Source organism: Mobula hypostoma, chromosome 4 (genome assembly GCF_963921235.1).
Source record: "Mobula hypostoma chromosome 4, sMobHyp1.1, whole genome shotgun sequence".
NCBI classification, from domain to species: Eukaryota; Metazoa; Chordata; class Chondrichthyes; order Myliobatiformes; family Myliobatidae; genus Mobula; species Mobula hypostoma.
The window spans coordinates 36,370,957-36,501,551 of NC_086100.1; the positions used below are offsets into that span (position 1 = coordinate 36,370,957).

At 41.8% G+C, this 130,595-nt stretch overlaps 2 protein-coding genes across 15 annotated transcripts; both read left to right on the forward strand.

The window, feature by feature from the left end:
- The first annotated feature begins 1,029 nt into the window (after positions 1-1,029).
- LOC134345242 (mucin-2-like) lies at positions 1,030-79,082 on the forward strand. Of its 7 annotated transcripts, none has more exons than XM_063045589.1 (19): positions 1,030-1,203; positions 32,591-32,794; positions 37,095-37,148; positions 37,396-37,542; positions 39,393-39,446; positions 39,689-39,835; positions 41,315-41,368; positions 41,611-41,757; positions 43,879-44,025; positions 47,449-47,502; positions 47,745-47,891; positions 49,999-50,145; positions 52,960-53,013; positions 53,256-53,402; positions 57,210-57,335; positions 61,692-61,808; positions 63,367-63,492; positions 70,748-70,877; positions 77,151-79,080. In XM_063045589.1, exons 1-19 carry the CDS (start codon positions 1,131-1,133, stop codon positions 77,185-77,187), a joined length of 2,112 nt encoding a protein of 703 aa, XP_062901659.1. In that variant the 5' UTR covers positions 1,030-1,130; the 3' UTR covers positions 77,188-79,080. The 7 variants fall into 7 exon arrangements, with proteins under 7 accessions (XP_062901659.1, XP_062901664.1, XP_062901663.1 ...); XM_063045594.1 differs by having other exon boundaries at positions 32,744-32,794; XM_063045593.1 differs by lacking the exon at positions 39,393-39,446 and having other exon boundaries at positions 77,151-79,082.
- Positions 79,083-97,049: 17,967 nt separating this feature from the next.
- cpdp (CPD photolyase) lies at positions 97,050-119,179 on the forward strand. 8 transcript variants are annotated; one of them, XM_063045601.1, is made up of 13 exons: positions 98,079-98,256; positions 98,380-98,471; positions 99,039-99,367; positions 102,994-103,169; positions 106,463-107,028; positions 107,777-107,922; positions 109,834-110,016; positions 112,215-112,373; positions 113,039-113,237; positions 113,959-114,111; positions 114,608-114,729; positions 115,000-115,159; positions 117,840-119,179. In XM_063045601.1, the coding sequence occupies exons 5-13, from the start codon at positions 106,569-106,571 to the stop codon at positions 117,998-118,000; spliced, it is 1,743 nt and encodes a 580-aa protein (XP_062901671.1). In that variant the 5' UTR covers positions 98,079-98,256; positions 98,380-98,471; positions 99,039-99,367; positions 102,994-103,169; positions 106,463-106,568; the 3' UTR covers positions 118,001-119,179. The 8 variants fall into 8 exon arrangements, with proteins under 8 accessions (XP_062901672.1, XP_062901669.1, XP_062901674.1 ...); XM_063045602.1 differs by lacking the exons at positions 98,079-98,256; positions 99,039-99,367 and adding an exon at positions 97,050-97,127; XM_063045598.1 differs by lacking the exon at positions 99,039-99,367.
- Positions 119,180-130,595: the final 11,416 nt, after the last annotated feature.

Below are 130,595 nucleotides of genomic sequence, written 5' to 3' on the forward strand. Positions count from 1 at the left end.
CAACAAGTTCCCTCCCCCATCCTTCTAAACTCCAGTGAGTACAGACCCAGAGCTATCAAACTTTCCTCGTAAGATAACCCTTTCATTCCCAGAATCATCCCTGTGAACCTCCTCTGAACTTGCTCCAAAGCCAGCACATCTTTTCTCAGATGAGCAGCACAAAACTGTTCATAATACTCAAGGTGAGGCCTGGCCAGTGCCTTAAAAAGCCTCAGCATCACATTCCTGCACTTGTATTCTGGACCTCTTGAAACAAATACAAACATTGCATTTGCCTTCCTCACCACTGACTCTACCTGCAAGATAAACTTTAGGGTGTTAGAACATAGAACATAGAACATAGAAATTCACAGCACATTACAGGCCCTTTGGCCCACAATGTCGTGCCAACCATGTAACCTACTCTAGAGACTGTCTAGGATTTCTCTAGCACATAGCCCTCCATTTTTCTAAGTTCCATGTACCTATCTAAGAGGCTCTTAAAAGACCCTATAGTATCTGCTTCCACCACTGCCACCTGCAGTGCATTCCACGCATCCACCACTCTCTGTGTGAAAAACTTACCCCTGACATCCCTTCGGTACCTATTTCCAAGCACCTTAAAACTATGCCCCCTCGTGTTAGCCATTTCAGCCCTGGAAAATAGCCTCTGTCTATCCACACGATCAATGCCCCAGTGTTCTGCACAAGGACTCCCAAGTTCCTCTGCATTCTCAGATCTTTAGATTTTCTCCCCGTTTAGAAAATTATCTGCACATTTCTTTCTACTACCAAGGTGCATGACCCATGTAGTTGTGCACATTGTATTTATATCACTATATTTGTCAGCTACCAGTGTCGGAGTTACTTTGCTTCGAGATTTGTTGGTTTTCTAAGCAGACAGAAGTTAGGCCAAATTGATATCTTCAATGTCTGGAAGATTACACCTCTTGTAATATTACACCATAGATTAACAGACCACAGAAATGCAAGATTAATTAACCCGGAAAGTAGCACAGAAAAATTCCAAAGGTGGGTGGAACACTAAAAGGCAATCTGGGCTGAAAGCGGTTAAAAATTAAGTCTTTTAAGACAGCCTCCTCAGACTGTAAGCTTGTTTTGTATGAAGGAACAACGAAGAATATAATAACATGGCAGCTGCAGCATTATGGATTTACACTTTTGTGCTTTTAAGTGACTTAATCGATGGACAGATGACAACAGGTAAGTAACTTTGCTACCATTATTAGTATAATCATCAGGGTGATAAAATGCAAGAAACTGGATTACTCATAAAGCAATAATATCCAGCAAACAGTTTTCCTGGGCGTTAAATGTAGATAAATCAGAAGTGCATTCTATATTATTTCTGGTAAACTATGTGACTGCATGTAATCCTCTCACCATAGGCTTGCAATCAGTTAGCTATTACTGTGAATACAAGCTAACCACAACATAACTCGACAATACATGGTGAAAAGGCCAGTTCCAATTCATAAACACATCTAGTGAGAAAATGATTCCGGTAAACACAAACATAAAAGTTTGAATGTCCCTTTAAGATAAAGTAGGACTGTTACTTGTATGAACACTGACACACTCATGCAAATTTTCCGTTCGCCAGGAAGCAATAATTTACTTCACACCTGTGTAAACTTAGATAGAAATTGTATTGACAAAATATTTTAAATGATAACAAACACAATAATACTATATATGCAACCGGGTGACCATCGGATCTTATTCAGTTTTGTTTAAAGTGTACTTAGGCATCCATCTGGGTAATGCTGGAATAGTTGTCTGTGCCTTTAAGGGGAGACTGTGATGTCATTACGCATGTGCGGGATAGTGGGGAGACCACTTTGCTTTCTGCTGAAGACGTGGTAGGGCGTTGGAATCGGATTCTTCCCAGAGTGTGCTGGGCATGGTGAGGAAAGATTTCCACAAGTGAAGAAATCACCGCTGGGTAGTGTGGCTTATACAAAGTTCCTCACCATCCAAGTAGGATTGCCATTACTGTATTAGTACCATATTGGTTCTGGTATTTTTTATACTGCATACGCAATTCTGTCCATACACAAGGGTGTGAATCAAAAGTTAAACTGAGATTGTAACAGCAAGAACTGGTTGTAAATTCATTCGTTTTGTTTCGCGACCCTCTTCTGGCATTTAATCATCTAAAACAAATAAAGGAATTAAAACCCGATAGAGTCTTTGTTGTCCTGAGCGTGTACTTTCTCCCCAGGCTACATATAATACAAAATAAAAAGGGTCTATAGTATGTATAAAAATATCGGTCTATAATGTACATGTAATTATTGGAGCTCATTGTTGTGGAATCAACTCAGTTTGCTTCATTTTGTTTACTCACGGTACTGAAATGATTTTGTGCTGAAGAACCAGTCACAGAAAAAAAATATTGATGCAACATCCAACGATAAGGTGTTGAATTTTTTCCAAAGAAGCTATTACTTAAAAGTTATCTGTACATTCTCCTTGAGACCATTGCCTGCATGAGGATTTTCCAACAGCAGTACCTGTCCTAATAAATGGGTTCCGTGAGCATTTCACCATGTTCTTCTGCTGTCCTTTCATTGTCTGTTTCCATTTTCCTTCTTTTTACTTCTTCAATCCTGCGCTATTTCCAGAGAATGGCTTCCCGTTCTTTTTCCATGCCCTCTCTAGAATGTCCTCAAGGCAAATCCTCGTGACTAATTAAACAAGCATAACTTTCAGTCAAGTGAATTATTATTTTAAACAGCAAAAATGAAATAATCCATGTATCATGTAAGAAAAGGAACACTTAGTCATAGAATCATAGAGTCATAGAGAAATACGGCACAGAAACATGTCCTTTGGCACATCTAGTCCATTTAAACTGCCTGCTCCCATCGACCTACACCAGAACCATAGCCCTCCATACCCCTACCATCCATGTACTGATCCAAACTTCTTTTAAGCGTTGAAATCGGGCTTGTATGCACCACTCGTGCAGGCAGCTCATTCCACACTCACAGGACCCTCTGAGTGAAGAAGTTTCCCTTCATGTTCCACTTAAACTCTTCATCTTTCACCCTGAACCAATGAACTCTGGTTGTAGTCACACCCAACCTCAGTGGAAAAAGCCTGCTGGCATTTATCCCTCATAATTTTGTATACCTCTATAAAATTTCCTCTCAGTCTTCTACATTCTAACCTATTCAATATTTCCTTATAACTCAGGTTCTCCAGAATGGTCAACACTCTTGTAAATTTTCTCTGTACTCTTTCAACCTTATTTACATCTTTCCTCTAAGTGGGTGACCAAAACTGCAATATCTCAACAACATCTTATATGTCTTCAACATATCATCCCATCTCCTACACTTGCTAAACTCTCGACAAGTCTCTGCTTCTTTATATTGTCTGAGCACTACGATTCATTGAGTAAATAAGATGTCTGCTCAGCACCAGCCTCTTACTTTTTCTCTCCATTTGATGGGGCTTCACTCCAGAGAACCAAGTAATGATAGGAATCTAGAAGATTATAAAACGAGCAGGAAGGAGTTTAAGAATGAAATTAGGAGAGCCAGAAGGAGCCATGAGAAGGCATTGGCGGACAGGATTAAGGAAAACCCCAAGGCATTCTACAAGTATGTGAAGAGCAAGAGGATAAGATGTGAGAGAATAGGATCAATCAAGTGTGACAGTGGAAAAGTGTGTATGGAACCTTTAGTCCTTGCCTATGACCATTTGCATTTGTACTTATCCCATTCTATTCTTCCAACATTCCCATCAATTCCATTCAGATCTACCAATGACCTAGGAGCAACTTACAATGGTGAACCAACCAACTTGTGTGTCTTTGAGATGTGGGAGGAAACTAGAGCACTCTGGGAAAACTCATACAATCATAAGGAGAGCATGCAAACTCCGTACAGCTGGCATCAGGGTTTAGCATTGAACCGGGGTCATTGAAGATGAGAGGCAACAACTCTATTAGCAGTGCCATTGTCTTGCCTCACTCTACCACACTGCACGTTTAATCCCTTCACAAAAAAAATCCATTATTTCTAAACAATACACCATTTTACAGTGAAAACAAAATACATATTCAATTTGTTTTCTTTTTAAAACTGTCTCTCGTTCTTTTCTCCTGAGTATTAAAGAAAGAATTTTAATCTGAAGTAGTAAGTCTATGGGGTGGGTTTGGCGATGATGGCAAAAGAGCCTTAGGACTCACTCCACCAGGTTCAGGGACAGTTATTACCCCTCAATCATCAGACTCTTAAATCAGTGGGGCTATCTTCATTCAACTTGACTTACCCCATCATTGAAACGGTCCCGCAACCTATGGACTTACTTTCAAGAGCTCCTCATCTTCTGATTTCAATATTTATTGTTTATTTATTTTTATTATTATTATTTCTTTTTTTCTTTTATTTTTGCACTTCGTTGTCTTTTGTATCTTGGTTGTACGCAGCCCTGTTGGGTGCAGTCATCCATTGATTCTATAATGGTTCTTGGAGTTATTGAGTATGCCCACAAGAAAATGAATCTCGGGGTTGTATATGGTGACATAAATGTACTTTGATAATAATTTTACTTTGAAATTTTAACTTGAACCTTTTATTTTGCCGATCCCTTGGTATCCTGGTATCCCATTTCATTCCTGTAGTTTCTCAGGTGGCTGATGAAGCTAATGTGGGAACTGTAAACTGTCTAGATAGTGTGGGATTTCTTCAGCGAGGGTGGGAAAATCAGGACGTATATTCTCCTCTGCTGCCTCTGCTAGCTTCTGTGGCTGTTCTTGACAAACACGGGCTCTTAATCCCAGCCCAAACTCTTCTCCATTCTGAGTGTTCACAGGTCAAGGATTCTTACAAGACTGTGTAGATGTCACACAATTTAAAGAAGGCTTCGGAGACACTTTTGCATCTCTCCTTCTGATAACCTCCTGCCAGGACAGAGCTCACTGTAGAATGCCTGTATTGGGAGTGTGGTTCCATGCATATGAATGTTGTGATCCAGCAGAACTGAGAAGAGTGCAAGGAGAATCTCAGTGCAACAGTTAATGGGCAGCACTGGGAGTATCATTGTTGAGTTTTGTGCAGGGCTTGAGATCCAGATCTTTAACCATTCTTTTCCTTAGTTGAGCAAAGGTTGTGCTTGCATACTGAAGGTTATAATGCGTTTCATCTTTGTTGCCTGCTGTTACTTACAGGTGGCTCCCAAAATATATGCCATAAACACCAAGAATTGCTTTAGGGATGTGAAGGTGGCAGTAAAATGGTGAGGGCAGCAGACTGTTGAGGGTAGTAGAAGTGAGTGCAGAAACAGAGTGGACACATGGAAGGTTCCAGTCACATTACAGAGGCTGAATTTCCTTCACCTATGTTTGAGGAGGATCTACACAGTAACAGACATCTGTAGTCTGTTAGAATATCAATTACTTGCTGGAAATGTGTTGATACGTTTGTAATTTCTGGTAAAGTCACTCACTGTGTCTTACATTGTTGGAAAATCCAGAGTTGGGATTTTGCAGCTGATGGATCAAAAATACAAATGGCAATTGACCAATACACTGTTTACCAAAGCTGTCCTTCTGTCTTATAGAAACATAGAAACATAGAAAATAGGTGCAGGAGTAGGCCATTCAGCCCTTCGAGCCTGCACCGCCATTTATTATGATCATGGCTGATCATCCAACTCAGAACCCCGCCCCAGCCTTCCCTCCATACCCCCTGACCCCCGTAGCCACAAGGGCCATATCTAACTCCCTCTTAAATATAGCCAATGAACTGGCCTCAACAGTTTCCTGTGGCAGAGAATTCCACAGATTCACCACTCTCTGTGTGAAGAAGTTTTTCCTAATCTCGGTCCTAAAAGGCTTCCCCTCTATCCTCAAACTGTGACCCCTCGTTCTGGACTTCCCCAACATCAGGAACAATCTTCCTGCATCTAGCCTGTCCAATCCCTTTAGGATCTTATACGTTTCAATCAGATCCCCCCTCAATCTTCTAAATTCCAACGAGTACAAGCCCAGTTCATCCAGTCTTTCTTCATATGAAAGTCCTGCCATCCCAGGAATCAATCTGGGTGTGCTCAAGTGTGCATAGTGTTTTCTAAAATTTCTCATTTCAGTTCTTATATTCCTTTGTAAATTTTCCAGATCAGTTTCAGACCAAGATATTATGCAAAAAAAAACACAATGCATTAATATGGGTATAGCAAAAGTGTTTGTTATTATTTTTACAATTGACCTCTGTTTGGCAGATTTTCTTAAATCTTCAATTAAATTCTGTCAAAAGTTTTCCCTTTATTTCACTGTGATCTATTTTCTTTGCTTGTTGATATCCCAGATACTGATGTTTTGTGTTCATCCAGTGATTGTACTGTATCCTGCTGCTCTGATTTATATTCTACGAGCTCTAGTGCACTGTTCCTTATGTTTAATGGTCTGCATTAGTCCAAAACTCATCTTTATATCTTTAGAAAATAGTTCTACTACTTGAATTAATTGCTTTAGACTTACTAATGAAGTAGCATATAATTTCAAATCATCCATGTATGAAAGGTGTATCAAGATAAATTCATTTGGTTGTCTCTGATTTGATACCCTATTTTTATCTAATTCAGTGAAGTAGAGAGTGGGTTTAAAGCTAGACAAATCCATAGTGGGCTTAGAGAGTTGCCCTGGAAAATGCTTTCATTTATTTTGATAACAGTGATTGTTCATTTTTTTAATTGTTAATAGATAGTGTGATTCAAGTACAACAATACATCATCAGAATTTCTATTATCCATGAATGTGGGACAAAGTCTAATGCTTTTTGGTTGTCAATATAACAACATGAAAGATTTCTGCTTTTCTGCTGGGTCTGACTCAGAATTACAGAACCTATTATCAGTTGTTCTTTAGATCATTTTATACTCTTATGGCATCCTTTCTGCTTTTCTGTAAGTATACCTAAGTAAGTGATGGTTCGTTGCGAGATACATGATGTTACAAGTTGATATATTATTTGTAAACAAGTAGTAGGGCAATATTTTGATGGGTCATTTGTGATTTCTCTATTAGGTAGGAGATATGCTTTTATTATTTTTTTTTGTTTTTTGGGTTTGTAGAGTTTGTCTTTTGCATACTGGTTGCTTTTCAGTCTTTGGGTGTAGTTTTTCATTGTTTCTATTGTATTTCTTTGTTCTATTATGAGTGCCTGCAAGAATATGAATCTCGGGGTAGTATGTGGTTACATTTACATAGTTTGATTAAAAAAAACTTTGAACTTGGAAGTTTGAAAACTCCCAAGTATGTTTAGATAGGCTAGGAAAAATAAGGGGGGTATCCATTTCCGACTTGGCTGATAACACCCACTGAAAATCAATCAACAATGCTACAATACGTATGATGAGATCATTAGCTTCTTGAAAAGGTGTTTCATGTTTCTGGACACATGTGGAGCTGCCTTCCAGTATGCACCAGGAAGCAACTCCAGAACATGTTTGGTTTACTGTGATATGCAGTGCAAAATACAGCAATATTGAGAAAGATATAGAAAAGTGATGGGCAAAGATGTAGACTTGCTTGATACTTGTCTTCACCGTGGTTGCTTGTTACTGAAGAAAGTATGAAGGTCACATCAGAGAGGCATCAATGTTGGAATTTATTGCAATGAACATAATCATATTTCTTCAAAGTGCAAAGATAATAGCAGATGCTGGAACAGCAAACACTAGAAGAGCCCAAAACAACATACACAAAATGCAGGTCAAGCAGTATCTATGGAAAAAAGTAAACAGTTGACATTTTGGGCCAAGACCCTTCATCAGGTGTCCATAGGTACTGCCTGAACTGTTGAGTCCATATATATAACCATATAACAACCATATAACAATTACAGCACGGAAACAGGCCATCTCGACCCTTCTAGTCCATGCCGAGCTCTTACTCTCACCTAGTCCCACCGACCTGCACTCAGCCCATTACCCTCCATTCCTTTCCTGTCCATATAGCTATCCAATTTAACTTTAAATGACAAGATCGAACCTGCCTCAACCACTTCTGGTGGAAGCTCGTTCCACACAGCTACCACTCTCTGAGTAAAGAAGTTCCCCCTCATGTTACCCCTAAACTTTTGCCCTTTAACTCTCAATTCATGTCCTCTTGTTTGAATCTCCCCTACTCTCAATGGAAAAAGCCTATCCACGTCAACTCTATCTATTCCCCTCATAATTTTAAATACCTCTATCAAGTCCCCCCTCAACCTTCTACGCTCCAAAGAATAAAGACCTAACTTGTTCAACCTTTCTCTGTAACCTAGGAGATGAAACCCAGGCAACATTGTAGTATATCTCCTCTGTACTCTCTCAATTTTATTGACATCTTTCCTATAATTCGGTGACCAGAACTGTACACAATACTCCAAATTTGGCCTCACCAATGCCTTGTACAATTTCAACATTACATCCCAACTCCTGTACTCAATGCTCTGATTTATAAAGGCCAGCATACCAAAAGCTTTCTTCACCACCCTATCCACATGAGATTCCACCTTCAGGGAACTATGCACCATTATTCCTAGGTCCCTCTGTTCTATTGCATTCTTCAATGTCCTACCATTTACTATGTATATCCTATTTTGATTAGTCCTACCAAAATTTAGCACCTCACATTCATCAGCATTAAACTCCATCTGCCATCTTTTAGCCCACTCTTCTAAGTGGTCTAAATCTCTCTGTAAGCTTTGAAAACCTACTTCATTATCCACAACTCCACCTATCTTATTATCATCTGCATACTTACTCATCCAATTTACCACCCCATCATCCAGATCATTAATATATATGACAAACAACATTGGACCCAGTACAGATCCCTGAGGCACACCACTAGACACCGTCCTCCAATCTGACACACTGTTATCCACCACTACTCTCTGGCATCTCCCATCCAGCCACTGCTGAATCTATTTTTCTACTTCGATATTAATGCCTAATAATTGAACCTTCCTAACTAACTTTCCATGTGGAACCTTGTCAAAAGCCTTACTGAAGTCCATATAGACAACATCCACTGCTTTACCCTTGTCAACTTTCCTAGTAACCTCATCAAAAAATTCAATAAGATTTGTCAAACATGACCTTCCACGCACAAATCCATGTTGACTGTTCCTAATCAGACCTTGTCTATCCAGATAATTATATATACCATCCCTAAGCATACTTTCCATCAATTTACCCACCACTGACATCAAACTCACAGGCCGATAATTACTAGGTTTACTCTTAGAACCCTTTTTAAACAATGGAACAATGGAACAACATGAGCAATACGTCAATACTCCGGCACCATCCCCGTTTCTAATGACGTTTGAAATATTTCTGTCAGAGCCCCTGCTATATCCACACTAACTTCCCTCAAGGTCCTAGGGAATATCCTGTCCAGACCCAGAGACTTGTCCGCTTTTATATTCCTTAAAAGCGCCAGTACTTCCTCTTCTTTAATTATTATACTTTCCATAACTATCCTTCTTGTTTCCTTTACCTTACACAATTCAATATCCTTCTTCTTAGTGAATACCAAAGAAAAGAAATTGTTCAAAATCTCCCCCATTTCTTTTGGCTCCGCACATAGCCATCCACTCTGATTCTCTAAGGGACCAATTTTATCCCTCACTATCCGTTTGCTATTAATATAACTGTAGAAACCCTCTGGATTTATTTTCACCTTACTTGCCAAAGCAGCCTCATATCTTCTTTTAGCTCTTCTAATTTCTTTCTTAAGATTCTTTTTACATTCTTTATATTCCTCGAGCACCTCATTTACTCGAAGCTGCCTATATTTATTGTATATCCCTCTCTTTTTTCAAACCACGTTTCCAATATCCAACTTCCAATAAGAGTCCCTTTAGTATTTAGCAAGTCTAAATGATCAAGGCTCAGATCTCCAGTAATCTATTATTTGTCAGTGAAGTTATCTATTGAGAATTTCTTCTGATCCCCTTCTTCTCCTTCCTGTTTTGTTCAGCCTTCCACAAAACAATAGACCAGCATTGATCATAATGGTATGTGGTTATCAGTTGAAAAGATTGTACCAGTTGATTAACAGGAATTAAACCATGAGAAAATGGGGAGTGGCTGCACCCATGTGTGCAAGGAAGAACAGGTGAAAAAAATGATGGAAGCATACTTAGATTACATGGGTTGCAGGCGAAGTGCAATGGGGTAGTTTTTTTTTATAAAGAGAAGCGGATTTTGTTAACAGAAAAAAAGCCTGAATTCTTTAAAGTAACGTTATTGTCAGAGATCATTAAACTCACACCAGGAAATTACCTAAGACCCATCTGCAAACTTCAGCTGGATTTATACGAAAAGTAATGCAATCACAGGTTAACAACACGTTGAAACTGATACTCCAGATCTGCTTCTTTGTTATAATGGAACATATTAAGTCACGGAGTCGTAGAGTCCTAGAGTGCAGAAACAGCCCCTTTGGCCCAACTCGTCCGTGCTGACAGTGTTGCTCAGTGAGCTGGTGCCTTCTACTTGCATTTGGCCCTCTCCTATCCACGTGGAATCAGAGTTGGCTTGCCTGCAGAAGGCAGAGGGTCATGGTGGAAGGAGTACATTCAGATTGGAGGGTTGTGAGTAGTGGTGTCCCACAAGGATCGGTTCTGGGACCTCTACTTTTCGTGATTTTTATTAAAGACCTGGATGTGGGGGTAGAAAGGTGGGTTGGCAAGTTTGCAGACACAAAGGTTAGTGGTGTTGTAGATAGTGTAGAGGATTGTCGAAGATTGCAGAGAGACATTGATAGGTTGCAGAAGTGGGCTGAGAAGTGGCAGATGGAGTTCAACCCAGAGAAGTGTGAGGTGGTACACTTTGGAAGGACAAACTCCAAGGCAGAGTACAAAGTAAATGGCAGGATACTCGGTAATGTGGAGGAGCAGAGGGATCTGGGGGTACACAGATCCCTTAAAGTTGCCTCACAGGTAGACAGGGTAGTTAAGAAAGCTTATGGGGTGTTAGCTTTCATAAGTCGAGGGATAGAGTTTAAGAGTCGCGATGTAATGATGCAGCTCTATAAAACTCTGGTGAGGCCACACTTGGAGTACTGTGTCCAGTTCTGGTCACCTCACTATAGGAAGGATGTGGAAGCATTGGAAAGGGTACAGAGGAGATTTACCAGGATGCTGTCTGGTTTAGAGAGCATGGATTATGATCAGAGATTAAGGGAGCTAGGGCTTTACTCTTTGTAGAGAAGGAGGATGACAGAGGTATACAAGATATTAAGAGGAATAGATAGAGTGGATAGCCAGCACTTGAATGCTTGCAAGGATAAGTGCCAGGAGAGAGATCAGTGGGGAGGGACGAATGGACGAATGGACAAGGGAGTACAACACCTTATATTCTGTTTGGGTAGCCTGCAACGTGATGGCATGAACATTTGACTTCTCTAACTTCCGCTAATGCCCCACCTCCCCCTCGTACCCCATCCGTTACTTATTTATTTATATACACACATTCTTTTTCTCTCTCTCTCCTTTTTCTCCCTCTGCCCCCCTCACTATACCCCCTGCCCGTCCTCTGGTTCCCCCCTCCCCTTTTTCTTTCTCCCTAGGCCTCCTGTCCCATGATCCTCTCATATCCCTTTTGCCAATCAACTGTCCAGCTCTTGGCTCCATCCCTCCCCCTCCTGTCTTCTCCTGTCATTTCAGATCTCCCCTTCCCCCTCCTACTTTCAAATCTCTTACTAGCTCTTCTTTCAGTTAGTCCTGATGAAGGGTCTCGGCCCGAAACATTGACTGTACCTCTTCCTATAGATGCTGCCTGGCCTGCTGCGTTCACCAGAACTTTTATGTGCGTTGTTGAAATTCCAGCATCTGCAGCTTTCCTCGTGTTTGTTTTCTCATCTGCAGGAAGCAGAGGTGTCTCTAGCAGTCTCACTTCAAAGGTCTAGCTTGAGTAAAATTATCTCAGGCTATCCTTGTCTTACTGCAACTGTCACACTCCCTCCTCTTTGTCCTGTAGAGAACAGTATACTGTAAATCTTACTGAATTTCAGTAACGCAGAGTCTCTGAAACTCCATGACAGTTTCATCAGGGACAGTTGGCTGTGGATATCAGGGACTTACATGCAACATTCCTGACTAATAATGATCCCCAACCCAAGGAATAAATATGCACTCATAATAAAAATTATCAACAGTTACGGCATCATTTCATTGAGTTGGATAAGCTTTTACCCATGGAGTTAACAAACAAAATAAGTGTAGAATTGCAACCCATACATTTGGGTAACTGCATAAAGTCCATTTGGAGATGTAAAATGAATTCCGGAAGAGGGCCCAACAGCGGCAGGTACTGCCAGTGTCAGGATTATGTCTCTGGCAAATCATACAGTTGCTGCTACTTTTCCTATAGTCGAGAATCTCTCATTTTCAATTATAACCACCATCCTTTAAAGTCTTGCACATAACGTGCTTTAGTTCACAAAGTCTGTTCAGTCTCTAATGCATCATGGTGTAATTGTACCAGTCCCATCAAAAGAATTGTCAGCCTGATCACAGTGGGGTATGACATGGCCTTAAAGATCTGCTGCTCCTGCCTTAGCGAAGGAGTCAGCTTGTTGGTTCCCTCTAGTTATTTCACCATTCCTGTCAGTATGAGCCGCATGGTTTATTACAATTGTAGTAAGTAATTGAAAAGCAGGAAAAAGGTTCATAAATAGTTCACCCTGTTTTATTGGTGTTCAAAAGAGGTGAGAAACCCACATAATTTCCTTAATTGTCCTTTGCTTTCTGCTTCTCCTAAAGCATGAGATTCATTGTAATTATTTAGAAGGCTTTTTTTAAGGTGAGAGGGTTCAGCAGCTTGAACAGACCAGGAGGGAAGGTAGCTTTGTCACCTCCACTGCTATATGATGTGCACACATGCATATCCACTAAAATACTCCACTAATATTTTTCAGTATCAAATCTAGAGGGAAAAAGTCAAAGAAAAATTACACGTAGACTTATGTACATTAGGTGGCATTTTACAATGGGGAGAATTAAATTGTACGGGTTCTTAAGTACAGTTTGGGAAGTATGTACGCTATTGTGCTGATGATAGAGGTGGAGGCAGAAACTGTTATCAAAGTTGCCTTGGCTTGAGGGCATTTTCGATCCTATTTGCCAGGCTGTCCACAAACAAAAATATACCCCCCGCGTACATCCCCACGTTTTACCCCTACCATGTCCACCACCCCATTTCCATGTTTGTTAGATCAAAGAACTGTTAAACCCATAGATTTGGAACAATTACACTGATCAAAATGAAAATTACTAGCCTCAAGTGGGCCACGTGAGCCATATGTGTATAAAGCAGACAATGTTAAAACCCGAGATAGACAGTGAAATTTAAAGCAGGCGTTAGTCTGGTGAGGATTAGCTAAAATTTGGTCACTGTCAGTTTGATTATATATAAAACAAAGTTGCAAGTTAAAATAATACTCATAAAATAATTATTTGGGACAGCTATCACAATACCTTTAAGGCAGTGTATCAGGCAAGAATTCTCCTTTAAAAACCCATGCTGACTTTGGCCTATTTTATCGTGTGCCTCCAAGAATCCTGAAACCTCATCCTTAATAATAGACTTAAACATCCTTACAACCACTGAAATCAGGCTAACCAGCCTAAAATTTCCATTCTTCTGCCTCCCTCCCTTCTTAGAATGGAGTGACAATTTTCTAGTCTCCTCCGGAACCATTCCAGAATCTAGTGATTCTTGAAAGATCATTTACTAATGCCATAACAATCTCTTCAGCTACCTCTTTCAGAACCCTGGGGTGAAGACCATCTGGTCCAGGTGAGTTACCTACCTTCAGACTTTTCAATTTCTCAAGCACCTTCTGCCTGGCAATGGCAACTTCTCTCACTTCTGCCCCCTGACAGTCTCGAACTTCTGGAATACTACTTGTGTTTTCCACAGTGAAGACTGATACAAAACACTTACTTACTTAGTTCCTCTGCCATTTCATTGCCCCTCCCCCAGCAAAGAAGGATCAAAATCGCAGTAGTGCCTTTGATCTATGGGAGTCCACCCTCTCTGATCACTTCACTTCTCAGAGAAATCTTACTTATTACTTGTCTGGAACAAATGATTGACATGTTCCTATTTCCCAAACCATTCCTTTCTTCCAATGGCCCCAGTGCTTCAAGTCAATATGCACAGGTACAAGAAAACTGTCTATGATGGATGCTTATGGACGCCAAACCCCTGAAGAGAACGAGGGGTCACAGTTTGTGGATAGAGGGGAAGCCTTTTAGGATCGAGATTAGGAAAAATTTCTTCACACAGAGAGTGGTGAATCTGTGGAATTCTCTGCCACAGGAAACTGTTGAGGCCAGTTCATTGGCTATGTTTAAGAGGGAGTTAGATATGGCCCTTGTGGCTACAGGGGTCAGGGGGTATGGAGGGAAGGCTGGGGCGGGGTTCTGAGTTGGATGATCAGCCATGATCATAATAAATGGCGGTGCAGGCTCGAAGGGCCGAATGGCCTACTCTTGCACCTATTTTCTATGTTTCTATGTTTCTATATCACCTCAGAGCATTCCAGTAATCAGAGCAAGAAAAGCTTCAGTTGTTGCAAGTAAGAGTTTTTTAAAAAAGAGTGAAAAACTTGTATATGCTCTAAAACACAAAAATGGTTGCTTTAGAAAGTCCATTTCTGTTAACCTTCATTTCATATTTACTATTTGCATCTGGCATAGAAGGAGGCCATTCAGCCCATTGACTCCACACCATCTCTCAGAACAATCCCATCATTCCCTCACCTAGTTTCTTGTAACCTATTTTCTCAAATATACCCATAAAACTCCCAAATTGTACATCTAATTATATGCACCCATACGCCAGAACTATATACAAAAATTAGGTTCACTTGAAAATTACTTCCTGGACTGCATACTTTTAGCTAGTGATTTCCAAGTAAGGGTTATAGAATGTAAGTTAAAGCCTATCATCAGACAGGTTTGTCCTGAGACAAATCAGGTTTGACACCTAAATGTCCAGTGGTGATAGTCAAGGCCCTGGTGAACCTCACAATTGAGAGATTTCAGAACCACTCAGACAACTACTGTATGTTTGCTGCTGCATTAATATCAATATTGACATTAACTTCTTCATTCCTCACAATTCATAAAACAATTCTATGTATTTTGTCTTGTAGCTCATTGTATATTATCACACACTATGAGATAATGGGAAATCTGTTCTGCAGGGTATATCAGATTTCTTAAAGACACATTATGTTCTGCTTGACTTTAATTCTCCTTTGGTTTTGATGTTCCTTATCGACATTCTTTTCAGGCATTTGGGATACAAATAGTCCCACACATCCTATGATGCTTGTGGTCAGTAAGTTTCTTTAAGGGAATTTCAGTGCAGATCCCAAATTTGTGAATGGATGGAGAAGTTATTTAAATAATTTCATCAACAACCACTTTCTGTAGTACATATTTAGCAAAGCATTTAACCAGGAGTCTAGCCATTCTTGCAATGAAAAGTATCAGTCTCCTGATCCTTGTTCAACCCAAGAGTTTTAATCTTAGGAACCATTAGGATGTTGAACTTCTGAAATCCATTCAGCTCTTATTCTTTGTCAGAAAACTGACTCCTTCATATAAAACATGAAAATGCTGAAAATATTTACCCTTCTTCTCTTTCTACCTACCTGTAGAGTATTTCCAGATTTTTTTGTTTTTCTTTCAGAATTAGATGTCTAAAAGATCAGATGTGGTTTTCTTATTGAAGTACTAACCACATACTACATTCTTAAAACCAGTTCCAGTCATAGTGTTTATTAGTTTTTCCTCAAGTTTCTTTCCTCATTCTTTTCATTGTTGACAATACCACAGGACCTGATACTTATCAATCCTGATACAGGCACTCCTTGCACTACCAAACTGATGACACTGAATGAAGTGAGACTGGAATCCCCTACATTGTAATTTAAGACCATAAGACCATAAGACATAGGAGCAGAATTAGGCCATTTGGCACATCGAGTCTGTGCCGCCATTCAAACATGGCTGACCCTTTTTCCTTCACCTCCTCAACCCCAGTTCCTGGCCTTCTCCCCTAAACCTTTGATGCCATGTTCAGTCAAGAACCTATCAATCTCTGCCTTATATACACCAAACGACCAGGCCTCCACAGCTGCCTGTGGTAAGAAATTCAACAATCCCTCTGGCTAAAGAAATTTCTACACATCTGTTTTAAATGGATGCCCTTCTATCCTGAGGTGGTGCCCTCTTGTCCTAGACTCTCCCACCATGGGAAACGTCTTTTCCACATCTACTGTGTCTAGGCCTTTCAACATTCAAAAGGCTTCAATGAGATCCCCCCTCATCCTGCTAAATTCTAGCGAGCAGATTCAGAGCCATCAAATGTTCCTCATACAATAACCCTTTCATTCCTGGAATCATCCTTGTGAACCTCCTCTGAACTCTCTCCAATGCCAGCACATAGATGAGAAGCCCAAAACATTCACAATACTCAAGGTGAGGCCTCACCAGTACCTTATAAAGCCTCAGCAACACATCCTTGCTCTTGTATTCTAGATCTCTTAAAATGAATGCTAACGTTGCATTTGCCTTCCTCACTATCGACTCAACCTGCAAGTTAACCTTCAGGGCGTTCTACACAAGGACTCCCAAGTCCCTTTGCATTTCAGATTTTTGGAGTTTCTCCCCATTTAGAAAATAATCTGCATATTTATTTCTACTACCAAAGTGCATGACCATGCATTTTCCAATATTATATTTCATTTACCATTCTCTTGCCCATTCTCCTAATCTGTATGTTCTGCTGCAGCCTACCTTTTTCCTCAACACTACTTGCCCCTCTACCAATCTTCATATCACCTGCAAACTTGGCAAAAAAAAGGCATCCATTCCATCATCTAAGTCATTATATATACAACATAAAAGGAAACATTCCCAACACCAACCCTGCAGAACACCACTAGTCACTGGCAACTAACCAGAAAGGATCCTTTTATTCCCACTCACTGCCTCCTACCAAACAGCTAATGCTCTAACCATTCCAGCAATTTTCCTGTGATACCATGGGTTCTTAACTTGGTAAGCAGCCTCATGTGTGACACTTTGTCAAAGGCTTTCTGAAAATCTAAATATACAACATCCACTACATCCCCTTTATCCATCCTACTTGTAATCTCCTCAAAGAACTCTAACAGGTTCCTTGGGGAAGATTTTCCATTAAGAAAACCAAGCTGGCTTTGTCTGATCTTGTCCTGTGTCACTAAGTACTCCATAACCTCATCCTTAACAATTGACTCGAACATCTTCCCAACCACTGTGCTCAAGCTAACTGCTCTATAATTTCCTTTCTGCTGCCTTCTTCCTTTCTTAAAGAGTGGAGTGACATTCGCAATTTTATAGTCCTCTAGCACCATACCAGAATCCAATAATTTTTGAAGGATCATTACTAATGCCCCCACAATCTCTACCACTACCTCTTTCAGAACCCTAGAGTGCAGTTCATCTGGGCCAAGTGACTTGTGTACCATTAGGTCTTTCAGTTTTTTGAGCATCTCCCTTGTAATAGTAACTGCACTCAATTCTCTTCCCTCACACCCATCAACATCTGACACACTGCTAGTGTCTTCCACAGTGAAAACTGATGCAAAATACTCATTTAATTCATCTGCTATCTCCTTATCCCCTGTTATTATTTCTGCGGCCTCATTTTCTAGTGGTCCTATATCCACTCTCATCTCTTTTATTCATTAAAAACTTGGAAAAACTTTTACTATATATTTTGATATTGTTTGCTAGTTTGCTTTCATATTTCATCTTTTCTTTCCTAATGATTCTTTTAGTTGCTCTCTGTAGGTTTTTAAAATCTTCCCAATCCCCTACCTTCCCGCTAATTTTTGCTTTGTTGTATGCCCTCACCTTTGTTTTTACATTAGCTTTGACTTCCCTTGTCAGCCCTGGTTGTACTATTTTGCCATTTGAGTATTTCTTCATTTTTGGAATACATCTATTCTGCGCCTTCCTCAGTTTTCCCAGAAATTGTCACCTCTGCCAGCAGTTCCTTCCAATTTACTTTGACTAACTTCTCTCTGATACCACTGTAATTTCCTTTATTTCACAGAAATATTGCTACGTCAGACATTATTTTTTCCCTATCAAGTTTCAAGTTGAACTCAATCATATTATGATCACTGCCTCCTAAGGGTTCTTTTACCTTAAGCTCCCTAATTGCCTCTGGTTCATTACATAATACCCAATCCAGTATAGCTGATCCCTAGTAGGCTCATCAACAAACTGCCCTAAAAAGCCATCCTGTAGACATTCAACAAACTCACTCTCTTGAGATCCATTACCAATCTGATTTTCCCAATCAACCTGCATGTTGAAATCTCCCATGACTATCATAACATTGCCCCTTTGATACGCCTTTTCTATTTTCCATTGTAATCTGTGGTTCACATCCCAGCTACTGTTGTAAGGCCTGTATATAACTGCCATCAGGGTCATTTTACCCTTGAAGTTTCTTAACTCAACCCACAAGGATTCAATCTTCCAATCCCATGTCACATTTCTACTGATTTGATGCCATTCTTTACCAGCAGTACCACGTCACCTCCTCTGCCTACCTTCCTATCCCTCTAATACAACACGTGACCTTGGACAATCAGCCATGATTCAGTGATGGCCACAACGTCATACCTGACAATCTGTAATAGTATCCACCTTGTATCTTATACTCAGTGCATAGAGATATAACACTTTGAGTACTGTATTTGCTACCCTTTTTGACTCAGCATCCCTAAGACACTGATACTCACCCTGCTGGCTGCAAATCTCCCTGTCCTTCCTGACGGTCTGACTGCCCCACTATCTTTGCGTTTTTACCATCCGTCCTATCCTGAGTGCCTTCACTCCAGTTCCCACCCCCCTGCCAAGTTTGTTTAACCCTTCCTAACAGCTCTAACAAACCTGCCCGTGAGAATATTGGTCCCAATCGGGTTCAGGAGCAACTTATCCCTTTTGTACAGGTCATACCTCCCCCAGATAAGATCCCAATGATTCAAGAACCTGAAGCCCTGCTCTCTGCACCAGCTTCTCAGCCATGCTTTTATCTGCCAAATCATCCTGTTTCTACCCTCACTGGTGCGTGGCACAGGTCTCTTCAGGAGCTCATTGCCTTTCCTTCCTATGTCATTGGTACCAATATGTACCAAGACATCTGGCTGCTCTCCCCGACCCCCGAAATGCTGTGGACATGATCCAAGACGTCCCTTGCCCTGACACCTGGGAGGTAACATACCAGCTGGGTGTCCTGTTCACATCCACAGAATCTCTTTTCTGTTCCTCTGACTATTGTGTCCCCTATCACTATCATTCCTCTCTTCTCCCTCTTTCCCTTCTGCACCATGCACCTATGCTCAGTGCCAGTAACGTGGTCTCCTTGACACTACCCTGGGAGGTCATCCCCCACAACAGTATCCAAAGCAGTATACTAATTATTGTGGGGAATGGCCACAGGGGTAATTATCTATTTCCATTTCCATTTCTCCTGACAGTTACCCAGCTACTCGCCTCCTGCAACTTAGGGGTGACTACTTCAAAGGTTCAAAGGTCGAATTTTACGTCAGAGAAATGTATACAATATACATCCCGAAATGTTTTTTCTTCGCAAACATCCACGAAAACAGAGAAATGTCCCAAAGAGTGAACCAACAGTTAAATGTGAGAACCCCAAAGTCCCCCTCCCAGTTCATTAATCATTACTGAAAGCATGCAAATGCAGAAAGTCAACTATATGGAAAATTATTTTCAACAAAATGCAATTGAAATCTAACATTAGCCAAAGTAAATGTAATAATGGCCATTGCTGGGTTGTGTTGTGTCGGATTGGCATTGCAAATGCAACTTCTATGCCAATTTCATACATCGTGCTATTCCATTCAACAGGTTTGGAACATTACAGAAAAGTATGGACTACTTTGTCCCAAGAGTACTCAGTATTAAACACTTTTGTCAGATACGTTTTATTAAAGTAGCACTGGATTGGGACACCTGCAAGCAAATCCTTCACCAACACCAAATCTATCATTCATCATGTCTGACGAATCTCATAGAATTTTTTGAGGATGTAACTAGTAGAGTGGATAGGGGAGAACCAGTGGATGTGGTATATTTGGATTTTCAAAAGGCTTTTGACAAGGTCCCACACAGGAGATTAGTGTGCAAACTTAAAGCACACGGTATTGGGGGTAAGGTATTGGTGTGGGTGGAGAATTGGTTAGCAGACAGGAAGCAAAGAGTGGGAATAAACGGGACCTTTTCAGAATGGCAGGCGGTGACTGGTGGGGCACTAGCAAGGCTCAGTGCTGGGACCCCAGTTGTTTACAATATATATTAATGACTTGGATGAGGGAATTAAATGCAGCATCTCCAAGTTTGCGGATGACACCAAGCTGGGTGGCAGTGTTAGCAGTGAGGAGGATGCTAAGAGGATGCAGAGTGACTTGGATAGGTTGGGTGAGTGGGCAAACTCATGGCAATTGCAATTTAATGTGGATAAATGTGAAGTTATCCACTTTGGTGGCAAAAATAGGAAAACAGATTATTATCTGAATGGTGGCCGATTAGGAAAAGGGGAGGTGCAACGAGACCTGGGTGTCATTATACACCAGTCATTGAAAGTGGGCATGCAGGTACAGCAGGCGGTGAAAAAGGCGAATGGTATGCTGGCATTTATAGCGAGAGGATTCGAGTACAGGAGCAGGGAGGTACTACTGCAGTTGTACAAGGCCTTGGTGAGACCACACCTGGAGTATTGTGTGCAGTTTTGGTCCCCTAATCTGAGGAAAGACATCTTTGCCATAGAGGGAGTACAAAGAAGGTTCACCAGATTGATTCCTGGGATGGCAGGTCTTTCATATGAAGAAAGACTGGATGAACTGGGCTTGTACTCGTTGGAATTTAGAAGATTGAGGGGAGATCTGATTGAAACGTATAAGATCCTAAAGGGATTGGACAGGCTAGATGCGGGAAGATTGTTCCCGATGTTGGGGAGGTCCAGAACGAGGGGTCACAGTTTGAGGATAGAGGGGAAGCCTTTTAGGACCGAGATTAGGAAAAACTTCTTCACACAGAGAGTCGTGAATCTGTGGAATTCTCTGCCACAGCAAACTGTTGAGGCCAGTTCATTGGCTATGTTTAAGAGAGAGTTAGATATGGCCCTTGTGGCTACAGGGGTCAGGGGGTATGGAGGGAAGGCTGGGTTCTGAGTTGGATGATCAGCCATGATCATAATAAATGGCGGTGCAGGCTCGAAGGGCCGAATGGCCTACTCCTGCACCTATTTTCTATGTTTCTATGTTTCTATATGTCACTGACCTCTCCTCACCCCAAAACTTCACAATCCTTGACATCTACAGTCATTCAAGGCTCTTCCTCTCTAAGAATCTAAATTTTTAGGCTGCAATAATGCCATGACTTTTGATTTCCTGTAGCCTTAATCCTGTACACTATCTAAATCCCTGATTAGCTCATGTCTCTCAACCAGTAATCCCGACGCCCTCATGGAGACCTCTATTCCTCGAGCTAGCCTCAGTGTCTACCTCAGTGAACCATTCCTTATCCTCTTACCTCTGGCTGGCCTTCCCTCCCTCCCAACTCCAGATTTGGCCTAGCTACTGGATGGTACATTTTACATTATAAAAATGTACATCTGAGATTTTCAGCAGGTGTTCTACTGCAATGACCAGTCTCAAGTCATTGGCGTTTCTCTCCCGTAGTCTGTGCATGGTTGTAAATTCATAAATTTATAAACTTTGTCATTGCTCCAAACACTTTTACCAATAAGCTGAAAAATGTGCAGCTATGGAATTCTGGGTACATGGATCTTGAATGAGGAGCAGAGCAGTACACCAGAGTGGGTGATTTTATTCTTCTGAAGGTGCTGTCTTTACTTGTTTATCACTGATGGCAGACAAACGAGACATTGGATTAGCACAAAATAAGCCAACTTCAGACCCGTGGTTTACCTGAATGAGATCAGCCCTCATCATTTTTCATGAATCCTTTGCTACTCTTATGAAAATGAAGGACTCAATACCCCTTTTCTAACCAAGACCTTTACTGACTAGTAATGTTAAGTTAGAACTGACAGGGAGAGGTGACGCCATCCTCCTGCCAGGACCAATCTCAATGTCAGTGATGAGGCAAACAGGAGTGAAATAGGTCAGCTTGTCGAAAAATGTTCCAACAACAACCTTGCATTCAACATCTGCAAGAACTTCAGTAAGGGGAAGTCAGGAGAACACGCAGCAATCCTCTTTGAAGGGCCAGCGGTGGAAAGGGAGAGCAGTTTCAAGATCCTAGGCATCAACGTATAAGAGGATCTATCCTGGGCCACCATAATATTGTAGACGATCGTTAGGAGGTTGAGGAGATTTGATATGTCACTAAAGACTCCAACAAATTTCTACAGATATACTATGGAGAGCATTCTGACCAGTGGCATCACCATCTGGTAAGGAGGTGCCAATGCACTGACTCATAAGAGGCTTCAGATGGTTGAGAACTCAGCCAGGCCTATCACAGGCACAAGCCTCCACTCCAACTAGGACATCTTCCAAAGGCGGTGACTCAAGAAGGTGGCATCCATCATGAAGGAACCTCACCTTCTGGGACATACTCACTCCTCATTACTACCATCAGGGAGGAGGTAGAGGAGCCTGAAGTCCCAGACTCATTGTTTTAGGAATGGCTTTGTCCCCTCTGCCTTCAGATTTCTGAATGGTTCATGAACCCATCAACACCACCTCACTATTGCTCGTCTGCAATGTTCATTTTCATTTTTGTATCTTACGGTAATTTGGTATACTTGCACTGCACTGCTACCACAAAAGAACAAATGTCACCACTTGTGTGAGTGATAATAAATCACATTCTGATATGAAGCCACTCGGCACCACAGTATTCCTACAGACCACCCTCATTGTATTGGTATTTAATCTCTCTTTTTTACTGGGATTGTACTTCAGACCATCATTTACAAGACAAATGACTCAAAACTTGGTGAAATAGCCAGTCCCTCTGTCGAAGGCTGATGGATATTGACAGCACTATAGTTACCTTACTAGATTTCTATTGCGGAGGCCTGTTTTAATAGTCTGGAGATGAGCATTCAAATACTACAATGGCAGATATCAGTTTTAACTTCGGTTAACTCGATAAACTTGGAAAAAAGGCTATCATAAGCAGACTAACGCTATAAAAATGTAACATCAGCAGAAGATTTGTATTCTACCACATGTTGCAATCTGAAAATATACATATCGCTGAATCAGAATCATTACTACCTCTGTCGTCACTGACATACTCATTTACAAGACAAATGACTCAAAACTTGGTGAAATAGCCAGTTTCCCTGTGGAAGGCTGATGGATGTTGAGGAGAAGAAGATGGCGGTGCAACACAGCGCGCGCGGCCTCTCCAGTGAAATGATATCGTATTTGTTAAATAGGGTCCGTGCACAATCCTGATTTGATGGAGACGGATGTGAGAAGCACGGAGGAACATCTAGAGAAACTTCTGAAATGCCCAGTTCGCTGCCGCTGCTACTGTGCGATTGAGAATCTCCGGAGGGAAGGCCCCAAATCCTTGGCTTTGCCTGTTGCTGGTGGCTGGGGATGGGGTCGAAGCGCTCAGCAGAGATGGTGCTCAGTGCTCGGTGTCGGAGGGCTGGTCGGAGGCTCGAAGTTTTCGGACTGACTGAGAGTCGGACTGTGGTCAGATGCTTCCAGGATGCTGCATCAACAAGTTTGCGGTGCTGGAAGCTCATGGCAGGGTGAGTTTTCTTCCTTCTACCATCTGCGTGAGATGTTGGGACTTTCGAGAGACTTTAAGACTTTTTTTTACCGTGCCCATGGTCTGTTCTTTATCAAATTATGGTATTGCTTGCACTGTTCTAACTATATGTTATAATTATGTGGTTTTTGTCAGTTTTTCAGTCTTGGTCTGTCTTGTGTTTCTGTGATATCACACTGGAGGAACATTGTATCATTTCTTAATACATGCATTACTAAATGACAATAAAAGAGGACTGCGTGTCCTCATAATCTAATCTACTTTCTTAGAAGTTTTCAAAGATTCAGCATGTCATCTAAAGCTTCGACAAAACTTCTACAGATATGTGCTGGAGAGTATATTGACTGGTTACATCATGGCCTGCAATGGAATTACCAGTGCCCTTGAGCAGAAAAGCCTACTAAAAGTAGTGAATATCACTCAGCCAGTCATGAGTAAAGCCCTCCCCACCATTAAACATTTCTACTCAGAGCACTGTTGCAGGAAAGCAGCATCCATCGTCAAGGACCCCCACCTTCTAGGGCCATGCTTTCCTCTCATTGCAGCCATCAAGAAGGTGGTACAGGAGTCTCAGGACCCATACCACCAGGTTCAGGAACAGTTATTACCCCTGAATCATCAATCTCCTGAACCAGATGGGATAACTTCACTTGCCCCATCACTGAACTGTTCCCACAACCTATGAACTCACTTTCAAGTACTTTTCATCTCATATTCTCAATAGCTATTGCTTATTTTTTTTTCTTTCTGTATTTGCATGGCTTGTTGTCTTTTGCACATTGGTTGTTTGTCTATCCCCTTGAATGCAGTCTTTCATTAATTCTGTTGTATTTACTAGGAATTCCTGCAAGTAAATGAATCTCTGGGTTGTATATGGTGAATTATATGTATTTTGATAATAAATTTACTCTGACGTTTGAACTTTGATCATCCGTGGATATCAGGCTGTCCCAGATGAGTGGGTCTCAGGATCAGATACCTGTGTGAGCTGGAGCTGGAGACTGGAAGCATGGAGGCCTGTTCTGGAGCTGGAGAACTGTTCGTGTCTGTGGGTGGGTGAGAGGAAGGATAGGGGCTTGTCTTGTTTTTGCTGTTTTGTAGCTTGTTGTGTTCTGTATTGTTCTGCTGAGCGTTGTGGGCATGCTATCGTGGCGCTAGAATGTGTGGCGACACTTGCGGGCTAACTATTATAAGTATTTATTTTAGTCTTTTGCAAGCCACCATCATGTTCATGCAAACAGCAACCTACATCCCCATGGAATGCGGATGCCTGAGAGTGCACTGTAATTAAAGGCACAGAGAGAGAGACTGAACCATGTGTATTATTCGCGGATGCACCAGTCTTTACTGCTTCCTAACTCCCCCTGCTGGAAATTGCAGGTAAAACAGCTCTGTGGCAACCCAGAGCAGAGCAACACGACAAAATGTTCAGTTCAATACACCACACTACCCCCGAGATTAGAGTTTAGGGTTCCACTTGACAAGTGTTTACAGCTTATAACCATGCTTCAACACACAAAGGATGGGTTGAGTAGATTCCAGATCAAATTGAAGGAATTGTTCAAAAACAAATTAATTGCCAATCAACAAAAAACAGTAGAAAAGACAAAAGAGATTGCAGATGCTGAAATCGGGAGCAAAAAAAAATCAAAACACCAGAAGAACTCAGAGTTCAGCAGCATCTGTGGAGGCAAAAGGTGTATGTTGACATTTTGGGTCTGGACCCTGCGTCGGAATTAAGAGGGAGAGGAAAGACTGTGAGGGAGGGATATGATGAGGGCTGACTGGGGGGGGTCATTGAGGGAGATATTGGGAATGATGTGAATGAGGGAAAAGAGCACCGTACCCACTCTTCGTGTGACTCCCAGGTCTGCTCATCCCTTCCCACCAACCCCTCTCAACTCAGTGTTACTTTCCTTGGCAACAGAAGGAGATGCCACACCTGTCTCTTTAACCCCTCCCTTGCCACTATCCGGTCCAAAGCAGACCTACCAAGTGAAGTAGAGATGCAGCTGTGCCTCTTCCAACCTGGGTGACTGTCATAGAAACAAAGAAAACCTACAGCACAATACAGGCCCTTTGGCCCACAAAGTTGTGCCGAACATGTCCCTACCTTAGAAATTACTTGGCTTACACATAGCCCTCTACTTTTCTAAGCTCCATGTACATATCTGTCTCCACCACCATTGCCGGCAGCCCATTCCACACACTCACTACTCCCTGCATAAAAAAATTACCCCTGACATCTCCTCTGTACCTACTCCCCAGCACCCTAAACCTGAGTCCTCTTGTGGCAACCTTTTCAGCCCTGGGAAAAAAGCCTCTGACTATCCACACGATTGTTATCTCAAGTTTCCAGTTGCACCTCATTTTAACTCTCCTTTCACAGCCACACACACCACTGCTACAGAGAGGATGGGCCCAAACTAGAAAACAGCATCTCACATTCTGCTTGATTAACTTGTAGCTCATGAAGGTATGAACATAGAATTTTCCAGTTTCAGGTAACCCACATCCCAGTATTCTTCTCCCACACACACTCAGACATCTACCTAGATTTCTTCTCCCATAATACTCATCCACTCCACCATCCCTGCTCCTCCATATGGTTTCATCTCCCCATCTTCCAGCACCCCAGATCTGATTTCCCCAACCAGACTCTATCTTGCCCCTTCCTCCCTTTGCTATATACTGGCAATCATTCCTCTTCCGTCCCAGTCGTAATGCAGAGCTCTCAACATAAAATAACATACTGTGTTGCTCGGACCACTGAGTTCTTCCAGAGCTGTGTGTGTGTTTTTTTTAAAATGCAATCAGATACGTTCAGTTTGGCACCTTCTATTGCTGCCTAGTGTATCTTTACTTGGGAATAACAGAATCCAGTGAAGCTACAATGTCATTAGCATGTGGACTAGGTTCTGCTACAGTCCCATAAGTGGACCAAAAGCTTCTAGATTGCTGTCTTCTTCTTCTTCTGAGCCCTCAAGTTGTGATCAGCCCAGTTGTTGTCATTTTATGACCATGGAGTTCTGTTTCAATTTTGGGGCTTTAATGGCAATATGAAGTGTTGTTGCTGACTCATGAATTTCAAAATAATGTACAGTAGATTTGCATTACTCAGTCCATTATCCCCTCTGTGATAACCTGTGTTCTAACAATGTCGAGAAATCAGAGCCATGGGCTGTCCATTGCTTTGATACTCCAGAGGCTGCTTATTCTCACTGGAGGGGACAGTGCACAATCCGACAACAGAATGAATTGACTGCACATAAATAATCTTGATCAGTGTCTCACCACATGATGATCATGAAGCCAAGTTCTAAATTGTGTACAGGTCACCTGGGCTCTCGTGCTCTTGCAAGGTTTCATAGATGGATGCGCAGTAAGTATGCCTGCCTGGGGAAAGGAGTCTAGAACCAGGGGTCAGAGTCATTTAATAAATAAATAAAGAAAGAAACAAACAAATAAATAAATTGGCAAGGCTATTTAGAACTGAGATGTGGAAAAATATCTTAAGTTGGAGGTTGATGAACCTTTAGAATTCTTTATCTGAGAGCGCCATGGAAGCCAATTCATTGAATTCATTCAATCGGATTGCCAAATTTCTAGATTTTAAGTGTGTCAAGAGATAAAGTGATTGTGCTGGAGGATGGTCTGAGGTTAAAACAATCAGGCAAGACTGATGAACGGGGGAACAGCTTCAGTGGGCACGTAGCTTGCTTCTATTTCATATATTATGTTCTGGTGTCCTTATATGAACCGTAAAGCACTCGATCCTTTTTTAATATCAACCCTGTTTGACAATTTACAGTTCTTGGCTATTTGTATAAGAACACAAGGGTAAGTTTGTACAGGACAGAAACAGGTCCTTCAGCCACCCTGCCCTTGATGGCCACAGTATTTATCCCCACTGACCCTATTTACCCTCATTTGGTTCATAGCCACCCTTGCCTTAGCAATTTGTATTTGTCTAGATGCTTCGTACATAATATGAGAAAACCTGCCTCCACCACCACCCTCGCAGTCAGTGTGTTCCCGATTCCAGCCATTTTCTGTGTAAGACTAAAATCCCTCTCAGATCCCCTCTGAACCCCCAACATCAACTTTATTACTATTGCCACTTGCTTTAGACTCTCCTCACAAGGTTAAAAAGATTCTCAAGGACAGGGAAAATGAGAGGTGTCTTCTTTTACATATGTAGCAGAAAATATTGTGAGATGAGAGAGAAGCAGAATGTGAGAAGTAAGGACGGGCATGACAAACACACCAAATGCTGGAGAAACTCAGCAGGCCAGGCAGCAGAGATCCTCCAGCATTTTGTGTGTGTTGCTCGGATTTCCAGCATCTGCAGATTTTCTCTTGGTGAGGATAGGCATGAGGATGCTCTCACCTTCAAATGGCGTCAACTCTTTTGTGAGTTGTTATCTCAGTAATGCTGTCACCTTGCCTGTCCCCTGCTGGTTAGTTTTTTGCCCTGAAATTGTACATCACATCCTTCTGCAAAAAATAAGCACAAACAACCTAAGGAATGTTGGAGTATTCGAGGTTACCGAACTTCAACAGATGGCAGTACACACATACTGTGAGATGTGGCTGAGGCTTGCAACTGTCTTTCAGATTTGGGATTTGGGAGACGTTGAATCCTGATGTTTTTGTGATCTGTGGGTTCTTCGAAAGTCAAGAATGAGGCATAAAACTTGTTGCTTATGGGCGTTTTATTAAGTGTTACAAGAGCAGAAAACAAACGAGAGAGATGAGAGAACAAAGAAAAGACAAAGGAAAAAGCAGTGTGGTCGTCTCATACTCAGAGAGCAATAACTTAAGTTCCAGTGATAACAGTGAGCCTATAAAATAACCAGATACAATTAGCATGACACCTGCTACTGAAAATAGAAAAATACAGAAGCTGCCATACCATAATTACTGAAAATTCAACTGTTTATAGGTGATTATATACAAATACAAGCAAACATAGGAAACTACAATAAAAATAACAGTTCTATATCCTAATCCAACACATGGATGACCTCACCTGGTCCCTTAATATAGGGTCCCTGAATAAGAAGGCACAGCAGCATCTCCACTTTCTAAGAAGATTTCCAACGCTCCCACCCCACTATCTTAACTGCATTTTACAGGAGAACCATTGAGAACGTCCTGACAAGCTGCATCTCTATCTGATATGGGAGCAGTCGTGCATCGGACCGGAAGTCCCTACATAGGACTGTGAGGACAACTGAGAGGATCATAGGGGCCTCCCTACCATCCATCAGGGAAATTTATCAGGAGTGCTGCATACACAGGGCCCTTAGTATTGTTAAGGATCTCACTCATCCATCCAGCATTCTCTTTGACTTTCTACCATCAGGCAGGAGACTTCGATGCACAAAAACAAGATCGGTAAGGATGGGAAACAGTTTCTTTCACCAGGCCATTAGGCTTCTGAACTCCCAGCCACGTCATATTTGAAATGTTACTGGTTAATTTGTTCCGTACCTTATGATATTTAATATTAATGCACCTTAGTTTGTTATTTATGTGTGATTCATCTGTAGTTTTAATCCTTACCTTCATAAGATATTATGTATTATGTGTGTTGTGTGTACTACTATGCTTTACACCCTGGTTTGGAGAAACATGTCTCATTTCTATATACATTATATGGATAAATACATTATATACATGACAATACGTTAAATTACAATAAACTTCACTTGACTTGACTCACTTGAATAGCTGTGATACATCCAGATAGAACGTCTTCGAAAGAGCATGTGTAAGTATTGGAGAGTCAGCAGGGACAGGCTGAGCTTCCTTAACATTGTGAGGAAGTAGAGGTGCTGCTATGCTTTTAAGCAACTGCTCATGCGTCAGGACAAATTAGCAACAAAGAAAACCTACAGCACAATACAGGTCCTTTGGCCCACAAAACTGTGCCAGACATGCCCTTACCTTAGAACTACCTATGGTTACCCATAACCCTCTATTTTTCTAAGCTCCATATAACTATCCAGTCGTCTCTAAAAAGACCCTATCGTATCCGCCTCCACCACCGCCGCCGGCAGCCCATTCCACACACTCACCACTCTCTGCGTAAAAAACTTATCCCTAACATCTTCTCTGTACCTACTACCAAGCACCTTAAAACTGTGCCCTCTCGTGCTAGCCATTTCAGCCCTGGGTTGGTGATAGTTACGCTGAAGATCTTGATGTTCTCAGCTAACTCTAACTCAACAGCACTGGTGTAGATGGGGAATACACTGCACCCTACAGCCTCTTGAAGCACTTGATAATGGTGGGTGTTAGAGCCACCGAGTGATAACACTGAGGCACGTTACCTTATTTATCTCTGGCAGCAGAATGATAGTCATCTTCTCACAGCAGGCAGGAACCTCATATTGGAGTAAGGGGAGGTTAAATGTGCCTGCAAGTACTCCCACCAGCTGATCCACACGGGTTCTGAGGACATAGCTGAGGACTCCATCCGGTAGTCGTATTCTGCAGATTCACTCCCGGGAATGTTAATCTAACATCTGCAGTGGTGACCTCTGGTATAGGCGCATCAGAGACCATTGGGGTGGATGTTGTTTCATCTATCTCCTATTCGAAATATGCCATGAGCTCATCGGGGTGGGATGTGTTGTTGCCTGCAATGCTGCCTGACATCATTCGGTAACCCCTTATAGCATGCAAGCCTTGTCACAACTGACAGCCGTACAGAGACTTTGGCTTGGTCTGATATTGTCTCTTGGTATCCCTGGTGGCGTTACGATTTCTTGTGTAGGCCAGGGTCAGCCGATTTGAATGCCCCGGATGCAAACTTCAGTAAAGAGTGGATCTCTCGGTTCATCCATGTATTCTATTTGTGCAATGATTTGATGCCTGAGGCCAATGCACCAAAAGCAGGCAGATGGGACGAGCTCATTGGGCTACACAATTGGCAGGGACAAGTTGGGCCAAAGGGCTGTGTGTCTCTATGACTTCATTGGGACACTGTCCTCTGTACATTTGCTGATGAAGTCTGTGATGGCAGTGGCATACACATGCTGTGCCTGGACGCACACCTCTCACATTCTGTTTGTGAGGAGGGTCTGAAGGTGCCCGACACCCTGGTGAGACAGGAGAAATACTGACAGTATTCTGGTCACACGATCAAGAAGATGGCCCAGTTGACATCCCCAGCTGCATGTATCCGCACGCCGGCATCACAGTAACGTTAGCGCAACACAATTACAGCTCGTTCGATTCTGACAGTCCCAATAAGAGGGTTTGTATGATCTTCCAGTGTATGTGTGGGTTTCTTCCAGATGCTTTCGGTTCCTCCGACAGTTCAAAGATGTACTGGTTAGAAGGTGAATTCGTCATGGTAAATTGTCCTAATGATTAGCCCAGTGAAACAGGCCTTTGACAATAGACAATAGGTGCAGGAGTAGGCCATTCGGCCCTTCAAGCCAGCACTGCCATTCACTGTGATCATCCACAATCAGTACCCCAGTACTTTGGAATGGAGACCATGCTGTATCTCTAAATTAATTATCTATACTTCATATTTTCTAAAAGATCTCACCTCATTCTCTTCCAGTCCAGAGAATAAAGTTCTAACCTAGTCAACTTTTTCTTAGAACTCATGTTCTCAAGTCATGGCAATGTCCTTCTAAATTTTCTCTGACTCTTTCTAGCTTATTGCTATTTTTCCTGTGGATATATGACAGCAACTGCAATAATACTCCATATTCGGCCTCACCAATGTCTTATACAACTTCAACATAACGTCCCAACTCCTGTACTCAATGCCCTAGTACTCAATCCCTATAAACAATTCTTTTTTTTTGCTTAGTTTCTAATGACATTGGAGAATGTCGCAGTCATTAATGCAAAAATCATAATATCACTCCTTTATATTTCTATTTTTATCAAATATCCTGTGATATGGCAGACATCCTCTTGCTCTACCGGCAACTGGAAAGGATTGAACTGGATGCTTAGCATTATCTGTGCCTTATAATCACATCTGACCCCACACTGGATCTGTTGGTATAGAAAGACATGTTGGTTCGAAATCTGTGCTTTACTTCTCACTGCAACACTCTGAGTAAGTAGATTATTTCCCACATTACATTCTAAGACTGAATATCCTTTTTGTTTCTTTCACTTTACACCTCATATCTAGGATCTCTAGCTTTTGTCTCACCTAGCCTGAGGGGAGAAAGCCTGCATGCATTCACCCATAAATACCACAGTAGCACAGCAGATAGCTTGACGTTATTACAACCCAGGGCATCAAAATTCAGAGTTCATTTCTGGTCTCTTCTGTAAGAAGTATTGTACAGTCATCCCATGTGTACGTGAGGTGCTCCTGTTTCCTCCCACAGTCCAAAGACGTACCGGTTAAATTGTCCTCATGATTAGGCTAGCATTAAATATGTGGGTCCCATGCAACAACTGGCCTGTTCAACGCTGTATCCCAAAACAAAAATCATTAAATAAATGTTTAAAATTGTGTAACTGTCTATAAGGGGTTTCTACAGTCTGTCCAAGACGAGGAAGTTTTCTCCATGTGCTTCGGTTTCCTCCCACATTCTGAAGACGTAGGGCTTACTAGGCTATTGATCACATGTGTATATCTGGGCAGCACGGGCTCTTTAACAGAGACTGTGATCGTGCTGTATCTTTAAGCACATGATTTCCCCACTGCATTCCAAAATTGAAATTCCCTTTCATGTCTGCAGAAGTGACAACAGCTGCTGGAAAATATCCAGAAAATGAGACATCTACGACACCTCTAAAATCAATAACTATATCACCAATCATCACAGCTACTTCAGAAATAACAAACACCGTGACACAAACAGCTACTGACACATCCACTCAAACTTTAACAGGTAAATCCACAACATCAACAACGGCTGTCAATTCCACAACAACAGAAACCGGTGAGTATCAAATAATGATTTCAACAGTTATTTTGCACTGGTTACACTATTTTCTTAGTGATGCCAGAATGTAGGATACACTAAAGCAGCTCATCCTGTGTGGTCATGATAAACTCTGTCACAGAGACAATATGACTGAGCATTAGTACTCACAAATATTATACTAAGTAGCAATTAGAACCTCAGCAATTCCTTCTCATCTTCTTCTGATGTCACATTGTCTATGCCTGTATAATTAGTGTCTACCGCCCCTGTCTTTACAACAATGTTAGGAACAAGCAGTACAGCAGAGTCAACGTCTAACATAAGCACCGATCCAACATCAACAAATGAACCTACAGGTTCAGGCAGAACATCAGCAATCACCTCGATATCATCAGCAATCACCTCGATATCATCAGCAGTCACCTCGATATCATCAGCAATCACCTCGATACCATCTGCAAGCAGTAAGCAGTCATCTGCTGACATCCCATAGGAAAACATCACCTGTGGGTGATCAGCAATATCGCTTATGCTGAACTTACTAATGGAATAAGACAGAATCAAGGAGCACGATATCACAGAAACAGGTCCTTTGGTCAAGCTCTTACATACCAACCTGGTTTTCTGCCTAGTCTTATCTACCTCTACAGAAACTACAGAACATTGTACCTTCGCATCCAGATACCCATCCAAACTTCTCTTCAATGGTATAATTGGAGCCGCATCGAACAATTATATGGCCACCTCATTCCACTCTCACACCACCCTCTAATTGAAGTAGTTCCCATCAATTCCCTTAAACATTTCACCTTTCACTTTGTACCTGTGATCTCTAGTTCTCGTCTCCCCAACCTGAGGGGAAAATGCCTGCACTCATTCACCCATAGGTGATACGCTGGCAGACAGTTAGTGTAACATTACTGCACCTCAACGCATCAGAGGTCAGAGTTCATTTCTGCTGTGCTCTGCGAGAAGATTTGTACAATCTTCCCGTGTGCACATGAGTTTCTTCCAGCTGCTCCTGTTTCCTCCCACAGTCTCAAGACGTACTGGTTCAATTGTCCTGATGATTAGGCCAGTGTTAAATATGTGTGTGCAGATCAACACGGCACATTGGCCAGATGGATCTATTCCATGCTGTACCCCTAAATAGAGGAGGAAATGAAGTTTAACAATTGTGACACTTTCTGTCAGCAGTTTGTGCAATTGGCTCATGATCGTGGAGTTTCCTCCGGATGTTCCGGTTTCATCGTCCCTCATTCTAAAGACGCATGGTTTGCAAGGTTATTGACCACATGTATTTGGGCAGCACGGGCACTTTGGGACAAAAGAACCTTGTTACTGTGCTAAATCCCTAAATCAAATTCTAAATTAAATCAGTATACCCCATAATTTTGTATTCATCTGTAAGATCTCACCTCATTCTCTTCTGCCCCAGGGAATAAAGTTCTAACTTGGGCAATTTTTCCTTAGAACTCAGGTTTTCAAGTCATGGCAACATTTGTCTAAATTTTCTCTGCACTCTTTCTACCTTATTCATATCTATCTTGTAGATAGGGGACAACAACTGCAATAATTCTCCATATTCTGCCTCACCAATATATCTTATACAACTTCAACATAAAATATGATCTCCTGTACTAATTTCCCTTGTACCAAACCCCGGTGAACAATTCCATTTTAATTGCTCAGTTTCCAATGTCATTGTCAATAATGATAAAAATTATGATATCGCTCCATGTTTCCTCAGTATTGGTGTTTATTTCTCATTGTCACACACTGAACAACTAGATTATTTCCAAGGTTATATTCCAAGATCGAATATGCCTGTTGTTTATACAGCTGAAACAACAGCTCCTGGAATAAGTTCTAACAATGAGACATCTACATCTCCTCTACAATCAACAACTACATCACCAATCATCACAGCTATTTTGCGAGTAACAAACACAGTGATTCCAACATCTAGTGGCACGTCCACTCCAGCTTTAAAAGCTGAATCCACAGCATCTACAACAGCTGTCAGTTCCACCAAAACAGAACCTGTTGAGTATCAGACAAGGGCTTCAAAGGCCATTTTACACTGGTTACGCTGTTATGTTAGTGATGCCAGAGTTTAGGATACATTAAAGCTGCTCATCCTGTATGGTCACGATAAACTCTATCAAAGAGACAATACGAATGAGCATTAGTGATCATAAATGTTATATTAGGTAGCCATAGCAACCTCAACAGTTCCGTCTACATATTCTACAGACACCACATTGTCTATGCCTGTAGAATTAGTGTCTACAGCCCCTGTCATTACATCAACATCTGGAACAATCAGTACAGCAGAGGCAATGTCTACAGGAAGCACCGATAAGACATCAACAACTCAATCTACAACTACAGCCGAAACACCAACAATTACCTCAACGTCATCGCCAAACAGTAAGTAAATATTCTTCAGAGATCATCTGCTGACTGTTCCTGGGAGAAACATTGACTAGATGATAGACAGCAGCAGCCTGAAATAAATACTTATTGCTTCTTGGTCATTATGTTGTGTGCAATGTCAGCAATATTGCTTTCTAACAATATCTGTGTTGACTTCTCCTGTGGAATTCTTCCCATTGCTATGCTTCCTCTGACAGGGCATGTTGTCATTAATTCATAAATTATAATATCACTGCATTAATTTGCTAATTTGATCAAGTAGCTGCATAAACACAGATTCAGCAACAGAGCAAACATGAGGAAATCTGCAGATGCTGGAAATTCAAGCAACACACATAAAAAATGCTGGTGAAAGCAGCAGGCCAGGCAGCAGCTATAAGAAGAGGTACAGTTAATGTTTCGGGCCAAAACCCTTCGTCGTGAAAAAAGAGATAGTAAGATATTTGAAAGTGGGAGTGGCAGGGGGAGATCCGAAATGATAGGAGAAGAGAGGAGGGGGAGTGATGGAGCTAAGAGCTGGAAAGCTGTTTGGCAAAAGGGATACAAGGCTGGAGAAGGGAGAGGATCATGGGATGGAAGGCCTAGGGAGAAAGAAAGGGGGAGGGGAGCCCAGAGGATGGGCAAGGAGTTATAGTCAGAGGGACATAAGGAGTAAAAAGAGAGAGAGAATAAATAAATAAATAAATAAATAAATAAATGAATGGATGGATAAATAAATAGGTAGATAGATAGTTACATAGAAAGATAGATAAGGGATAGGGTATGAAGGGGAGGTGGGGCATTAACAGAGGTTAGAGAATTCAGTCTTCATGCCATCAGGTTTGAGTCTACCCAGACGGAATATAAGGTGTTGTTCCTCCAACCTGGGTGTGGCTTCATCTTGACAGTAGAGGAGGCTGTGTATAGACATATCAGAATGGGAATGGGACGTGGAATTAAAATGTGTGACCACTGGGAGATCCTGCTTTCTCTGGCGGACAGAGCGTAGGTGTTCAGCGAAACGATCTCCCAGTCTGCGTCGGGTCATGCCAATATATAGAAGGCCGCATCAGGAGCACTGGACGTAGTATATCTTCCCAGCCGACTCACAGGTGAAGTGTTGCCTCACCTGGAAGGACTGCCTTCAAACTGCCGAAGAAAAAAAATCACTCCAATAATTTTCTATTTTGATCAAGTAGCTGTATAAAGACAGATTCAACAACAGAGACGCTCTCTTGCTCCACCAATGACTTGAATGGATTGAACTGGATGCTTAGCTTCTGAGATAAGGCAATATATTAGCTCTGCCTTATAATCAGAACTGACCCACACTGGAACTGCTGGTATCGAATGACATGTTCTTGAGAAATTTGCATTTCTTTTCTTGCTATTATACAGCATTTGACAAACTGTATAAGTAGATTATTTCACGAGTTAGAACCTAAGACTCAATATACTTCTCATTTTTGCAGTTCCGTCAATTGCTTATGGAAAAATTCACAATACTGGGACATCTACAACACCTTCACAATCGTCTGCCACCACACCAGTCTTCACAACAAGCACAGTAAACACAGCAGTTATGGACATCTCCATTCAGTCTTTGTTACAGAAAATCTTTCCTACCAAATACAATAAGCAAATGCAACAGTTCATCTCTAGGCGACAGAAAACACATATCATATCACTGTAGACTCTGTTCTAATAATTCATACATTATTATTGCACATTGGTACTTTATTATTGTGTATATTATTATTCTGAACTTTATTATTATTTAATATTTTGGTAAATTTATTATTATTTATTGTTATTGCTACACGTGTTTTAAAAGTTGCGCTGTAACTAAATAATTTCCACTCAGGATCGATAAAGCACTTACTATTATTATTAACAGATGATCCAACAACATCTACAACTCCAGCTGTCAGTTCCACAACAATACCACTTTGTGAGTATCAGATCATATCTTCAATAACTATTTTGAAATGGTTACACTGCAACGTTCATGTCAGTGATGAGGAACTTAAAACATACCCATGAACTTCATTATGTACGAACAGAATAAACTCTACTGAAGTGGCAACATGAACTAACAATAGTACTCACAGATGTTATATAACATTAGGTAGTCGCAGCAGACTCAGAGTTGCTACTACACCTTTACTGATATCATGTTGTCCTTGCCTGTAAATTAGTGCCTACAGCGCCTGCCTTGAAATCAACGACAGGAACAATCAGTACAGCAGAGGCAACGTCTACAGGAAGCACCGATAAGACATCAACAACTCAATCTACAACTACAGCCGAAACACCAACAATTACCTCAACGTCATCGGTAATCAGTAAGTAAATTTTCTTCAGGGATTATCTGCAAACTGTTCCTGGGAAAAACATTGAATAGGTGATAGACAGCAGCAGCCTGAAATAAATACTTATTGCTTCTTGGTCATTATGTTGTGTGCAATGTCAGCAATATTGCTTTCTAACAATATCTGTGTTGACTTCTCCTGTGGAAGTTCTTCGCATTGCTATGCTTCCTCTGACAGGGCAAGTTGTCATTAATTCATAAATTATAATATCACTGCAATAATTTGCTAATTTGATCAAGTAGCTGTATAAACACAGATTCAGCAACAGAGCAAACATGAGGAAATATGCAGGTGCTGGAAATTCAAACAACACACATAAAAAATGCTGGTGAAAGCAGCAGGCCAGGCAGCAGCTATAAGAAGAGGTACAGTCAACGTTTCAGGCCGAGACCCTTCGTCAGGACTAACTGAAAGAAGAGATAGTAAGAGGTTTGAAAGTGGGAGGGGGAGGGGGAGATCCGAAATGATAGGGGAAGACAGGAGCGGGAGGGATGGAGCCAAGAGCTGGACAGGTGATTGGCAAAAGGGATACAAGGCTGGAGAAAGGAGAGGATCAGGGGACGGGAGGCCTAGGAAGAAAGAAAGGAAGAGGGGAGCCCAGAGGTTGGGCAAGGAGTTATAGTCAGAGGGACATAGGGAGAAAAAAAGAGAGAAAAAATAAATAAATAAAGATAGATAGATAGATAGATAGATAAGGGATGGGGTACGAAGAGGAGGTGGGGCATTAACAGAAGTTAGAGAAGTCAATGTTCATGCCAGCAGGTTGGAGGCTACCCAGACAGAATATAAGGTGTTGTTCCTCCAACCTGAGTGTGGCTTCATCTGGACAGTAGAGGAGGCCGTGTATAGACATATCAGAATGGGACTGGGATGTGGAATTAAAATGTGTGGCCACTGGGAGATCCTGCTTTCTCTGGTGGACAGAGCATAGGTGTTCAGCGAAACTGTCTCTCAGCCTGTGTCGGGTCACGCCAATATATAGAAGGCCCCATCAGGAGCACTGGACACAGTATATCTCCCCAGCCAACTCACAGGTGAAGTGTTGCCTCACTTGGAAGGACTGTCTTCAAACTGCTGAAGAAAAAAAATCACTCCAATAATTTTCTGTTTTGATGAAGTAGCTGTATAAACACAGATTTGGCAACAGAGACGCTCTATGCTCCACCAATGACTTGAATGGATTGAACTGGATGCTTAGCTTCTGAGAGAAGGCAATATATTAGCTCTGCCTTATAATCAGAACTGACCCACACTGGAACTGCTGGTATCGAATGACATGTTCTTGAGAAATTTGCATTTCTTTTCTTGCTATTATACAGCATTTGACAAACTGTATAAGTAGATTATTTCACCAGTTAGAACCTAAAACTAAATATACTTCTCATTTTTGCAGTTCCGTCAATTGCTTATTGAAAAAATCACAATACTGGGACATCTACATCACCTTCACAATCGTCTGCTACCACACCAGTCTTCACAATAAGCACAGCAAACACAGCAGTTACTGACATCTCCATTCAACCTTTGTTACAGAAGATCTTTCCTACCAAATGCAATAAGCAAATACAACAGTTCATCTCTATGCAACAAGAAAACACATATCATATTACTGTAGACTCTGTTTTAATATTTCAAACATTATTATTCCACATTGGTACTTTATTATTGTGTATATTATTATTCTGTACTTTATTATTATTAGTTAATATTTTGGTATATTTATTATTATTTATTGTTATTGCTACATGTGTTTTAAATGTTGCTGTTGTAACTAAATAATTTCCACTCAGGATCAATAAAGCACTTACTATTATTATTCATAGGTGTTCCAACAACATCTACAACTCCAGCTGTCAATTCCACAACAATACCACTTTGTAAGTATCAGATCATGTCTTCAATAGCTATTTTGCAATGGTTACACTGCAACGTTCATGTCAGTGATGAGGAACTTAAAACATACTCATGAAGCTCATTATGTATGAACAGAATAAACTCTGCTGAAGTGGCAACATGAACTAACAATAGTACTCACAGATGTTATATTAGGTAGTCGCAGCAGACTCAGAGTTGCTACTACACCTTTACTGATATCATGTTGTCCTTGCCTGTAAATTAGTGCCTACAGCACCTGCCTTGAAATCAACGACAGGAACAATCAGTACAGCAGAGGCAACGTCTACAGGAATCACCGATAAGACATCAACAACTGAATCTACAACTACAGCCGAAACATCAACAATTCCCTCAACGTCATCGGTAAACAGTAAGTAAATTTTCTTCAGGGATCATCTGCTGACTGTTCCTGGGAAAAACATTGACTAGGTGATAGACAGCAGCATCCTGAAATAAATACTTATTGCTTCTTGGTCATTATGTTGTGTGCAATGTCAGCAATATTGCTTTCTAACAATATCTGTGTTGACTTCTCCTGTGGAAGTTCTTTCCATTGCTATTGCTTCCTCTGAAAGTGCATGTTGTCATTAATTCATAAATTATAATATCACTGCAATAATTTTCTATTTTGATCAAGTAGCTGTATAAACACAGATTCAGCAACAGAGACGCTCTCTTGCTCCACCAATGACTTGAATGGATTGAACTGGATGCTTAGCTTCTGAGATAAGGCAATATATTAGCTCTGCTTTATAATCAGAACTGACCCACACTGGAACTGCTGGGATCGAATGACATGTTCTTGAGAAATTTGTATTTCTTTTCTTGCTATTATACAGCATTTGACAAACTGTATAAGTAGATTATTTTACCAGTTAGGACCTAAGACTAAATATACTTCTCATTTTTGCAGTTCCATCAATTGCTTATGGAAAAAATCACAATACTGGGACATCTACAACACCTTCACAATCGTCTGCTACCACACCAGTCTTCACAATAAGCACAGCAAACTCCGCAGTTACTGACATCTCCATTCAACCTTTGTTACAGAAGATCTTTCCTATAAAATGCAATAAGCAAATGCAACAGTTCATCTCGATGCAACAGGAAAACACATATCATAGTACAATAGTCTCTGTTTTATTATTTCATATATTACTATTACACATTGGTACTTTATTATTGTGTATATTATTATTCTGTAGAAATATAGAAACACAGAAAATAGGTGCAGGAGTAGGCCATTCGGCCCTTCGAGCCTGCACCGCCATTCAGTATGATCATGGCTGATCATCCAACTCAGAACCCTGTACCAGCCTTCCCTCCATACCCCCTAATCCCTTTAGCCACAAGGGCCATATCTAATTCCTTCTCAAATATAGCCAATGAACTGGCCTCAACTGTTTCCTGTGGCAGAGAATTCCACAGATTCACAACTGTCTGTGTGAAGAAGTTTTTCCTCATCTCGGTCCTAAAAGGCTTCCCCTTTATCCTTAGACTCTGACCCCTCATTCTGGACTTCCCCAACATCGGGAACTATCTTCCTACATCTAGTCTGTCCAATCCCTTTCCAATTTGATAGGTTTCAATAAGATCCCCATAAATCTTCTAAAATCCGGAGAGTATAAGCCTAGTCGATCCAGTCTTTCATCATATGAAAGTCCTGCCATCCCAGGAATCAATCTGGTTAACCTTCTTTGTACTCCCTCTGTACTTTATTATTAGTTAATATTGTGGTATATTTATTATTATTTATTGTTATTGCTACATGTGTTTTAAATGTTGCTGCTGTAACTAAATAATTTCCACTGGGGAACAATAAAGCACTTACTATTATTATTAACAGTTGATCCACCAACATCTACAACTCCAGCTGTCAGTTCCACAACAATACCACTTTGTGAGTATCAGATCATATCTTCAATAGCTATTTTGCAATGGTTACACTGCAACGTTCATGTCAGTGATGAGGAACTTAAAACATACACATGAAGCTCATTATGTATGAACAGAATAAACTCTACTGAAGTGGCAACATGAACTAACAATAGTACTCACAGATGTTATATTAGGTAGTCGCAGCAGACTCAGAGTTGCTACTACACCTTTACTGATATCATGTTGTCCTTGCCTGTAAATTAGTGCCTACAGCGCCTGCCTTGAAATCAACGACAGGAACAATCAGTACAGCAGAGGCAACGTCTACAGGAATCACCGATAAGACATCAACAACTGAATCTACAACTACAGCCGAAACATCAACAATTACCTCAACGTCATCGGTAATCAGTAAGTAAATTTTCTTCAGGGATCATCTGCTGACTGTTCCTGGGAAAAACAGTGACTAGGTGATAGACAGCAGCAGCCTGAAATAAATACTTATTGCTTCTTGGTCATTATGTTGTGTGCAATATCAGCAATATTGCTTTCTAACAATATCTGTGTTGACTTCTCCTGTGGAAGTTCTTCGCATTGCTATGCTTCCTCTGACGGGGCAAGTTGTCATTAATTCATAAATTATAATATCACTGCAATATTTTTCTAATTTGATCAAGTAGCTGCATAAACACAGATTCAACACAGAGCAAACACGAAGAAATCTGCAGATGCTGGAAATTCAAGCAGCACACATAAAAAATGCTGGTGAAGGCAGCAGGCCAGGCAGCATCTATAGGAAGAGGTACAGTCAACGTTTCAGGCCGAGACCCTTCGTCAGGACTAACTGAAAGAAGAGATAGTAAGAGGTTTGAAAGTGGGAGGGGGAGGGGGAGATCCAAAATGCTAGGAGAAGACAGGAGGGGGAGGGATAGAGCTAAGATCTGGAAAGTTGACTGGCAAAAGGGATACGAGGCTGGAGAAGGGGGTGGATCATAGGATGGAAGGCCTAGGGAGAAAGAAATGGGGAGGGGAGCCCAGAGGATGGGCAAGGAGTTATAGTCAGAGGGACATAAGAAGTAAAAAGAGTGAGAAAATAAATAAATAAATAGATAAGGGATAGGGTACGAAGGGGAGGTGGGGCATTAACAGAAGTTAGAGAAGTCGATGTTCATGCCATCAGGTTGGAGGCTACCCAGACGGAATATAAGGTGTTGATCCTCCAACCTGAGTGTGGCTTCATCTTGACAGTAGAAGAGGCCGTGTATAGACATATCAGAATGGGAGTGGGACGTTGAATTAAAATGTGTGGCCACTGGGAGATCCTGCTTTCTCCGGCAGACAGAGCATAGGTGTTCAGCAAAGCGGTCTCCCAGCCTGCGTCGGGTCTCGCCAATATATAGAAGGCCACATCGGGAGCACCGGATGCAGTATATCTCCCCAGCCGACTCACAGGTGAAGTGTCGCCCCACCTGGAAGGACTGTCTTCAAACTGCTGAAGAATAATAAGAATCACTGCAATAATTTTCTATTTTGATCAAGTAGCTGTATAAACACAGATTCAGCAATAGAGACGCTCCACCAATGACTTGAATGGATTGAACTGGATGCTTAGCTTCTGAGATAAGGCAATATATTAGCTCTGCTTTATAATCAGAACTGACCCACACTGGAACTGCTGGGATCGAATGACATGTTCTTGAGAAATTTGTATTCTTTTCTTGCTATTATACAGCATTTGACAAACTGTATAAGTAGATTATTTTACCAGTTAGGACCTAAGACTAAATATACTTCTCATTTTTGCAGTTCCGTCAATTGCTTATGGAAAAAATCACAATACTGGGACATCTACAACACCTTCACAATCGTCTGCTACCACACCAGTCTTCACAATAAGCACAGCAAACACAGCAGTTACTGACATCTCTATTCAACCTTTGTTACAAAGATCTTTCCTGCCAAATGCAATAAGCAAATGCAACAGTTCATCTCTATGCAACAGGAAAACAAATATCATATTACTGTAGACTCTGTTTTAATATTTCATACATTATTATTCCACATTCATACTTTATTATTGTGTGTATTATTATTCTATACTTTATTATTAGTTAATATTTTGGTATATTTATTATTATTTATTGTTATTGCGACATGTGTTTTAAATGTTGCTGCTGTAACTAAATAATTTCCACTCAGGATCGATAAAGCACTTACTATTATTATTAACAGATGATCCAACAACATCTACAACTCCAGCTGTCAGTTCCACAACAATACCACTTTGTGACTATCAGATCATGTCTTCAATAGCTTTTTGCAATGGTTACACTGCAACGTTCATGTCAGTGATGAGGAACTTAAAACATACCCATGAAGCTCATTATGTATGGACAGAATAAACTCTGCTGAAGTGGCAACATGAACTAACAATAGTACTCACAGATGTTATATAACATTAGGTAGTCGCAGCAGACTCAGAGTTGCTACTACACCTTTACTGATATCATGTTGTCCATGCCTGTAAATTAGTGCCTACAGCGCCTGCCTTGAAATCAACGACAGGAACAATCAGTACAGCAGAGGCAACGTCTACAGGAATCACCGATAAGACATCAACAACTGAATCTACAACTACAGCCGAAACATCAACAATTACCTCAACGTCATCGGTTATCAGTAAGTAAATTTTCTTCAGGGATCATCTGCTGACTGTTCCTGGGAAAAACATTGACTAGGTGATAGACAGCAGCAGCCTGAAATAAATACTTATTGCTTCTTGGTCATTATGTTGTGTGCAATGTCAGCAATATTGCTTTCTAACAATATCTGTGTTGACTTCTCCTGTGGAAGTTCTTCGCATTGCTATGCTTCCTCTGACGGGGCAAGTTGTCATTAATTCATAAATTATAATATCACTGCAATATTTTTCTAATTTGATCAAGTAGCTGCATAAACACAGATTCAACACAGAGCAAACACGAGGAAATCTGCAGATGCCGGAAATTCAAGCAGCACACATAAAAAATGCTGGTGAAGGCAGCAGGCCAGGCAGCATCTATAGGAAGAGGTACAGTCGACGTTTCAGGCCGAGACCCTTCGTCAGGACTAACTGAAAGAAGTGATAGTAAGAGATTTGAAAGTAGGAGGGGGAGGGGGAGATCCGAAATGATAGGAGAAGACAGGAGGGGGAGGGATGGAGCTCAGAGCTGGAACGTTGATTGGCAAAAGGGATACTTTATACTTTATACTTTATTGTCACCAAATAATTGATACTAGAACATACAACCATTACAGCAATATTTGATTCTGCACTTCACACTCCCTGGATTATAAATATTAAATATTCAAGATATTAAAAATAGTTAAAATTAGTAAATATTAAAAATTTAAATTATAAATCATAAATAGAAAATAGAAAAATGGGAAGTAAAGTAGTGCAAAAAAAACGAGTGGCAGGTCCGGATATTTGGAGGGTACGGCCCAGATCCGGGTCAGGATCAGTTCAGCTGTCTTATCACAGTTGTAAAGAAGCTGTTCCCAAATCTGGCCATACAAGTCTTCAAGCTTCTGAACCTTCTCCTGGAGGGAAGAGGGACGAAAAGTTTGTTGGCTGGATGGGTCGTGTCCTTGATTATCCTGGCAGCACCGCTCCGACAGCGTGCGGTGTAAAGTGAGTCCATGGACAGAAGATTGGTTTGTGTGATGTGCTGCGCCGTGTTCACGATCTTCTGCAGCTTCTTTCGGTCTTGGACAGGACAACTTCCATACCAGGTTTTGATGCACCCTAGAAGAATGCTTTCTACGGTGCATCTATAAAAATTAGTGAGGGTTTTAGGGGATAGGCCAAATTTCTTTAGTTTTCTCAGGAAGGAAAGGCACTGGTGGGCCTTCTTGGCAATGAACTCTGCTTGGTTGGACCAAGTCAGGTCATTTGTGATATTGACCCTGAGGAACTTAAAGCTTTTGACCTGTTTCAGTTGCGCACTACCGATGTAAATTGGACCGTGCTGTCTGCTACTCCCTCTGAAGTCAACAACCAATTCCTTCGTCTTGCTGACGTTATTGTCTTCGCACCATGCCACCAGGTTCTTAATTTCCTCTCTGTACTCAAACTCATCATTACCCGAGATACGCCCTACAATTGTTGTGTTATCAGCAAACTTGTATATTGAGTTTGATGGAAACTTGGCTACACAATCATGGGTGTACAGTGAGTACAGCAGGGGACTGAGTACACAGCCTTGTGGGGCACCGGTGCTCACAGTGATTGTAGAGGAGAGCTTGTCTACGAGGCTGGAGAAGGGAGAGGATCATGGGATGGGAGGCCTAGGGAGAAATAAAGGGGGAGGGGAGCCCAGAGGATGGGCAAGGAGTTATAGTGAGAGGGACAGAGGGAGAAAAAAGAGAGAAAAATAATGAATGAATGAATGAATGAATAAATAAATAAATAAATAAATAAGGGATAGGGTACGAAGACGAGGTGAGGCATTAACAGAAGTTAGGGAAGTCAATGTTCATGCCATCAGGTTGGAGGCTACCCAGACAAAATATAAGGCGTTGTTCCTCTAACCTGTGTGTGGCTTCATCTTGACAGCAGAGGAGGCCATGGATAGACATGGCAGAATGGGAATGGGATGTGGAATTAAAATGTGTGGCCACTGGGAGATCCTGCTTTCTCTGGTGGACAGAGTGTAGGTGTTCAGCGAAACAATCTCCCAGTCTGCATTGGGTCTCGCCAATATATAGAAGGCCGCATCGGGAGCACCAGACGCCGTATATCACCCCAGTCGACTCACAGGTGAAGTGTTGCCCCACCTGGAAGGACTGTCTTCAAACTGCTGAAGAATAATAAGAATCACTGCAATAATTTTCTATTTTGATCAAGTAGCTGTATAAACACAGATTCAGCAATAGAGAACCTCTCTTGCTCCACCAATGACTTGAATGGATTGAACTGGATGCTTAGCTTCTGAGATAAGGCAATATATTAGCTCTGCCTTATAATCAGAACTGACCCACACTGGAACTACTGGTATCGAATGAAATGTTCTTGAGAAATTTGTATTTGTTTTCCTGCTATCATACAGCATTTGTCAAATTGTATAAGTAGATTATTTCACGAATTAGAACCTAAGACTAAATATACTTCTTATTTTTGCAGTTCCGTCAATTGCTTATGGAAAAAAATTACAATACTGGGACATCTACAACACCTTCACAATCGTCTGCTACCACACCAGTCTTCACAATAAGCACAGCAAACACAGCAGTTACTGACATCTCCATTCAACCTTTGTTACAGAAAATCTTTCCTATAAAATGCAATAAGCAAATGCAACAGTTCGTCTTGATGCAACAGGAAAACACATATCATAGTACAATAGTCTCTGTTTTATTGTTTCATACATTATTATTGCACATTGTTACTTTATTATTGTGTATATCATTATTCTGTAGAAACACAGAAACATAGAAAATAGGTGCAGGAGTAGGCCATTCGGCCCTTCGAGCCTGCACCGCCATTCAGTATGATCATGGCTGATCATCCAACTCAGAACCCTGTCCCTGCCTTCTCTCCATACCCCCTGACCCCTTTAACCACAAGGGCCATATCTAATTCCTTCTTAAATATAGCCAATCAACTGGCCTCAACTGTTTCCTGTGGCAGAGAATTCCACAGATTCACCACTGTCTGTGGGAAGAAGGTTTTCCTCATCTCGGCCCTAAAAGGCTTCCCCTTTATCCTTAAACTGTGACCCCTCATTCTGGACTTCTCAGACATCGGGAACAATCTTCCTACATCTAGCCTGTGCAACCTCTTTAGAATTTGATACATTTCAATAAGATCCCCCCTCAATCTTCCAAAATCCAGAGAGTATAAGCCTAGTTGATCCAGTGTTTCATCATATGAAAGTCCTGCCATCCCAGGAATCAATCTGGTGAACCTTCTTTGTACTCCCTCTGTACTTCATTATTATTTAATATTTTGGTGTATTTATTATTATTTATTATTATTGCTACATCTGTTTTAAATGTTGCTGCTGTAACTAAATAATTTCCACTCAGGATCGATAAACCACTTACTATTATTATTCACAGTTGATCCACCAACATCTACAACTCCAGCTGTCAGTTCCACAACAATACCACTTTGTGAGTATCAGATCATATCTTCAATAGCTATTTTGCAATGGTAGCTCTGCAACGTTCATGTCAGTGATGAGGAACTTAAAACATACAAATGAAGCTCATTAAGTATGAACAGAATAAACTCTGCTGAAGTGGCAACATGAACTAACAATAGTACTCACAGATGTTATATTAGGTAGTCGCAGCAGACTCAGAGTTGCTACTACACCTTTACTGATATCATGTTGTCCTTGCCTGTAAATTAGTGCCTACAGCCTCTGCCTTGAAATCAACGACAGGAACAATCAGTACAGCAGAGGCAACGTCTACAGGAATCACCGATAAGACATCAACAACTGAATCTACAACTACAGCCGAAACACCAACAATTACCTCAACGTCATCGGTAAACAGTAAGTAAATTTTCTTCAGGGATCATCTGCTGACTGTTCCTGGGAAAAACATTGAATAGGTGATAGACAGCAGCAGCCTGAAATAAATACTTATTGCTTCTTGGTCATTATGTTGTGTGCAATGTCAGCAATATTGCTTTCTAACAATATCTGTGTTGACTTCTCCTGTGGAAGTTCTTCCCATTGTTATGCTTCCTCTGACAGGGCATATTGTCATTCGTTCATAAATCATACTATCACTGCATTAATTTGCTAATTTGATCAAGTAGCTGTATAAACACAGATTCAGCAACAGAGCAAACACGAGGAAATCTGCAGGTGCTGCCTATTCAAGCAGCACACATAAAAGTTGCTGGTGAACGCACCAGGCCAGGCAGCATCTATAGGAAGAGGTACAGTCAACGTTTTGGGCCGAGACCCTTTGTCAGGACTAAGTGAAAGACGAGATAGTAAGAGATTTGAAAGTCAGAGTGGGAGGGGGAGATCCGAAATGATAGGAGAAGACAGGAGGGGCAGTGATAGTGCCAAGAGCTGGAAAGTTGATTGGCAAAAGGGATACAAGGCTGGAGAATGGAGTCGATCGTGGGACGGGAGGCCGAGGGAGCCCAGAGGATGGGCAAGGAGTTATTCTCAGAGGGACATAGGGAGTAAAAGGAGAGAGAAGATAAATAAATAGATAGCTAGATAAGGGGTAGGGTACGAAGGGGAGGTGGGGCATTAACAGAAGTTAGAAAAGTCAATCTTCATGCCATCAGGTTGGAGGCTACCCAGACGGAACATAAGGTGTTGTTCCTCCAACCTGAGTGTGGCTTCATCTTGACGGTAGAGGAGGCCGTGTATAGACATATCAGAATGGGAATGGGATGTGAATTAAAATGTGTGGCCACTGGGAGATCCTGCTTTCTCTGGCGGACAGAGCGTAGGTGTTCAGCAAAACTGTCCCTCAGCCTGCGTCGGGTCACACCGATATATTGAAGGCCGCATCGGGAGCACCAGACGCAGTATATCTTCCCAGCCGACTCACAGGTGAAGTGTTGCCTCACCTGGAAGGACTGTCTTCAAACTGCTGAACAAAAAAAATCACTCCAATAATTTGCTATTTTGATCAAGTAGCTGTATAAACACAGATTCAGCAACAGAGATGCTCTCTTGCTCCACCAATGACTTGAATGGATTGAACTAGATGCTTAGCTTCTAAGATAAGGCAATAGATTAGCTCTGCCTTATAATCAGAACTGACCCACACTGAAACTGCTCGTATCGAATGACATGTTCTTGAGAAATTTGTATTTCTTTTCTTGCTATTATACAGCATTTGACAAACTGTATAGGTAGATTATTTCAACAGTTAGAACCTACGAGTAAATATACTTCTCATTTTTGCAGTTCCGTCAATTGCTTATGCAAAAAAATCACAATACTGGGACATCTACAACACCTTCATAATCGTCTGCTACCACACCAGTTTTCACAACAAGCACAGTAAACACAGCAGTTACTGACATCTCCATTCAACCTTTGTACAGAAAATCTTTCCTACCATATGCAATAAGCAAATGCAACAGTTCATCTCTATGCAACAGAAAACACATATCATATTACTGTAGACTCTGTTTTAATATTTCAAACATTATTATTCCACATTCATACTTTATTATTCTGTCTATTAATATTCTGTTCTTTATTATTAGTTAATATTTTGGTATATTTATTATTATTTATTGTTATGCTACATGTGTTTTAAATGTTACTGCTGTAACTAAATAATTTCCACTGGGGAATAATAAAGCACTTACTATTATTATTAACAGATGATCCAACAACATCTACAACTCCAGCTGTCAGTTCCACAACAATACCACTTTGTGACTATCAGATCATGTCTTCAATAGCTATTTTGCAATGGTTACACTGCAACGTTCATGTCAGTGATGAGGAACTTAAAACATACCCATGAAGCTCATTATGTATGGACAGAATAAACTCTGCTGAAGTGGCAACATGAACTAACAATAGTACTCACAGATGTTATATTAGGTAGTCGCAGCAGACTCAGAGTTGCTACTACACCTTTACTGATATCATGTTGTCCTTGCCTGTAAATTAGTGCCTACAGCACCTGCCTTGAAATCAACGACAGGAACAATCAGTACAGCAGAGGCAACGTCTACAGGAATCACCGATAAGACATCAACAACTGAATCTACAACTACAGCCGAAACATCAACAATTCCCTCAACGTCATCGGTAAACAGTAAGTAAATTTTCTTCAGGGATCATCTGCTGACTGTTCCTGGGAAAAACATTGACTAGGTGATAGACAGCAGCGGCCTGAAATAAATACTTATTGCTTCTTGGTCATTATGTTGTGTGAAATGTCAGCAATATTGCTTTCTAACAATATCTGTGTTGACTTCTCCTGTGGAAGTTCTTCCCATTGCTATGCTTCCTCTGAAAGCGCATGTTGTCATTAATTCATAAATTATAATATCACTGCAATATTTTTCTAATTTGATCAAGTAGCTGCATAAAACACAGATTCAGCACAGAGCAAACACGAGGAAATCTGCAGATGCTGGAAATTCAAGCAGCACACATAAAAAATGCTGGTGAAGGCAGCAGGCCAGGCAGCATCTATAGGAAGAGGTACAGTCAACATTTCAGGCCGAGACCCTTCGTCAGGACTAACTGAAAGAAGTGATAGTAAGAGATTTGAAAGTAGGAGGGGGAGGGGGAGATCCGAAATGATAGGAGAAGACAGAAGGGGCAGGGATGGAGCTCAGAGCTGGAACGTTGATTGGCAAAAGGGATACTTTATACTTTATACTTTATTGTCACCAAATAATTTATACTAGAACATACAACCATCACAGCGATATTTGATTCTGCACTTCACACTCCCTGGATTACAAATATTAAATATTAAAGATATTAAAAATAGTTAAAATTAGTAAATATTAAAAATTTTAAATTATAAATCATAAGTAGAAAATACAAAAATGGGAAGTAAGATAGTGCAAAAAAAACGAGAGGCGAGTACGGATATTTGGAGGGTACGGCCCAGATCTGGGTCAGGATCCGTTCTGCTGTCTTATCACAGTTGGAAAGAAGCTGTTCCCAAATCTGGCCATACGAGTCTTCAAGCTCCTGAGCCTTCTCCCGGAGGGAAGAGGGACAAAAAGACTTTTGGCTGGGTGGGTCGTGTCATTGATTATCCTGGCAGCACTGCTCTTACTGTGTGCGGTATAGAAGACAGGAGGGGGAGGGATGGAGCTAAGAGCTGGAATGTTGATTGGCAAAAGGGATACGAGGCTGGAGAAGGCAGAGGATCATGGGACGGGAGGCCTAGGGAGAAAGAAAGGGGGAGGAGAGCCCAGAGGATGGGCAAGGAGTTATAGTCAGAGGGACATAGGGAGTAAAAAGAGAGAGAAAATAAATAAATAAATAAATAGATAGATAGATAGATAGATAAGGGATAGGGTACAAAGTGGAGGTGGGGCACTAACAGAAGATGGAGAAGTCAATCTTCATGCCATCAGGTTGGAGGCTACCCAGATGGAATATAAGGTGTTGTTCCTCCAACCTGAGTGTGGCTTCATCTGGACAGTAGAGGAAGCCGTGTATAGACATATTAGAATGGGAATGGGACGTGGAAGTAAAATGTGTGGCCTTTGGGAGATCCTGCTTTCTTTGGTGGACAGAGCATAGGTGTTCAGCGAAACGGTCTCTCAGCCTGCTTCGGGTCACACCTATATATAGAAGGCCGCATCGCGAGCACCGGGACAGTAGATCTCCCCAGCCGACTCACAGGTGAAGTGTTGCCTCACCGGAAAGGACTGTCTTCAAACTGCCGAACAAAAAAAATCACTCCCATAATTTTCTATTTTGATCAAGTCGCTGTATAAACACAGATTCAGCAACAGAGACGCTCTCTTGCTCCACCAATGACTTGAATGGATTGAACTCGATGCTTAGCTTCCGAGATAAGGCAATACATTAGTTCTGCCTTATAATCAGAACTGACCCACACTGGAACTGCTGGTATCGAATGACATGTTCCTGAGAAATTTGTATTTCTTTTCTTGCTATTGTACAGCATTTGACAAACTGTATAAGTAGATTATTTCACCAGTTGGAACCTAAGACTAAATATACTTCTCATTTTTGCAGTTCCGTCAATTGCTTCTGGAAAAAAATTACCATACTGGGACATCTACAACACCTTCACAATCGTCTGCAAACACAGCAGTTACTGACATCTCCATTCAACCTTTGTTACAGAAGATCTTTCCTATAAAATGCAACACTTCATCTCTATGCGACAGGAAAACACATATCATCGTACAATAGTCTCTGTTTTATTATTTCGTACATTATTATTCCACATTGGTACTTTATTATTGTGTATATTATTATTCTGTAGAAACACAGAAGCATAGAAAATAGGTGCAGGAGTAGGCCATTCAGCCCTTCGAGCCTGCACCACCATTCAGTATGATCATGGCTGATCATCCAACTCAGAACACTGTACCTGCCTTCTCTCCATACCCCCTGACCCCTTTAACCACAAGGGCCATTTCTAACTCCCTCTTAAATATAGCCAATGAACTGGCCTCAACTGTTTCCTGTGGCAGAGAATTTCACAGATTCACCACACTCTGTGTGAAGAAGTTTTTCCTCATTTCGGTCTTAAAAGGCTTCCCCTTTATCCTTAAACTGTGACCCCTCATTCTGGACTTCCCAAACATCGGGAACAATCTTCCTGCATCTAGCCTGTCCAACCCCTTTAGAATTTGATACGTTTCAATAAGATCCCCCCTCAATCTTCCAAAATCCAGAGAGTATAAGCCTAGTCGATCCAGTGTTTCATCATATGAAAGTCCTGCCATCCCAGGAATCAATCTGGTGAACCTTCTTTGTACTCCCTCTGTACTTTATTATTATTAGTTAATATTTTGGTATATTTATTATTATTTATTGTTATTGCTACATGTGTTTTAAATGTTGCCGCTGTAACTAAATAATTTCCACTCAGGATCGATAAAGCACTTACTATTATTATTAACAGTTGATCCACCAACATCTACAACTCCAGCTGTCAGTTCCACAACAATACCACTTTGTGAGTATCAGATCATGTCTTCAATAACTATTTTGCAATGGTTACACTGCAACGTTCATGTCAGTGATGAGGAACTTAAAACATACACATGAAGCTCATTATGTATGAACAGAATAAACTCTGCTGAAGTGGCAACATGAACTAACAATAGTACTCACAGATGTTATATTAGGTAGTCGCAGCAGACTCAGAGTTGCTACTACACCTTTACTGATATCATGTTGTCCTTGCCTGTAAATTAGTGCCTACAGCCTCTGCCTTGAAATCAACGACAGGAACAATCAGTACAGCAGAGGCAACGTCTACAGGAAGCACTGATAAGACATCAACAACTGAATCTACAACTACAGCCGAAACATCAACAATTACCTCAACGTCATCGGTAAACAGTAAGTAAATTTTCTTCAGGGATCACCTGCTGACTGTTCCTGGGAGAAACAGTGACTAGGTGATAGACAGCAGCAGCCTGAAATAAATACTTATTGCTTCTTGGTCAGTATGTTGTGTGCAATATCAGCAATATTGCTTTCTAACAGTATCTGTGTTGACTTCTCCTGTGGAAGTTCTTCCCATTGCTATGCTTCCTCTGAAAGTGCATGTTGGCATTAATTCATAAATTATAATATAGAAACATAGAAAACATACAGCACAATACAGGCCCTTCGGCCCACAAAGCTTTGCTGAACATGTCCCTACCTTAGAACTACCTAGGGTTTAGCCATAGCCCTCTATTCCTCTAATCTCCATGTACCTATCCAGGAGTCTCCTCAAAGACCCTACTGTTTCTGCCTCCACCGTTGCTGCCGGCAGCCCACTCCACGCACTCACCACTCTCTGCATAAAAAACCTACCCCTGACATCTCCTCTGTACCTACTCCCAACCACCTTAAAACTACGTCCTCTTGTGCTAACCATTTCAGCCCTGGGGAAAAGCTTCTGACTATCCACAACATCAATGCCTCTCATTATCTTGTACAGCTCTATCAGGTCACCTCTCATCCTCCGTCACTCCAAGGAGAAAAGGCTGAGTTCACTCAACCTATTCTCATAAGACATGCTCCCCAATCCAGGCAACATCCTTTATTATTGTTGTTACATGTGTTTTAAATGGTGCTGCTGTAACTAAATAATTTCCACTCGGGATCAATAAAGTACCTATTATTATTATTGCCAGCACAACTGATGCATGTGAACTTGATTTCAATGTTTAAAAGAAATTGAAAAGTTACATGGATACGGAGGACAATGGTCTCCTGCAAGTCAATGGAAGTAGGCAGTTTAAATGGTTTTGCATGGACTAAATGGGCCAAATGGCCTGATTCTATGCTGTACTTCTCAATGACTCTATGACTCCATGACCCCGCTACCATTGTGCAAAAGAAGCCAAACTATGGAAATACCTATATACATACAAACCAACAAATAAATAATACAGAGAACCTGAGTGGTAGAGTCCTTGAAAGTGAGTCCATTGGTTGTGTTCAGTGAGCAGTTCAGTGTGCTGGAGAGTGAAGATATCCACACTGGTTCAGGAGCCTGATGGGTGAAGGTTAATAACTGTTCCTGAACCTGCTGACGTGGGGGTTTAAGGCTCCTGTACCTCCCTCCTGAAGGCAGCAGCAAGAAGAGAGCATGACCTTGATGAGGGATGCTCCTTTCCTGAGGCAGTGCTCCTTGTAGGTGCACTCAATGGTGGGACAGCTTTTCCTGTGGTGGTCTAGGCTGTATCCCTCACTTTTTGTAGGCTTTTCCATTTTGGACATTGGTGTGTTTCCACTAACTTCTGTAAAAGGAACTGTAGAAGAAACATCAGCCAAACCATGGATACATTGTCGTAGAGGGACACAACATAGCCCCTTGAACCATTGTGTCCATGCCAATCATCAGCCACCTGTTTACACTAGTCCTATTCTAATCCCATTAATTTTTGTCCCCACTTTCTCATCAACTCCCTCTAGATCCTACTCATCTACACAATAGAGGCAATATTCAGTGGCCAATTAACCAACCAACCCACACATCGTATGGCTGTGGGATGAGTCTGGAACACCTGGAAAAACCCACAATAAGAATGTACAAAGTCCACATAGACAGCACTGAAGGTCAGGACCAATGTGCACACATCTCATGCTACTAGTGCACAAAGGAATTTCAACTGTGCACAAAAGGTTGTCACCCTCTATCTCATTGGCATGTTGAGTATATTTTGTGACTGTACACAATCACATTTCCTTTTCTGGTTTCTGAGGCAGACGGTGTTGACAACATGAAGTTTGTAATGTTTTGTCTGCAGATTTTAGAACTGGCTTATTTACAGTTGAAGTCAGAAGTTTACATACACCTTAGCCAAAAACATTTAAACTCAGTTTTTCCACAATTCCTGACATTTAATCCTAGAAAGCATTCCCTGTCTTAGGTCAGTTAGGATCACTACTTTATTTTAAGAATGTGAAATGTCAGAATAATAGTAGAGAGAATGATTTATTTCAGCTTTTATTTCTTTCATCACTTTCCCAGTGGGTCAGAAGTTTACATACACTTTGTTAGCACTTGGTAGCATTGCCTTTAAATTGTTTAACTTGGGTCAAACATCTTGGGTAGCCTTCCACAAGCTTCTTACAGTAAGTTGCTGGAATTTTGTTTCATTCCTCCAGACAGAACTGGTGTAACTGAGTCAGGTTTGTAGGCCTCCTTGCTCGCACACGCTTTTTCAGTTCTGCCCACAAATCTTCTATCAGATTGAGGTCAGAAAATGATGTCAAGTCTGGTTCATCCTTGGCAGCAATTTCCAAACACCTGAAGGTACCACGTTCATCAATATAAACAACAGTATGCAAGTATAAACACCATGGGACCACGCAGCCGTCATACCACTCAGGAATGAGACGCATTCTCTCTCCTAGAGATGAACGTACTGTCTGGAGGAATGCAACAAAATTCCAGCAACTTACTGTGAGAATCTTGTTGAAGTCTACCCAAAACATTTGACTCAAGTTAAACGATTTAAAGGCAATGCTACCAAATACTAACAAAGTGTATAAACTTCTGACCCACTGGGAAAGTGATGAAAGAAATAAAAGCTGAAATAAATCATTCTCTCTACTATTATTCTGACATTTCACATTCTTAAAATAAAGTAGTGATCCTAACTGACCTAAAACAGGGAATGCTTTCTAGGATTAAATGTCAGGAATTGTGAAAAACTGAGTTTTAAATGTATTTGGCTAAGGTGTATGTAAACTTCTGACTTCAACTGTATACTGTTTTTAATGAAGAAATTATTCAGAGTGCACATGTTGTCACTGGACAAAAAAATTGCACAGCACAAGATTTTTGGGTACAGTGGTCATTACAAATTAGAGGGAACATTGGTCAGGACTAAATTTAGATTTCTGGCACTGTGAGGCAGCTGCCCTCCGTGCACACAGATGTTCACATATGAAGACACACAAACACACACACACACAATCAATGTTACAACAATACAAACAAGGCTATTTCTCCAACTTCCAAGTTGTCTGCAATATCAAGCCACCATATCCAAGCTTCCATTTCACTAAAAGGGAAGGGAAATAACAGCGAATGCATGATGAATGTACTCATCAATCTGCAGGTTTTAAACTTCTCTTTACATAAATAATGCCTATACTTCTGTTGTGTAATTGGAACCCAGCTTAATATTTTGGAAAGAAACAAAGCTTCCGATATAACTTGTGAAAGTATATAAAAATCTGGTGGTGAATCATGCATCAGATAGTGTGTCTCGGTTTCTAGACAAATACTCCATCCAGTGGTTCTCACTGGCCTGTACAATCTGTGACAGGGTTTAGTCTGATTAATGTTTATGAAAACATTCATAGTTATATTTTGAGGCCTTCAAGTAGAGATGGTTCCACTGCAGACCTCATGAAGATCATTGTGGTATATCAATGTAAGAAAGTTTATTTGGATTGTGTTTTGCAAGTCCCAACTGGCAGTTTCTCAATGGTCCTGTTTTTCATAATAAATGGAGGAAATATTATAACCTGTTATAACTAAAAACATTTTAGCTCATGCTACCCATCTACTCAGCCATGCTCTATAACAACAAGTTAGTATTTTGAATGTGGACAACAATGGAATTGGAATTTGACACATTGTGGCAGCAGACGAAGTGTTATATCACACAAAAGAATAATTGTTTTTTTTCTCTCTAGTCATCGATGAATGTGCAAACAATACACATTCATGTGAGCAAATCTGTACCAACACAAATGGAAGCTACATCTGCAACTGTAGAAATGGTTTCACTGTCAACCAAGCCAACAACACCCTTTGTGATGGTAGGAAATCTTCAAGCATGTAAATCCTCCTGTAGCATAAGCAGATCAGCGGGAAATGCTTTACTGATGAAATTTTGTTTCCTTTGGCCAGAATAATCCAAATGTGTTCCCACAACATAGGACACAGAGCAGAGAACATCTCAGCACAGTACAGACCCTTCAGCCCACAGTGTTGTGCTGAACTTTAAACCTACTCTAAAATCAATTTAACCCTTCCCTCCTAAATAGCCCTCTATTTCTCTATCACCTAAGTGCCTTTGTAAGAGTTTCTTAAATGCCCCTAATGTATCTGCCTCGACCACAACCCCTCGAAGAATGTTCCATGCACCCACCACTCTCTGTGTAAATAACTTACCTCTGACATCCTCCCCTATATTTTCTTCCAATCACCTTAACACACCCCCCCCCCGTATTAGCTATTTCCACCTGGGGGAAAAGCCTCTAGCTTTCCATTTGATCTAAGCCTCGTACATCTTGTACACTTCTATCAAGTCACCTCTTATATGCCTTCACTCCAAAGAGAAAAGTCACTAGATTGAGGAATCATTCAACTACTTACAGACACACTTAGTGGCCACTTTATTAGGTACACCTGCTCATTAATGCAAATATCCCATCAGCCAATTATGTGAAAGCAACTCAATGCAGAAAAGCATACAAACATGGTCGAGAGGTTCAGTTGTTTTTGAGAGCAAAGAAATAAATGGGGAGGGCATGTGATCTAAATGACTTTGACCGTGGAATGAATTATTGGTGCCAGACGGGGTGGTTTGAGTATCTCAGAAACTGCTGATATGGTGTTTTTACCCATAGCAGTCTCTAAAGTTTATAGAGAATGGTGCAAAAAGCAAAAAATAATATGTGAGTGTGTGGCAGTTCTGTGGGCAAAAATACCTTGTTAATGAAAGAGGTCAGAGGAGAATGGCCAGACTGGTTCAAACTGACAGGAAGCGGATGGGCTACAGCAGCAGAAGACCATGGCTTTGTGGCCACTTAATTAGGCATAGGAAGTATAGAGAGTGCTGAGTGTATATTACATTTTCTGCGAGTGAGGAAAATCTGAAATATGTATTGGATGCCCATTCCTCAGAACTCCACACGACCCCTCCTCCACCCTGACAGATTCCTTCCCACCAAAGCCAATAGATACTGCTGTATAATTGGCAACCAATCTGCTTTCACCTGTTTCAAGTTTCAAATCTTTCTCTTCAAAATACAGTACCACAATCAGATGATGCGATGATTACAACAGAGTTTACTGTTATAATAAAAAACATTATGTCAATTTTATGGCAATTTATGTAATGTAACAGTAATATATTAATGTAGAAATTTGATGTACAAGGTTGTTAAATAATTTTTTTACAAGATGCAATAAATGGGAACTATTTATGTTGTCACTATGCCCTGTAACTTCTGCAAAAAGAACATTTATCTACTACACAGTTTATCTACTTGCAGATTCTATTTTTTACATAAATAATACCTATAATGTGATGCGTAATTTGATTGCACTCTCGTATCTTGAAGACAAACAAAATTTATTTTATTACTTTTCAAGTACATAATAATCTGCTAATGAGTCATGCATCAAGATCTGTTGCAGGCACATTGTTTAATTGGATGTAATATGCCAACATAAAGAGAATGATATCAATTAAAGAGCACGTGGGTTTCTAGGTAAATACTCCATCCAGCTGTACTCACAGGCCTGTGAAACTTGCGAGGCTTTGTTCACCAAGGGAGACACAGGCGAATGCAGATATTGGAATCAGGAGCAACAAAGAAGGTGGAGGAACTCGGCATTTGTGAAGTTAATGGACTGTTGATGTTTCAAGCTGAAACCCTTCATCAGTCCACTGACCCACTCTGAGTTTCTCTAGCTTCTCGTTTGTTCATTCAACAATATTTGGTCAAAATAATGAATAACAAAAGATTTATTATCATCTTCTGTGGCCTTTCAAAGTAGGGATCATTTCACTGTCTACTGCAAGAAACTTGAAGTAAGTTTTATCAGCACAAGTTTCTGCAGATGCTGGAAATCCAGAGCAACACACACAAAATGTTTTCTGAACTATATTTAGTAATTGCTATCTAGCAAGTTCCCAGTGCTCCTGTTCTTAACGGATGTACAGTAGTTGGAAATATTACAGTTTGATGTGATAAGTATCAACATTATAAGTCATACTCCCTGTTGAAGTAACTGCTGTCGCCAATAATAAAATAAACTAAGATAACTGGCGACAGAATACATGCACTTTCATGACTCAAGCATTCTTCTTATTTTACTTGTGCACGAGAAGGGCTTGTCCCAGTGCAGGTCAATGGGAGTAGGCAGTTTAAATGGTTTGGCACAGACTAGATGGGCCAAAAGGCCTGTTTCTGTGATGTACTTTATTACTCTAAGGAGAATAGCATGGGTCCCTGTCACCCACACTGCTCTGAAGTCTGAACAGGAAAGTATTATTTTTACACAGAATTGGCTTATCGGTTACAGATATGATTATTGTAAATTGTATATGTAAATTGTACATCAGTAAAAATGCTTTTTCTGTGGTAAATTATATTAAATTATCACTGCAAACAGAGAAGGGGTGAGTGTGGGTGAGTGTTGGTGAGGCCACTTCGGAGGATGAGACAAGATGGTTTGTTGCAGAATCGTTCCAGTTGAAGTTGCAATACTTACAGAAAAGAATTCATCACCCTGACACAGTGGTGTCAAGAAAACAACCTCTCCCTCAATGTCGCAAAAACAAAGGAGCTGGTTGTGGACTACAGGAGGAATGGAGACAGCCTAACGCCCTGTTGAAATCAATGGATCTGGGGCTGAGAGGGTGGACAGCTGTAAGTTCCTCAGCATACACATCACTGAGGATCTCATGAGGTCTGTACACACCAGCTGTGTCGTGAAAAAAGCACAGCAGTGCCATTTTTACCTTAGATGGTTGAAGAAGTTTGGCATGAGTCCCCAAGTCCTAAGGATTTTCTACAGGGGCACAACTGAGAGCATCCTGACTGGCTGCGTCACTGCTTGGTATGGGAACTGTACTTCCCTCAATCACAGGATTCTGCAGAGAGTGGTGTAGACAGCCCAGCGCATCTGTAGATGTGAACTTCCCACTATACAGGACATTTACAGAGACAGATGCATAAAAAGGGTCCGAAGGATCTTTGGGGACCTGAGCCACCCCAACCGCAAACTGTTCCAGCTGCTACCATCCGGGAAACAGTACTGCAACATTAAAGCCAGGACCAACAGGCTCTGGGGCAGCTTCTTCCACCAGGCTATCAGATGGATTCATTCACACTGATACAATTGTATTTCTATGTGATAGCGGCTGTCCTGTTGTACATACTACATATTACAAATTACTATAAATTTCACATTGCACATTTAGACAGAGACATAACATAAAGATTTTACTCATGTATGTGAAGGATGTAAGAAATAAAATCAATGCAATTCAATTCAGATTCCCATACAGCTGGCCCAGGAGGAAAGCTGGATCACTACGGGCACTGAAAGAAGATGGCGCCCAGGCAGAGAAGTTCCGGGTGTGAGGTTTGTTCACTCTGGGTACCAAACTGATCTGAAAAGCTTGAGAATCGCTTCAGGCTGGGCGACAGAATCTGGGCCTGGAACAAGTTGCTGGGTGATGTGGTCTAGGCCCAGTGCCCAGATCCCAGTGTGAGATACCTTACGCTGTTCAGACAACTTAAATGCTGGCCTAGATCGGAGGCAAGTGCCAATTTCACTCACTTTCCGCAATCTTCACTCCTCTTTCCATGGTGCTGAAGCCTTTCGCTGTTCTATTGTTAGATCCATTCAAACGCTGGCTCAGATGGACTGAAAAATCGGTGCGTCGGGACGAGAGCTGATTTCACTCAATCACCGTGATGGTCATATCCTTGGCACTGGGTCTATGAAGACTGCCCGGCTGCTGTGCTCTGTGCTGCTAATATGATGAACTGATAAGTGAGCCTTTGGGCCTACTGTGGGTTTCTCCAGGGTTTGAATCTGAGGACTCAATTTTGATTCGGAATGCTGTAGTTCACTTCAATTGATTGTGTGACGTGTTTTTTTTCTTTCTTTTGTGCATCAAATGTTGGTCTCACTTCAAAGGTCTCACTTGACCAAAGCTTCCCCAGGCTATCATTGTCTTTACTGCAACTTCCACATCCCATTCACTTAGTCAAGCTCTGTAATGTTGTTGGTATTTTGAAGGTGGACAACAATGAAATTCGTAGTCACCATAGAGAAGAACTTGATTCACTGTGGATGATGGTGTGTTTAAAGCATGATGAAATGTGGCAATGTATGACCAAATGACTAAATGATTGGCTGTTTCTTTCCAGACATTGATGAATGTGCAAGAAACACACATAATTGTCAACAACTCTGCATCAACACAGTTGGAAGCTACGTGTGCAGATGTTTTCCTGGCTTCACAGTAGTCAACAACTATTGTACTGGTAGGATGTGGATCCTCTGTAACTGATAAATTCAAAACTGTTGAATAGAATCTCGTCTGCATGATGCTGTTTTCACCATTGGAAGTGAAACACAATGTCATTTGAGCCACTGGGAATTTTCCTGTGTTTTTTCTGTACACAAGTTGCCTTGCAGCCTAGTTACCATTGTTGGGTCAGTTCAGTGGGTATTTAACAATCCTTTTAGAGCACTACAGGGAAATTTAGACAAACTTGGTCCGGATGCAAACAACCAATTTTTAGTGACAGGCTCCAAATGAGTCAACTATATATCATGGATCTTATGGTCATCGTTTGCTTTGCTCCAACCACACAATCCCAGTGCCCTTTGATCTTGCTCCTGTTCCCATAACAGTCTTTTACCCTGTCGTGATTCAGGTGCATCACCAAACCTGATAATAACCCAGGCCTGGCTCTGACCATCTGACTTGCCCTGATACTTTCCTTACTCTCTCCTCAGCTATCCACAGGACTGCCCGCTAGACTCCCATTCCCCATCCCACATCTCGCTGCTGGCCTCTGATCACACCCAGCACTTTCCAGTCTGCTGGTGTTAGATCACTGACCACACCAGCCCCTCATTTCCCTGAGCTCCAACTTCAGTCTCATTCTGTGCCATCAGAAAGTCTCCAATTCAACCTCAATTCTAACCTTACTAAGTGGCAGTCTCTTATCACCTCCTCCACACCTCTGAACACTATCCAATCTGTCTCCAAACCATCTTCTTACTTCTCAGCATTCAACCCTTTCCTGACTTTAATAGTATCCAGTTTTCCATTCCCTAATTCCATAGCCAAGACAATTACAATCTAACGGTCTCCATTTCTCTTCTTCCCCAGCCAAGAAGGCAGTCTCTGATTTCCACCCTCCATCATACAATCTGCTCCCTGTATGATCCCATCTCTTCTCCAACTAGTCCATGTGTTTATTCCCCCTTACCCTCCATTCCCCAACCTGTAGCTGTCTGGTTTCAAACCACCCCTCTTTTCTTTCATTCAAAATCACTTCCTGCCCACTTTTCCCTGCCACAGCCTAGGTAAAAATTGGACGTGTGGCTGCAGAACATCCCAAAACCAACCTCTCACATTAGAGTACTGCAGGCACATTTTACTGTGGAAAATACATAATACCATGTTGGTAGCATCTGAACCTAGTGACTGGAATAGTTGTTAGACTTGTTATTGTCTCTATTTAATGCATCGATGAGGATGCATCAGAATATCTGGCAATTATCCTACCTAGTGATTTTATTTGGCCTACGTAATCTACAGGTCTTCATTTGGCATTATAATATTCTTGAGTTTGTATAGTAAGGATGACACTACAGACTTCATTAATACTATTGTGGTAAATCAATTCTAGGAAGAAACATCAAGCATATACTTCAAATTTTATAAAAGCAAGTTAGTATATTTCAGGAAGAGAACATCAAAAAATCTGTTGTTAGAGAAAGCAACTTAACATACTACATGATGATGTATTAAATGTGATGAAATTTGGCGCTGTCCAGCTTTATGAAATAATTTTCATTTTCTCCCAGATGTCAATGAATGTGCAACAAACACATCAAACTGTGATCAAGCCTGCATCAACACATACGGAAGCTTCATGTGCTCATGTAATCCTGGCTTCAGCAATGACTTGACCAATCCTTCGCTTTGCGATGGTAGGAAATTTTCAAACACGTAGATTCTCTGAAATCAATGATTTGGAAATGATTTTTTGATAGAATTTCTGATTGGGCTGTGTGATCCCATCAAAGCAAGCTTTTGTCCTCTTCAATAATCAAAAAATTACTCCAACCTTCTGATGTAACAGGGATATTTTCATTTGGGAGTTGAATAAAGTGTTTGTCTATGTCATCAATTATTAGTCAGTAGTTAATGCTAGTCTTACTGAGTTGGCAGTAGAGACTGATGGAACATGGAAGGTAGTGATAGAATCATTTCCAACGATCACTGTTTAAGAAATGCTCAAAAAATAAACCAGAAAATTACAGGCCGATGTGCTTGACATCAGTAGTGTGAAAGTTTGTTTCTCAACTCTTGCCAATGGTCAGTACTCCTGCCCACCTAATTACCTAATCTGTCTTAATTTATCTACTGTGGCTTTTTGCTTGACACCTCACTCATCGCGCGCAACTCTGCCTTGAATACGGTAAACCCTTCACTCTTCTCCCAGTTCTGCAGAAGGATCTTTAAGCCAAAATTTAAAGTGGTTTCTCTTTCCACAGCTGCCGTTTGACTGGCTGAGTTCTCCAATGTGTTTTGCACTTGTTTCAGTAAAGTATAATTCGATCTTCTTCTTCAGATATTGATGCATATGTGACCAACGTGGCAAACTGTGAACGAATCTGCATCAATATATGTGGAAGCTTTTACTGCAGCTGTCAGAACATCTTCAGCATGGACATGTACAATTCATCTTCTGCTGTTACTGTCACTACTTACTTGCATGTTTTCTATCGAGGCACAAGGTTGCCCTAGCAGACAAGGTTTAAGGAGAATCGAAGGGATTCTACAGATACGTTCACAGCAAAAGAATTGCAAGGGACAAAATTGGTCCTCTAGAAGATCAAAATGGTAATCCATGCACAGAGACAAAAGGGATGGGGTATATTGACTTCATGGACCCTATACAGATTACAAAGGAGGAGGTGTTTGCTGTCCTGAGGCAAATTACGGTGGAAAAATCCCCAGGGATCTTGTGGGAGGCAATTGCATAAATTGTAGGAGCCCTAGGAGAGATATGTGAATCATCCTTAGCGACAGGTAAGGCAGCAGAGGATTGGAGGATAGCTAATATTGTTCTACTGTTTAAGAAATGCTCAAAAAATAAACCAGGAAATAATAGGCCGATGAGCTTGACATCAGCAGTGTGAAAGTTATTGGAAGGTATTCTAAAGGACTAGATATATAAGTATTTGGATAGACATGAACTGATTAGGGATAGTCTGCATGGCTTTATGCATGGTAGGTTATGTTGAACCAATCTTTATATAGAGTTTTTCAATGAAGTTACCAGGAAAATTGAAGAAGGCAAGGCATTGGATGTTTTCTACATGGACTTTGGTAAGGCACTTGACAAGGTTCCGCATGGGAGGTTGGTCAAGAAGGTTCAGTCACTCAGTATTCAAGATGAGGTAGTAAATAGGATTAGGCATTGGCTTTGTGGGAGAAGCCAGAGACTGAAAGTAGATGGTTGCCTCTCTGATTGGAGGTCTGCAGGGATCAGTGCTGGGTCCATTGTTTTTTGTCATTTATATCAATGATCTGATTAATAGTGTGCTTAACTGGATCAGCACATTTGCGGATGACACCAAGATTGGGAGTGTAGTGGACAGCAAGAAAGACTATCAAAGCTTGCAATGGGATCTGGAGCAGCTGGAAAAATGGCAGACAGAATTTATTACAGACAAGTGCAAGGTGTCGGACCAACCAGGGAAGGTTTTACACAGTGAATAGTAGAGCAATGAGGAGTGTGGTAGAACAAAGGGATCTGGTAATACAGGTCCATAATTGATTGAAAGTGGTGTCACGGGTAGAAGGGGTTGTAAAGAAAGCTTTTGGCACATTGGCCTTCATAAATCTGAGTACTGAGTACAGGAAACACACACAATACGCTGGAGGAGCTCAACAGGCCAGGCAGCATCTATGGAAAAGAGTGAACAATTGACATTTTCGGCCAGGACCCTTCATCAGCACTGGAAAAAAAGATGAGAAGTTCGAGCAAGAGGGTGGGGGGAGGGGAGGATGAAGTACAAGGTGGTAGTCGATGGGTGAATCTGGGAGAGGGAGAGGGGTGAATTAAAGAGCTGGGAAGCTGATAGTTGGAAGAGATAAAGGGCTAGAGACGGGGGGAATCTGATAGGACAGCATAGAAGACCATAGAAGAAAGGCAAGGGAGGAGGAGCACCAGTGGAAGGTGAAGACCAGGTAAGGAAATGAGGTGAGAGAGGGAAGTGAGATCGGGAATGTTGAAAGTGGGGAAGGGACAATTACCAGAAGTTTGAGAAATTAATATTCATGCCATCAGGTTGGAGGCTACACAGACGGAATATAAAGTGTTGCTTTTCTAAACTGAATGTGGTCTCATCGCAGCACTAGAGGAGGCCATAGGCTGACATGTCGGAATGGTAATGGGAATTAGAATTGAAGTGGGTAGTCACCACGAGATCCTGCTTTTTCTGGAAGACTGAGTGTGGGTGCTCGGCAAAACAGTCTCTCAATCTACGTCAGGTCTCTCCGATATACAGGAGGCCACACCAGGAGCACTGAATACAGTAGACGACCCCAACAAACCTACAAGGGAAGTGTCACCTCACCTGGAAGGACTGTTTGGGGCCCTGAGTGGTAGTGAGGGAGGAGGTGCAGGGAAAGGTGTAGCATTTGTTCCACTTGCAAGGATAAGTGCCGGGGGGAGATCTGTGGAGAGGGACAAATGGGCAAGGGAGCCAGATAGGGAGCAATCCTTGCAGAAAGTGGAAAATCGAGGGGAGGGAAAGATGTGCTTGGTGTTGGGGTCTGGTTGGAGACAGTAGAAGTTAAGGAGAACTTGATGCGGAAGCTAATGGGGTGAGAGCAAAGGGAACCCTATCCCTGTTAGGGTGAGGATCGGGTGAGGGCAGACATGCATGAAATGGAAGAGATGCAGTTGAGGGCAACCTTAATAGTGGAGGAAAGAAAGCCCCTTTCTTTGAAAAGGGAGGACATCCCATTAGTTCTGGAATAAAAAGCCTCATCCTGAGAGCAGATGTGGTGAAAACCAAGGAACTGAGAGAAGGGGATGGCATTTTTTACAAATGACAAGGTGGGAAGAGATATAGTCTAGATAGCTGTGAGATTCAGTGGGTTTATAAAAGATTTTGGAGAGGCAACACCTTATATTCCATCTGGGCAGCCTCCAAACTGATGGAACAAACATCGATTTCTCGAACTTCCAGTAATTGCCCCTCCCTCTTCACCATTTCCATTCCTGTTTCTCTCTCTCACCTCATCTCTTTAAATGCCCATCAGCTGCCTCTGGTACTCCTTCCCCCTTTCCTTTCTTCAATAGTCTTCCACCCTCTCCAATCAGATTCCCCCTTCTCCAGCCCTTATCTCTTTCACCCACCATCTTCCCAGCTCTTTACTTCACCCCTCCCCCCACCACCTCCTGGTTTCACCTACCACAGTGGGGTACTTCTTCTTACCATCCCCCACCTTCTTGTGCTCACCTCATCTTTTTCTCCAGTCCTGATGAAGGGTCTCGGCCTGAAACATCAACTGTTTACTCTTTTCCAGAGAAGCTGCTTGGCCTGCTGAGTTCCTCCAGTACTTTGTTTGTGTTCCTTGGATTTCCAGCATCAGCAGATTTTCTTGTCTATTGAGTACAGGAGTTAGGATGCTATGTTGAAGTTGTATAAGACATTGGTGAGGCCTAATTTGGAGTATTGTGTACGGTTTTGGTCACCTGTCTGCAGGAAGGATGTAAATAAGGCTATAAGTTATAAGGGTAGAATTAGGCCATTTGGCCCAAAAAACCATAACACCATAAGACATAGGAGCAGAATTAGGCCATTTAGCCCATCGAGTTTGCACCACCATTTCATCATGGCTGATCCCGGATCCCTCTCAATTTTGAGGCTGTGCCCTCTAGTTCTGGATACCCCCACCATAGGAAACATCCTCTCTACATCCACCTTATCTAGTTCTTTCAACATTTGGTAGGTTTCAGTGAGATTCCCTGCATTCTTCTAAATTCTAGTGAGTACAGGCCCAAAGCTAACAAACCCTCCTCATATGTTAACCCTTTCATTCCTGGAATCATCCTCATGAACCTCCCCCGGACTCTCCCCAATGACAACACATCCTTTCTGAGATATGGGGCCCAAAACTGCTGCAGACTCCGTGCAGCCTGACTAGTGTCTTAAAAGCTTCAGCATTATCTCCATATTTTTATATTCCATTCCCCTTGAAATAAATGCAACATCGCATTTGTTTTCTTTGCCACAAACTCAACCTGTGAATTAACCTTCTGGGAGTATTGCATGAGAACTCCTAAGTCCCTTTGCACCTCTCATGTTTGAATTTTCTCCCCATTTAGATAACAGCCTGCACTATTGTTCTTTTAACAAAATACATTATCATACATTTCCCAGCACTGTATTGTATCAGCCACTTTTTTGACCATTCTTCCAATCTAAGTCCTGCTGCAATTGCATTGCTTCCTTAGCACTACCTCCCCCTCCATCTATCTTCTTATCATCCGCAAACTTTGCCACAAAGACATCAATTCCATTATCTAAATCACTGACAAACAATGTGAAAAGTAGTGGTCCCAGTACTGACCCCAGAGAAACACCACTAGTCACTGACAGCCAACTGGAGGAGGCCCCCTTTAATCTCGGTCACTGCTTCCCACCTGTCATGCCAGTATATTTCCTGTAACACCATAGGATTTTATCTTGTTAAGCAGCCTCATGTGTGGCACTTTGTCAAAGGCCTTCTGAAAATCCAAGTACACAGCATCAACTGATTTTCCTTTATCTATCCTGCTTGTTACTACTTGCTACATCTTGCCAACCACCAAGGTCAGACTAACTGGCCTATAATTTCCTTTCTTCTGCTTCTCTCCCTTCTTGAAGAATGGAGTGACATCTGCAGTTTTCCAGTCTTCAGGAACCATTCCAGCATCTAGCGATTCTTGAAAGCTCTTCAGCCATCTCTTTCAGAACTTTGGGATATACACCATCTGCTCCATATGACTTATCTACCTTCAGTCCTTTCATTTTCCCAAGAACCTTCTCTCTAGCTTTGGTAACCTCACACACTTTATGACCCCTGACACCTGGAATTTCCACCATACTGCTTGTGTTTTCCACCATGAAGAATGATGCAAAATACTTTTTCAATTCATCTGCCATTTCCTTGTCCCTATTACTACCTCTCCAGTATCATTACCCAGCGGTCCTATATCCACTGACACCTCTCTTTTACACTCTATGTATCTGGAGAAACTTTTGGTACCCTCTTTAATATTATTGGCTAGCTTACTTTCGTATTCCATCTTTACCTTCTGAATGACTTTTTAGTTGCCTTCTATTGGTTTTAAAAGCTTCCCAATCCTCTAACTTCCCACTAACTTTTACTCTTCTCTCTTGCGTCTTCCCTCTTCATCTCCTCTCGAACAAAAGCCCCAAGCCCAACCTTGGTGTCCTTCACCAGAGAAACCTCCGCTAAATTCGATCATCCTAATTGGATGGTACACATTTCTCCTCATCTCTTATCTTCAACAATAACCCAAACAAGCTGCTCTTACAAAACTGCCAAAATGAAATAGATACAGCATTACAGTAAAAATATGAACCAGGGCATTACACCAGTCTTCCGGAGCCATTCCAGAATCTAATGATTCTTGAAAGATCATTACTATTGCTCAACAATCTCTTCAGCCACCTCTTTCAGAACCATATGGTGTACACCTTCTGGTTGAAAGAGTACGGAGAAAATTTACAAGGACATTGCCGGGACTGAAAGACTTGAGTTATAAGGACAGATTGAATAGGTTAGGACTTTTTTTTCCTTGGAATATAGAAGATTTGGGGGAGAATTGTTAGAGGTATCCAAAATTATGAGGGGTATAGATAGGGCAAGTGTAAGTAGGCCTTTTCCACTGAGGTTGGGTGGGACTACAACTAAAAGTCATGCATTAAGGGTGAAAGGTGAAAAGTTTAAGTGAAACACGAGGGGAAACTTCTTCACTCAGAGTGTCCTGTGAGTGTGGAATGAGCTGCCAGCACAAGTGATGCATGTGAGCTTGATTTCAATGTTTAAAAGAAGTTGGAAAGTTACATGGATAGTAGGGATACGGAGGGCTATGATCGCGGTGCAGGTCGATGGGAGTAGGCAGTTTAAATGTCTTTTGCGTGGAGTATATAGACGGAAGAGCCTGTTTCTCTGTTGTACTTTTCTATGACTATGAAATACTTAATTTTATAAAGTTTATCCATAATATAATTAGCATGGTTAGATGACCTTAATACTTAATTTTAGATGTTCTGAATATGGTTGTTTGATTTTCCTCTTTATTTCATTGAAGACAAGAATAAGACGACATTGTTAAATGATTTAAAGACAAACCGAATGCTATTTCACCTGACCATATTAGGATTTTTAACTTTAATCTCCGTACAGAGTACTCAACCTGCTCATTTTTATTTATTAACCAAATTGGATATTTTTGTGGTTAAATTATTATTCCTTTTGTAATGAAAACAGTAACCTAGACTTTATGGTTGTGATTATGGCAAAACTGTAAACATGAAGCTAATTGCTGACAGGAACCACTGGAACTAGCACAGCATTAAAGGCAAAAGACCAGAAGCTGGTGTTTACCCCTTAGTCTATGCAAATTAAATCAATGGAGTGTCAGTTCCTGGATGCGAAATTTTACCTTTACCCTCTATGTTTGCAAAAATTGTTAAGTTAGCTGCTACTTGAAGATTGTATATGGAACCTCCTTTTACTTTTTAATTGCCTTTTGCCAGCCACCACATTAGGAAGGACATTCACCCATCTTTAAACTTAGCCATGCTAAAGACATTCAGAAAATCCATACCATATTATCAATGTGCAAGGCTGATTTGATTTCCTCACTGCTAAATTAAAGCTAATGCCACTTGTTCAATTCTGTGTGGAAAATCCGCCATTCAGCAGCAGAAAAGTGGAATCACAATTCTTCATTTCACTGTAATCTTCATTTTAACTACTCCGTGTGAAATCTTCCTTTGGGTGATAGTTATGAAAGCCATGTTTATTGCAGCATACGTTCACTCTGCTGGTATCCATGCAATCTTCCATATTCAAACAACTGGAGCATTTTAAGAATACTCTGACCACGACTAACTTTAGCCATTAATCACATTTTTACACTATTTGCAGTACAACGTAAAATTATCCTATGGGTAACTGTCACAAGCGAGCATCTGGATTTGGCTGATGAACAAATCAGGAAGAAGGTTTTCCTAGATCTCCAAGAACAGGCTATGTTGTTTGCTAATTATCTTCACAGGTATGCTATGGAAAATTATCATTAATTGTTCATTCTGAGTTATAAACTGAGCCTTCCTCAATTGAATATAGTGAAGTGTTATGGAAATCAGGTGCTTAATTCCAGGAGCAATTGAGATCACATACAATCTGCAAGCTGGCACCATCTGGTTCAATAAATACCCTTTCCCCTTATACTGAATTCCTTTAAAGAAATATTGAATAGCACTTTCCAAGTGAAGAATTCCAAATGATACACATGAGACACTACCAGTCCAAATGATTTTAATTTCAGTTATTATATATCAAAGTTCAAAGTAAATTTATTACCAAAGTTCATATATGTCACCATATACAACCCTGAGATTAAATTTCTTGCAGGCATGCTCAATAAAACCATAATAGAATTGACAAAAGACTGCACCAGCTTGGGCATTCAACCAGTGTGCAAAAGACAATAAACTGTGCAAATATAAAAAATAAATAATAATAATAATAAATAAGCAATAAGAATTGAAAACATAAGATGAGGAGTTCTTGAAAGTGAATCCATTGATTGTGGGAACATTTCGTTGATGGGGCAAGTGAAGTCACGTTATCCCCTTTGGTTCAAGAGTCTGATGGTTCAGGGATATTAACTGTCCCTGAATCTGGCAGTGTGAGCCCTGAGTCTCCTGTACCTTCTTCCTGATGACAGTGCGAGAAGACAACATCTCCTGGATGATGTGGGCCCCTGATGATGGATGTTGCTTTCCTGCAACAACACTTTATGTAGATGCGCTCAGCGATGGGGAGGGCATAATCCACGATGGACTGGGCCATATCCACTATTTTTTTGTAAGATTTTCCATTCAAGGGCATTGGTGGCTCCACATGAGGCTGTGATGCCTTTCTGAAGATTGTTAAAATGTAGCTTTCTGTATATTTTCCTGTAAACTACTAAAGCATGACCAGTTACTGAATTATTAATGTATATTTCAGTTAATATTTTCAACAATAATTTTAGCTAGAGATTTAAGTGCTGTAAAGGGTCAAAGCCTCAGAAGTACCTGATAAGGTGTTGAACTCCATTGGAGATAAAAGTTTGAAGACCAGGATCAAGTTAGAGGGATAAACCTGACATTAGATCAGTGACTGATCTGATCAGGATGAATACTAGGTTTTCAGTCAGTTGTGGTGGAAGCAAAGTTGGTCAGCATTCATTTATACAATCTGAATCAGGTTAAAGGTTGGGGTTTGTGGATCAGGAAAAAAGGTGAGAAACTGGCTTCAAGTAAAGGTACTGGGAAGCTGGGAGAATAACATTCAGGTAAGAAGCCAAGGAGATGTAAGGAGGTGGGTGGAGCTCATTACAGATCATTTGGTGTAGGGTAAAGTTAGGCTTCCAGGGATTTAGAAAGGGTTGGAAGAGATCTTTGGGGTGGCAATGATCTGGGCCGTGGGATATTGTGTGGTAAGGGGGAGGTTTCCAATCCAGTGTTCCTCAACAAATAGCTCATTTTCTTCAAAACTTTGGTCACTCCTTGGACAACTGAATCTTTTTCTGCCAAGTGCTCCAGAAAAGTTGAGAAGACTAATATTGTAGATTCTGGAAATCCGACTAAAGTAGAAAATGGTGGAACTAGCTAGCAGGTCAAGCAGCGTTCATCAAAAAAGAAAGAAGGAAAACAATAATATTTCTGTTACAGTACGCACACCACCATGCTTGCTTCCATGGTGTAGGTACTCTGATTCTCCAGAGTATGGACAGCTGGCACAGCACCTTTAAAGATTCATGCCCGCCCCGCTAATTGGCAGCCATGTTTTGGCACCTGGATTTTAAAATTGTGTCTTGGGAGTCTAGTCTCGGATGCTCCCGTACCTAGGTCCTTACCATCCTCACCTAGACATTTTGTCACAGTACAACTGACCCAAATACAGACCCAGCAGGGTATTGGAGCCTCTCGTCAGCTGCGGCTAGCCACAGTGAGAAAATTTCAAGCCAGAGCCTAGAAAATTTCAAGTTAGAGCCATGCGCTAACTGTTGTAAGGAGGAAGCCAGAGTCACTCGGGCGAGGCAGTCAGTCACATTGCGGAGCCAGTCCACCTTCTGACCCTGGAGAGATTCAGCAGTGACCCAGGTTCTTGCCACGGCTTCCTTACACATTGCTCATTGGTGTTTGAACTTTAGCCGTCCTGATTTCCCACTCAGTGTGGAAAAGTGGCCTTCATGATTTCTCTCCTGGCCAGGAGAGCTCTGGTCTGGGCCACTGTGGATTGGGAGCAGAGGTCAGAGATTTGTTCTGATTCGGAAGAATTCATGAATGATATGAAGAGGGTGTTCCATCATCCCACCAGAGCTAACCGATCCTCGGACCATCTGGTGAAGGTACGTCAAGGTAGTTGGTCAGCGGCCATCTACGCAATTGAGTTTCAGACTTTGGCCAAGGAGTGTGGCTGGAACAGGGAGACCTTGGCCATCCTGTACCACCAAGGACTCCGAGGTAGATTAAAGGATGCCCTTGCCTTGGGAGAGCCAGTAGAGGATTTAGAGGCTCTGTTTGATCAGTCTGTCAATCTCGATAATCGCCTGGCTATGTGGGACTATCTCAAGAAGCTCGAAGAAGGTTCACCCAAACCCAGCATCATAGTTCCACTTCGCAACCTCAGATAATGACCAGCCAACACAACAGTCTCAACCAGTGAGAGGACCCAGCTCCAGAATCAAGGTTGTTCCTACAACTGCAGGGAAGCAGCTCACCTCCCTGCAGCCCTCAGGAAAACCACTAAGATCCTCCCGTGTTGGGAGGACTGTGATGGTGGCACCCATTACTCCCAAGCCTACAGATCCTGGTGTCTTGCTGAAGACGGAGAACTCCTGGGGAAAGAACTGGTGAAAGGTGAATGCATTTGTGGACTCTGGGGCAGCTGGTAATTTCCTGGATTGAGGGACGGTCCGTTGGCTCAACATACCACTGCAGGAGCTGAGCCAGCACACAACCACGACTGCCCTGGACAGCCGTCCTCTTGAGTCCAGGCAGATCCTGCAGCAGACATCAGTTTTGCAAATGAGGATAGAGGAACATACAGAGGACATTTGTTTTCATATCATAGATTCTCCTCACATGCCCCTGATCCTTGGGCACCCTTGGCTATCCAGACATAACCTTTCCACTAGCTGGGAAGAAGGAAGAATCATCCTGTAGTCAAGTCTTTGCAAGAAAGAATGTTTTCAATTTGATATTCCAACCTCCAGACTCTCCTGAGGCCAGCGGCCGATAAGGAGGCAGACTTTTGCTTGGAGTAACCTAAAGCCTTCAGCGGACCTAGTCCTGCCTCCAAAGCCTCAGTCAATGGAACTGTGTGAGTCCCGACCCTATATAGTTGGGGGGTGTGCTGGAATGGGAGAGAAAGGCTCTCTAGTTCAGGAGCAAGCCTGGAAGCCCACCAGGGAGGTACTCAAGCAGCCAAGCCCAAGGGAACCCATCGCCAGGTCCTGTCTAAGGGTCCTAAACGTAAATCCTCGAAGCCTAGTCACAGGAGGACAAAGAAAATTCTAACAATTTTATCATTTCTAATGGCAATCTCAATTCACATACTCTGAGGATATGGATGAAGATTTGGAATCTGATTTGGCGGAGTCTCTGGAGTCAAATAAGGGCTCCGATTGAGACTCCGTTTCGACAGGGGACTCAAGTGAACCTATGGATGAGACTCCAAGGTCTGACAAGTTACCCCCGCCTCCTAGGGAGCCTCAGGAGTCATCATTGGAGGGATGTTGGGGGTAGTTGCAACACCCAAGCCAAGTTGAAATCCCCTCCATCTACAAAGATTTAGAAGAGGACTTCAGCAAGCAATAGGCCTCGACCCTTGCACTGCACTGACCCTACGACTGTGTAATAGATCTACTGCCTGGTACTTGTCCTCCAAGGGGTCGATTGTACGCACTCTCAGACCTGGAGAAATGCACTATAGAGGAGTAGAGAAAAAAGGCTCTTGCGATGCGATTCACTTGGGCCTTCCTCCTCATCTACCAGCACAGGCTTCTTCTTCAACCTGCAGCCATGCGTTGATTATAGAGGGCTGAACTGCATAATGACCAAGAATTGTTACCCGCTTCCTCTCATGAACACTGCGTTCAAGATTCTCCAAGGGACAAGAGTATTCTCAAAGCTAGAGTTGAGGAGTGCGTAAATCTGATCCACATAAAGGAGGGTGACGAGTGGAACACTGCATTCAACACACCAACAAGACACCATGAGTACCTGGCCATGCTCCTCGGACTTGCTAATGCCAGCAGTTATCCATGTCTGGTGGTGTAGTGGCATCAGCACCAGACTTTGAGAGAAGTGGTCCTGGGTTCGAATCCAGGCGGCTCTTTGCACACTTTCCTTCCGTGCTGGGCTGAGCATCAAGCTAACAAATTGGCCTCATAAAAAACAAACAAAGCATTAAAGAAACGGCAAGGTTGCCACAAGTTGCAGAGAAATAACAATAAACGATGTACTCCAGGGTGCTGTCCATAGGTATGCCTTTGTATACTTGGGCAACATCCTAATTTTCTTGAAGTCTATGGAGGAGCACGTCGCTCACGTCAGAGATATCTTGCAGAGGTTTCCAGATCATGGACTTTATATCAAGCTGGGAAAAAAACAAATGTCACGTCACCAGAGTCTCATTCATGGGTTTTATCATCTCTAATGGCAATCTCAAGATGGATCCTACTCAGAAATTGGCCACAACCATCCAATGTGAAACAAGTCCAATGATTCCTGGGATTTGCCAACTTTTACAGAAAGTTCATCAGGAAATTCAGTTCAGTGGCAGCTCTGCTGACAGCACTAACTAAGAGATACTTGGGGCCTTTTGTCTGGACTACTGAAGCGGAGGCTGCTTTTGCAGAACTCAAGCAGCAGTTCACGACAGCTCCCATTGTGGTCTCACTGAACCTGGACCTTCCATTCATCATGGAGGTGGATGTCTCAGACGTCAAAGTGGATACAGTGGTCTCAATGGACACCCAGAGTCCAACGGTCAGGCGGAATGGGTGAACCAGGATATGGAGCGAACCCTGGGGGGGGGGGGGGCCAGGCCTCAGAGAAACCAGACGAGTGGTGCGATCATTTGATGTGGGTTGAGGTTGATCACAACACACTACTGGATACAGGATGCCCCCATTTGAATCCAAATTTGGGTATTCTCCGCCACTCTTCTCTGAGCAGGAGACCGAAGTTGGGATTCCTGCTACCAAAGATCTTGTCCGGCGCTGTAAAGAGAAATGGACTAGGGTGAGGGAGATTTTGTTGCCCTCTACCAGTAATACTGAACTGAAGGGCTAACTGCAAGGGAAGACAGGGACCAGCTTTGCAGCCTGGTTGTCTACTCAAGATTTGCCTCTCTGGGTAGAGTCCAAGAAACTGGCACCTAAGTTCATTGGACCTTTCAAGGTTCTTCAGAAAGTGAACCCAGTAGCTTACACCATGCTGCTCCCCAAGATCATTAAGATCAGTCCCACCCTCCAAAACCCAAGTTGAAATCTGTGAGTACCAGTCCTTTAGCCCCACTGCCATCAGCCCTGCACTACACAGGTTTATTGATGGGAAACAGGTTTTCTCCATAAAGAGAATTATAAATGATTGACATCAACTTCACTGTGAGCAGCCAAGACAGTCAGGAGTTGGCCATAGGGGAGCAGTGCTGCTAGGGTAGGCACCTGACTGTGCCAGCTTCCGGGGTTTCGATGCTCAGGAGTATGGATAGCTGGCAGGCCCCTCTAAAAATTCAGGCCTGCTCCACTAATTGACGGTCATGCTTAGCTGCCAAGATTTGGATCTTTAAAGACCACCTGAACTCAGGTTCCGTGCTCAATTGCCAGCTCTACTTTAGTCCCGTCTGCGATTGCATCCTTGGATTCCTGTCTCATTTGGATTCTCATCTAGCATCTTGTTGAGAACCCTGTTCTCGACACAATTTTAAAATCGTGTCTCAAGTCTAGTCTTGGGTACTGCAGCACCTGGGTCCTTACCTCTCTTCACAATTTCACTTCACTAGAACTGAGAAAAGTTACAAATTTCATGTGTTTTAAGTTGTAGAAAAGTGGAGGGGTGGAGAGTACAGCCAGAATAATTGAGCATGGGTGAAAACCAAGAAAGGATAGAATGAGGAAGCAGGTTTTGGTCAAAAAATGTTTGTGTTGGACAAGGGTATTATGCACGGACTGGTCAAGAGATGTAGATCGTAAGGTATACACTCTGGCAATAATGAGTAGACACAGATTTGATATCTTAATTTAAAAGTTATCCAATTTTACTTTCAGCATATACCAAACCCAAACATTTCTGGAACTGAACTGATGGCAAAGAGAAGTTGTGCCCAGGAGATCTAAGTATACAGACGGAAACAGAACAAACAGAATATGTTGAATGACATTTTGTAATATGTTGAATGGCATAACTGTGTAATGTGTACATAATTCTATGATAGTAATAGCATGCAAGAGGAAAAATTCAACCTTTCTTGCTAGCAGGGAACAACTGGATGGACATTGGCTGTTGGTTGTACTTCCCTCCACACAATGAAGGCAACAGAGCTGAACGTGTGAGGGAAGCATAGGATTAGATTTGATTGATTAGCTGCATTTGCCACATGTACATCAAAACATACAGTGCATGGCGCCATTTGCATCAACAGCCAACACAATCCAAGGATGTACCGGGGCAACCATATGTGTTGTTACACTTCCCGCGCCAACATCGTATGCCCAGTACTTGGTAACCCTAGCCCTTACGCCTTTGGAACGTGGAAGGAAACTCATGCAGTCATGGGGAAAATATTCAAACTTCTTACAGACAGCAACGGAATTGAACCCCAGTAAAGCATTAGGATAACCGCTACATTCCCATGTCACCTGAATACAAGAGCTGACTGCATCCTGTTGGAATCACCAAAGAGTAATTTCTCCAATGTATATTCTGCCTGATAATGCTTGGGAATGAGAATATAAATATCATTCTCTGCTTCATCTTGTTATTTTATAATTACTGTTGTTTATCATTTACATTTTCTATAATATTATATTTGAAGCAAAATTGTATTTACTGTATATTCTGAACATAAGAATGTATCGTGATTTTAGCAAAAATAATGGGCCTAGAAATATAGTTCTGTCAGAATTTGGAGTGAATTTGAGTCACATGCACTGATTGATATCTTCGTGTGCAATGCAACCAGTACTAATGGCAAATAAACTCTTCTCAGGCTTCCAGCCGGGTATAAGTATCAATTATAACCAAAATTTTGATGACAAACTCTGCCATCTTCATCAGGGAAGATGCCACAGCATGTCTAGTCCAGTGGCATGTATACACCCATAGTATAACAGACTATACGTGCCCTGATGAAGATAGTAGAGTTTGTCATCGAAACGTCGATTACAATCGATACCTGTACCCGGCTGAGAACCCAAGAAGAGTTTAATTGTCATATACCCCTGGAAAGCACTAGATCCTCTTGCAGTACCAATGCGATCAATTGGCAATGTTAGTGATAAGATGACTAGTAAAAAATTCTTAGGTATGGCATTTTAGGTTTTGATTCCAAGCATGGTTAAGACAGACATTCCTTCCCGAGGAACATCAGGTGGTTTCACTAACCCCACTGTCAGTAAGAGTAAGTGGGCATTTGGAAGACTTCAGCATTATTTGGATACCAGGTGCATTGTTTTGGTACTCAGTCAGTGTAGAGCCAGCACGTCATATTCACACTTGCCATCTGGCTGATTGGGATGATCAGAGTGTACAGAACATTTGTGTATATCATGCACTGTACCAGGAAGCAGGGTCACTGTGCAGTAGGGAGTTGAGAGCAGGTGATCAGTTATTTCTGTATTACAGCTGATTGTGTTTGGCAAGAGGTGGCTGTCGAAACAAGATTGTACTGTGGCTTTGAGAGGTTGAATTATGTTAATAACACTGTTGCTTCAAGACAAATGTCAATGGCAGAACTAAAAATTAACAATGCATATTACACTTTCCAATATTTACATTAATTGCTTGTGATTTGGAATAAGATTATTTCTGTCAAAAATATACTTTGTTGATAAACTATACAATAACAGAATTGGAACATGTCATTATCTTCATTCACGGTACCGTATAATTCAATACATTCATTCTCAATCTGTCAATGTCACTAATCTTTCATCCTCAAACCTTGTGTCAGTGAATTATTGAGAGGCTATGAAGAGGGTCCTACCTAACCCTCAGCAAACAGAAGGAGCCTATGCCCATAGTGTCTTCATGGTGGCTGCATTGTGCTTCAGTGCATCCTTCAGCACATACATCTGCACTTTGGAATGTGCCAACTGATAGCATTTGCTCAGGTATGTTGCCTTGCACAGGAAGACCACCAAGTTTCAGGCAGACCAAAATGTGTCTTTCACTGAGTTGATGATCTCCTAGCAGCAGTCAAAATTTACCTCAGTGAATGTTCCTGGGAACAAACCATGGAGTATAGAATCTTGGTTTACACAACTGCTTGGGATGAACTGCAACAAAAACCATGCATACCTTTCTAACCAGCTGCTGGAACCTGGAGCAATCAACAAACTGCTGGAGGAACTCAAAGGGTCAGGCAGCATCTATAGAGGGAAATGGGCAGATGGCAGTTTTAGTCGAGACTTCATACGTCTTCCATCCCTTTCTGGAACTACTTGACAAACACTCGATCATAGTCTACAATTGGTGTAGTGTTAGTTACTATGTGCCTAATTTAAAAATTAGTTAAGTAAATTTCTGCCTTTTGACTTAAAAATTCTGGGAGAAAGGCCAGGTATTACATATTTGGAGGAGACATGGGATTCATGGAAGTAATGGTTTTAGGATGGAACATTCAAGCTTGCTGGGGATTGAACTCCAAATTATTTGCAAATCTGTCCCAGTCCTCAATTGTCTTTCTTTTTCAATGTTCAAACCACAGGTAAATTAGTAAATTGAGCAGTTATTTTGGTGGGCATTTTATTGGAATTAAACCATAAGACCATAAGATAAAGGAGCAGAAAAATCCATCAGGCCCATCAAGTCTGCCATCACGGCTGATCCGATTTTCCTCTCAGCCCCAGTCTACTGCCTTCTCCCCATATCTCTTCATGCCCTGACCAATCAAGAATCTATTGACCTCCACATTAAATATACCCAATGACTTGGCCTCCAAAGCACCTGTAGCAATCAATTCCACAGATTCACCAATCTCCAGCTAAAGAAATTACTCCTCATCTCCATTCTAAAAGTATGCCCCTCTTTTCTGAGGCTGTGTCCTCTGGTCTTAGACTCTCCCACCACAAGAAACATCCTCTCCACATCTGCTCTATCGAGGCCTTTCAACATTTGATAGGTTTCAATGAGGTCCTGTGAATACAGGCCCAGAGTCAAAGGTTTCAAAGGTACAATTTAATGTCAGAGAAATGTATACAATATACATCCTGAAATGCTTTTTCTTTGCAACCATCCACGAGAACAGAGGAGTGCCCCAAAGAATGAATGACAGTCAAATGTTAGAACCCCAAAGTTTCCTCCCCAGCTCCCCCTCCCACGTGTAAGCAGCAGCAAGCAACAATCTCCCCTCCTCCCACAGGCAAAAAAAACATCGGCACCCGCCACCAAGCGCTCAAGCGTGAGCAAAGCAACAGCAAAGACACAGACCTGCAGTTACCCCAAAGACTTCATGTTTCACCCAGTATATGACATACCCTAATAAGGGAGAAAGAGATGTCTCCGTTTTCCCAGTAAGCGGGGAGACATAACAAACAACTCGTTGGTTTACGATGTTAAAAATCCACCATGTTGCTTTTTTTGAGCTCTATGCCCAAAAATCTGGGCACACGTCCACAGATATTCTGACTCCCACGACGACACACGGGTCTCCTGTCATAACACCGACCCTTGATCTGCCTGTCTCCAGAGCCCCGAAATCTGAGGCTTCCAAATCCAAGCTGGTATTTTAAACCGAGTCCTTGGCATGCCGAACAACAACGGCCAGTTATAAAATCCCGACAGCAGGTCCCATTCCCGCAAAGAACTGTAGTCAGCGTGTAACTCCAGGTCAGGGTCTTCAAAAGAACCCTGAAAGGGAAAAATAAAGATAATAAAGATGGAATTAGAGCTGTTTCCGAAGAGGCAACCAAAGGAATAGCCGTTTAGCGCCGTCATTACTCCGCTCCGCCTTCTTCAAGGTCATCATACGCTCTTCAAATGACAAGCCTTTCAATCCCAGTCATTTTCGTGAACCTCCTTTGAATCCTCTCCAATGTCAGCACATCCTTTATTAGAAAAAGGGTCCAAAAGTTGCTCACAATACTCCAAGTGAAGCCTCACCAGACCTTACGAAGTCTCATAATTACATCCTTGCTTTTATACTCCAGTCGTCCTGAATTGAATGCTAAAATCACATTTGCCTTCCTCACCTCTGACTCAACCTGCAAATTAACCATTTGGCAATCTTGCATGAGGACTCCCAAGTCCCTTTGCTCATCAGATTTTTGAATTTTCTCTCTATTTAGAAAATGGTGAACCCTTTCACTACCAAAGTGCATGACCATACACCTCCTGACGCTCGATTCCATCTGCCACTTCTTTGCCCATTCACGTAATCTGGCTGAGTCCTTCTACAGATTCTCTGCTTCCTCAAAACCACCTGCCCCTCCACAAATCCTTGTATTGTCTCCAAGCTTTGCCACAAAGCCATCAATTCCATCATCCGAAGTTCAAAGTTCGACGTAAAATTTATTATCAGAGTACCTACATGGTGCCATATACAACTCTGAGATTCTTTGTTCTGCGGGCATACTTAACAAACCTATAGGACAGTAACTGTAAACAGGATCTGTAAAAACTGTAAACATCAGGAACTGTAATCTGTAAACAAACTGCAAATCCAGATAATAAATAGTAATAAATAATAAGCATGAAATTACAAGATAAATGAGTCCTTAAAAGAATGTAGCTATTCCCTTTTGTTCAAGAGCCTGATGGTTGAGGAGTAGTAACTGCTCTTGAACCTGGCGGTGTGAGTCCTGAGGCACCTGTACCTTCTACCTGATGGAAGCAACAAATGAAGAGCATGACCTGGGTGGTGAGGTGTCATTGTCTAATTCACTGACATATAACACAGAAAGAAGTGGTCTCAATACTGAGCACTGTGAAACACCACTAGTCACCGGCAGCCAATCAGAAAAGGCTTCCTTTATTCCCACTCTTTGTCTCCTGCCAAGCTGCCACTGTTTTTCCCATGATAGTATCTTTCCTGTAATCCCATGGGCTGTTCACTTGTGAAAATCCAAGGACACAGCATTCACCAATTCTACTTTGTCTATCCTGCTTGCTATTTCGTCAAAGAATTCCAACAGATGTGTCAGACAAGATATTATCTTGAGGAAACCATTCTGACTGTGGCCCACTGAATCATGTACCTCTGAGTACTGAAACCACATCCTTAACAATCGACTTCAATACCTTCCCAACCACTGAGGTCTGACTAACTAGCCTATAATTTCCAGTCTTTTGCCTCTCTCCCTACTTGATATGTGGAGTAACATTTGCAATTTTCTGTTCCTCTCGAACCAGGCAAGAGTCAATTGATTCTTGAAAGATCTTTACTAATGTCCACACAATCTCTTCAGCCACCTCTTTCAGACCACTGGGGTGTAGACCATATGGTCCAGGTGACTTATCTACTTTCAGACCTTTTAGTTTTCCAAGAACCTTCTCCCTAGTAATGGCAACTTTACACACTTCTACCCCCGACACTCACAACCTTCTGGTACATTGCTAGCGTCTTCCACAATGAAGACTGATGCAAAATATTTCTTCAATTCATCTGCTATTTCTTTGTCCCCCATTACTACCTCTCCAGCTTCATTCTCCAGTGGTTCAATATCCACTCTCACCTCTCTTTTACACTTTATGTATCCTCTTTAATATTATTGGCTAGCTTACCTTTTCCTTCTTAATGACTTTTTAATTGCCTTCTGTTGGCTTTTAAAAACTTCCCAATCCTCTAACTTCCCACTAATTTTGCTTGATTATATGACCTGTCTTTGGCTTTTATGTGGCTTTGACTTCTCTTAATAGCCACGGTTGTGTCATTTTGTCTTTAAAATACTTCTTTGCCTTTGGGATGTAAATATCCTGTACTTTCTGAATTGCTTCCAGAAATTCCAGCCATTGCTGCTCTACCATCACCCCTGCCAGTGTTCTTTCCCTATCAATTTTAACCAGCTCCTCTCTCATGCTTCTGTAATTCCCTTTACTCCACTGTAATACTGGTACAACTGACTTTAGCTACTCCTCAGATTTCAGGGTGAATTCGATCATATTATGATCACTTGTCCCTAAAGATTCCTTTACCTTAAGTGCTCTAATCAATTACAGTTCAATGAGCAACACCAAACCAAGAATAGCTGATCCTTTAGTGGGCTCAACCACAAGCTGCGCTAAAAAGCCATCTTGTCAGTATTCCAGAAATTCCCACTCTTGGGATCCAACATCAACCTGATTCTCCCAATCTACCTGCATATTGAAATCCCTCATGACTATTGTAACATTGCCCTTTTTGCAAGCATTTTGAATCTCTCATTTTAATTTGTAGACCACATCCATACTACTATATAGGGGTCTGTATATAACTCCCATCAGATTCTTTTTACCCTTGCAGTTCCTTAACTCTACCCACAATGATTCAACCCTATGTCATCTTTCTCTAATGATTTTATTTCACTTTTTACCAACAGGGCAATGCCACCTCCTCTGCCTTCTTGCCTGTCCTTTCGATACAACTATAATCTCCTTTTAGCCATGACTCCGTGATGCCCGCAACATCATACAAGCAGTCTGGGTCTTGGCCTGAAACGTCGACTGCGCCTCTTCCTATAGATGCTGCTTGGCCTGCTGCGTTCACCAGCAACTTTGATGTATGTTGCTTGAATTTCCAGCATCTGCAGAATTCCTGTTGTTTACTGTAACTGTGCTACAAGTTCATCTACCTTATTCCGTATCCTGTGCACATTCAAATATAACACCTTCAGTCCTGTATTCACCCTTCTTGATCTTTCCACCTTTTACATTGCAACCCATGCTGTTGACTAAAACATTGCTCTACCATCAGCCTCTCCTTGCTAGCAGTATCACTACACAGTGTCTCTGTGAACCAACTACCTCATACTCTGCACTATCACTCCAGTTCCCATTCCCCTGCCAAATTAGTTTAAACCCTCCCCTAGCAACTCCAGCAAACCTGCCCACAAGGAAAATCAGCCCCCTTGGGTTCAAATGTAACCCATCCTTTTTGTGCAGGTCAAACCTTCCCCAGAAGAGATCCCAATGATCCCTGCACCAGTTCCTCAGCCACGCATTCACCTGCCAAATCATCCTATTCCTACCCTCACTGGTGCATGGCATGGGCAGCAATCCAGAGATTACTACCCTAGAGATCCTGTGTTTCAGTTTTCTACTAGCTCCCGAAAATCTGTCTTCAGGACCTCCTCGCCTTTTCTACTTACCTCATTGGTGCCAATATGTAGCAAAACTTCTGGCTGCTCACCCTCCCCCTTGAGAATGCCATGGACCTGATCCAAGATATCCCTGACCCTGGCACCTGGGAGGTAACATACCATCCAGGTTTCTCTAGGATCTGCCCATAGAATCTTCATTCTGTTCCTCTGACTCTGTCACCACTGCAGTCCTCTTCACCTCTCTTCTCTTCTGAGCCACAGTGCCAGAACTGCTGCTTTTCAGTGGCTGTTTCCTGAACGGAAGTGTGGCAGAAACCCTGGTGCACACTCCAGTGGAACAGAGAGCCAGAGGCCGTGCTGCTGTGTGCACATGTCAGACACAAATGAACAGATCCAACAGGCGAGAGATGGCTCTCCCAGTCGCTCCCTTTGATATAATTGGCCTTGAGAACTTACCACGGGCCGACTCAGTGATGAATTATTTAAACCTTGAGTCTCCTTACCATCAAAATGGCAGAAGCCAGGAAACTGCTATCTCCGACCAGCTGTTTCAGTTTTGAAGTTCAGTAGCAATTAGGACAGAAGACTATTTGACTTGCACGTCATCCGCTTGCTTAAACGTCCACTTTTACCTCCACCAGTGCAGTATGTTCACTGTGTGCATCACAGACCAGACTTACAACTTGCCAAGACTGTCTTACAGCACATCCCAAATCTTTGATCTCTCCCACCTAGAAGAACTGTACCACTAGCCACAACCCCTTGTGTGAGCAGAGTTAAGATGGCGCCAGTGGCTGCCTCTTCAAGCTCATCTGTGGAAACAGCTTAAATTACTCTCTTTAATGTCTCTTTTTTTCCTTTTCAAAGTGGTTGGGGTCCGATCAAGGTCCCGATCTGCAAGTGGCACTCAAACTGCATTTTTCTTTACGACAACAAGTTTCTGTTCCTGGAGCTCACCAGCCAACCATTTTCCGGCATTCTCCAGGCACGGCTTGGAAAACCTATTCCAGGACAGTGTTGCTAAATGAGGCGTCACAGGAGATGAAACTTCAGGAATTCGCTGCGGCAGATGTACGGACGGCGGTCTCTGCAGTCTCTCTCAATGGTGGGGAGAGTTTGTTGCCAATTCTTGAGTTGGAGAATCTCAGAATAGAAAACGGTATGGCAGACAGTAATAGAAACATAGAAAACCTACAGCACAATACAGGCCCTGCGGCCCACAAAGTTGTGCTGACCATGTCCTTACCTTAGAAATTACTAGGCTCTATTTACTATTGCTCTATTTTTCTAAGCTCCATGTACCTATCCAAAAGTCTCTTAAAAGACCCTATGGTATCCGCCTCCACCACCATTGCCAGCAGCCCATTCCGCGCACTCATCACTCTCAGAGTAAAAAACTTATCCCTGACATCTCCTCTGTACCTTCTCCCCAGCACTTTAAACCTGTGTCCTCTTGTGGCAGCCATTTCAGCCCTGGGAGAAAGCCTCTGACTATCCACACGATCAATGCCTCTCATCATCTTGTACACCTCTATCAGGTCACCTCTCATCCTCTGTTGCTCCAAGGAGAAAAGGCCGAGTTCATTCAACCTATTCTCATAAGGTATGCTCCCCAATCCAGGCAACATCCTTGTAAATCTCCTCTGCACCCTTTCTATGGCTTCCACATCCTTCCTATAGTGAGGCAACCAGAAATGAGCACAGTACTCCAAGTGGGGTCGCAACAGTGACTGTCAGTCTCGCCTTTCGCTGTGAAAATGGATGATATCTCTCCCATTCAACTGGGTCACACCTCTCTCTCATATGGGAGAGAGAGCCTGTGGCACGTCGAACTGTCGGGTAAACAGTAGTTTTTGTTAACTGCAGATCATGGTCTCTCTCTGGCTGCTTTGCTGTTGCTTGGTGGGTGGTAGGCACTGAGCGGGAGGAGGGGGTGTTAATGCAATGATGCTTGCTGCTGCTTACGCAGGGAGGGGGACGAGGGGGCTTTGGGGTTCAAATGCTTTTCTGTCATTCATTCTTTTGGCGATCTTCTGTTTTCTGTGGATGTCTGCGAAGACAGGTATTTCAGGTTGTATACTGTACGCTTTTGCTGATAATAAATGGAACCATTTGAAAGGAATGATCACGAATTTCCTTCTAACTGATGACGTCTTTCCAGTTTTCAAATCTATTGATATTCTTCCATCAATCGACCAAACTTTTGGAACTTCCTGCCAAACAACAGTGTTGGTGAAACTTCTCTACTCGAAATGAAGCACTTCAAGATAACAGCTCACCAGCACCTTTACTGAGATAATTGGATACAGGTAATAAATACATCACTCTCGTGTTGTCCATCAACAAAACAAAAGCTGAAACAAAAGAGGAAGCAATGCTTTTAAACATTAGGGATTAAGGCCTTGCTGCCATTTCCTGAGGATACAGATGAGGATTCAGATTCTGACTGGCCACTGTTTCTATAAATTAACTTTGTGAACATAGGGAGAGGACTCTGAGGTCAGTTGATTCACCTCTGCCACCTAAGAGGCCTCAGCGGTTGACCTCAAACAAAGGTCCGGAGGAGATAGCAACACCCAGACCGGTTGAAAACCCTTCCATCTACAAGGACTTGGAAGAGGTCTTCAGAAAGGGAAAAGCCTCGACTCTTCCACCACACTGACCCTGCTGCCTGGTACCTGTCCCCCGCTGAGTCGATTGTACGCACTCTCAGGCCCAGAGAGAAGCAGAATGACGAGTATATAAAGGAAGATCTTGACATGGGCTTCATTCGGCTCTCCATCTCACTTGCTGGTGCAGGATTCTTTGTACAAAAGAAAGATGGGAGCCTGAGGTCGTGCATTGATTATAGAGGATTAAACCACATAACAGCTAAGAATCACAACCCCCTGCCACTCATGAATACGGTTTTCGAGATGCTCCAAGGGACAAGGGTACTCACAAAACCAGACCCATGGAGTGCATACAATCTAGTCCATATTAGGGAAGGTGATGAATGGAAGACTGCATTCAATACCCCAACAGAGCACTACGAGTGACTGGCAATGGCCTTCAGCCTAGTGAATGCTCCAGCCATTTTCCAAGCCTTTATAAAGGATGTGCTCTGGGATATTCTCTGTAAGTATGCCTTTGTCTACATGGAAGATATTCTAATCTTCCCAAAGTCCATTCAGGAGCACATTGCTCACGTCAGGGACATTTCAAAGAGGCTTCTAGACCATGATGTCAGGTTGGAGAAGTCAGAGTTTCACGTGATGACTTTCATTTTTGGGTTCCGTCATCTCCAGTGGCAATCTCGAGATGAACCCTACCAAGATCCAGGCAGTCAGAGACTGGCCACCACCATCCAGTATCGAACAAGTCCAGAAATACCTGGGATTTGCTAACTTTTACTGGAACTTCATCGGTGGCAGCTCCACAGATGGTGACCACTAAGAAATCCACAGGCCCTTGTGTCTGGATGTTTGAAGCAGAGGCTGCATTTGCAGAGCTTAAACAGCAGTTCACATCAGCTCCCATCTTGGTTTCTCCTAACCTGGATATTCCCTTTATTGTGGAGGCGGATGCCTCAGATATCGGAGTTGCTGCCATCTTGTCCCAATGACCACCTGTGGACAGTAAACTGCACCTGTGTGCATTCTTCTCCGGGTGGCTATCCTGGCAGAGAGGAACTATGAGATTGGGAACCGAGAGCTTCCTGTGGTTAAGTTAGCTTTGGAGGAATAGCATCACTGGCTAGAGGGGGCCAAGAACCATTTTATCATTTGGACTGACCACAAGAACCTGGTTTATAGTCAGGAGGCCAAGAGGCTGAATTCCAGGCAGGCCAGGTAGGCTTTGTTCTTTAACTGCTTTCAATTCATCCTGACCTAATGACCAGGGTTGAAAAAACAGAAGCCAGATGCCCCATCCCATCAGCTTGATGTACTGGAATGAGAGGAGCAGCCTACCACCATTTTGCCCCTACCAGGGTGGTAGTGCCAATTTATTGGGGTATTGACACTCTTGTTCACAAGGCCCCAGCGCAAGGAGGGATTCCTAGGAATGGTCCTCTGGGTTGGCTATTCGTCCCAAGTTCAACTGGTCCCAGGTACTCTAATTGGGACATTTCACACACTCAGGGATTGCCAGCACCCTTGAGTTTATCAAGAGAAGGTATTGGTGGCCCAGAATGACAAAAGAGGTTCGGCCGTATGTACAGGCATATGAAGTGTGTGCCCGGAACATGAAGCCCCATACCCAACCTCAAGAGTTCCTCCACCCACTACCTGTTCCTGAAAGGTCTTGGGCACACATCTCCATGGATTTTGTTACAGGTCTCCCACCAACCAAGGGGAGGTCAGTCCTCATGGTAATTGTCGATTGGTTTTCAAAAGCCTGCAAGTTCATTGCCTTGGAGAAGCTGCCATCTGCAGCAGAAATGGCTCAGATTGTATGGGCCAGATCTTCAGGATCCATGGATTCCCAGTGGACATTATCTCGGATCATGATTCACAACTCACATCACATTTCTGTAGGGTGTTCTGCAAACTGATAGGGGCAAGAACGAGCCTTTCCTCTGGGTTTCACCCACAGTTCAATGGCCAGAGGGAGAGGACCAACCAGGATTTAGAACGTACCCTAAGATGCCTGACCTCAGAAAGATCTGATGAGTAGTGTGACCATTTGATGTGGACAAAGGTCACCCACAACACCCTACAGGATTCAGTGCATGAGATGTCATAGTTCAAGTACCAGTTTGGTTATCCTCCCTCTCTATTTCTAGATCAAGAGGACGAGGTTGGGGTCCCTGTGGCTGAAGATCTCGTCCAATGCTGCAGCAAAGATGGATTAGGGCAAAAGAGATTTTGCTGAACTCTACCCAGAAAAGGGAGACCAAGATGAACCACAAAAGAGGTCAAGGAGCTACTTTACAGCCTGGGCAACAGATCTGGCTGTCCACTCATGATTTGTGCCTTCGAGTGGAATCTAGAATGTTCCAAGTTCAATGGACCCTTTGAAACCCTGACAAAGGTAAGCCTGGTGGCTTACACCTTGAAGCTCCCCAAGATCCTAAAGATCAACCCCACTTTCCACATTTCTAAATTAAAACCTGCCTGCACCAGCTCCTTAGCCCCAACACCATCAACCCCGCCGCCACCAAGGTTTATCAAGGGAGAACAAGTCTTCACAGTGAAAAGGCTTTTGGAGTCGTGTACTGTCAAAGGGGTTTGACAAAACCTCGTGAACTGGGGAGATTTGGACCCGAGCAGAGGTGCTGGGTGCCGAAAAGAGACATCTTGGACCCATAAACAACAGGAATTCTGCAGATGCTGGAAATTCAAGCAACATACATCAAAGTTGCTGGTGAACGCAGCAGACCAGGCAGCATCTGTAGGAAGAGGTACAGTCGACGTTTCAGGCCGAGACCTTTCGTCAGGACTAACTGAAGGAAGAGTGAGTAAGGGATTTGAAAGTTGGAGGGGGAGGGGGAGATCCAAAATGATAGGAGAAGACAGGAGGGGGAGGGATAGAGCCAAGAGCTGGACAGGTGATAGGCAAAAGGGGATACAAGAGGATCATGGGACAGGAGGTCCGGGAAGAAAGACAAGGAGTGGGGGGGGGGGGACCCAGAGGATGGGCAAGAGGTATATTCAGAGGGACAGAGGGAGAAAAAGGAAAGTGAGAGAAAGAATGTGTGTATAAAAATAAGTAACAAATGGGGTATGAGGGGGAGGTGGGGCATTAGTGCAAGTTAGGGAAGTCGATGTTCATGCCATCAGGTTGGAGGCTACCCAGACAGAATATAAGGTGTTGGTCCTCCAACCTGAGTGTGGCTTCATCTTTACGGTAGAGGAGGCAGTGGATAGACATGTCAGAATGGGAATGGGATGTGGAATTAAAATGTGTGGCCACTGGGAGATCCTGCTTTCTCTGGCGGACAGAGCGTAGATGTTCAGCAAAGCGGTCTCCCAGTCTGCGTCGGGTCTCGCCAATATATAAAAGGCCACATCGGGAGCACCAGACGCCGTATATCACCCCAGTTGACTCACAGGTGAAGTGTTGCCTCACCTGGAAGGACTGTGTGGGGCCCTGAATGGTGGTAAGGGAGGAAGTGTAAGGGCATGTGTAGCACTTGTTCCACTTACAAGGATAAGTGCCAGGAGGGAGATCAGTGGGGAGGGATGGGGGGGACAAATGGACAAGGGAGTTGCGTAGGGAGCGATCCCTGCGGAATGCAGAGAGAGGGGGGGAGGGAAAGATGTGCTTAGTGGTGGGATCCCGTTGGAGGTGGCGGAAGTTACGGAGAATAATATGTTGGACCCGGAGGCTGGTGGGGTGGTAGGTGAGGACCAGGGGAACCCTATTCCTAGTGGGGTGGCGGGAGGACGGAGTGAGAGCAGATGTACGTGAAATGGGGGAGATGCGTTTAAGAGCAGAGTTGATAGTGGAGGAAGGGAAGCCCCTTTCTTTAAAAAAGGAAGACATCTCCCTCGTCCTAGAATGAAAAGCCTCAGCCTGACAGCAGATGCGGCGGAGACGGAGGAATTACGAGAAGGGGATGACCTCCAACGGGATCCCACCACTAAGCACATCTTTCCCTCGCCCCCCCCCCCGCTTTCCTCAGGGATCGCTCCCTACGCAACTCCCTTGTCCATTCGTCCCCCCCATCCCTCCCCACTGATCTCCCACCTGGCACTTATCCTTGTAAGCGGAACGAGTGCTACACATGCCCTTACACTTCCTCCCTTACCACCATTCAGGGCCCCAAACAGTCCTTCCAGGTGAGGCAACACTTCACCTGTGAGTCGACTGGGGTGATATACTGCGTCCGGTGCTCCCGATGTGGCCTTTTATATATTGGCGAGACCCGACGCAGACTGGGAGACCGCTTTGCTGAACATCTATGCTCTGTCCGCCAGAGAAAGCAGGATCTCCCAGTGGCCACACATTTTAATTCCACATCCCATTCCCATTCTGACATGTCTATCCACGGCCTCCTCTACTGTAAAGATGAAGCCACACTCAGGTTGGAGGAACAACACCTTATATTCCGTCTGGGTAGCCTCCAACCTGGTGGCATGAACATCGACTTCTCTAACTTGCACTAATGCCCCACCTCCCCCTCGTACCCCATCTGTTACTTATTTTTATACACACATTCTTTCTCTTACTCTCCTTTTTCTCCCTCTGTCCCTCTGAATATACCTCTTGCCCATCCTCTGGGTCCCCCCCCCCCACTCCTTGTCTTTCTTCCCGGACCTCCTGTCCCATGATCCTCTCGTATCCCCTTTTGCCTATCACCTGTCCAGCTCTTAGCTCTATCCCTCCCCCTCCTGTCTTCTCCTATCATTTTGGATCTCCCCCTCCCCCGCCAACTTTCAAATCCCTTACTCACTCTTCCTTCAGTTAGTCCTGACGAAGGGTCTCAGCCTGAAACGTCGACTGTACCTCTTCCTACAGATGCTGCCTGGCCTGCTGCGTTCACCAGCAACTTTGATGTGTGTATCTTGGATCCATCTCTCCTCCACAAGTACCATGATTGTCTCTCTCGGCAGCCAGGTCCATCAGGAATTGGCCACAGGGGAAAGGGCCTGTTACAAGACATTCTCAACTGCACCAGCTTCCGGGATTTAGACACTCCAACTCCCTGGAGTACGGATATCTGACGCCGCCCTTTTAAGGGTCCAGGACAGTCCCGCTAATTGGTAATCATGTTTCGAGCACCAAGAATTAAGTATTTAAGGAACACTGAACTGTGGTTTGGTGCTGAATCATACGCCTGCTCATGATATAGTCCAGAGTTTATTTAGTACTCAGATCGAGTTTGATACCATGCCTCGAACCTTGCTTCAGATATCCCATCATTTGGTTTAAGGACTTGCATCACAGAAACTGCAGATGCTGGAAATACTAAATAAATCAGGTCATTCATTTGAAATGTTAATTCTTTATTTGTAGATACTGCCTGACCTACTGAGTATATTTAGCAATTCCTGCTTTTCTTAAGTAACTGTTACTTCAACGGTTCAATATCAGAGAATGTATACAATATACAACCTTAAACTCTTGTTCTTCACAGGCATCCACGAACGACAGAAAATGTTTGAACCCCAAAGCACCCCCTCCCCCTCCCATGCACAAGCAGCAGCGAAAGCATCAACCCCACCGTCCACCATGCAAGCTATAGCAAAGCCCCAGAGGGAGCACGATCTAGAGTCTATGGCTTGTCCAAGCTCCCCGACTTGAGAACTGACATACTGTCACTCACCACTGAGAGAGAGACAGACCGACAGAGAGATCGCTCGAGTGCAGGGGCCTTCCAACAGCAAGGCACACCGCCTGCTATCCTGATGTTTCAATCTCCCGCGACGCTTCAGAGAGCAACATCCTCGAGGAACCCGGTAGTCCACAGGGCAGCACACCGAAGGCACGCCTCCCCCAGCCCACACTTAGAGATACCGAGACGCCAGGCTGCACGGCGAGTCTGAAAACAGGAACTCACCGCCCGTGGAGGACCGCAGTTTGAGCTGCAACTGTAGATCACAGACTCCAACAGGACCCTAGCCACCTTGAAAAGACACGGGAGACATAAAAAAAGAGGATGAATAAACAGTTTCGCGGATGAACTGGAAGAAGTCACCTGGCTCTGCTAAAGCCTGTGGCGCCATCTTTAGCTCCTCCCACAAAAAAATAACAAACTAGGCAAGCAAATTGATTAATGAACCAAACTAACTAATTAATACATTAAAAGTATCAATAATTAAACCCATAATTAATTCTACACATGAAACAGGATCAATGGTGCATTATGACTTCATCCCAGGGATTTGGTGGTGATCCCTGCGAACCTAGGCACTCCAGTAACGTGATGGAGCAGTGACTGAAATATCATCCTGGTCATCAAGAAGCCTGAGCTAATACTCCACACACCTGAATTCAAATTCTATCTTTGTAGCTATGGAACTTAAAATGTTGATGCACTGGAACCTTTTGAAAAAATAATAAGGATCCTCACACATTTATTGGGTTACCATTACCAGGTCGAACTGTAAATCTAATTTCTTTAAAAGTTTTGCATGTCTTTTGGGGATGGACAGTAAGTGCTGGTCTTGTCAGTAACTTGTGGATCCCAATGAATGAAATGAATTTTAAAAATACTTGGATCTGGAGTTGGAGACATGAACGAGGAAGACATGAATGACATGAATGCAGGAAGCCGGAGAGTTAGCTGGGCAGTTTGAAACAGTTACTTTATTTGGGCAGATAATGGCTGACATTGCGGTAGGGATCAGGAATATGGATGGGTGACAGACAGTCCAGCAAAATGAGAACAGAATTCACCCTCTCCTCTTGCCCAATAGATATTGCCTGTATGGATATGAGTGAAAATTGCAGGAAATTTTCACTCATCACTGCATCATGATCAAGGGTGTTGGTGGGGGGGGGGCAATCAAATTAGGAGGGTTAAACAAAAGATAATAGTAACAGGAAAATGCAGCTGAATCGCAAGGCAGTTGACAATATGTGTTCAAGACTGTGGAAGAAGTTACTGACATCTGCAGTGGATCACCATTATTAGAACTAAGAATGGAATTCGATTAAGAGGTATGGTTCAATTAATAAGTAGAACGTCAGAGGAGAGCGAAAACTAGTTAGTGTTTTCAGGATGATGATCCTGAACCGGAACCAACCAGCTCTGATACAAATATGTGAAACTATTGAATTATGTAGTGTACAGATCTACTTCTTTTAGTGCATTGACTCTTCTTAGCACTAACTATTGACTAATAGCTTCCCCATGCGCATTGATTTGTTGCTCTGTCAGCAAAGTGAATCTACAAGTTAACTTCACCTCTAACGCATGCCTTTATTTATTTGATATGTAGTTGTACAGATACAACAAATTGGCGACGAGTACAAACCTGAATGTCAGTGACTATAACAAGCAGTTGCATGATGACAGAACTCGGAGGAAGGGAGAGAGACAGTGATTAGAAAAAGTGAGCCCATATACCGAAAGAAGGCAAGGATAAAATGGAATGTGGGTCATTTAGACCAATATCAGTTCTCAACGTGGATTATAGATTATTTACCTCCATCATTTCTAAAAGATTAGAAAAGTTTCTACCCACACTGATACATAATGATCAGATAGGTTTTATACAACAACGCCAAACACAAGACAATATACGAAGGACACTTCACATTATGGATCATATACAAAAAAATAAAATCGAAGCAATAGTGATAAGTGTGGACGCTGAAAAGGCATTTGATTTGGTTAATAGGAATTTTCTTTATAGAGTTTTACATAGATTTGGTTTACATGACACAATTATTAAAACTATACAGGCACTATATGATAATCCTACTGCTAGGATTAAAATCAATGGATATTTATCAAATAGTTTTACCCTAGAAAGGGGCACGAGACAGGGTTGTGCATGGTCACCGCTACTCTTCACATTATATCTGGAACCATTAGCTCAATACATCAGACAAAATGAAGATATCAGGGGAATTACTATTAAAGGGACAGAACATAAATTAGCCTGTTATGCGGATGACATTTTGATCTATCTAGGGCAACCAACATACTCTTTACCTAAATTGATGCAATCCTTTGAACAATATGGTCAATTATCAGGATACAAGATCAATGTAGATAAAACCCAATTACTTTCATATAACTATAGCCCACCAAGAGAAATTGAAAGTAGATATCCCTGGGCATGGCAAACAGAGTCTTTCAAATATTTGGGCATCATTATGCCAAAAGATTTGGCAAAATTATCAGAATGCAATTATCAGCCTATACATAAAAAATTAAGGAAGATATAACAAGGTGGAACCTAATTCCTTTTTAAGTCTCAGTTCAAAGATTGAATCTATTAAAATGAATATATTGCCCAGACTACCATATCTCTTTCAGACCCTACCAATAGAGATTAATCAAAATCAATTCAATGAATGGAACAAAATGTTATCAAGATATATATGGCAAGGTAAAAGGCCTAGAGTTCGTCTCAAAACTTTGTAATTAGCCAAAGAAAAGAGGGGATGGGGCCTACCTTCTCTTAGAGATTATTATTTTGCAGCACAGTTGAGAGCCGTGATATGCTGGTGCAACCCATCATATGACGCTCAATGGAAAAACATTGAGGAGAGGATACTTTCCATCCCCATACAGGCAATTTTGGCTGATAACAACCTACAAAGTTATATAAATATTATTGATAACCCATGGGTGAAATGGACTCTTAAAATATGGAAAACTATTATAAAAGAATATAAACTAGAGGGAGATATTGCAATTCTTAAATGGTGTGCATATGACTGGGATTTTATGCTGAATAAACTGGATGCTAGATTTAAGGACTGGACAGCTAAAGGAATAACAGCTATTTGCAATATAATGAAAGAAGGAACACTCTTCAGTTTTGAAATGCTTAAAGAGAAACACTTATTAGAAAAACAAGACTTTTACCGGTATTTACAGTTCCAACAGTATGTTAATATGACGGTTAAAAATATAACCAAGGCAACATACATGTCTGATAGAGCTACTTAGAAAAGCATATAATTCAGATAACGGAAGTAGAATCATTTCAAGCGTGTATAAGGGTTTGTCAAATCTTAAAACACATTACTTCATACATTAAAACAAAATGGGAGAAGGAAGGAGGGATAATTATATCTGAGGAAGAATGGGCAATAATATGGAGGTATCACTGGAAGTGTACCAGTTCACAGAAATGGAGGGAGTTAGGATGGAAAAACTTGATAAGATATTTTATTACACCCTCTCAGAAATCTCGTTATGATAGTTCCTCGCCACCCAGAAATGAATGGGTTAGCTGGAAGGTTTATCCAAACCTTCAAGAAGTCCATCAAAGTGATGGACAAGGAGGGAATTTCTTTTCTGCATAAGGTGGACAACTTCCTTTTCATATATCAGAACTCTGTTCATGCGATGACAAATCAAACACCTGCAATGCTATTCATGAGCAGGAATCTGAGATCTCACATAGACCTCCTGAAACCAGACCTCAGGAGGACGTACAGAATAAACAGATCAGCCAGTTGCCAAGTAAATCAGCAAGGAGCTTTGAGGTTAGACAGGAAGTCCTAGCACATGATATTAGAGAAGACAAGTGGACACTTGGTAGGATAGCTACAAGAACTGGACCAGTGATGTACACAGTGGATGTGGGAGATCAAACATGGAGATGTGATTAGGACCAGATACTGGATGCTCAACCAAATCTGAGTTAACTGCATCCAACAAGACAGACACATTACAGTCACTGGACTTACCTCTCAGTGATGATCATGTCACTAAAAGCAACGCGACACCTGCAACAGAGAAAGCTGTCTTTGACAAGACTTCTGCCAAACCTGATGACACTCCACAGGTCCAGAGGCCCTATCCTGAAAGAAACAGAGTGCTACCCAAAAGGCTGGATCTTTAGTATAGTGAAGTTAGTTATGGGCTGTTATCTCAAAAAAAGAAAATAAAATCAGGCAAACACTACTTATGTTTATTTGAAGATGATCTGTTAACGGGAAATTGAACGTTTTGTTATACGGTTTTATGTAATAGTAATCTAAAGGGGGGGGAAGTGCAGTGTATGGATCTATTTCTTTTAGCACAGTGGCTCCCCTTAACAGCAATTATTGACTGATAACTTACCCATGCGCATTGATTTGTTGCTCTCGAGTCTACAAGTTAACTTCAACCCGACTGCAGGAATTTGTTTGATATGCTGTTGTGCCGACGCAAGAAATTCCACGGTAAATACTGAGGTCTGTATGGATTATGTTCATATGAAATGTTCTTCCTGGAGTTTGTGAGGCGCCGGTGGAACTGTTGTGTATGTAATATTTCACTATATTTGTTTGAATGTGTGTATTCTTGATCGTTTAAATAATTAATTGCGAGTTATACGTAAAAGTACGTGAATGTTACACGTCATCGCGCCAAATGTTATGCATGCACGTCGCGCTAAAAGAATAAGCACATCCCGGTTCTGTTTATTCATTCAATTAGTTCTCTGTTTTGGAGTTACAAAACATTAGCAGGAATAACTATAGGAGGCTAGCGTGTGAGTGCGGTGGAGAATTAAAGTGCGTTCCGAATGAAATGAACTGTCATACTTTACTGTAGTGACAGATCTGGACCAGGGTTGGGCACGGTTCCGGTTACCGATCTACACAGACATTGCCCATCTGCTCAGCAATGGTGGCAGGAGACAGTCAACCCAGGCCGGGACTCGGTGCGACCGGCCCGCCTTCGGTGCAGAGAGGCGAGAGACTGTGAGGCTGGAATCCGGAACAAGGCTCTGTCTGCTAGTGGAACTCAGCATCATCTGCGGGGCGAGAGGTCGACAATTCAATACGTCCCACAAATGGTGCTTCACCCCCTCGGTCATCCCCAGCAGTTAGACTGTTGGCTGTTTCCGCCTGCGGTGTGGGCGCGCCGAAATACCCAGAGGAGGCTGAGAGTTGCTGTCACTTTGTCAAAAAAACCTCCTCGATGTTCACGGCGCAGGGCTGAGAATGAATTAAAGTGGTTGAATTGCCTGTGATGATGCTCTGAGCGTGATATTTTGGCCTCTCAAAATATTTGCCTTCTGTTAGGCGTAATATGTTTATCAAACATAAGACCATTACTACATTTAAAGGTGGAAATATATGCATTATAGATCAAAGTTGCTCAGAAAAAAACGCGACCGCCCGCCCCCCCCCCCGCCCCGGAAGGACGCGACTGGGCGTGTTCATTACCCTTACATAACACTTTAGAAAGTTACACAACGTTTCGGTACTTATATAAGTGCAGCTGGCAAGTCTGATCAAAATCGGCGCTCGTGTTAAGAAGCCAGCCGTCTGTTGGTGAAGCCTTCGAGTGTGTGAAACTGAGCAGTCCAGAATCAAGGTATTGTACGGGCTGTGCTCCGATGAAGGGTTATCGGCTTGGACTGTTTCCTTTTCATTGATATTGCCTAAATCTGAGAAATTACCGCACATTGTGTAAACTGCTTTTTATGCATTCGCTCAGGATCGAGGATAACCTGCTTCCAACCCAGTTCTGAGGATCCTGCGGTACCCGTAACTGACATTTAACTGCAGCAACAGAGAGAGAATGCACAGGTAAACGCAAGAGTAGGGTTTCTAATACTGTATTGTCTTGGGTGGGCCCTTAAGTGAATGATTGCAGGACATTATCTTCCAGTTTCAGATAACGTGCGTCCCCACTATTCCTTTTCTCCCTCCGTCCTGATCAATCTAGTTCTTCCTATACCCACAGCACCATACTTCTTTCCCCTCATCCACACACTCCTCCCACTGGGGTCCCCTTCCCCCCCCCCATTATTTCCATTTGATCACCCCCACCTCCCTTCTTGATTCCATGTTCCACCTTCCTTTCCTACCAAATTCCATCATCTGAAACCCTGTGTTCTCTCCACTTGTCACCTGCCAGCCTTTGTTAGTATTTCCACTTTGCCATCTCCACCTGCCTTTTGCCTCTCTCCCCTTGGATCTACCTCTAACACTCGCCGGTTCTTGCCCCACCCCTTCCCCCTCTTTATATTGGCTATGTTCCCTCTATCGTTCAGTCTCGATGTTGGGTCTTGACCGGATATATTGACCGTCTATTTCTCTCCATGGATGCTTCCTGACCTGCTGACTTTCACCAGCTTCTCCATCCTATTGCAGACTGTGCCTCCTGCAGTCTCCTGCGTCTCCAGGACATTATTTGTTCTGAGGTGACTGAACGGCCAGCTCTTTGAGGTTTTTAGAACTGTGCCAGGACTAAATTGAGAACCTTCCTAACAAACCGCTGATTGGATAACGGAGGCACAAGAGACTGCAGATGCTGGAGTCTGGATCCGAAAGCAAACTGCTGGAGGAAGTCGGTGCATCAAGCCGCTTCGCGTCTGTGGAGGCAAAGGAATTATCAATATTTTGGATCCTGACCTTGCATCGGGAGAGTAGAGGGGAGGTAGCCAGTGTGAAGTGAGAGGGAGTCAACGATACAGGGACTGGTAGGTGATGTGGGAACAGATAAGGAAGGGATGATGGGCAGATGGAACCAGATGGGCTGGAGAAGAAGAAACGTGTGTGTGGATGATGGGCTGATGCAGATAGGAAAGGGAAAGAGAACCTGGGTGAACTGGTTTTGGGGGTGGTGGGAAGGAATACACGGGAGTGGGTTGAAATTGGAAAATCTAATGTTCATACCTGGGTTGTAGACCAGATGTGGAAAATGAGGAAGTCTAGTTTGCACTTGGCCTCACTGTGACAGCGGAGAAGGCCGAGGACAGACACATCAGTGTGGGAATGAGAAGCGGAGATGAGGTGACTGCGACAGGAAACTGAAGAAGGCCAATGCAGACACAACACAAACACTCCAAAAAATGGTCACCTAGTCTATGCTTGGTCTGTACAGCGTAGAGGAGACCACGTCGTGAGCCCCAAATGCAATAAACAGTGCACGTAGATTCCTGCCTCACCTGGAAGGGCTGTTTAGGTCCCTGGATGGTGGTGAGGGAGGTGATATGGAGATAAATGCAGCACCTCGTATAGTTTCTGGGAAAAAGTATCGGGAGACAGGAAGGGCTGGATGCTGAGGGATAAACAGATCGAGAAGTAATGGAGAGAGTGGTGCCTGCTGAAAGCAGAAAATGGGAGAGGGGGAAGATGTGACTGGTAGTGGGATAACTTTATGCTTTACATTGAATTACTCTATAACCTTAGGGATAAAGTAAAAGATTTCTAAGATGAACAACTGTGTGTGTATTATCCTCCAGAGAGACGAGTCAGAAATCTGACCCACCAAAATTGTCAAAATAAACACCTCACTTCTACAGTCTTCAGAATCAGGTTTGATATCTCCCACATATGTTGAGAAATTTGTTAACTTAGCTGCAGCGATACTATGCAATACATGATAAATATAGAAAAAATAAATGAATTACCATAAGAGTGTGTGTATATATATATATAATGGTTAAATTAAAAATAGTAGTGCAAAAACAGAAATAATAAAGAAGTGAGTTAGTGTTCATGGGTTCAATGTCCATTTAGAAATCTGATGGCAGAGGGGAAGAAGCTGTTCCTGAATCGCTGAGTGTGTGCCTTCAGGCTTCTGTACCTCCTTCCTTGCAGAATTATCAACCACTCATAAAAAGCTCTGGAACTATGAAATAATGTGAATAGTCTCGAGTTCAAGTTCAGTTTACTGACATTCAGCCGTACACATGTATACTGCCAAACAAAACAATGTTCCTGCAGACCAAAGTGCACAACAGTACATATAACTCACCTATGTAACACATAAAGTAATATTACCACTAATAAATTAATAATAAGTTGCATATACAATACAAGTTTAAAAAGTAAACGTGATGACAGTACTGGTGCTTCATACACAATGAGACCTATGTTGTGGCAGGGAGTGCAGTGGTCTTACAGGCTGGGGGAAGAAGCTATTTCCCATCGTAAATGTTCTTCTAATGCTATGTACCTCCTGCCTGGTGGTAAGGGGTCAAAGAGATTGTTGGACGGATGTGAGGAATCATTGACAATGCTTTCACAGTGCTCCTGATGAATATCTCTGTTGGGTGGAAGAGAGAGCCTGATGATCACCTCAGCAGTTGTCACAATCCTTTATAGGGACTTGTGGTCAGACGCCTTGATGGTGCTCCTGTAAAAATTGGTTAAAATGGGGGAGAGGAGCCTTGTTCACTCAGTCTCCTCAGGAAATGGAGTTGCTGCTGTGCCTTCTTGACCAAAGAAGAGGTGCTGAGGGAGTAGGTGAGATTGTCCATTATGTGCTGCCAGCTCTCTCTCCAAAGAGAGTCATGTATGTTCAATGACGAGTGGTCGGCCTGCACCTTCCTATAGTCCATTGTTAAGTTTTGTAATTCAAAACACTGAACTAATTCAAAAGAAAACAAGAGAGTCCGAAAATGTGGGTCTAACTACGTGTTTAAGTGAGGTGTGTACATATCACATGGTAGGGTGATGATGTATTTGTACATATAACCCATAATGAATTATTTAAACAAAACTATAGTTGTGCCATGGAGAGCATTCTAACAGGCTGCATCACTGTCTGGTATGGAGGGGCTACTGCACAGGACTGAAAGAAGCTGCAGAAGGTTGTAAATCTAGTCAGCTCCATCTTGGGCACTAGCCTACAAAGTACCCGGGACATCTTTAGGGACCAGTGTCTCAGAAAGGTAGCGTCCGTTATTAAGGACCTCCAGCACCCAGGGCATGCCCTTTTCTCACTGTTACCATCAGGTAGGAGGTACAGAAGCCTGAAGGCACACACTCAGTGATTCAGGAACAGCTTCTTCCCCTCTGCCATCCGATTCCTTAATGGACATTGAATCTTTGGACACTACCTCACCTTTTTCATATACAGTATTTCTGTTTTTTCACATTTTTTAATAATCTATTCAATATACGTAATTGATTTACTTGTTTATTTATTATTATGTTTTATTTTATTTATTATTTTTTTCTCCCTCTGCTAGATCATGTATTGCATTGAACTGCTGCTGCTAAGTAAACAAATTTCACATCATATGCCGGTGATAATAAACTGGATTCTGATTCAAACAAGAATGTTTAATCAAACAAAATATATAAACAAGATTATTCAAAAATATTACTGGAATATTAAATATACGACACTCCTCCCTGGTTAGCTATAAACTCCAACTCAACAGAGAATGCATCTCAACTATATACACAGTATACTATATAATGCAGATACCATACAGACATCAACAGCATAGTAAATTTTTTAATTGTCCCATTCAAGCCTGAAGATTTAATCACTGTAGAGGCTTGCTTACTCTTGTAGGATAATATCTTTCCTGACAAGGGCAGTTACACTGCTTGGCAGGTGAGACTTGTGGCTGTGAAACAATCTCAAGTTCTGGGGCCTCCTCTTTGGTGGTTGTAGGAGTTGACTCTGAGACTGCAGGAAGTGGTTCCGGTAGTGGTAGCCACCTTCCTTCTTCCTTTGTCTTCTTCACATTTGTGGATCTTGATCTTGAGAAGGTGCATTTAGTTCACTGAAGTATTTTCTTATTAATCCTTCTATTGCTCCTTTTACGATCTGATCTCCCCTCTTGGTTCATCATCTGACGAATCCTCTGTTTTCGTGTCTCCATTGACTCCTTTCTTTTTGTCCTTCCGTTCATCCAGCTGGGCTTTGGTCTTTGCATCTACTTTTACAAGCAGCTCTTTGTCTCCCACTGTCAGTTCATGCAATAACTATAATGCACACAGAGTAGATTCTGGTTCTTTATACTCACAAAATCCAAGTGTTTACAACTTTACAGAAGCAGTTTGAACTCACTCCCAGTTTAGCATCAAGCCGCATTTCACAAGTAACTGCTGGATTAACAAATCAGAAGCTTTCTCGGACACATTGCAAAAGCTTGTAGTCAGACCACTGCTTTCATCACTTTCACGCTTCCTCTGAGTAGCATGGTCCTTCCTTGGTCCAATATGCTTTCCAACTGGAGCACAGTGGTTAGCATCAACACCTGTTTGTCTTCTGTTGGGCAGTGGTTCATGGTGTTTGGCCTAGAGACAGTTGTGGCATCATCCAGTACCTCTCTTAATTTGCTTTCGGTTTGCTTCATTGCAGGGATTAAGGCTTCCAAATGATGGATGGATCTCCAATCAAGTTGTAGTTGTCAGCCAGTCATGTGCCAACAATGCTGATCCTCCTGTCTTTACCACATATAAGTTCAATGTGGCTCACTGGTTGTTGTATTTCATTGTTATGAATGTCAGTCCCACAGGAATTATCTTTTCTCCAGTGTAAGATCTTAGTTGGATATCTGCAGGCTTCAGCTTAGTATCTTTGAAATGCCCTTCAAACTCATTTTGTGGAATGACTGAAACAGTTGAACTAGCGTCTAATCCCATTTCAATTAATTTGCCGTTCACTTCTGGCCCTAAGCCATAGTGCTTGTCTGTTGTTAATTTTCACACTAAATTTCAAGGCTAGCCAGCCAGTTGTGTACTGGTATCTGCCCAGACTTCAAGGCAAGTGGTGCGGGATTCAAATCTAGCCAGTCCCTTGCACGCTTTCCATCCGCGCTGGGTTAAGCTAGCAACCCAGCTTTGTTTAAAAATAAACACAGACAAATGCTAAAAAAAAAAGGTAAGATTCCCACCTGACGTGCCACAAGGCACAGGACAACAACCACCTATCTCGAGGCTACACAGTCCTGTGTCACTCCCATCATTATCAAATTTTTCATCAACAGCGTGTAGATTAACACTCTCTTTGAAACAGCAACTTGACATTTTCTCTTCCCTGAACAGTATATTTATTTCTGTCTGCCCAACTTGCTCTTTGTATTTGTCCTACTTTGTTGCATTTTCTACAAGTTTCACCTTTAAATCTGTGTTTGTTTTATGTGGGCCTCTGCCACAACAGTATCACAATTTATTCAGTCAGGCTGGTTTCTGTTTAGACACTGCAGTTTTGTTCACACTCACTTTCATTCTTGACTGTAACTCAATTGAGTCTCTGTCTGCAGTTTCCATTGAAATAGCAATTTCAACTGCTCTTTTAAATGTGAGCCTGTGCTTCAGTTAGGAGCCATTTTTGAACACTTTCTTTTAAGATTCCACAAACTCAGCGGTCTTTCAGTGCATCATTAAGACCATTACCAAACTGACAATGCTCAGACAATTTCTTTAATTTAGTCACGTATGGTGAAATGGACTCCCCTTCCTTTTGATTCCGCTTATGAAACCTAAAGTGTTCAGCAGTCAACAATGGCTTCGGTTCTAAATGTTCCTGCATTTAACATAGCAAAGCTCATTCCTGCTGGTAGTCAATGAGGAGTCAAACTTTGAAGCAAACTGTATTCTGCAAGATTGCTCTCAGCAAAATGGGTACTCGCTTTTCATTGGCTATTTCATTTGCTTCAAAGTACTGTTCCAATAGCTCTATATACATGAGCCAATTACCTGTTGTGTAATAAAACTTGTTAATCTTTATGATGTAGCCAGTCAATTATGATTTTTAAGTGATTATTATCACTCGGTACTCACTTTGTATGAACCCGTAAATTCTTCCATTTTCTGACATTTTTCAAAAATGAACTCAATCACGTCTTCCCTCCCAAAGAACGTGCTGCACTTTTTTTTTTAACTCAACCATCTCTGCATGTGCTGTGCTGTGCTGCATTTTTACGTGACCGTCTCTGCATGTACACTGCTGTGATTTTTAAATTGACCGTCTCTGCGTGAGGTGTGCTGCGTGTTTTACTCACCATTTGTGTCTCTGCAATTTTATGAAACCCCTTCTTACCAGGCATATCTCGAAATGCAGCTCATTAACCCCTTGCTAACAGCCACCAGACTCAGCGGTGAGAAGACCACCTTTCTCAGATTCCATATGTCTAGGATCAATATGACTTGGGTTCCACCAAAACCTGGAAGTTGGAATGTCTCACCCATCCAAACCCCAATCTGTGTGAATACTGTGTACAGACTGGCCCCATGCAAGTGCTCGTTGGCAAGAAATAACAGACCGTACACTACATACAATTATAAAGAAAGTATATTTATAAATATTAACTTAACCAAACCATTATTAAAGAAGAAAGAAAAAAAGAAAAGAAAATGAAAGGGCCCATCATAACTAAAACAGTCAAAAGTGCACAGGTTGGAGCTCAAGTCTTCCAAAAAACTGATGTGTCCGATGTACTCACGGCAGCAACTCCTATTGACTGATCACCGGTAGGATTTCCCCCTTGGACTCCATTGAGTCATGCATTACTGGTGGATCGAATCCTACAGCCAGTTCTCCCTAGCTTCTTCTCTCTCCATTTCCTGCCAAAAAAGATCTCAACCCACCTCAATGTCCATCACAAAACCTCTCCACCCAGCATTTTCTAGAATCTTCTCCCATTTCCACCTTCGTGATTGGATGACACGACATTCCTAAGCATGAACATCATAACCGCTTGTCTTTAGTGGTAGCCCAAACACTACCAGCAGAACACGCTACTTCTACAGAAGGCCATTAAATGCAATACCGACAACATTAGCAGTAAAGTCTTAACCAGGGAGTTACATTTAGTTCAAATGTCTCGCTGCACTTCCATCAGGTCGGTAGCTGTCTTGAGTTTGTTTCAGAAAAATAGCTCGACACCAATGTTATGTTTAGTAACTTCAAAACAGGAAACCAGTTCAAAGGAAGATATTGGAGTCTGAAAATGAGGGTCTAACTTTGTGTTTATCTGAGCGAGGCACACACATATCACGTGGTAACATGATGACGAATGCAATTCACCTATTTATATATATAACCCATAATGAGTGCCAGATTGGTGAAAATGCTGAATTACAGAAGGATCACATTAAGTATTATCAGTACCAGATTATCGAAGGAGCCAGATTACAGGTGGTCGGATTAGTGAAGGTCGACCTGTGTGTATGTATGTATGATTCGGTTTGAACTGGATCCAGCAGTGTAGTCATGCGTCAGCAGCACGAACAACAATGGGCTGAGCACACAGCTTTGGGAAGTGCTGGTGCTCAGCATGATGGAGCTAGAGATGTTTCTGGCAACACAGCCTTTCTGTCAAGAAGTCCACGATCCAATTACAGAGAGAGTGTTGAGACCCAGTGAGGACAGTTTACCCCACCAGCTTCTGAGGGATGATCATATTAAATGCTGACTCCTACCCTTTATTCATATTAATCTTTTCTTTTCTAAAAGTTGAGACTGGAGCTTCCTAAGTTTCAAATATATTCTCTTGAAAGAAGTACAAGTTAGCCATAAACTCTGCCCGACATGCAACATTCTTAAACTTTCATTTATGTCCATAACTGATGAAATTTGCAACTATTTTCAGGCAAATTTAAAATAAGTGGATTTTATCCACTTTTAGCTTTTAAACTGTTGGACTCAAGCATCAGACATAATAGCTCAGTTGATAGTTTTTGGCTGCAGATAAAATGCATGTTTGAATCTGTCAAAAAATATATTGTAAGGCTCACCAAATGTGGGAATCCCATGGTATTGTTAAATATAAATGGACATAAACCTCCTTCAAAAATTATTTCCTGCTTTTTTTTTCTGTTTGCAGGTGGTTTGGTGAAGCTTGCAAGTCGTTGTGCTGTGGCCATTCTATAACTCATTTCTCCAGACCTTTGTTTTTTCCTTTGTCGCTGAGCATCAAATATTGAACCGAAATGTCTTCAAAAGGCAAAAGGCCGTCCAAGAAGTCTGTAGATGAAATGAAAGGTTTTGACCATGAGCAGAAGAATGAAGAATCAAATGAAAAAGCAATAGAATTTCCTACCTCTTCCAAGACCCTGATGGAACCCAATCACGGTGATTTAAGTGAGAAAGAGAAACTAAATGACCCTGCTAGGAGAAAGAGAATAGGGAAAAATTGTGAGCCAGGGCAAATTCAGAAAGAATTGTCCTACCCTTACAAAAATAAAAGTAGAAAAGTTGAAGATCAAATATCTTCCCCAGCAAGGGAAAACATGTTAGAAAGCATTAAAAAGTCACGTTTGTCCACTGCAATATCGGTTGAAGAATTTAGTTATAACAAAAATCGTGTCCGTCTTCTTTCCAAAGCCGACAGGATCCAGGATAACTGTCAAGGAATTTCCTACTGGATGTCACGAGACCAGCGAGTGCAAGGTAAGTCTGTATATGTCAAAGGAGGCAACAAGTTCAAGTTCAGTTTATTGTCATTCAGCCGTACACATGTATATGGCCAAATGAGACAACATTCTTACTGACTAAGGTACTCAACACAATACATATAACTCACACACATAACACATAAAGTAATATTACCACAACTAAATTAACAAATACTAAGGTGCATATACGATACAAGTTAAAAAGTAAACAGTATAATGCTACTGGCGCTTCATACATGATGAACCTGGGTGCTGGTAGGGAGTTCAGTAGTCTTACAGCTTGGGAGATACATATACAAGTGTATATATTCCATAATGCTATATTGTAACTTCACCATGTACAGTGATTTTAAGAAACAGTCAAATACAAGTTTATTGTCATACGCACAATTACACATATGCCTGAGAAACTTACAGGCAGCGACAACACAAGAAATGCAACATTCACTAGAAAACTTTCACATACGATGAAGAGCAAGTTTAGTATTTCTATTTACTGTGAAAGCCTGTGAGAGAACAAGCTTGTCTCCTTCTGCATAAAGTGGTGTTGAAATTAATTTAACCTGCCGTTCAGTTGCAGCTATATTGAGGTACCCAAATATGGAAAGGGTATTTCTATGTCAAATTGTTATATTTCTTTTCTATTATATTGTATCAACAGCAATACTTCGGCATTATTGTGCAATCTGATCATCTATCTGCTATATCTTGTTGACAAATTATGATTAATTTTATTCTCACAGATAACTGGGCTTTCTTGTATGCACAGTTGCTTGCTCTTGAGCATAAACACCCAATTCATGTCGTCTTCTGCTTGGTCCCCAAGTGCCCAGATGCCACCATCCGCCAATTTGGTTTCATGCTGAAAGGACTTCAGGAAGTTGCTGAGGTAAATAGTTTAGAGTTTTCCATGTTCAGGAAGTTGCCGAGGTAAATACTTCAGAGTTTTCCATGTTCAGTAAAGTATTGTACTGCATCTCTCAGATCTCAAGAAATTTCGAGACTAAAAGGGCTACAGGATACAAATAATGATTTCAAGCAGATTGTGCTCCTACCTTGGGTTTATGCAGTGAGTCTTAAAGCATGAGGGTGGCAAGGATGTGGAGTTTTCTCCAATGGAACGCACCAGCAAGGCATGTCTTTCAGGGGAAAATAAAGAAGAAATGGATAAAGGTTACGCAAAGCAGAAATAGAAAACTGGTAGGAGGCTTGATTGCTTAGGGTAACTGTTTATGCTAAATAGCCAGATTCTGTTGTGTGTACTTTCTGCAATTCATTCTATTTATTCCCCTTGCCAGTAATAAAGGCGCTAGTTAAAGGTGTTGGTATTGCGTTTTATGAGACTTAGCAGAGAAATGCTCAACACCTTCCTATTAAGAAGTACCTCACCGTAAAAGATGATTTGCTTCCTCTCCCGTTCTATGGCTTCTGAGGTGGGGTGTTAAGGATACAGTGGGAGCGTCGACATATGCCACAGCAGGGAAAGGAAGTGTTTGATAAGTCAGATGATGTGCTCCTTCCATCATTTTCACCACAGTGTTCCGTGCCTTTCCACTTATTACTCCGCTCTGAGTGGTCACAGGCCCGGGATTCCCACGTTCGTTACACTTTTTCAAAGAGGCTTTGACAATATTCTGTATGCATTCTCTGTGCTCCTAAAAAGTATGCGTTGATGAAGCTCAGAGTAAAATGCATATTTGACAATCTAGCATCAGGCATACAGAGCATATGATCTGCTTGTTGGAAGTTGTTGAGTGTTGTTAGAGCCCTGATGGTGCGTATATTGGCCTGGTTTGCTTACACTGTCAGTAATCAGTTACCCAAGCCTTGCATTAATCTTCTAGACATTCTCATCAGGGTGGTCTCTCATCACGTGGAGAGTCCCTTCATTGGTGTCAATTGCAGCAGATGTCAGGGCAGTCTGGATATCAAACGTCCAAGTCAAAGTTCAAATTAAACTTATTATTAAAGCATGTATCACCATAAATAAGTAAATAAATAATGCTGAGAACATGAATTGTAGAGTCCTTGAAAGTGAGTTCATAGGTTGTGGGATCGGTTCAGATATTGTGGATATTCTGCGGTTCCTTTTGGATGGGACCCATCAGGTTGTCTGTGAGATCCTACTTGCGAAGAGCTTTCTTTGCTGAGTCATTAAGACCTTCATATTTATTGCAGCAACATTTCTATTGCCTTACTGGACAGGTCCATGGAGGGGAGAGAAACGCTATAGTTATTTAACATTTATAGATAACCACAAGCAATTGTTCAGCTTCTTTATTGCAATTTGATTTTGATGTTCTCAAGAACCAGTAAGAGACAGCTGTTTAGTGTTGGACTCTAGATTCACATTAGCATGGGGTGTGGAGACAAATTTTCTTCCTTCAAACATTATCATAGAGCTTAGAAAAATAGAGGGCTAGGTGGTAGGGAAACTCTAGGTAGTCTCTAGAGTAAGTTACATGGTCAGCACAACATTGTGGGCTAAAGGGCCTGTATTGTTCTGTAGATTTCTATGTTCAATATTCTATTATCAACCACTTGTTGTTTGGCAACATAGTAGCTTTCTGAACCATTTCTGTTTTCCAGTGAGGATTTTTTGGAATTGAAGGTGTAAGCAATGGGAGTAACTTCTTCCTATCATTATATTTTAAAATGAAAACAGAGAACAGCCTGAGAGCAGAAAGAGGAGACAAATAGATGTCACCCAGCTACCATCAACCGTCTGATGGAATTGAACAGGCAGAGTGTGAACTGGTGGGTTTTTTTAACTGAATATGTATTGAATATTACCTTGCAGGAGTGTCAGATGCTGAATATTGCTTTCCATCTGCTGACTGGTTTTCCTAAAGATGTGCTGCCGGCGTTTGTCAAAGAACACAACATCGGTGCAGTGGTTGTAGACTTCTCACCATTACGCCTCTCTCTGCAGTGGATCGAGGAAGTGAAAAATAAATTACCAAAAGATCTGCTATTTGTCCAGGTACGTGTTGAATGTGTTGGGGTTCAACCCAGAAAAGTGTGCTGTAATGTTTTAGTATTACCTGCCTTTCATTTGAGTGTTTATCATGTTCTGAAAAATGCCCTAAAATGAAAGTTATGTTCTCTTGTATAATCCTCCAGTCATTTTTCTACAACATTTCTGCTGCCTTCTTGAGCATTTTACTCCAGCTGTTCACCAACATGTGCTTAAATAGTTAAACTGACCTTTTTGTGTAGCACGCACAAAGTTCTGGAGGAACTCGGCAAGTCGGGATAAGAAGGTGGGAGGAGGGGGAAGAGTACAAGCCGGCAGGTGATAAGTGTAACCAGATGAGGGGGAAGGTGGGGAGGGACGATGACGTGAGAAGTTGGTAACGGAAGTGGAAGAGGTAAAGGGCTGAAGAAGAAGGAATCTAATATGAGATGGCAGAGGATCATGAAAGAAAGGGGAAGGAGGAAGGGAACCAGAGGGAAGTGATGGGCATGTGAGGAGAGGAGAAGGGGTCAGGGGGTAACCAAAATGGGGAAAGAGAAAAGAATAATCAATGTTCATGCCATCAGGTTGGAGGAGTTCTATTTTCTTTCTTCATCCCCCCCCCTTCCCCCACCTTCCTTCCCCCCTCACCTGGTACCTGGTCTCACCTATCATCTGCCAGCTTGTGTTCCTTCCCCTCCTCCCACCTTCTTATTCTGGCATCTTCCTTCTTCCTTTCCAGGCCTGATGAAGGGTCTCAGCTCGAAAAGTCAGCTGTTTATTTCCCTCCATAGATGCTGTCTGACTTGCTGAGTCCCTCCAACATTTTGTGTGTGTTGGTAAGGTTTCCAGCAACTGCACTCATCTTCCTTTTGATACAGGACGGCTCGCAACCCCTGATTGCAGCCATCAATGTGGAGAATAAATGGTTGTGCGATGTCTGGGAATCCCAGCACAGATGGATGTACTCAGCAGTCAGGCAACTTCTCCAAAGTTTCTTGATGTGTCTCTGTCCAAGTGATTGGTTTGCAAGAGGGCACACAGTTCCTCTTCTTACTTGTCTTTCTGATACTACCTCTACTGGTCACTGTCATCTCTGCTTTTTAACATGTCACAGAGGGGCGTCACAATTTGAGAGAGATCTTTAGCGTACTGCCAACAGTAACTCAATAGACCCATAATCTTTCTCAGTTCTCTCACTGTGCCTGGCCTCTTCTCTTTTAGTGCTGTTGCTGTTACCGTGTACACAGGATCCATCCAATTTCCTCCAAGCCAATGTCCAGGACTGACCAACAGTTACCAGAAACATTTGGTTGAAGTTATTGCTGTACAAGGGGGTCAAACCAGTTACTGTGAGCAAAGGTTCACCTACTTTTTCCAACAAATACATGTAATATTGGGTAATTTTTCTCAAAAAAAAAATTAACAAGTACAAATTTTTTTGTGTTATTTATTTAATTGTGTTTTCTTTATCTAATTTTAGGACTTACATGATCACATTTAGGTCATATTTATGCAGAAATAGAGAAAATTCTACAGGGTTCACAAACTTTCTAGCACCGCTGTACTAAGCCAAATCCCCTATGTTTTGTAGGATTTTCTGCTCACAGGTCGTAATGCAGCCGGTCAGCACACTTTCAAGCACACATCTATAGAAGCTTGTCAAGGTTTCTGATGACATGCCAAACCTCCACAGACTCCTAAGGAAGTAGAGGCGCTGTCGTGCTTTCTTTGCATCTACACTTATATGAATCCAATCCTGATTCTGATTTATTATTTGAACTGGATTTTTAACTACCTTGTATCCTTTCCTCATAGTTTAGGTGCTTTAATTTAAGCATCAGATTGTATGTTCTTCACTGCAGCACTTCCAATACCTGGATAATCCTTACTGGAGCAGGCACTGTGCTCCATCCAGCTCTGGTAATATAGCTGCCTGATTTGTGATACATATCCCAAGAGTCAGTTGACTTTATGCAGCATTGCAGTACATTTCCTTCTATTATTCTTATTCATAGATTCAATTTATAAATATTGTTGAATAACAAAGTCTGTACTGCTCTAAAGATTTTGATTCTAGAGAGCCGAGGATCTATTTTCACTTTATTTCACAATGAAAAGTGATTAAATTATACCTAGGAACATTTCACAATTAAGATGGTTAATGCAGAAATGCTTTGCTTACCCTTATTGTAATATCCAGATGTTTTATTTGCAATGTTTAGGTGGATGCTCACAATATTGTACCTTGCTGGGTAGCTTCAAATAAACAAGAGTACAGTGCCAGAACAATCAGAGGGAAAATTCATGACAAGCTCCCACAGTTCCTGACCGATTTTCCTCCAGTTATCCGACATCCTTATAACTCTCCTCAGAAGGTCCAGGTTAGTATCATAGAATGATTCATCCAGAACCTTATCGACTTAGTTTAACATTACAAAGTATACGCTAATGGCTTAATTCTTCAAAAGGAATGGTGTTCATATGAGGAAGCTTTGTACAGATTTATACCTACTGTTGTCAGAGGGACCAGTACTGAGTTTCTGCATAGATATCAGTAAATTGGTCTTCACTGAAAACTAATAAACAATTGCTTCCTTTTTGTTAAAGATTTAAAATTGCTGGCTGATTATTTCTTGTAATGGCCATCTGCAAATCCTTCAACCTTGATCAAACTACATTTGGATTTCTACAATTTTTCCTTGGGCTAAGAGCACAGTTGTTCATTGACAACATAAAACTCATTTTGAGAATGGAATTCTTTTTCATGCCAATGACTACCAGGCAAGAATTGTAGCACTTCTGATCAGATGTTGCTATAAGATCATTGAAATTTTTCCTTTTCAACTGACAAAAAATTAGTTTTCTGATTCTAATGCAAGTTTAAGTCTAGATTTATAATCTTCATGAAAGAAACAATGATTTGTTATCTACTCATTTGCATCCGATTTCCTGTTGTTTAACAAGGATTATAGAATTACAATATCTGTCATTTGTGTAGTGGGTTTATTTGATCTCTCTTACTTGAGTCATCTGATTATCATTCTAGATCATTGACTGGGATGCAGTCTGCGCAAACTTTCAAGTGGATCGCACAGTTCAGCAAGTTGACTGGGCAAAAGCAGGAACTACAGCAGGTCTAACAAAGCTAGAGTCATTCATTAAGGGAAACCTGAAGCACTTCGGTACAGACAGAAACAACCCAAACAAGGCCGCCTTAAGTAATATGTCACCATGGTTTCACTTTGGTGAGTGTCTTTGAAGCATTTAAGATCAGGAATTCAGGACCACGCAGATGTTTCTGGAAATACTGTAATACTGTATGGAGCTCAGAAGATACACAGACATTGCAATGGAAGAGAACTTAAGGCGTTATTGTGAAATTTTGTCATTAAGTAAATCCTACAAAATTGACACAATTAGAGATATTCATATTTAAACTGTATTTGAAATATGAACCACTTTTATTTTCATAGTGAGTATATTCATAATATTTGATCAATAAAAAGAATAATAGTAAAATATCACAGTAATGTATCATACATGGCATGATTTGTAAGACTGTTGGAGCCAAAACCCCAAGGAGGCACATCTTGATGAGACATATATTGAAAGAGGTGTTGCATTAATGGAACACAGTGACTGGTCCGCAGATGGAATTTACGGTTAGTTAGGATTAGAACCATGAGAGGGATGTAATGTGGATTTTTATAGCTTATGCCAAGACTGAGAAGCTGTTACGAATTATGACTTTATTTAAAAGGGAGTTGAATAAAACTATAGGAGGAATAGACACAGGAAAAAGGGAAAGAATTCTGATGCTTTATACCATCAAATTTATTTGCACTGATAGAGATTAACTGCATAGAATAGTCTTCAGTGATTCTGTCAAAGTTTTGCCTTTAGCCTAATTTACAATTAGGTAGTTCTGAACTTGTGTCTCCATTGAATCCTGTTCTCCTTTTACAGGTCAAGTTTCAGTTCAGCGGGCAGTCCTTGAGATAAAGAAGTTCCGCAACAAGTTTAAAGAGAGTGTAGACAGCTACATTGAAGAAGCTGTGGTACGGCGGGAGCTGGCAGACAACTTTTGCTTTTATAATAAAATGTATGACCAGTGTGGAGGTGAGGCTGATGTTGCTACATTTCAGCTTGGGTTGAGCATCAAAAAATTAAGTGCTTGCATTACCCTGGCAGTTTTTGACATTTAAATCTTAAATTAAAACTGTTAATTGAATTCAGTTTTAGTTGAATATCTGTATTCTGCCAATCTGTGGAATCATTTTTATTTTGATTTTCTTGTCAGCATTATATGCTGCTGACAAAATGAGTAAGTATTAAGTTCCCAGTCCACCCCATGTAGTAACTTGATTGCATCTCTCCAAATTAATCACACTATGTTTTATGCCAGTAAATGTACTTTAAAATGCATCTCTTTTGCTCTATTTAATCTCTTCGACTTTGGAACTATTAAAAGTTTGGGAAAGCAATCATTTTTCATCTCTGATAAATGATTTTCCAAACATAAAGGACCACAAAACTGAAAATGAACTTTGGAACAGCAGTTTTTATCTTGACCACGCCCAACCTTAATTTTTTACTTGAATTATTTGCTTCTCAGGTGCCTCAGAGTGGGCACAGAAAACTCTGAAATTGCACAGTAGTGACAAGCGGCCGTACCTTTACACCCTAAAACAGCTGGAGGATGGGGAAACACACGATACCTTGTGGAATGCTGCACAGGTAAACAGATACACTTTGTTCCACAGCTTTACGTTTTGGGCACGGATGCACGTCAGTGAGTTCTGAGAATCTGAAATAGCCATAAGCGTACATTTTCCGATGTTTTACTGAAGTCAGATTTTTGAGGATGCTCACAATGTGAAAAGCCGTTCGGCTCATCCTGATTAATTCATACAGAATGAATACACGCTCCTTTTTTCCTGTACTTGCCACCATCTTGCTGGGATTTGTTTCCCCGTGGATTTTAGCTGCAACGTCTGTTTTCTGTAGCTTCAGATGGTCTATGAAGGGAAAATGCACGGTTTTTTACGAATGTATTGGGCTAAGAAGATCTTGGAGTGGACCTCTTCACCTGAGGAAGCACTGACGTTCGCCATCTATCTGAACGATCGTTACCAACTTGATGGATCAGATCCAAACGGATATGTGGGTGAGCTCAAAACTGGCATGCATTATCTAATAAGTGATACCTAGAACCGTGTACAAAGTCTGCAGTGTATGAGTGGATGATTTTGTAGCTCTTTCCTTGCCATTTGCTAGAAGCAAATAAAATCAAGAGCGAGTGATATAGTAATGCAGCACAGATACCTGCCTGTCAGCCCATCGAGTACATGCTGACCACCATGCCCGTGCAGTGGTTTCCTGCATTTGGCCCATATCCATCTGAACCCACCTCTCCAACTGCTTCTGAAATGATACACTAGCAGGTCATTGCATCTGCTCATACCCTCTTTATGAACCAATTGCCTTCAGATCCCTTTTAAATCTTTCTCCTCTCACCTTGCCCCTAACTTTGGACTCACTGCCCCAGAGAAAAGACTACTACAGTGCTTATTATCCATGCCTCTTATAACTTTAAACACTGTCCCTGATTGTCCTACGTTCCAAGTGATAAGGACCTAACCTTGTCACTCCTTATAACTAACTCAAGGTCTCCTTCCAGTCAACATCCTTGAAATCTTGTCTGTGCTCTTTCCAGTTTAACCATGTCTTCCCTATAACAGGGTGACAAAAGCTGTACACGGCAATCCAAATGTAGCCTCGCTGACAATTTATCCAATGGCAACAGAATATCCCAGTGCTCTGACTGATGAGGGCCAGCCTGCTTAATACCATTTCACCACCCTGTCTAGCTCTGATGCCACTTCCAACAAACTATGCATTTGTACTCCTAAGGACCCCTGTTCGACTACACACCCTAGTGTCCAACCATTCTTAGTATAGGTCCTCTACTGGATTCACTTTTCAATATCACAGATATCTGTATTGAAATCCATTCTTCCACACCTCCGCTCACTTCCCTAACCAATTAAAATCAAGATCCCACTGTAATCTATGCTAACTTTTTTTCACTACTAACAACACCTGCTAATTTTGTGTCATCCATAATTCTACTAATCAAGCCTTGTGCAAATTGCATTCTAATCACTTGTCAGTCAGTCAGTGGGTGCCGTCCCGAATCTATGCACCTCCATCTTCTTCGATCTTGCGACAGCACCGAGTACAGCCTCTCCTCCAGTTTGTTCTCGCTGGCCGTCTTAGCACCGCCCGCTGCCGCCCCCGCCGAACTCGAGCCCGAGGCCGTGTCGGCCTCTAGCCACGGCCACTTCTTCAAGCTCGGCCCTTCCTTAGGCGGAGGCCGTGGGCAGGTCCAGGCACACGGTGCAGCACCCAAGTTCATCATATCTCTTCTAACTAGGTGCATAGCATACAATTCGTAGATACGTGGTGAGGGTTTAATCTCTTCCTTGGAAGATGGCCGTTGGCTCACAAGGAGCTCATCTACCCTTTGTCAAGTCTTGTTTATCTTTAGCCCCGCCGGGTGGCCTCACCCCCTCCTCACCAGACTGAGTCCGGTGGGGGAGCCGGCCCAAGTCGCCGACCATTCGACCACGGCCCCCTCGTTATTAATAACAAGGATCCCAACACCAACCCCTGTGGCATACCCACCAGTCACCAGTCAACCTCCATTCCAGAGTATCTCATCTTTGGAAAGATTTGCTGCCAGATGTCCAGAAACGGACAGTGAAAAGACAGAAAAAAACAAAGGCAGTGGCTTTTAACAGTTTTTCAATTTTATCTCATTTTTAAAAGCACCGATGCTTTTACTGTCCAGAATTGGCATGAGGAGGACACAGAGTGGTCTCAAAATATTAGCAAGATCAAGGGAATGGGAGAGAAGGTGTATACCATCCCCATACTTGTGCTAACGTTGCAGCCAACTTGAGTTAAAATTTGTTGGTACATTATTTTGTCGTAGCAAGGAAACCGTCTCTTCACTCCAACCCTCCACACTGACCAGGCTGCCCCCTGACCATTTTTACCTTTTGTGGAAAAGAGGAACTAAGGAATTCAAGTCTTGTTCTTTTATTGGAACTATGAAGGACTGCACAAATAACCAGGAGGTGCCACTTTGGAATGATCTATGTTGCCCCTCCAGATCCCTCAAAGCAAAAGACTCAATTTTAATCTAGTCCTGAAGAAGGGTCTCAGCCCAAACTTCAACTGTTTGTTCATTCTGTAGATGCTGTCTGACCTGCCAAGTTCCTCCGGCATTTTGTGTATTTTACTTTGGATTTCCAGCATCTGCAAAATGTCTTGTGTTCTCAATTTGAATTTATTCATTTATTGAATGTAGTCAGCCTTGATGGCCCGACATTTACTGGCAAATCCAAGAAATGACCAAAATGCGATACCGTCATCCACTATTTCATTTTCACATATAGTAACAACAGGAGAAGCTGTTGTAAAATGATCCTGAAAGTTAGTGTCAACACACTACACTTCTATTATGCTATCAGACATTAGAAGAATATGTTACCTGGGCACAATTACAATCATTTGCCAAAAGGACAGCTAGACTTCATGAGGTTAATTTTACAAGGAGCATTTATTCAAACATTCCATTTAAGGTTTGGGCTGACTGAAATTTAAAGATACCTTGAAACTTTCAATGGTGAAATTAGGAAGCACTTCTCCATTCAAATGTTAATATAAAAAATATATGGCTTTCAAAGCGACTTGTGTTATTGTTTTCCTTCAGCAGCACTTAATGTGTTAAATCTATGTTTCCTATATCTAATTACCATACTTAACACTTTGCTCCACAGGCTGTATGTGGTCAATCTGTGGAATCCATGACCAAGGCTGGGCAGAGCGACCAATCTTTGGCAAAATTCGTTACATGAATTTTAATGGATGCAAGAGAAAATTTGATGTTGTCCAATATCAGCAGAAATACAACCGCAAGAAGTTCACAAAAACAATTTAAGATCAATGTTTGCTTTTATAATTGTGTAACCTGATTTTAAGTGCCTTATCACTTATTGCATTCCACCTCTTCCATAGTCCTAAGCTCCATTTTCCTCTTGAAATGTCACCACCTTCCTTTCCTCTTTAACAGAGGCCTTTTATGTGGCCTTTTGTCATCTGCTCTGGCATTCCATACTCCCATGAAGAGCCTTAGTATGTTTTACTAGATATGATCTACAGCATAATTACAAGTTGCTGAGTCTCAGGAAGATTTATTTTCTTTAGTTGAATGAAATTGAGGCATAAGAATGGTCAGCAGAATAATATTAGGCAGTGTGTAATAAGATTTAGAGAGATGGAATGTGAAGCTCCAGGAAAGCCTCGACTCTTTATTAATTTCCATAGATGCTGCCTGGCCTGCAGAATTCTGTGTGTGCTGCTCTAGATTTCCAGCATCTCTTGTGTTATTGATCCACTGAGTCTCTTGTCTATCCTGCCTTTTATTTCTTTAAAGAATCCCAACAGATTTGTCAGGCAGGGTTTCCCCTTAAGGAAACAATGCTGACATCAGCCTATTTAATTGTGTGCCCTCTGGTACCACAAAACCTTATCCTTAAGAATGGACTCTACCATCTTGCCAACCACCGAAGTCAGGATAACAGGCTTTTTGCCTCCCTCCCTTAAAGAGTGGAGTGACATTGACAATTCTCCTGTCCTTCAGAACCATTCCAGAATTTAGTGGTTCTTGAAGACCACTACAAATGCCTCCATAATTTCTTCAGCCACCTCTTTTGGAACCCTGGGATGTACACCAAATGGTCCAGGTGACTTATCAACTTTCAGACCTTTTAACTACAAGCACATTCTCATTAGTAATAGTGACTACACTCACTTCTGCCCCCTGACCTCTCCGATTTCTGGCATGCCACTGGTGTCTCCAGAGTGTAGGTTCGTGTATCGGTTCTCTATCTGCTTTGTATTCGGTGTTGTGCCTTTATTATGGTATCTATTCACATGAGTGGGGATGGTGTGGTAAAAGTAAAGGGAATAAATTACGTACTTTTGCTTATTTCATTGAGCTTGGGACCGGTGGAGGCCATATAATTTGATGACCACTCAGATATCGCAGACATAATGCTCAGTAATGGTTAACTGTATGCTTGCTAATTGCTAATAAAGGACCAAATAAAAGGTTCAACTTTTGGAGGAATGATTGGAGCTGTGGACATGTCACGCAAGTATAATGGTCCCTACAGTTGCAGGCAAGTGAAAGTTGATTTGTTTTGGTTTTGGATTAAATTTGCTGCTAATTTCTGTCAGCAAAAGTTTTCAACAGTGATAGCAAATGAACATTAGCATTCAGGTGTGTCCCTGCAATTAGGAGCACCACAGCCTGGAGCAGCTTGTGGCAAGTAATGATCTTTTGTTGAATCATGCTGTGTGCATGGGTTTGAAACACAGTTTTCAATGGCCATCATTGCCATGTCCAACTGGATTGGTCTGGAAAGCTGTGTGTTTGGCTGCAGAATTCAACCCTTGCTTCTGTTGAAAAGCTGAAGAATTGAATTGCTTCCATTGTTGAAAAGCTGAATTGAAACTGCCGTTGTTTTGTTGGTTTGCACACTTGGAAGACAAAGTGAGTTTAGCTGGAAGCAATAAATTGAAATCAAGACCAAGCAAGAAAATAAACAAACAAGCAATGTTGAAGGTTAGTTTGTTAGAGGAAATGAAAGTTTTTACAAAGCCAAAGAACAGGCTGTGGCTACATAAAAAGCTGAAGACAGTGGGTCTAAGGTAAGTGCAGCACGTTCTGTTCCTAGCAGAATGACCCGTGTGTCTAGTACCACATCAGTATGCATTAAAACGGAGGCTGATTTAGCTGAGTTATTCGTAAGACCACGGATATTGAGGGATAAGCACACCTTGAGGAAAAGGTGGAACAGCTTCAGAGAAAAGTGAAACATTTTAGAAGAACATGAGCAATTTCGAAGAAAAATGGAGCAGCTTGAATTGCAGCCATGATGGCCAGAGTTAAAGTTCTAAGTGCCGTTGGTGCTAAATGTGCTCCAGCAGGGCAATTCCATGGTGGGAGTTCCTATGTTAACATAGAACAGAGAAAATCCAGCATGCACGATATCAATGTGGATACATTTGAGGAAAAAATGTCAATGAGCCACAAGTTTGAACCCCCCTCTCAGCCTACTCCAAGGAGGCACTCTGAACCTATGCCATATCCAATAGTACGAGGTGTTTGTGAGGACATTGATTTACAGTATGCAGATACTCATGTTTCAAATGATAAAGGTCTAAATGCCACACTGGAGGACATAAGAAACAAAAGGAAATAACAAGCACAGTGATACACCAACAATGCTTGCATCTCTGCTTAAAAGAGGGATTCAAATCTTTAATGGCGATCCATTGCAATATTGTTCATTTCTGAGGGCTTTCAAGAATAGCACTGAAGGCAAGATTGAAGATATTGGTGACCATCTCTATTTTCTCTAATAGTTCACTGAATTTACCCTAGAGAGCTTGTCAAAAGTTGCCAGCAGAGTGTAGAGGTAGTTAATAGAGTTATTCCTTTACCACTCAGTTAGCCACTCCCACATGGCAGGAGTTCACATACTGTACAAACAGGGTTGTCAATAAAGTTCTGTTGAGTATCCTGCATGCTGGTGTCCTGGTGTGCTCTGCACCATCCCTCAATAATGAACACAATATGGTGTCAGAAGTAGTTGATCGTTAATGAATTGATGCTACAGACCAAGTAAGATTTCCAACAAGAAGGAATTTACAATAAGACTTCTTGTTCACATGTATCTATGAAAAATTTCCAGAGGCATCAACCTAATATGTCTATGCTAGTTTGCTAAATGTATGCACCATGAAGCATGAGCTGAGAAAGGGCCAGGGCTGCTGGGCAACACCTTCAAACTACACCCATAAATGGCTACATTGTAATAATCTGTGGGCCACTAGCCTGGGGAAGTCCACAGAGACACAAACACAGCAGAGAAGTCAGTCAAACTCTCAGGGAGAGAAAAGAAGATTTTTGTAGTCCAAATAAATAAACAAATAAACAGGAAGAGCATCAAGTAAACACACTGATGCACACTGCATGGGTGGATTAGGACTGACAGATGGTCAGAAAAGGGAGTATAAAACAGTGCAGGACAAATTCAAATAATATTTCACAGGAAAGTGAAATGTGACATATGAGAGAGCAAAGTTCAACTCCAGAAAACAGGAGCCAGATGAAATTGTAAATGACTTCTCAACATTGTTTGTCCAGTCAGACAAGTATGCATATGGAAATCTGAGAGATGAGCTCTTTAGAGACAGGATTGTTGTTAGGCTACATTGTCAGAGAGACTTCAGTTACAGGCAAATTTCACACTGGAGAAAGCTATTACTATGGTCAGGCAGAGTGAGAATGTTCACCAGCAACAGGCAGAACTCAGGCGCAAAAATGAAGGAAGGGGACAAACAAGGTGCAGTCAGAAAGACTACAGAAAAGGGTGACAGTAGAGCTCAGCTCAAACAAAACAGTTAAGCGAAATGAAGAGCAGGTAAAATGTCTAACTGCGGGAAATGTAACAAGTCTCCATTCTACGTCAAAGAGCTCTGTCCAGCAGAAGCAGTGAAATTCCACCAATGCAGTAGAGTTGATTGTTAGAAAAGCCAGTGTCACTCAAAAACAGTTCTTCAGGAGGTCAAAGAAGACCATAATTCAGATGAAGAGACAGCTTTCCTTAGGGCTCTAGATTCAATTGGACAAGGCTGGTGTACTACGGTTCAGTTGCAAAATGAGGCAGTGATGTTCAACATGGATACTGGGGCAGATGTCACAACCACCCCTGAAAGTCTGTTCACAAAACTGACAAAGAAAACAGGTATTATGCCAAACTCAACAAAGGGCGTGCTTATGGGGCCAGGGAAACACAAGCTCAGTATGAAAGGAATGTTTACTACTTCTACCTGTAAAAATGAGAAACAGTTAAAAGAGGATGTCGGTGTTGTTTGGAATCTCTTCTCACCACTGCTGGGGATGACATGCCATCGAGAAGCTGAACCTCACTGCAAGGTTGGATTTGCTAAACAATGTTCAGTGGCAGGAGAAGTACCCGGAGTTGTTCACAGGCCTGGGGGTACTGAAAGAAGAGTACCCTATCCAACTGAGGCCAGGAAGGACGTTCTGCTGTCTGCCCACAGTGAGGCACATACCAGTCCCATTGATGAACAAAGTCTAAGCTGAGCTTGAGAGAATGGAGGTTCTTGACATCATAACTAGAGTGAATGGACCTACTGACTGTTCCTGTTCCCAAGCCAGATGACACATTGAGGATCTATGTTGATCTATCAAAATTGAAGAATGCAGTTTGGCAGGAGAAGTTTATTCTGCCCTCTGTTGAGCACATATCAGGTATACTGGGTGGAGTAAAGTTCTTCAGCCAACTAAATGCAAACTCAGTTTCTGGGAGATCCATTTAGCTCCCGAATCACAGATGCTCACAACCTTTATCACATCATATTGATGCTATGCCTTCAGGAGACTCCCTTTTGGCATCTCATCAACCCCTGAACTCTTTCAGATGAGGATGAACCGAATTTTGAGGGGACTGGAAGGAAAACACTGCCACATGAACGATATACCCATCTTTAGAGGCTCAAGTGAGGAACATGACAAAAGAGTGGAAGCTGCCTTGGAGAAACTGAAACAGGCTGGAATCACCCTGAACAAAAAGAAATGTGAATTTGCAAAGTTGGAGGTGAAGTTCTTAGGCCACCAACTCTCCTCAGAGGGAGTAAAACCAGATTCAGACAAGCCGGCAGGAGTTTGGAACATGGAACAACTTACGAATGTATCAGAGATGTGAAGTTTTCCTTGGCAAGGTAAACCAGCTGGGAAATTTCATTCCAGATTTGGCAGAGAAAACAAAGCCACTACATGACCACCTCTCTCAGAGAAACGTTTGGACCTGGGATGCAGAACAGGAGAAGTCATTCTCATCAGTTAAAACAGAGCTCATCTCTCCACCAACATTGTCATTCTTTGATCTGAACAAAGTAATCAAGGTCTAAGCATACGCCTCTTCCTTTGGCCTAGTGGGGAGTGCTCATGCAAAACTGCAGTGGTGAATGGAAAACGGTGGCATATGCATCAAGAGTACTGACTCCTACCGAACAGTATTACATCCAAATGAAAAAGGAGAGGCTGACTCTCATGTGGGCTTGTGAACATTTCAGCTGTTATTTGATAGGCACTAAATTCAGACTTGAAATAAACCACAAACCAGATGAGGCACAAACCAGCTTGAAACACTTGGTTGACTTACCTCCATGTCTGTAAAGATTCAGAATGACGGTAGCGGCTGGAATGAAACAAACACCACAGACAGTACCACCCGATATCTAATGGTCTCACAGGGGTTGGTGATCACGATAGTGGACCTCCTATAATTCCAGTTCAGGAGAAGTCTCAGAAAGTTAACTTATGCTTTCCGGGTTCAAGGAAATACAGCAGTGTTCTGCACCGTAAGCCTCATGAACAAGCTCAACCTGATGGGAAAAGGAACACATATTCTCTTCTGCTATGGATCAAGAGAAGATTGTGTTTAGCTAGTTGTTTCAGAATTGGAAGTGGCTGATATAGATAGTGAAAACTATTGTTAACTGCCTAACACTTATACACAGAAATGTATGCCTATCCACAAAGGGAACATCCCTTGTCAGAGAGATCTTCAGGAATGGTCTCACCTGAAGCATGTTTATTTGCTGGAAATTGAGACGCTTATAGGGGTGAATATGTCTGGGGCATTGGAGTCGTTACAAGTGATTCACAGTGTTAATGATGGACCTTATGCAACAGAATAATGCTGGCTTGGACTACTAGTTGAAAGGAGAAAGTGCTGGTGGAAGAGGTCGCGCTTGGGCAGACCAGACAGTCATGAAAAGATCAAAATCCCAGATAGCCTGCTGATCACAAGAGGACATCTGTCTAAATGTTGAGATTTCATGTCTCCTGTGTGTTGCTAGTATGTAGTTGTAATTGCTATAGTATAATAATTAGGGAGTTGGAATGTAGGAGTCATGTGTATGTTCTCTTTGTATCCTGGGTTGCACATTTATTATGGTAACTGGTTATGAGTGGGAGCATGGTAAAAGTGAAGGAAGAAGTGTTACATGCTCAGGGAGATCTGTTTTTTTGTGAGAATGATGTAATGGTCTTTTGGAGGTCACCTGATGTGATTTTCCCGCCGTTGTGAGGTCACGTGATGACACGTGCCCCCCGTGACTATATAAGGGTCGACTCAGGTGACGCAGGGAGATTTTTGAGTTTGTAGATTTCCGGGTGGAACGTGTTGTGCCTCCGTTTCTGTTACGTGTTTGTTTTTGTGACGCAGTTTCATTTTTAAAACGGGGAGGGTTCTCTTATAAGATACAGTATATTTGGACTGGGAATTTGTGGCTGGAAGTGCCAATTTACTCAATTCCGACAGTTTTGAAGGGAGAGTGAAGAATTCATCGAAGTGAGGGATCGAGAGAAGTCAGCATCGTTTGGCAGTTTAATAAAGAATCGACCTTATTGAGTCTTCGTTGGAGAGAACCTGCATCGAGATAACTCCTGCAAAAGGGTAATGAGTTCATGCAAAAGGGGCTCTCTCTCTCTAAAGGAATTTAAGGTCAGTCGATTTAAACTGTTTATTTTCGACATCGGGAATCCTGTGGACAGAAACAGCAGTACAGTTACGTCTGTGAAGAAATCCTTCTCCAGAGAAGACTCTCCCAATTGAATGTGCAAAACTGGTGGACTTTCGAAGTTATCGCTTTGAGAACTATATCTGACTGTATCACTTTAAGAACTGTTTTCGCATTTAACGCTTTAAGAACCAGAGCCGAGTGGAGTTGGTGAACGGCTGCGTACCTGTTAACTTCCGGTTAAAGTTTTCCTTTGTTTTTTTTCCCTTATCGTTTATACGTGTTTAATAAATGTTTGGTTGTTTTTATATAACCTGTCTCGATTAATATTCATTGTTGCGGGTTACGTAACGTAATCTGTGGGGGTTTGGCCAGGAAATGTTCCGATTTTGAGTTTAATTGCTGATAATTACCATTTTGATTTGGAAAAGGGGAATACCCGATTTTTTTTTTGGTTTGGTTGGTGTGTGTGTTGTATTCGGCAACAATGGATATTGACAATTTTTTGAAGGTGCCTTACTCGGGATTTTTAGAGACTGCGAGAAAACCTGTGATATTGGAGATTGCTAAGAAGTTGGATATTAAAGGAATTACAAGGAATTCTACCAGACTTTCATACAAAGAAAAATTGCTGAACATTATATTAATTTGGAATTGTTTGATCAGGAGTGTTAGATAAGTTTCCACTGAGTAACCTGGAAATGCAGTTGCATCTTGAACAGTTAAAGTTTGAAACATTTAAAGTGGAAATGGCCAAAAGAGAGGCTAATGAAAAAGGGAATTTGAAGAAAGAGAAGCCCTTAAAAAAGGGGAATTTGAAGAAAGGAAAGCCCTTAAAAGGGAATTTGAAGAAAGGGAAGCTGAAAACCAGAGGAAATTCGAGCTAGAGATGCAGAAATCGGGGGTCAGTCGTCTGGTTCTACGAAACAGTTTATTGCCCAGTTTATTGCTAGTCGGGAGGTTGTTTTGGGTCCTCCATTTAATGAAGCTGATGTGGACGCATATTTCCAACATTTCAAAACAGTTGCTCTGAGTTTAAAGTGACTGATGGACCAATGGCCAGTGATGTTACAAAGTGTAATTAAAGGCAAGGCACAACAAGTTTATACAGCTTTAAATGCTGAGCAAGCACTGGATTATGATATTGTTAAACAGCACATATTAAAGTTATACGAGATGGTTCCGGAAGCATATAGAGAAAGATTTATAAGTTTAAAGAAATCGGTGGAAAAAACTTATGTGGAATTTCCCTATGAGAAATGTGTGTGTTTTGAGAGATGGGTTTCCTCTAAAAATGTGAATGGGGAGTATAATAAATTGAAAGAGTTGCTTTTGCAGGAGGAATTCAAAAGAAGCATTCCTGTTGAAGTGAGAACACTTAAATGAACGGGACACTGCTACATTGCAGGAGATTGCTAAATTGGCTGATGAGTATGTTTTAATTCACAAGGATAAATTTTCTCCAGGTAAAACTTTTAAAAGGAAAACTAGCACAGAGAGTCAAGGTAAATCAGACATTAAATCTGAAGTTAGTGAGAAAAGTAGGGATGAAGGGAGACATGAAGGAAAGACATTTTGGTCTTATTTGTAATTATTGTAAGAAACCTGGACATGTAGTGGCTAATTGCTTCTGATTGAAACGGAAAGAGAAAGAAGTGGCCCCAGATGCTTGTGTGCAGCATATTGGAAAACCTGTAAAACCACAGGGTTTAGAAAATATTAATGAAGATGTGTCAGAGTCTGACCAAGTTAAGAAGGGATATGAGGCTTTTGTAACAGAAGGATTTGTATCCTTGAAAGAAGGATCCATTGCAGTACCGATAAGGATACTTAGAGATACTGGAGCTTCGCAATCACTAATATTAGACAGTATGCTAAGGTTTAGTGATAAGTCTGACACTGATGAGGTAAATTATATAAGAGGAGTAGGGAGTGCCCTTATGCCAGTACATTTACATAGAGTAAATTTAAGGTCAGGATTGGTTACAGGGGTTGTTAAAGTAGGATTACAATCCAGTTTACCTGTGAATGGTGTTTCTCTTTTGTTAGGGAACGATTTAGCAGGTGGACAAGTTTTTCTTGAAATGCGTTTGACAATAAATTCAAATTCTGAGGAACCACGGAGAGATTCTAACACAGATTCTTCCTGTGTTGTAACAAGAGCTATGGCTAAATAGACTGATGTAAAAGATGTGGTTGTTACCCATGACAGTTCGAATCAAAATTTGAATTTTGAGGATGTATCAGAAACTTTCTTACCTACCTTATTTGATCAGGATTTTGATGGTAAGTCTGATCAGGAAGATTTGTCTTTATCTTGGAAGGAGATTATAGCAGAGCAGAGTGGGGATCCTGAGATAGTTAAATTAAAAGAACAAGCTCTTCCAGATAGTGAAATTGGAAAAGTACCAGTTGGATATTATTTTGAAAAGGGGGTATTAATGAGAAAGTGGGGACCGCCTACAATTCCTGCTAGTGAGGAATGGGAAGTTAATCATCAGGTAGTAGTTTCTAAAATTTACTGAAATGAGATTTTGACTATGGCTCATAGTATTCCGTTGGATGGTCATTTAGGGGTAAAGAAAACTACGAACAAAGTTTCTAAACATTTTTATTGGCCTGGTTTAAGACAAGATGTGGCGACATTTTGTAGAACATGTCATACATGTCAAATTGTTGGTAAACCTAATCAGGTTACTCCAGTGGCTCCACTGCAACCAATTCCTGTATTTGGTGAGCTGTTTTCAAAAATCATTGTAGACTGTGTAGGTCCTTTGCCAAAAACTAAAACTGGACATCAATATTTATTAACTATTATGTGCACAGCATCTAGGTTTCCAGAGGCAATACCTCTTAGGAATATAACAGCTAAAACTGTGACAAAAGCTCTTATAAAGTTCTTCACTTATTTTGGGCTGCCTAAGGAAATACAATCAGATCAAGGTAGTAATTTTATGTCTGGGTTGTTTCAGCAGATATTTTATAAACTAGGAGCAAAGCAGATTATTTCCTCAGCCTATCATCCAGAATCACAAGGAGCCTTGGAGAGATTTCATTCTACACTAAAAATAATGATTAGGACATATTGTGTGGAAAATGAAAAGGACTGGGATGAAGGTATACATTTACTACTTTTTGCAGTAAGGGAGGCAGTACAGGAATCATTAGGTTTTAGTCCTTTTGAACTTGTGTTTGGACATAGAGTTCGAGGACCTTTGGTTTTGTTGAAGGAACAGTGGATTAATAAAGAAGTACACACTAGTTTGTTAGATTATGTTTTGAAATTTAAAGACAGATTGTACAAGCATGTAGTTTGGCCAAGGAAAATTTAAAGTTAGCTCAAGAGAAGATGAAGATGTGGTATGATAAGGAAGCTAGGATGAGGTCATTTAAGACTGGAGATAAAGTGTTGGTTCTTTTCCCAGTGCAAACAAACCCATTACAAGCCAAATTCCATGGTCCTTATGAGATTAAATCTAAGGTAAATGAGGTGGATTGTGTGGTAAAAACCCCAGATTGGAGGAAGACAACACAGCTGTGTCATATAAATATGATAAAACCGTATTGTGAGAGAGAAGTTGCCACTGTGACTGTTAAGGAAAAGGGTTAAGGAAATTAAACTCCAATTTAATAATCCAGTTTAATGTTACAGGAGTACAATATTTTGATCACTCATATTAAGGGTAAAGACAATGTGATCGCTGATTGTCTAGATGTTAAATGTACAAGGAAAATTTGGGTTTTTTTTGGAGTGATATTTTATCATTTGCAACACTCCGACTGTACAGTAGTTTGTAAAAGGCTGAAAGGTAAGATTGTATATATTGTGTATTTTGTAAATTTTATACCTTTGTATTTTTTTTGTATAAATTGTTAAAATTTTGTTCTTCAAGAGACCAGTTTTTTTTGGAGGGAGGTGTTACATGCTCAAGGAGATTTTTTTTGTGAGAATGATGTAATGGTCTCTTGGAGGTCACCTGATGTGATTTTCCTGCCATTGTGAGGTCACGTGATGACATGTGCCCCGTGACTATATAAGGGTCGACTCAGGGAGATTTTTGAGTTTGTAGATTTCCAGGTAGAACGTGTTGTGCCTCCGTTTCTGTTACGTGTTTGTTTTTGTGACGCAGTTTCATTTTTAAAACGGGGAGGGTTCTCTTATAAGATACAGTATATTTGGACTGGGAATTTGTGGCTGGAAGTGCCGATTTACTCAATTCCGACAGTTTTGAAGGGAGAGTGAAGAATTCATCGAAGTGAGGGATCGAGAGAAGTCGGCATCGTTTGGCAGTTTAATAAAGAATCGACCTTATTGAGTCTTTGTTGGAGGAGAACCTGCATCGAGATAACTCCAGCAAAAGGGCAATGAATTCATGCAAAAAGGTGCTCTCTCTGTCTCTAAAGGAATTTAAAGTCAGTCGACTTAAACTGTTTATTTTCGGCATTGTGAATCCTGTGGACAGAACCAGCAGTAAAGTTGCATCTGTGAAGAAATCCTTCTCCAGAGAAGTCTCACCCAATTGAATGCGTAAAGCCATTGGACTTCCTAAGTTATCGCTTTAAAAACTATATCTGACTGTATCGCTTTAAGAACTCAAACAACAGGAATTCTGCAGATGCTGGAAATTCAAGCAACACACATCAAAGTTGCTGGTGAACGCAGCAGGCCAGGCAGCATCTGTAGGAAGAGGTGCAGTCGACGTTTCAGGCCGAGACCCTCAGAAACGTCGACTGCACCTCTTCCTACAGATGCTGCCTGGCCTGCTGCGTTCACCAGCAACTTTGATGTGTGACGCTTTAAGAACCAGAGTCGAGTGGAGTTGGTGAATGGCTGCATAACTGTTAACTTCCGGTTAAAATTTTCCTTTGTTTTTTTTTCCCTTATCGTTTATACATGTTTAATAAATGTTTGGTTGTTTTTTTATAACCTGTCTCGATTAATATTCATTGTTGCCGGTTACGTAACAGAAGCTACGTATCCTTGATTATTTCGTGGCAGTTTGTCGATTGGGATCAGCTGTATCTGTTGATTGCCACTGAGATAACACTCAGTAATGCTTAATTGTATGTTATCGAATAAAAAGTTCAACTTCTGGAGCAATCATTTGTGAAGAATAATGAATAAAAATTTAGTCGTTTCTTCCGCATTTCTTTGCTATCCTGTTACTACGTCTCCATTGTTATTTACCAGCTGCCCAATACCCACACTTGCCTCTTTAAATATGTGGCAAAAAATTTTCATATCCTCTTTTATATTATTGACTAGGTTACCTTCATATTTCATCTTTTCTCTCATTGCTTTTAGTTGCTTTGTTAGTTTTTAAAAGCTTTCTATTCCTCTATCTACTAATTTTTGTTCTATGCTCTCTTTTGTTTTAAGGTTTAAGTGCAATTTGAGATATATGATATTTAAAATAATTAGATCTTTTAACCTCAAACAGTTGAATAGCTAGAGATTAGCTCCACTATTGGCTATTATTTTAGGGGAAACATCATTATTTATCTTGACTGTAGTTTCCAATATAAAAGGATTTATTTGGGAACACAAGTCATCAATTTTTGTGCAGAAAAGTGAAATTAAAGGTTCAGGTGCTTGCAGGACACTGCAGATTTGATCATCGTGGATCTGAATCAGCCCTGAATTTTCTTCCACTATTGCTCACCCTGACTGACCTGTTCTGGTCACAGGCCACTGACCCAGTTAATTCTGGACCAAGTGGCATCCTGCAAGCTGGACCACGCTTTATTCCCATTCCTTTGCTGTACCAAGAACGTGTAGATTTTCATAACATGGTAATTGTAGCTTTGAGATCAAGCTCCTAAGTTGTTTAAATATTTTGTTTTTTGTTTAATTATAATGTTCTAATATAACAGTGACAATTCAAAAGTACTTAAATACCCATTCAATATTT

What these genes read in the sequence shown, in the direction of transcription:
- cpdp (XM_063045602.1), top strand. Translation starts at nt 106,569, where the DNA reads ATGTCTTCAAAAGGCAAAAGGCCGTCCAAGAAGTCTGTAGATGAAATG. An exon ending in AATGTATGACCAGTGTGGAG is followed by an intron (nt 114,112 to 114,607) that starts GTGAGGCTGATG and finishes TTTGCTTCTCAG; the next exon opens with GTGCCTCAGAGTGGGCACAG. An exon ending in AGATCCAAACGGATATGTGG is followed by an intron (nt 115,160 to 117,839) that starts GTGAGCTCAAAA and finishes TTTGCTCCACAG; the next exon opens with GCTGTATGTGGTCAATCTGT.
- LOC134345242 (XM_063045589.1), top strand. Translation starts at nt 1,131, where the DNA reads ATGGCAGCTGCAGCATTATGGATTTACACTTTTGTGCTTTTAAGTGAC. An exon ending in CTCAACGTCATCGGTAATCA is followed by an intron (nt 41,758 to 43,878) that starts GTAAGTAAATTT and finishes CCTGTAAATTAG; the next exon opens with TGCCTACAGCGCCTGCCTTG. An exon ending in CTCAACGTCATCGGTAAACA is followed by an intron (nt 50,146 to 52,959) that starts GTAAGTAAATTT and finishes TATTATTAACAG; the next exon opens with TTGATCCACCAACATCTACA.